Source organism: Capsicum annuum, chromosome 10 (assembly GCF_002878395.1).
Source record: "Capsicum annuum cultivar UCD-10X-F1 chromosome 10, UCD10Xv1.1, whole genome shotgun sequence".
Lineage (NCBI taxonomy): Eukaryota > Viridiplantae > Streptophyta > Magnoliopsida > Solanales > Solanaceae > Capsicum > Capsicum annuum.
This window is the reverse complement of record NC_061120.1, coordinates 144,415,556-144,559,734: the sequence shown is the minus strand read 5'-3', so window position 1 is coordinate 144,559,734 and position 144,179 is coordinate 144,415,556.

The following is a 144,179-nucleotide window of genomic DNA, read 5'->3' as shown; positions in this document are numbered from 1 at the left end:
GGCATATAAATACATAATCAATACCATGACCTACCTTTTCAGGAATTATAACTCACCCCCAACCCCTAAGGTCATGTTCATGATTACTCCTTTCCCGTTCTAGGGCTTTCTTCTGTAATTCACCTAAAACTACCACTTCCATGGTTAAATAGTGAATTAATGGAATGGAAAGACAAACTAACTATTTATAAACAAACTCATTATCTTATTAATTAATTTCCTCCCTTACGCCAAAACAACTAAATTTTATCCTAAAACTCTCTGCAAAGTCCATATATTAGAAATTCTAAGGCTTAATCATGAATCACAAGTTAACAATGATAGATTTTTTATATTTTTGAAGCGAAATAAAGAACTTCTAATGTAAATTTCTCTAAATTTCCCCACATTTACCCTAAATGAGTGTTAGAATAGTAAAATTTTTTAGGGGAAATATTTATTTATGATTTCCACCGCTATTGTGGCATTGACCAGCCTTTGACCATTGATATAGTGAGAATTTATCTGTTATAGCATTGGTTACTATAGTGGTGTGCTAGCTGTTGTAGTAGTGTAAATGGGATAAAATGTCTAACTTTGTCCCAAAATTCTTCTTCTTACAACACCTTAAACTTGGATATTCAAAATAATGTTCTTTAAGCTAAGATCAATTTTGAGAGTTGTACCCGCCAAATTAGATTCTATACATTCCTATGGTTTACTTATCGTCTTAGCTATCTAGAATTCAATTCAAATGCCAATAAATCTATCCAAATCATTCTTCTATTTCCGTAGACCATACCTCACCGTAATTTTATTCAAAACTAGCCTATCCTTAAATTTTTAACTTTAAAATCTAGAAGAATTTTAATATGGAACTTTTAATGAGAGGTTTATAAATAAGTGGAAATGGTTGTTACACATTAGTGACATGAGGAAATAATGAGGATCAGTATTATGTTCCTCGCGGTGGACTCATGGTAGGATATGGTGGTCATATTTATGGTTTCACTATCGATCTATCTTGGTAGGGTTAGACTATCATTCTGTGTTCTCCTATATTCTTGCATATTCCATATTGGATCTTCATATGATTCATGAGTTTTTTGCTACATCTATTCATGTTACTTTTTGAGAAGTTGATTCTTTAGAGAAGGATTGAGGGTGATGATCTGGTGTTGTAACTTATCTAGAGTATATCACTAGGTTAGATTTGATTTCTCTGGATTTTATGGAATTTAGATGATATGGGTATGATATTTTTTATTGTTATCTTATAGGATAGTGGTGGATCCATTATAGGTTTTGGTATATTTAGATTATAGTATGTATTATGATATTTACTTGAGAATTGTGATATCAAATGGCATTGAGGAAGTGATTTGATTATTAGGATGGTGGGTTGTGAATATAGGAAACTTACAGTTATTACACTTATGTGAAGTTATCTGAAGGCGTCATTAAAAATGTGTATGTATGGATTAATTTCCTTATAGGATTCCATTATTACACTAAATGTTTGGTTTAGTGCACTGGTGACGAGATTAGACTTATGGGATAACTAGGGTTACTAGTTGTATTTAGATGAGAAGACCTTATGATGGATTTGACTTGTGATATGACTAACTTAGAAAGATTATAATTAATAGATTCTAGTTAGATAAAAGAAGGTTTCTAGGCATTCGGGCCTTACAATTTGCTACTATCTTCATGATTAGCTTTGCCTTTGTGAAAATACTTATGATATTTTGAAACACATCTCAGTTTGACTTGTAGAAATTCAACTTATAAAGGTACTTACTTTTGATTTAAAAGGTTATGGGTTCTTCTTCAAGGATCCTAACTTGCATTCGGAGTAGCATGGTTACTTGGGTCTGGTTCAAATTTTTGTGGTACTAATTCATGTTTTGAATGGGTTGTTATTGTTCATTAAAGAAAATTATCTATATGGTTCGAGGTTAGAATTTTAGGCTTTCATAGCTAGGATACCTTTTGATAGTGGATTGTGTTATAGTATGAATTAGAAAGATAAGAAAGATTACATTTTTCCAGTGTTAGAGGATTTTGAAGAACTTGTGCATGAAAAAACACACGGGGTTATAGAATTTACCACTTTAGAAGTTAAAGGTACTAGTGAATTATTCTACTCAAGAGTTTGGATTTAGGGTATGCAGTATTATTCTATGGTTCGTATGAAAGATTATAGAATGGGAAATGAGTTACAAAAAAAAGATAAGGAACTTATACATAGGAAACTTTGAGGTATTTAGGATTATGCTATGGGTACGAATTAGAAATTTGAACTTCTGACAATATGGTTAGTTATTGACTTATGAAGAGAGTAATAATGCCTCTCCTAAGATTTGATTCTGATTTGAGTGATAATTAGTGATTTGTGGTAGTCTTGCACTTCTACACTAGGCTGAATTATTCATGATGTTGGAGGTTGCTTATGTACATGCTTTCAAAAAGAGACTTCAAAGATATAAACTATTGAGGACTTTTGATTGATTGACACTACGTGGGTGATGGGACCTAGATAATTATTATGATAGGTTGCATAAGAATTTTGCAGAGTATAAATGGTACCTATTATGGTATGGTGAGTTTTGTAGAGATTTGTGATTTTCTTCAAGGGATGAGCATGAGAATATGACTATCTAAATGGTTATTGAGGTATGATATTTAAGAATCTGTGTGAAAGTGATATCGATTTTTGAATCAGTTGTTCCAACTTGAGGAAATAGTACTACCCACTTCAACATTTATTAGATCACCCTGGGGTAAGTGTGATTTAGTTAGAATACGTGTAGGTGGGCTTAAAAATAGCAAAAATTCTTTTTTAGATAGAGGAAGATATGATTTAGTATCATGGAGAATAAAAATATGTATCCATAGATACATTGGTGTTTTGTTGGTATAGTGGAGACATTGGCTATGTGGTACAATTAATGGGTTAGGGTGTTGATGATAGATTCAATTAAACTGGGTATGTTTAAAACCTCTATCATGGTCAAGTCATTTATTAGTTATAGATATTATTACAAAAATAATGAAAATTAGATACATAGATATTTGGGTTCAGATACTAGAGTTATGGCCTTAAAGGTGAAAATGTGAAAGGATTATGGTTACTCGAGTGAACAGGCGGCACTTTAGGTTTGGATCCATTTGAGAGTGTTGGTATGAGGTCTAATGCAACATTCTTGGCTATTGTCAGTTTTAGTACCTCCTTGCCTTCACGTTTGAGGATGAACATGTATTTTAATGGTGGATGATACAAAAACCCTTTTTAGACTTATTTTGTGTTTTGAACATTTTTCCTTTCATAGTAGTTTCTTTATATCATTTATGAGTTGTGGGGATGGCTGCCATGATCCCTAATGGCAGTAGTTGGTTTGATCATTTGCCTCTTATAGAGTTTGCATATAACAATAGCTACCACTCTAGCATTGATATAGTTCCGTTTAAGGCCTTGTATAGTAGGAGATTTAGGTCTCCTATTGGGTGGCTTGAGGTTTGTGAGGCAGAGATATTTGCCTATGATTTGGTTCACCAAGCTATAGAGTAGGTGAAGGTGATTTGGGATAGGCTTAAAGCCGCCCAAATTCACCAAAAGTTCTATGTGGATGTAAGGCATAGGAAGTTAAAGTTTGAGGTTGAGGATAGGGTATTCTTAAAGGTATCTCTTATGAAGAAAGTGATGCAGTTTAGGAAGAAGGGAAAGCTTAGTCCCATGTATGCTGGTCCGTACTTAGTTTTAAGAAGGGTTGGTAGCGTTGCTTATGAATTGGAGTTTCTTTTTAGTTTGAGCTCCATTCACTTGGTGTTCCATGTGTCTATGTTGAGGAAGTGTATGGGTGATTCATCTTAAATTATGCCTATCAAGGATATTACTATTTTGGATTTTTTGTCTTATGAGAAGGTCCCATTTGAAATCTTGGATTGGCAGGTTCATCGGTTGACGTAGTTTTGGTAAAGGTTCTATGGAGGAATCGCAAGGTTGAAGAGTCTACTTGGGAAGCTGAAGAGGAAATAGAGTCCAAGTATCCATTCTTGTTTTCCGCTCTGAAAGATCGTGCTTAAGGTATGTGTTATTCTTAACATCTTTGTTTTCTAACTTAGATAAAGGTTAGGGTAGAGGCATTTGGGTTTTGATCGTGCTATTCAATTCCTTGTTCCATTATTTGGGGACAAATGATCCAAGTGAGGGAGAATTGAAACACCCTGGGTTTTTTCTCTTGGGAATTTCTTAAGCTTTGAGCTTATTGTCCTAGTGACGACACATCATACAAGTCGTATAGTGTAGGTACGAGTCAAGGAACCCTAGTCGTTAGGAGACCAATAAATAGTGGTTGGGTTTCTATTATGGTAACGACTTGATGGTACAAGTCGTTAGGTGTGGTATGTGTCAGTCTTTCATCAAATTAGAAACTCAGTGACTTAACTTGGCTTTTAGTATGAGTGTCTCAGTAAGAGCCATGAGGATAGGTTACGAGTCATTATGAGAAGTCGTATGTTGTCCAGTATCAAACCCTTTGGATTCTGTCTTGGGTACGACTAGGCCATACGAGTCATATGGTTTGGTAACAAGTGGGATTAGAGAGTTGTATGGTGGACAAGGTGTAGATGTCCAATTCAGTGTGTTGGTGACGATTCAATGGTATGAGTTGTATGTTATGATCACGAGTCACGAGATTAACTCATAACCACCTGTGGTATTTTTATAGTTTTAATTTGGGGCATTCTAGACATTTTTCCTTTTAACTACTTTTGACACCACGACATAAAACACTTTTTGGGACTTCATTAACCAATTATTCCCAATCAAACACTCTTAAAATCTCTCTTAAACTTTCTTTCAAGCAAAAGGCTAGGGTTTCATCAAGATAATCAATTAAGGCTTTCAAGGGTAGTTTCTCTCCGTCTTCCTTGGTGTCTAAGGCATGTTAAACCTCCCTTGTTGTTAGTTTACAAGAGCATGTGTTTTAATGTATAGTTTTATTATATTGTTATGGTTTTGAAACAAAGGTTGGGGTTTTGGATGTTCATGGTTGAACAATGTTTCTCATGGTTTAATTATGTTTTCTTTCATGCTTTTATTATGATTTTGACATTGTGAGATGCATGTTAATGGTAAATTGATTTCGAGGTATTATGTATTCCCCAAATTTCTTGGTTATGGTTTTGAAACTTATGTCCCCTCAACCTATTTGTTAAAATGCAAATGAGAATAATTTATTCCACATAGTTTGATTTTTCTTAGAATTTTGCATTGCATAAATGTTAAATAAAACATGAATTGGTTATGGTTTGATTTCATATGGATTTGTAAAGGCCTTTGTGGACATGTTTTGATTATAAATGGTTTTGGAAAATTGGAAATAATGGATTCTAATTTCGTTAATGGTTTATATAGCATGGTTGGAATAAATTTTCAAGCTCTAATTTTGGTATGGCGATATCAATGATTAATGCCTAATTAAAAAAACTCCTTGGTAAATGGTTGTGAATGTGTAATTGGTTTTAATATAGGCTTAAAGGAACTTGTGTAGCAAGGATGTGAAAGGTGGAGATTCTTCGGGGACCAATACTGGAAACTCATATTTGCTGAAGTGAGGTTTGATCATGGTGATCGTGTGCGTCATGTCACACTTTATATTTTATGAGATGTACTAGTCATCTCAGGTTATTCTCTAGTTCGTGTGGTTAACATGCACCGAACCTCTTAGCAGAGGGAGATGGACCCATATAGCCCATGGGTGCACATTTAGGATAGCAGAGCTACATAGTCCAAGTTAAGGTTTTAAATGCATGCTAAACTTGGTTCCCTATCTTGGCACGATATATATGGACATGTGTGATTGCATATGGCTAATTGATTTGTTTTTGAATAATGACATTATTTTATCTTTATCCTTCAGTTCATGCTAGCGTTCACTCTACTAACCGTCTTTGGGCACTGTATCCCCACGCGATGTAGAAACCATCCATACTACCAGTCCTTCTGCTTAGTGAATTGGATTTGGAGACAACTTTGAGTTAGATTGAAGTGGTGAGATTTCATACTCCGGAAGACTCTATTTCATGCTATGGACTTCTTTCATTTATTATTATTTCTTGGATTTCGGTTTTGTCTATGGTCGGGGGAATGTACTGATGATGTTTTTTGATTTTGGTTAGAGTCTTAGTCTAACTATGTGGGCATATGAGGTGTCGGTATTAGTGTTAGTCTTGGTATTGGGATTGGCAATGAGATTGGTATTGGCTGGACATTTGGTTGTGGTTGCTTGGTTATGATTATAGACTTACTTCATTACCTTTAGATTATTATTGTATTGTCTTGTTATATGTTCGGAATTCATGCAACATGGGGTTTAGGGTGGCCAATGGTGTGGTATTGGGGGTGATCTCCAGTCCTGGTTGGACTTGAGTTACCGAACATGACTAGGCCCTGGTTTCGGGTCATGTCAATTACTAACCTCATGAATATCTGTCTTGAATATCAATGTCATAACCATCAGCATCAACTCAACAATATCAATACGAATGAATATGCAATGCGATCATTAGTCATAAGTAGTTCTAGAACGATATCACAACATTCAATTTCGATATAAGTGTAATACCTTGTATTTTCCTAGCTCAGTTTAGCTCTCAGTACAAGGGTATCTCTATATAAAAATTTTAAAATAATCAGTATATTTAAGTTTAAGACTTACCAATGTGTAGGAAATTGAATTATCTTTCCAACGATATAAAATTCACCCAAATTCGATATCTGAGTAAGAAGCTATGACACTTTTTGTAAAATAGTATGCCAAATTCACAAGCACTATGTCGCGTTGACAGGCAAAATGACATTCGTCAATTTCCAATGAACCACCACGATCCTAGCGTGTCACGGTGAAGTTACAGTTCCCAATTGGCTTTTCCAGTGTGTCAGCGCGATAACAACGCGTCGTACTGTAGTGCCTTTTCCCAATTGTCACATTCCAGTGTGACTCCGCAATCCCACCGCGTAGCTCCAAAAGCCAAAATCACATTTAGTGGGGTACCGCAATTGTACCGTGGCACACCAAGGGTCCAGTTTTTAGTTGTCCATTTTCCAGTGGCCCAACGTGATTATACCGCTGTAACACCCCGATTCTGCACCTCGGATGTCACACGATGCTCATAATCCCGAAGGACCACAAGCTAACCCATGACTGGTACCTACTGTAATAACTGAATAATAATACTGTATAATGCAGAAATTAGGCAAAAAATTTCCATAAGGTTCAAAACTGAAATTAAATGCTGAATACTAAAAATTAGTACTGTAAACTGAAGATCCGTTTGAAATACTCTAGTCTGAAAAGACTCTAACTAAACTATCTAAAAATGGAGTTAATGTGACAAGCCCTGAACTAACTCCAACTACTGAGGTGCTAATAAACCAAAATAATACTCTGTCCTTGAACTATGATGACTCACCACTAAATCTGCTGTAGATGATCTGGGTTGCAAAGTACAGTCAGGAGTCCCATGCGTCTGAACCTATGATATAAGACATCATAGTGTAAAATAAAGGTATGCGTCAGTACTTTGAACATACTTGTATGCTAGGTGAGGTAAGGATGAATGCATAGGTTCATATGTATGAACAATAACTGACTGAATGATATGAACATAACTGAATGAGAGTACATGTATATCTGAAACTACTGTAAATACTAATTATGCAATGCTATGCACAAAACTATGTATACTGTAACTGATATTTCATTAACACTGGATAATGAGTTCTGAAAACTAAATGACTGATATCTGAGTTTACTGATACTATATTACTATTAACTGAGTGACTATTTCTAAAAGTCTTGACTCTGTAGAACTGAACTGAGTTCTATATTGAGCTGGGTGACTGTGTCTGACAGTCCTGATTCTAAAACTGAACTGAGGTTTTATACTGAGTCTGAAACTAAAATTGTGGGAGTGTTTATCTAACCGATATACCCCAATTATAAACCGAGTTGGGGTATAACCTGTGATCCCAATTGGAAGGGTGTTAGCACCTTGCCAAGGGATACTAACAATGGCTATGAGTTAACCCTCTCTGATAGGAATCCCTTTCAGCAACCCTCGCTGGCAGAAAAATTTGTACAAGATGTATCAATCATAAACTGGCAAGAAAACACCTCAACCTATGCTGGATATGTAGTTTTATAATGCAGGGACTGCTACTAAGGGTCAAACCCTCTACTGACAGGAATGCCCCCATCCCTGGGTTCACTCGGTGTTGATTTCTACTCCCAACTGAATAAACACTGAAATGATTTCTAGATTGTACTAGGCTTGTTTGAACTATTACTGATCATGCTGTCTATCTGAACTGGACTGAGTTCACTGAGTTCTGATAACTTACAGAATACACCCAGTTCTATTAACTGGCTGGATATATTGAGTTCTATTATCTGATTGAGTACTACTGTACGTGACATCACTGAGAGTATTCTAAAACTACTATAAATATAGATAAGCAACTGGATTGTTAGGTATTAAATACCCCTAGCACTCGATTGCATAAATTGTAAAACATAGCACAATCATGAAAGCACGATAGCTAGACACTTTGTGACAATTTATTCATTAAGGCATTTTAGCAAACATTTGCATGGAATGAACTCCTATACATGATAATATGATATGATTTCATTACTCAACTCACACGGACAATTCACCAAACACTTCCAGAGAATAATTTATACACATGACTATACTACAATATGCAAGCATTATGATCAAAATCCCAAACTCACAAATTCAAGGGCTTTTAACATGAATCCATAGAGCAACACACACATGCTATTTATTTCCCAAGAAACATGCAATTAATCATGGATTATAAACCCAACTACATCATAATCATAAATACAATCAAGTTCAACATGAAGTTCGTGAAAGAAATTAACTTGTAATTGGAAAAAGGGTTGTTAAACTCCAAGGGTGGAAGGAACCCTTGGATGAAAACCTAACATACCTTGATACTTGAATTCATAAAGATTGATGGTGAATTTCTTAAATCTTGATCTTGACTTGATGGACTAGGATTTTTTCTTGGGAGGATTTTAGTGAATAATGAGAGTATTTTGCCTATTGAGGGGTTTAATTTCGTATTTTGGGGCTGAATAGAAGTAGGTAAAATGTCCCAAATACCCGTATAGACGCTGATTTAATTAATGAAAAGTATGCCCAGTGACGCGCATAAGGATGCACTGTATCGATGGCATCAATGCAATGGCCAATGCACTGTATTGAGTTTGCATTGGTTTACTGGATTTGCACTGAAAGCTGGGGAAAAATTATCTACCGATGTGATGGGCTATGAGACGTGTGAGATCTCATTGACCTACTATTTTAATCACCTAAATATGATTCAAATGAGGTTTGTAAAATTTGAAACTCACCTGGAGTGACCTATTGACACAACTAATCATGATTCATTCTAATGATCGACGTTTTAAGGTCATAAGAGTCGTAAAAATAGGATCGCCAACTTATGAAGGCTAAAATAATTCTAAGTATAAATACTTAGCTGAAATTTCTAAGTCTGGGACCTCTTTTCAAGCTTTAATGGACTGAGTTAAGCTTAGGATTTTGTGAGGTCTTACAATATCTTCCCTTGGGAACATTCATCCTCAAATGAGGCTGATTAAGCTGAGAATACTGATACAATAAATTTATATATATTGAACATGCACAATTGAAGCATGATTACCTGACTAAAAGTACTGATACACTGAGTTATCATACTGACATGCATATCTAAAGAATGACTGAGTTTTGAAAACATGACATATGACTGAGCTATTTTATGAATGTATGCATGATATGAGAATGCTATGCAACTGAATATAGAGAATTTTAACTAGGATTTCCTCAAAAGAGAGGCTATTATGGACATCAATTCCCTCTATCGGGACTACAACTGCTGGGTCACAAATGCACTTCTTTATCAAGGAGACATGAAACACTGGGTACACTGAAGTTAAGTTAGAAGGAAACTCAAGCTCGTAAGCTACCTTTCTGAAATGGTTGAGAATTTGGTAAGGACCGACATATTGAGGACTGAGTTTCCCCTTCTTGCCAAACCTCTTTACTCTCTTTACAGGAGAAATTTCAACGTCCATAGTGCCTTATTCTCAAGTTCAATCGATAAGTGTAATGCATTTCCATACATAAGTTGATATGGGGAGGCACCTATGGGAGTCTTATAAGATATCTGATAGGGCCACAAAGCATCATCCAACTTCCTTGACCAGTCAATCCTATTGGCATTCACAGTCTTCACAAATATGGACTTGATCTCTCTATTGGAGACCTCAACTTTTGGGCTCGTCTGAGGATGATAAGGTATTGCCACTTTATGCTTTACACCATATTTATCCAACAAGGCCTTAAATATAGGGTTGCAAAAGTGATACACACCGTCACTAATAATCATATGTGGAGTGCCAAATCGAGAAAAGATATTTTTTTCAAAAATGCGATGATACTTATACCTTCATTGTTTGGAAGAACTACTACCTCCACCCATTTTAATATATAGTCAAATGCCACAAAATATACTTTATTCCATAGGAGCTCATAAATGGGCCCATGAAATCAATTCCCTATACATCAAATAGCTCTAACTCAGAAATCGATGTCATGGGGAGTTCAAGATATTGCCTTGACATTTACATTAATCACAAGTTTGTGCAAAATTATGAGCGTTCTTATATATCATAGACCAATAAAATATACATTATAGAATTTTATGGGCTATGCATTTCCACTATGATGACCCCCAACCAGTGATGAATGACAAGGTTTAAGAATGCTCATATATCCATCTCAGGGATACACTTCTGAATCATAACATCCGCACAAACCCTGAAAAGATATGATTCATTACAAAAGAAATTCCTCACCTCATGCATAAATCTCTTGAGTTGCTAAAAGGATAGGTTTTCTAGGAAAAGATCACTTGCCAAATAGTTTGCAAAATAAGCAAATCAGGGGATTAAATCTTGAGATTCTGCCAAGACCCGCTCATCTGGAAAAGTTTATCTTTGTCAAGCTCATCCTCTAATTTTAGCATTGATTCTTCCTTAAGCCAAGATAAGTGATCAGCAACTTGGTTTTCTGTGCCCTTCCGGTATTTCACCTTAAAGTCAAATTCTTTCAGCAAGAGGACCCAACATATCAACCTTGGTTTTGCACCTTTCTTTGAAATAAAGTACCTCAAAGCTGCACTATCTTTGTGGACTATGACTTTGGTCCCTATCAAATAATACTAGAACTTCTCAAAGGCAAAAACCATCACAAGTAACTCCTTCTCTGTGACTATAAAATTTTTTTGTGTGAGGTTTGATGACTTGATAGCATAATAAATAGTATAAAGGATCTTCTCTCTCCTTTGGCCTAGGATATCACCCAAGGACACTCCACTCACATTACCCATGACCTCAAATAGTGCAGACCAATTAGGGGACATAATGATTGGAGCCAAAATCAACCACTTTTTAAGGAACTTGAAGCCCTTGATACATGCATCATAAAATACAAATTTCACCTCTTTCTTTAAAAGCTTGCATAGAAGATTTGTAATTTTAGAGAAGTCCTTGATGCACCTCCTACAAAAACCTACATGGCATAAAAAGCTCTGTATACGTTTAACTAAAACTGCTGGTGGTAACTTTTTAATTACCTCAATCTTTGATTTGTCCACCTTAATACCCTATTTTGAGATACTGTGACCGAGAACAATACCTTATTTTAACATAATATGGCATTTCCCCTATTTTAGTACTAAGTTTCACTCTTCATATCTCTATATTGCGTTGGCCAAATGGTCCAAACAATCATCGAATGATTCCTTAAATACTAGTAGATAATCCACGAATACCTCAATTGTGTCCTCCACCATGTAAGATAATATAGACATTATGCATCGCTAAAAGGTGGCGGGAGTATTGCATAATACGAATGGCATTCTCTAGAAAGAAAAAGTCCCATATAGGTAAGTAAAAGTCATCTTTTCTTGGTCTTCGAGAGAAATAGTGAATTGATTATATCTCGAGTACCCATTAAGAAAATAGCACCAACCCCTGTATGCTAGTCTATCAAGCATCTGATCTATGAAAGGAATAGGTAAGTGGTCCTTCTGGGTCCAAGTATTTAGCTTCCTCTAATCCATGCAAACTTTCCAACTTGTTACTAGTCTCATGGGCACAAGTTCATTCTTTTCATTGGGAACCTTAGTGATTCCACCTTTTTTTGGCACATATTGAATTAGGATAACCCACTTGCTATACGTAATAGGGTTGACCACACCAACATCCAACCACTAAATAATTTATATCTGCACAACCTCTTGCATAGGAGGATTCAGCATCGCTGATGCTCAATGTTGGAAATACAATTTGGCTCAAGCTATATCTTATGAGTACATATACCTAGTGGAATCCCCATAATATCTACAATGGTCCACCCAATGTCTCTCTTGAACTTTTGTAACATAGATATCAATGTTTAAACTTGTGACTCCGCCAAATATGCAACAATAATAACCGATAAGATATTATTGAACCACAAAAATGTATATCGCAAGTGAGATAGAGGGCCTTCAATTTCAAAATTGGTGGCTTCTCAATGGATGGTATCACAATAGGCATGGTTCTATTGTTCAAATCAAGGTGCATCTTTTTTGGAGAATAATTGAAAGAACCCCTACCATGCAACGCATTAACTATCTCCTCATATTCTTCGATGCTATCAGTCTTGAAACTTATGATTACCACTGATAGCACCTCAACCTTAAGACTTTCTTCAATGGTCATAACCTCTTTAGAAACATCATCATCAATTGTGTCTATCACAGCAACTACCTGCATATCATCTAGTTGCTGTACTGACTGATACACATCAAAAGTCACTTGCTCATCATTCAGCATGAACTTTAGCTGTACTAACTACAAATCAATCAATGCCCTACCCATGTCTAGGAAGGTTTTACCTAATATAATAGGGGCTTGAAAGTCTACCTCATATTTAAGAATCATGAAGTTAACTGGGAACATAAAGGATGCCACCTTACTATTACATCACAAAAAACACCAACCGGTTTCTTTATAGATAAAATGGCTATCAATAACTTCATGGAAGTAGATTTGACCTTCAGCACCCCCAAAAACTTGTATACAACAAGAGACATTAAATTTATCTCGGCCCCCAAGTCATACAAAGACTGTCTAACATTAAAGGGCCCAATAGAACCCAAAATAGTGAACGCTTCAGGGTCTTTTCTTTTCTCTACCGAGGATATGGTAGTAATCATACTGCAATAGCTCACACCATCAATACTTGTCCACATCTCATACTCTGCGCAGGTGTCTCATCAATCATGATGTTATCATTCTTTGACTCCTCAATAATAGTAGGCAAATGGGGATCAACAGTAGTAGCACCACTCCTAGTGGTGATGGCTAGATAATGACTGATGATTGTAGGATTATGAACCGTGTTGCTTGGAAGGGTACGCGACTACCTTTGGTTCAAAGTGGTAGATATCTACCCAAACTGCTGGTCTAAGTATTTTATCGCAGTTGCATGCGGTTCTATTTTTTGGGCCAAACCTAAAATATCAGCCCTAATCTCCTTAATGCATGTTTCTTGACTTTTTGGCCCTTTACCATTTTAGAAAACACCACCTCCATTATTGATTTGGTATCAAGATTGTTTAGAAGAATATACCTATCTCCTTTCTCTTTGTAATCATCTTTCCATCTCTAATCACCTTTACGGTCCCTACTATAATCTTTCTATCTATCTCCATAATAGATCCAACCTTAGTTTCCTTTCCCCTTGTCTTGGAAACCCACCAATTCTTTATCAAGATACTTAGCCTCCTCCTCTATTTTAGACTTATAAGCTCTAGAGGCTGCACCGTATGACCCTACTACGTTCACCTTATTAGAATTCACTGATGCAAACTGCTTTATTAGCAACCTAATATCTATCCTAAGATGCACAATATCTTACGTCGAAGTGTCATAAGCAACTATATGGTCGTCGAAAGATCTAATGGCATCAGTTCCAGGACTTCTTTTTGCCTCTCGAGTATGCCATATTCGATTGGTGAGAGAGATCTAGTCTTATATCTACCATAAACCTGGAACTGATAGTCTGGGATCTATAAAATATCTCCAATAAGTTTGTCCCTGAAATGCGATGATTGGGTACTATGCTCAACTTCTTCTTTACCAAAAATCAAGCCTCGTATATCGACTCGGAATGTAGCTACCTAAAGTTATATAGTTTATTTTTTAGTTATAGCATCCTAATCAGAGGATAGAAATGGTCTAAGAATTTCCTGCATAACTCCTTCCAAGTGGTAATAAATCCTCTTGAAAGTTCCCCTAACAACAATGAAGCTTTTCCAGTCAATGAAAAAGGGAACAACATCAATTTGAGTGCCTCTTGATCTACCATCAAAATAGAATATGAAGTGTAGAACCCAGTAAAATTAGCAAGATACATATTTGCATTATCTGTAGCTAATCCCACAAACACACCCTTTAAGTTTAAGAGTTGGATCATGGAACTGGTAATGTCAAACTTTACATTAGGGGGCAGTGCAGGAGGAATGATAACTACTATTTCAGCCGACTTAATGTATTATATATCCTCCTCATCATTTTATAGTTGTAAGTAATGGTATGTAGGGACCACTTGAGCTTGGCCACCTCTAACTCTATTTTGATTACTGCCAAGTGTTGCTTGACGATCTGCTTCATGCCTCAACCTTACTTGCTTTGGCTCTTGATCTATATGCTGAGCATCTTTTTTCCTCCTCTGGTTAGCAGATTATGCTAACAGTTTCTCTAATCTTTGGTTAATTATATCCTGAACTCTTGTCTGAGGAGGGGGAGAAAAATTATGTTTACAATCTTAAACCCCTTAAAGAACATCATCACGAGTTTGCTCTGGCATTGTAAGAGTCGGTTGTAGAGTTCTCTCTAGATTTAGATTTAATGGGAGTAAGAGATTGCCTCTACTCCTTGTGTTAGGCATGCACCAGCGTATACCTAATTAAAAATAGTAAATAAAAACTCAAAGCTTTCATCAACTTTAATCAATAACTCAACACCAAAATTTTGATGTCGCCCATAGCTATACCTCAAATTGAGAGTAAAATGGTCAAAGCAAAATATAGTAACCCAATGAAGGTTGGGATGGAGTCCCAAGGGAATACATGGAATTGTATCTCTCATTTGCTAGAATCAGAGAGTAATGCTGAGAATAAATGGGTGATTTGTAGTAGTAATCTTGAACAAGTAATAGAACTTTAGTTTGGTTGTAATAAGTCAGAAACAAACACTAGGATTGTGTTACCTCTGGATTCTCAAATCAGTAGGCTTATCATTCTTTGTTGAACCAACCTAGCACCTTGCATATAGAATCTGTTAATTTATGTACTATCAATGTATTGTGGAAACATTCATGGATTTCATCCTTTACCTTTTGAGTCTCAGGATGTCGCATTAATAACCCTTATCCTAGATCCCAGTTAACTATTACCTTTTGAGTCTCGAGTTATTTGATGATAGATAAATGTCTTAGTAGATAATGATTATTATCCTAGATCGATGATTAATCTTCAAATTACTATTGTGATTATCTTTTCCTAATCCCTACTCCTCCTGTGAAGTAAGTAGTCAGATACTAGGTGGGACACTAACATTTTCAACCTCTAATACATTTATTAAACTAAAAAAAGCTGCAATATATACAAAAATACTAGTTTAGAACAACTTAGCACTTCCCGTACTTTGTTAATACGCTAAGATTCCTGCAACCCTAGCTAAGGGCTTAGCTTCTCATGCTCATGAAACGATAAATGAAATTCATAATTCAAAGCATTAAGCAATATCACAAAGATTAACAAGTAACACCCAAAGTTTTTAACTTAATTATCAACCAAAATCAAGAACAAAGTAATTTCAAGACCAAAATTGGATCTCAGAATCAAATATATGTTTGTAAGTATATGAAGTGCATAAACTAAATAAAAAACATTAAAAGGGTATATATAGAGTATAAGAAACCCCTAGAAAACCATTCTCGAACTAAAGAGGAAATTTGAGGTTGGTAGCCACTTACTAGACCACATACAGGCTGTAGGTGCCACCTACAGACTATAGGTGGACCCCGTAGGTGACCTCCAAAAGATCTTTAACTCTCTTCATATTGCTCCTCTACAATCTACTCTATCACCTATAAATTATAGATAGCACCTACAGGCCATAGGTGCCCTCCGTAAGTGACTCTATCTTCTATTCTAAGCTTTTGAGCCTCTGGATCTCAATTTTGACACCTACTTTGGCACCTACGGGCCGTAGGTGGCATATATGGGCCATAGGTGCCCACTTCTTGGTTAAAATTTTCAACTTTCATTCCTTTCTTCAAGAATAGTCCCAAAACTTGATTTCCTGAAAAATATACCACAAAAACTATCATATCTATCAAAAAATCGTATGTGACTCACATATTTTCTTTGTTTTAAGCGTTGAAAGTGATATGAATCCATAGAACATCAAAAACCTAGGGTTATCTGATTGGCGTGTCAAATTCAACCCCTTTGTAGCCTTCTTGATAGAGTGATGTATCTAATGAACTTTTATAGAACAATATGCTTAGACCTTAACTTCCTAGTCTTCCTGTCTTGGATAGCAATAGGCTCCACCTCATAGGATAAATCATGATTTTATGCAATCGAGTCCCACCATGCAAATTATGTAGATGATAATTCTTCAACATGAAAACATAGAATTCCAGATGAACAAAAGATAGATGTAGACGTCAAGCTAGCCTATACGCCATATCTCCAAACTTCATAAGAATCTAAAAAGGTCCAATAAATCTCAAACTAAACTTCTCTTTCTTCCCAAATCTGATCACATTCTTCATGGATGATACCTTTAACAAAACCCACTTATCAAATATGAATGTTACATTATGAACTTAGCATAACTCTTTTGCATACTCTGGCAGCCACAAGCCTTTGCTGAATTAATCTAACTCGATTCATTGATTCTCTCACAAATTAGTGCCTTAAGGCCTAACCTCGAATGAATCAAACTATCCCATGGATATCTACATCTTTTCTGATACAAAGCTTCACAAGGTTCTATTTGAATGCTTGAATGGTAGTCATTAGTGTCAGAAAACTCTACTAAGGTCAAGAACTGGTCCTAATGACCACCAAAATACTTACACTTAAAATATATCTTCTAACACCTGAATAGTCCACTCTAACTAGACATTTACCTGAGGGTGAAAGGTCATGCTCATATCAAGTTGAATCCTTTACTCACTCTATATAGAACTCCAAGAATTTGAGGTAGGGACTACCTCTATCAAATAGAGATAGGCACTCCATGTAATTGAACAATATCTCAAATATAGATCTTGTCCAACCTGTCTATATTATTGCTTACCCTCAACCTATCCATAATTAGCTAAATAGAATCAAAGTTCCCTAAAGTCGGGAGTAGACCAATAAAAATTTATATAGTGATGAGCTCCAACTTTTACTAGAGAATAGGCATTTTTTTCATAGTAACAATGGGATGTTGATGCTCATACATCACTTACTGGTAATTCTGATGCTTGACCACAAATTCAATAGTGTCTTTCTTTATAGCACACTACTAATAGTGTAGTTTCAAGTTATGGTATATTTTAGTCGCTTCTGGATAAATAGAATATTTTAAACAATGAGCCTCCTCCAAGGTAAGTCTAGCCTATCCATGAACTCTCGACACACAAACATGACCACTAATTCTCAAAACAATATTAGGATCAAGAAATGTAGTCTTCGCCTCACTACTCAACACTTTATCACAAATCACCCTTAACTTCTTATCATTAAATTATCAATCTCAAATTTTCTCCATCAATAAAGATTTAGCCTCAACAAAGGCCAAAATACATTTGAGTGTCGAAATAACAAGTCTAACTAATTGGTTATCCAAGTACTATATGTCTAAGGATAAAAGCTGATCGCCTACCAATAGATGAGCCAAACTCCCTATACTAACACCTTTTGACTCAAGGTATCTGCTACCACATTACCCTTGCTTAGATGATAAAGAATAGTGAGATCATAATCTTTAAGTAACTCTAACCGTCAATGTTGTCTTATACTCAGATCTTGCTAAGAGAAAAGGTACTGAAGCCTATGATAACAAAAGAAAATCTCACAATGAACATCATACTAGTAGTTTCTTCATAATTTCAACACAAACACAATTTTCATGAGGCTTTACCTATCGAGAATCACAAGCAATCACCTTACCCTTATTCAACAAGACACCACCAAAGCCAACTCTAGATGTATAAAAAAACACCTGCTCCCTCATAGGAACTGAATACAATAACTCCTTACGATTTTGAAAGATCACTTCACACGCATCTAACACTAAAAAATAATCTTCTTTTGAGTCAACTTGTTCAAAGAGCTACAATAAAAGAGAAACTCTACACAAAGTATTGGAAATACCTTACTAACCTAATAAAACACTAAATCTTAGTCGGAGAAATATGTCTAACCCAATCACGAACCATCACTACCTTGGTTACATTGATCATAATACCATCCTTGGTCACTATATGACCTAATAAATAAAAATAATCTAACCAAAACCTGCACATGGATAACTTGGCATACAACTTCTCATCTCTTAATCTCTAAAGTATGGTCCTTAAATGTCACATGCTAGATTACCTTATTCATAAGATCTATATATATTGTAGGCGCATTAGTGATCCCAAAACATATAATGAATAACTTATAATGGCCGTACCAAGTCTGTAAAGCCTTCTTCGAGTATCCAAAGCTTTAGATAAAGAATGATGAAAGCCAAATATCAAATCAATATTAGAAAGCACAGAAGACCCCTAAAGCTAATCAAATATGTCATTAATGCATGGAAGAGCATTACTGTTCATGATAGTCACCTTATTCAATTGTTGATAATCAATACATATGCATATGGATCCATCTTTCTTCTTTACAAATAAAACAAGAGAACCCTCAAGGAAACACTCTCATTCTAATGAAACCTTTATCCAACAAATCTTATTTTGCTTCTTTAATTCCTCTAACTTTGGGAGGTTCATCCTATATGAAAGAATAGAAATGGGCTTAGTATTTGGATTAACATCAATGGAAAACCAATATCTCAATCTGGAGGCATATCGAGTAAGCTCATAGGAAAATATCCATGAACTCCCTAACAACTGCCACACGATTCTAAGAAGGTGAAACAATACTAATATCACAAATATAGGCCAAATAGGAAGGACAACTCTTTCCTACCATTCAACAAGCACATAGAAGAATATCAAACCCTTTGCACATGAGCTCAAAACACCTTTTCATTATAACCTTACAATACCAAGAGTAACTAAAGTCCCAATATTGGAAAAATAAAGCAAAACCGCCTGATAAGGATCTAACCAATCCATAGCTAAGATAAACTCAAGATCAACCATATTAAAGATAATCAAGTCCACTCAAGTTTCACATCCTAAAAATGTAACAACACATAATCAATAAATCTTGCAACATAGAGTAACCATAAAACCTTAAAGAGCCTGAGCTGGTCCCATATCTTCTTGTTGATAAACCTTTTTATTATGCTCAATCTTAAGCTCGAGAGAGGCCGCTCTAGCTCATTCTCTAGATGGAGCCTCTCCTTGCACCTAACCTCTACCTCTTACTCATTGTGGCCCTTGCCTTACCTCATGACTGGGGCTCCAACAATGGGTGCTTGCTTACCATCTTTAATAACTTTGGATCTAGTCTTACTATCTACGAAAAAAATGGAATATTTGTTTAAAATATTGGACATGAACAATACATATGATAAAATTAGAGAAGTTTTCCTAAAAATGTCACATAGCCTCCAAAAGTTAGATGCAGACGTCAATTTATTAATCTGAAGGACTCTATTAGACATCTTTCTCTTTTACTCATGAGATCAGTGAAACTTAGTGCTCTCATATGAATTTAACAAGACCCAAAAACTGTGGTCAATATTTTACCTATCCCGAACCAACCTTTCTAATGAATTAAAATATGAAAAAGAAAAGAAATGACGCAATACAATACTTCTTGAACAATGTCAGGCCATAATAAGCATAAATCCAAAATATCTGAATAAAAATACAATCAAATTCCAAAACCTGGTATCATAAGTATAAAGTTCATATAAGATAGTACTGAAATCTAATAATAAATCATTGAATCCAAAATAAAAGTAAAGACATAAAAGATAGAGGGAGGTTAGAATAAGGCTTCAGATGGGGAGTTCATGTCATGATCTAAATGATCATGATTGGCACCTACCCTAACTTATGGCAGGTGAACATACTAATCTCAAAATCACTAACTTAAGTACTCCTTTCATATTCATATTATGTTAACCATATCACACAAGCGTAAAAAAATCTACTTGTCATCAATAATAAAAACATCAAATTGACATAAACATCAATGTCTTATAGACTACAAGAAGCTATACTTACGTACTAGAAAAACTAAGAATTTCTAAAGAGATAACTAATAGAATATCTAAATAAAGAAATAATAAAACAATGTCTTAGTCTTCAAACAAAGGACATGTGTAGAGAGTAGAAGATCCAAAGCCTGCCAAATCATGGTGCTTACCCTTAAAACTAAGTTTGGAACTGCTCTCTAAAGTCAAGGTCTTATCTTAAATTCAACACTACATTCAACAAAAATAAGAGCACAAATAGCATTAGTAGAACAACACGTACTGGTAAGTTTCATACGTTGACTCAATCTAATACCATACGAATAAGTAATCAAACAAATGCAAAGCTATCAACATAGATCTCATAATCAAAGACAAAATAGACAGTCATGTCATTTCACTTTAAGGGAAAAAATAAACTTATACCCATGTAATTTTATACTTAGTCAAATTCAGCAACAAGTTGCTATACACAATATGATTATAAGTGGTTATTCAATACACATAAATGAAAACATAAATGTAAGATCTACACATAATCTCTTTCTTTTCTCATTCTCATTATCATCAATATTATCTAATAAATATTATTATTAATACCAACCTCATGAACATTATGGCTTGCATATCAACATTATCGTCACCATTAACCTAATAATATAAATATGAGTGAGTATAAAATGCAGTCATGAATTATAAGTAGTGCTCAAAAGACATCACAATATTAAATTCACCTATAAGCACAGAGTCAATCAAGTCTATTTGCTACAATAAACTATAACATACCTTAAATCCTTGTTCAAAGTCACTTTTTAGCCATACTTTTGCCTTTTCCTTCTTCTTAAAATTGTTCCTTATCTATAACAACTAGAACACACACCTATTTTAATAAATCTTCCCCTTTTAGCTACTATGAATCAACATCCATTGATTCTAACCATAAACTTACCTTATTTTATCATCTTAGGGTTTTATATCCTTAAACCTCATGAAGCTTATTTGAATTCACATGAACAATGATGTTGGGCGTATTTATACGTCTAAGCACCATAACTTACCCATGTTTTAGCTAAGTTTTGAGAATAAAATACATAATTCTTGCACTTTTAGTCTATTTTTAGTTAAGTGAGCTAACCTATGTGATTAGCATGCTTTTCAGGTACTAATGAGGAAGATTACAACACTTTGGGGACCTGTGCACAGCAAAGGAAAAACTTCACATAAAAAGGAAAGCAGCTTTTGGACTGAATGTGATGTATGGGAACTTTTTCTTGGGCAAACCCAATATTTTTAAATAGTTAAGGATGCAGTAGCAATTTATTAGAGAAGGATGTTATTAAAAGCATTATTGCTGAATTTTTAGGGATTATTCACATTTTGTACTAATTTGAAAAACAAGAGAAAGCGGCTTAGCTTGAGGACAGAGAGAGAGAAATGCTTCTCTCTCTTATTTTCGCTATTCATCTTTATCACCAAGATCGTTCTAAGTTTTGGTATGATGAATATGTCTATTTTGATTTTCGTTTTATTCATGAGTAGCTAAGTTTATTTGTTAGGGTTATGGAAACCTTGTAGTATACTCTCTATTGCTATGGGTTTTTGAATTTATGATGTGTTAATCCACTTGTATCATTACTCTCTTCATTTTGATTGAATTCTCGTGGTTGTAAACATAGGGAATGCGCCATTATAACAATAATTTGTTCGATAAAAAAGTTATCATTTGGAAAAGAGAGTGTGACAAGAAAATAGGGTTTCCAACCTCTATTTTACACGTTAATGCCTTAGCAGGATTAACTTCTTGGAGAGTTCGTACAATTGGTTGTACACTTTGGATTCGAGAGAACTAAGGTGAATAAATCCTTGATGGTTGAAAAACACTTGGATTTATAATTAGAATATGTCTCTCTATAAGTGCATGCATGTATAAAATCCGTATTACTCATAGTTAATAGAGAAGTAGAAGCTACAAGGTGGACATAACCCTAACTTGTCATTCTCTGTGATCAAATATTATTACACATATCATCTCATCGTTACACTGATAATATTATTATGCACCTAAACTGAAACCCCCCTTACCTTGGAACCTTCGATCAACAGTCTAATAATAATCGCAATACTTAGTGATCATAGTATTCCCTGTGGGATTCGACACCCAACCCAGTTGGGTTCTACATTTGACAGCGACCGCTTGCACTTTCTAACGAGAGTTGTAATTTGGGCGTATCAAATTTTGGCGCCGTTGCCGGGGAAGATGTCTATGGAGGACATGATGGCTAAGTTGTTGAAAGGAGTAGAGGCAACCAACACGGGAGTAGCTGAGCTGAAAAATGATTTGTCCTCAATGAATCAATTGGTTGACTCACATTCCACCTTAATAAAACAGCTGGAACAACAAATGAGTCAACTATCGGCGGCATTCAATCAAAGAAAAGCTGGCACTTTACCAAGTGACACTGTGTAAAATCCAAGGAAAGATGGATCATGTTTGGCTATTACAACCAGGAGTGGTAAGGTATTGGAAAATCCATCCAAGGGCAAGCCTGTGGTTGATAGTATAGAGGGGAATGTTATCGAAGCAGATTATGATAATTCTATAGAAGTTGAAAATCAGGATAAGAACGTGCATGATACCGCACCTAGATGTCAGCAATCTGAAAAGATTGATACTGGGAAGCATAATAAAAAGGAAGTGGTAGAGAAAACTCTTCCAAATCCACCACCACCTTTTCCTCAGAGACTGAAGAAGAAGGTTGATGACACCAGGTTCAGTAAATTCATAACCATGCTGAAGTAGCTGACCATAAATCTGCCTTTGGTGGAGGCACTAGAGCAAATGCCAGGGTACGCCAAATTCATGAAGGACCTTTTGACAAAGAAAAGGCAGCGAGCTATGAACTAGAAGATAATTTTCATCATTGCAGTGTAATTGCCATGAGGTGTTTGGTATAGAAGAAGGCAGATCCGGGTGCTTTCACTATTCCTTGCACGGTTGGATCTTTAGATTTTGCTAAGGCTTTATGTGATTTAGGGGATAGCATTAATTTGATGCCACTAGCTATTTATAGACAATTGGGTTTGGGGGATCCTACACCAACCAACATGCGGCTTATAATGGTAGATAGGTCGGTAAAATGACCTGTTGGTATCTTATATGATGTATTAGTAAAGGTTTCTACCTTTATTTTTCCTGGAGACTTTGTTATTTGGATTGAGAGGTGGATTTTGAGGTGCCCATAATCTTGGGTCGACCTTTTCTCACAACAGGAAGTGTCCTTATTGATTTACGAGCAAATGAGCTTTTATTTCGAATGAATGATGAAGTGGTACGTTTTGATGTATGCAAATCAATGAATCAGCCAAGGATATGAATGTGTTCTCTATAGTTGATGTTTATTATGAGGATGAGAAGGAATTATCTTTAGAGAAGCAGCTTACTATTGAGCCATTGGCTGCTGTGCTTTTGAACTTTGATCGTGAGGATGTTAAAGAGTACGAAGAAACTATCTGTTCTTTGACAGGGATGGGGTCGTATTTTTATGCCCCCAAGAAGCTGACCTTGACCTTAAGAATCGACCTTCACCACTGGCGAAGCCATCCATTGAAGAGCCACCGGTGCTAGAATTGAAAGAGCTACCTAGTCATCTAAGGTATGTGTTCTTAGGTAGTGGAAATACACTGCCGGTTATTATTGCTACTGATTTAGGTGAACAACAGGTAGAGGCTCTCATCTCTATTCTGAAGAGGTACAAGAGAGCTATTGGTTGGACTATTGCTGATATAATTGGTATCCCTCCTGGCATATGTATGCATAAGATTCAGTTAGAGAAAGATTGCGTACCCACTATTAAGCATCAGTGTTGTCTGAATCCACTTATGCAAGAGGTGGTGAAGAAAGAAATCATAAAGTGGTTAGATGCAAGGGTGGTGTATCCAATCTCAGACAGTAAATGGATGAGTCCTGTACAATGTGTGCCCTAAAAAGGGGGCTTGACAGTAGTAGTGAACGAGAAGAATTAGCTAATTCCACTCAGGCCTGTCACAGGGTGGAGGGTGTGTATGGATTACCGGAAGCTAAACTCGTGGACATTAAAGGACCACTTCCCAGTGCCATTCATGGATCAAATGCTTGATCAATTGGCAAGAAAGGGATGGTTCTGTTTCTTGGATGGTTATTTCGGATAAAATCAGATTTGCATTGTTCCTGAAGATCAGGAGAAGACCACTTTTACATGCCCATATGGTACTTTTGCATTCAAACGAATGCCATTTGGACTATGTAATGCACCTGCCACTTTTCAGCAGTGTATGATGTCCATTTTCTCTAATATGGTTGAAGACACCTTGGAGGTGTTTATGGATGACTTTTGGTTGTAGGTGAGTCATTTGAGTCATGCTTGGCAAATCTGAGTATGGCTTTACAACGATGTGTGGAATTCAATCTGGTGCTAAATTGGGAGAAGTGCCATTTTATGGTTAAGGAAGGCATTGTTCTCGGGTATAAAATCTCTGAAAAGGGAATTGAAGTTGATCAATCCAAGATTGAAGTTATCGAGAGACTACCACCTCCAATTTCTGTGAAGGGGGTTCGTAGTTTTCTCGATCATACTAGTTTTTATTGGAGGTTTATTAAAGACTTCGCCAAGATTGCAAACCCATTATGCAAACTTTTTGAGAAGGAGGCAAAGTTTTACTTTGGTGAAGATTGCTTGAAGGCATTTGAATGCCTCAAAGGAAAGCTAGTTGAAGCCCCTATTATTGTAGCACCCGATTGGTCTCTACCTTTTGAAATTTTGTGTGATGCAAGTGGTGTAGCCTTGGGTGCTGTACTTGGTCAGAAAAGAGAAAAGTTATTTCATCCAATCTACTACGCGAGCAAGGCCTTGAATAGAGCACAAAAGAACTATACCGTCACTGAACAAGAGCTTCTTGTGGTTGTTTATGCTTTCAAAAAGTTTCTTGCTTACTTTTTGAGAACCAAGGTAGTGATTCATACAGATCATGCGGCTCTAAGATATCTAATGACAAATAAGGATGCCAAGCCAAGGCTAATTAGGTGGGTTCTACTGCTTCAAGAATTCAATTTCAAGGTAAAGGATAGAAAAGGTTGTGAAAACCAAGTAGCTAATCATCTATCTAGACTTGAGAGTGAGCACACAGTGTAGACCAACCTTGATATTGATGATGCATTCCCCGATGAAGAGATTCGAGCAACTATGGTGGAAAACTTACCGTGGTATGCAGATTTTGCTAACTACGTGGTAAGCGAAGTGATTCCTGAGAATATCTCCTTTCATCAAAAGAAAAAGTTCATGCATGATGTGAAACATTACTTCTGGGATGAGTCTTATCTTTTTTGATGATGTGCTGATGGCATTATTAGGTGGGGCATCCCAGATATAGAGGTGCCTAGCATACTGGAAGCAAGCCATGCTTCCCAAGTTGGAGGTCACCATGCAGGTGAATGGACGGCCAAGAAAGTACTGCAATATGGCTACTATTGGCCTTTATTATTCAAGGATGCCTACAATTTTGTAAGAAGATGTGATCAGTGTCAGCGGCAAGGTTCTATCTCAAAGCACCATGAGATGCCCATGTCCAAAATGCTTGAAGTAGAGTTATTTGATGTCTGGGGTATTGAATTCATGGGCCCATTCGTGAGCTCATTTGGGATGAAATATATCTTAGTTGCTATGGATTACATATCCAAATGGGTCAAAGCAGTCGCTCTAGCTGATAATGAAGGTAAGAGTGTTGTGGCATTCTTAAAGAGAAATATCTTCTCTCGTTTTGGGGTACCCCGTACCATCATAAGCGATGGAGGATCCTATTTTTGCAACAAGATATTCAGAGACGTATTAGCAAAGTATAGGGTTAAGAAACATAAGGTAGCTACACCGTACCACCCACAAACTAGTGGGCAGGTAGAGGTTTCAAACCGAGAAATCAAGCTGATCCTTGCTAAGACTGTGAATGCCAGCAGGAAAGATTGGTCCAGGAAGCTGGATGATGCCTTATGGGTATATAGGACCGTGTTTAAGACACCAATTGGCATGTCACCATACCAACTAGTTTATGGAAAGGCTTGTCACTTGCCAATTGAGCTAGAACATAAAGCAATGTGGGCACTGAAGCAGCTTAATCTGAACTGGGATGATGCTATAAATATGAGATTGGGGCAGCTGAACGAGATGGATGAATTTCGTCTAAATGCATATGAAAGAACAGATCTTTATAAGGAAAGGATGAAAAAGTACCATGATCGGAGGATTATCCAATGAAACTTTCAGAAAGGCGATTTGGTACTCCTTTTCAACTCCAGACTGAAGCTGTTTCCAGGTAAGTTAAAGTCTAAATGGTCTGGTCCATTCAGAATTAGCCAAGTTTACTCATCTAGGGTAGTGGAGTTAGAAAACGATGATGGCAGTGTCTTTAAGGTGAATGGCCAAAGAGTGAAGCTATATATCGGTCCAACCGACTCGATAAAATGTATAGCCACCATATATCTTGATGAAGTCTGAGTAATCGAGATAACTATGTCGTGTCGCGATAATAAATCAAGTGCTACATGGGAGGAAACCCATCATTTTACTAGGATTTTATTTTTGGTAAATAAAAATTCAAAAAGAAGAGTCGAGCCACGACCAAAACTAAGGCGCCTGGTGGGAAGCAACCCATCCTTCTAATCATTTTTGTTGTTTTTGATTAAGTGTAGGTGCATAAAGTACAAAGGAGGAGATTAGTCCTAATTTTGATTTGGAAGTGAGTCATGTCAATGGTGGTAAGTCTAGGAATGATGGAACAATACAGGTAAGTGGGAGTGGTCAAATGTGTAAGGCTCAAGTATGATTTGCATTAGAGTCGCGCCTCGAATTATGTAGATTTGACCCAAAAAGTTTCGTGGTGCAACTTTATTTTGTGACTTTCAATGAGGTCTATGGTGGTAGCATAGGCATCGGGCCAATAGGCCCTATCCCGAAGCCCACCACTAACCTCAATGGGGGTGTAGGGGTGAAGCCCCCACGGTATGGACCTTTTCGACCAAGAGTGTGCCGCTTTTCCAATTGCCTATGCTCACTGCCTCACATAGGTGATAGGTTGGGCGCCGCCTATACCAACATAGGCGATAGGTTAGGCACCGCCTATGCCATCGCCTATGCTCACTGTCTCACATAGGTGATAGGTTAGGTGCCGCCTACGCCAACATAGGCGATAGGTTAGGCGCCGCCTATGACATCGCCTATGCTCACTGCCTCACATAGGCGATAGGTTAGGTGCCGCCTATGCCAACATGAGTGATAGGTTAGGCACCGCCTATGCCATCACCTATGCTCACTGTCTCACATAGGCGATAGGTTAGGCGCTGCCTATACCAACATAGGCGATAGGTTAGGCGCCGCCTACTTATGCTTAGGCGATTCTATAGGCACCGCCTATCAACGTTAATTTTGCCTAATAACCTGTTTGTGAATGGACCAACCCGACCCATGTCTCATCTTTTAAATATATCCTCTACCCTTAAACCCCACTAAATTTTTCTTAAACCTAAGCGCCGCCCAACATCCTTGCCCTCTCCAAGACCTTCTCTTTTCTCATCTAATCCTGCAGGCTTACCTTCCCGATTCATCACAAATTTTTCACCAAGTAAGTTGTTCTTTCATGTTCTGTAGTTGTTTCAGTGCTACGCTTATAATGGTTAACTAGATTTTGTAGTAGTGCTTGGTGATAAGAGTATGGTTAGCTTGTTATGATTTTTGAAAAATACATCTCATTGAGTGAAAGGATTCTCGTAGGTAATCTTGATTTTACTCCGGCATGTATTGATTGGTATTCACTGTCATAATTTTTTATTATTATAGAGTTAAGATTTTGAAGTTTAATGCATAATTTTAGGAGTTGTAAGCTTGACTATGTGAGTGACTCGTTCATCGATGTAATGATCATGGTTAACCAAAAGCATAAGATTGTGTAATTGTTTCTATGCTATAGCATGATAAGATTTCTATGTGGTAGTCTTGTTCGAAGATTGCATTGCTCCAATGAAATAAAGTTGGAAATGATAGTGAAGATTATAGGACCATTATGTGCTGCTTCTCTATATCAATCTGAGAAATTGTTATGTAAAGTGAAGGGTTGAAAGTGTGACTGCACTAATAATGTTGTTGGCACATACCATCTAAATGTAAGTCGATGAAGTCTGAGTAATCGACATCACTTACTCAATTAGTTTGTGCAAACAAATTAAGTGTGGGGTGGTGCCATCACTATTTTCTTTTTCGATTATAGTGAATTTTACGAAATGAGACTAACATGACCCTATTATGATCTCAGGTACCATGGCTTCGAAAGGACGACAGGGAAAGGAAAAAGCATCCAGCTCACAAAAAGGTCAAAAAAAGACCAGGCTGATTCCTTCTCTCTTCAAGTGCCTCGACGCACTTTTAGGATCAAATGGGTTTTGGAGGAGGAAGGGAAGGAATGGTATAGAAACAATAAAGTGAAGAAATATGTACATGTGGAGTCGATGCAGAAGAAAAGTTTAGCAAAGAACTGCCCTCGTATTTTGGCAAAGATTATGGCACTAAATCTTGACTTTATCTTCCGAGACATGGACGAATGTAATCTTGATTTGACTCGAGAGTTTTATGCTAACTGGTCCCCAAGGACTACGGGAAATGAAGTAAAGATTCGGGGGAAAGTCTTGCTATTGAACGTTGATTTCTTCAACTCCTTCCTGGGTACTGCAAGTATGGATCAATCACCACTCAAGGAGCTCTACAACAGACCTCCCTACAGAGCCATCAGACATACGTTGTGTGGATCAAGGTCCATGACCCAGTGGACTCGTCATAAAGATAATGGTCATCACAATACTTACCCATATGGTTGTTTGAACAGAGAAGCTCGAATATGGTTAAGAATAATCAATTCCTACTTGATTCCTAGGACACAATACACTAAGGTCACGCATGATCGAGTCTGCTTAGTATATGCTCTAATGACGAATGTTCCCATCAACATTGGTGCAGTTATACGAACGTCGATGCGAAAAGCAAGGGTGCACAAAAGGTCCTATTTCAGTTTTGGCAACTTGTTGACTGCAATTTTAAGGAAAGAGCACATTGAGGAGGATCCAGCAGACCATAAGTTACCACAAAACCCGAAGAAGGTAGATCTCACGAAAATCAAATATCTAAAAACTAGTCAAGGAATCAACCTTACCACTGCTGAGAGACATGCTCGAGATGAGAGTTTTTTTTGCCATCTGTATGGCATGACTAGGTTTACTATAATGAATGAGGGTCGTGTGCCGACTGATGTAGAGGTTCGGCAGTTGAACTATGACTGCCCGCTTAATGAGCATGCTCGGGCCATGTGTGGAGTGGGGGTAAATTTTTAAGAACCTCTAGATGATGATGTGCCGACAGAGGCTGATCACCGACAACTAGACTCTGATGTAGAGGACAACTCTGATGATGAAGACTCTGATGATGATTCTGACGCAGGGGGTATGACCCCGGATATAGAGGAGGAGTCTGACTAACTAGGTTTAAGCTTATTTATTTACACTAAGGGCAGTGTGTTCCTTCTTAGTGTGGGGTGCGGGTATAAGTACGTGTACGCCTGGATTGCCTTGTCCGCTGTATTGCGTACTGCTTGCCCGCATTTATTCTATAGTCGTTTTGATTTAGTCGTAGTTAGTTAGTTGTAATTAGTCAGATTTTTGCAGGAAATTGTTCTTATAGACGGCATGACATTATAACAGGAGTTTGTGCTGAATCACTACTATTGAAACATTTAGGCTCTAAGTTGTGACTCATTCTGTGATAATTGTTTGTGGTTTAATTCATTTATCTGTTGGGTCAAGAATCTATAATGCTCCCAATTAAGTTGACCATGTGCCATGTGTGTGTAAGGTTATTGTATATTCTTTGTTGCGGCTGATGCTAGAACTTGCCTAGTGTGTGTGTGAAGCGAAATAAAGATTGTGAGTTTAGGAAATGATTTAGGCATTTCTTTGGCAACCCTGATTTTTTATCTTCTTTTTACCTACCTTTGTACATTATCCTAGTGAACACCCATTGAGCCTTTAGCTATTTTATTTGGCAACCCCATATGTAGCCTAATCTATTTTTTTTGAAAAGACCATAATTTGATCCAAAAGCTCCTAAGCGCTTTAAATTGTAGAATCAAGTTGAGTAAAGAGTGTGGCAAAATAAGAGGAAAATGGTGAAAGTGATGCGCCAAAGTTTAGTTATTGGTACATGAAAATATTGTGATCGAGGGTGGCTATCATAGGGATGCTTAAAAAAATAATTAAAAAAAAGAGTTGTATATTCCCATCATAGTGTTTTTGATTGAGTAACAAAATGGGTGAAGGGGGGTTGGTAGATGAAAGGAAGGTAGAGTGGTTGTTAAAAGTTAGTGTAAATGGCATAAGGTAGTGTATTAAAGCGCTTAGGGAACATAGTCACCATTTCTGGACAAAATAGTCCTACCCGTCCCTTTAGCCTACTTTACAACCCGTAAAGACCTATTTGATCCTAACCTTAGCATTCTGATATTAGTGGAGCATTACACTAAGGGCAAGCATAAGGTCATCAGTTGTAATCTAAGAATTCTTTGTGAGAGTGAGAGCAAGCAAGTTCTTATACCCATATTTCTGAAAAATGCAAAACTATAAGTGATTATGGGTAACATTTTGTGTGAGCGCACATGGTTGATGATTGTTGGGTTGTTTTATATGATTTTTTTGTCTTAACTTGTCTATACAAATTTACCAACTTAATGAGTCTATGTTGGAGGGTGAGTTGTTTCTAGTAATGATCAAGAAATCTACTCTTTGTTAATAATTGTCGTGTATGTCTTGTTGGAAATTTTGTGTTGCTCTTGTGAAGTTTAGTTAGGTATTCACATGGATGTACTATTTTGTTCAAGGACAAACAAAGCTTTAAGTGTGGGGTGGTGATGTTGGGCGTATTTATATGTCTAAGCACCATAAGTTACCCATGTTTTAGCTAAGTTTTGAGAATAAAATACATAATTCTTGCACTTTTAGTGTATTTTTAGTTAAGTGAGCTGGCCTATGTGATTAGCATGCTTTTCAGGTACTAATGAGGAAGATTACAACAATTTGGGGACCTGTGGACAGCAAAGGAAAAACTTCACATAAAAAGGAAAGCAGCTTTTGGACTGAATGTGATATATGGGAACTTTTTCCCGGGAAAACTCAACATTTTTAAATGGTTAAGGATGTAGTAGCAATTTATTAGAGAAGGATGTTATTAAAAGCATTATTGCTGAATTTTTAGGGATTATTCACATTCTGTATTAATTTGAAAAACAAGAGAAAGAGACTTAGCTTGAGGACGGAGAGAGAGAAACGCTTCTCTCTCTTATTTTCGCTATTCATCTTTATCACCAAGATCGTTCTAAGTTTTGGTATGATGAATATGTCTATTCTGATTTCTGTTTTATTCATGAGTATCTAAGTTTATTCGTTAGGGTTATGGAAACCTTGTAGTATACTCTCTATTGCTATGGGTTTTTGAATTTATGATGTGTTAATCCACTTGTATCATTACTCTCTTCATTTTGATTAAATTCTCGTGGTTGCAAACACAGGGAATGCGCCATTATAGCAATAATTTGTTCGATAGAAAAGTTATTGTTTGGAAAAGAGAGTGTGACAATAAAATAGGGTTTCCAACCTCTATTTTACACGTTAATGCCTTAGCAGGATTAACTTCTTGGAGAGTTCGTACAATTGGTTGTACACTTTGGATTCGAGAGAACTAAGGTGAATAAATCCTTGATGGTTGAAAAACACTTGGATTTAGAATTAGAATATGTCTCTCTATAAGTGCATGCATTTATAAAATCCGTATTACTCATAGTTAATAGAGAAGTAGAAGCTACAAGGTGGACATAACCCTAACTTGTCATTCTCTGTGATCAAATATTATTACACATATCATCTCATCGTTACACTGATAATATTATTGTGCACCTAAACTGAAACCCCCTTACCTTGGAACCTTCGATCAACAGTCTAATAATAATCGCAATACTTAGTAATCATAGTATTCCCTGTGGGATTCGACACCCAACCCAGTTGGGTTCTATATTTGACAGCGACCGCTTGCACTTTCTAACGAGATTTGTAATTTGGGCATATCAAACAGCCATAATTCTACACCCATTAGTATTTTCTAACACCTTAGAGTCATTATCTTTATTCTTATTCCCACCATTTTACCTCAAATTCACAAACTATGGCTAAACCTAAATTTCCCCTATAAATTTTCAATGCTTTCCCAAGACTATGCGAACTAATTCAAGTTTAGAATATAACAACTTACCTTTGAAGATGAAAACTCCAAAATCTCTTAGAAAACTGCCTTCCTTGGAGCTCCTTAGTATTTTTAAAAAAGTGGAAAATGCAAAATATCTTTTGAGTTCCAAAATTATCAAACATCGTGTGTTACTGCAACAATTAAATAATTGTAGTTGTTCAGAGCATAAAATTATGGTCTGCTGTGGTGGTACATATTTTTGCTGCCACAGTATTGTTATAATGTTTAATCTTTCTACTATATTTGTCTGAGGTAAAGAATCGAGACACTTCATGAATTATGATATTGAGAATCAACCCTCGATCATAAACTCTATAAAGGGAGTTCTATGATTTTGTGTCAGGTGATAGGAGTTGAAATAACTCTCTAAACTTGATATCTATCTAATTTTCACCTCAACTATCTCTACCAACGATCAAATTATTACTTGATTTTGTTAAACTAACACACCCTCTAAAATAGTCCAATGCAAGACTAGCCTTGAATTTCTCAAAAATAGTTAAGAATGGACTAGGTATTAGTTGTGCCCCTTAATTTAGTGTAATAATATTTTGGGTCATTACATTAGATATATTTACTACACATTCATCTATGAATGTTAGATGACCCCAAAATACATATCTAAGCAAGAAAAGTACCTGAATTGATAAAGTGTGAGTATTACATATCCATGTCTACTTTTATCTCCCATGTAGCCTCTTTAATAGTACAGTTTCTCTATTAGACCTTCACACAAAGAGTATCATGGGTCCTCAACTTTGTCACATCCGTATCTAATATAGCAATTGATTCCTCTTTGTAGAGTAACTCATTATCAAAGGATTCAGGATCCCCGAATGATGTAATCACTGTCCCTATTATACTTCTTTAGAATAGAAACATAGAAAATTGGGTGAACAAAATAATAGGTAAGGCCAATTAGTATGCTATCGAACCTATACCCTCTAAAACCTCAAAGAGTCCAATGTACCTTGGACTCAACTTAGCCTTTTCCAAAGCGCATCACACCCTTCATGGGTGACACCTTCAAAAGTATCTTCTTCCCTTTCTCAAACTTGAATCTCACAATTAACATTAAGTTATTGAGGATGTCAGTTCCCTAAGGCCTTACCTTAACTACATCAAACCACCTATTGGAGACCTACACCTTTTACCTTATAAGGCCTCATAAGGGGCCATGTCAATACTACAGTGGTAGCTATTATTATAGGCAAATTTTCATAGCAGTAAGTATTAGTCCCACTAAACTCTAAAGTCCATAACACAATCTTGAAGAATTTACTCAAGTACTTGTATAGTTTTATTCAATTCACCATCGATCTATAGGTGAAAAACTATTCTCAAGTTCAATTTAGAATTTAATTTTGACTAGAACCTCTTCTAAAATTTTGTGGTGAACTGAGTAACCCTATCTGAAACAATCAACATAAGTACTCCATATTATAATCTACTTTTACTGAAATAAAGTGAGACAACTTGGTCAACTATTCTACAATAATAGGTATAGAGTCACACTTCCTCAATGTTTTTGGAAGACCCACTACAAAGTTCATCATTACTGTTCCCACGTCCATTATAATATCGACATTCTCTGAAATGTACCACGAGATCTTTAGTGTTCATATTTTACCTGTTGGTAGTTTTGACACTTGGTTACAAAATCCATAATGTCCCATTTCCTTCTTCTCCACCAATAATGTTGCCTCAATCCCTATTTATCTTTTTGGAACCCGAATGTATAAAGTACTTAGAATTATGTGCCTCTTCTAGAATAGTTGGAATAAAATGCCCTACTCATGGTAAATACAACCACCCTCGAATTCTCAATAATCCCTTATCATCAAGAATGACCTCCCATTCCTCCTCTTGTAAAATATTTTCTTTTATCTTTCTTAATTTTTTATCCTCAAATCAATTGCTTTTGATATGGTCATAAAATATGGACCTGACCTCCACATGTGCTAATACCCCTCCTTTACTTATTTCCAGTAATCTTAGAAATCATTAACTAAAGACTATACTTCTCTTGCCAATAGGCACCTTCACACCTCAAACCATGCTAAACTTTCTATGCTTATTGGTTTCTATCTTAGTGAGTCTGCTAAAACATTATCTTTACCTTGGTGATATAGGATTAAGATGTCTTAGTCTTGAAACAACTCCATTCATATCCTCTATATTAGATTCAGATTACCCTAGGTGAATATATGCTGAAGGCGGCGATGATCTATGAATACATCACACTATACTTCGTAGCGATAGTGCCTCTAAATTTTCCAAGTGAACACCATAGATCCCAATTATAAATCATGCATGGGATAGTTTTTCTCATAGGGCTTTAGTTGTCTCAAAGCATAGACAATTGCATTTTGAACCTACATAAAAAAAATACCTAAACCCAACTGTGAGATATCAAAATATATAATGAAATCCTTACCCTTAATATGCAGGGTTAGTATTGTGGCCAAATTCAATAAGGTTTTTGTTTTTGGAAGCTCTTCTAACAATTGTCATCCCACATAAATGGAAATTCCTTTCAAGTAAGGAGAGTCATATATGAAGTAATGGCCCCTTAACAAATCAATGATAATAATTGGCCAAACCAACAAAACTATAAATTTCTATCACATTCATTGGTCCAGCCCAATTCTTATCATCTTTAATCTTTTTAGAGTCCAATATAACTTCTTTATTAGAAAATATGTGCTCCAAGAAGGACACTAAAGAAAGACAGAACTCATACTTAGAATAATTAACATATAGTTTCTTTTCCTTAAGCAACCCTAACTTCATACACAAGTGAGATTTATGCTATTATTCACTTTTGAGTAAAATAATATGTTGAATGGCATATACAAAAATATATGGGTCAAAGGTTTTACTTTCAAGATGGCCTTTCTGATATGGATAATATGGAAAGGAAAGATTGCAGTGGAGGAAAACACAAGAAGATGGGTTATAGAGGGCCCTACAAGTTATTGGTGTTGCACTATACAAGATCAAGAAACATTTTCACATGTGTTTCTAAGATCTATTATTGCTAACAGGAGTTGGTACTATTTTTCTTCCTTTCCAGGTATTACTTAGAATGGATAAAGTCTGAGGAATTTAATACTAACATGGAGGAGTATAATTGATCATGGAAGAGCTAAAGAATACTATCAAGCCATTCCTAGCATGATACTTTGGGAGTTATGGAAAAGAAGGAACAACTCAAAACATGAAGGGAATTGGATTATTAGTTACAGTGATGAACCCTAAATAAGTATTCCCTTCTAAGTGGCCAAACATCCAGAGAGAATTGGAAATAAGGAGAATGCTGATTAAGTACACAAAGGTGGAGTGGAAATTCTCAGACAAAGGACGGATAAAGTATCACACAGATAGAGCATCTGGGGAAAATCCAGGGATTAGCTCATGGGCATATTGTCTAAGGAATGAAAAAGGTGATCTAATACAAGAAGAAGGAGCAAAGATGGACGATACAACTAACAGTGAAGCTGAGACATAAGCTATTCTTAAGGCAATAATTCATTGTAGTCAAACAAATCTTTACAAAATCATTATTTAGACTGATTCGATAGTTATGCTAAAAGTATTGACTAATGAGTGGCAGTGCCCATGGAATTTTCTAGACATTAAAGAGTAGATCATCACATTATTTCAAAAAAAGGAGGTAAAATTCATGCATATAATAAGGGAATGGAATCAGCTAGTAGACTACTGTTTAAATCTAGCAACAGATGGAGAAAATTTCAAATGTTCTTTATTTCAACAGCTAGACAAAGCAAGGAGAATCTTAAATAGTGTTAAGTTACAATGTCTTTATATCCAAATTACACCAAGGAAAAAAATTTAGGGGAGAATGGGGATGAAGATGATACCATCAATAAGCAAGTATCAAAACCAATATTTACATTCCATAGAGGAATAAAAAATAAAAATATTGCCAAATCTATACAACTTTAGCCAAACAAATGGACTCTTAGCAATGGGGAAGGGTCAGTGGATATCTATGTTACAAGTACACCTGGGTGACAACTTTAGGTACAAGTGTTTTTGGGTTCGAGCATCCCTTTATCTCTCTTTCTTTTACAACTACAAGGAATGTACATGGTCAACATAGAAGAAGAAAGATGAGAAGAGCAAGCACAAAAATACATTACTCACTTGGATAGAAAAGATGGACCAGGGGTGAAGACCAATCAAATTAGCACCAAAAAGCAGCATAAATTGCATTAACCAAAGAACTCAACTAATGTCTCACCAAAGTTACTCAAATCAATAAAGTAACAATGAAAAAGAGTTGAAGAGTGAATATCCAAAATAGCTGAAATAGAGTTACTTACTTTTGAGAGTTGTAAAGCAAGATAGAGCATCTTCTAAAGGGAAAGCAATTGATAGCCCAATGTAGAAGCCTCGAAATTAATGATTCATAAGTAGCGCAATCATCAAATTCCACCTGTAGATGGGAGCAAATCGCAAAAATAGAAAGAACCAACTTTAGGCAACCCTATTTTTTGCATTTATATGTCTAAAGGGTCGGGTATGGTCCAGTTCAATGGATCCGATACAAGCCTAATTTTTTTATTCATTATTTTGGTTTGTGTTAGCACAATAATGTAAATGTAAACTTATTTAAGGTTTGGTGTTGATAAATAAAAAACCTATTAATTAAAAAAAAGTAAAATAATATGTTATTAATGAACATAATAATGAACAAATCCATGAACGACTTAAAAACTCTATTCAATTGACTCATGAAAGTAGCTGGGGCATTGGTCACGGTAAAAGACATAATTAAAAACTTATAGTGCCCCTAACAAGTTCAAAAAGTAGCATTTGGGATGTCCTATGCCCTAATCTTGAGATAATGATAACCTAATCTCAAGTAAACCTCAGAGAATACTACAACTCCTTATAACTGATCAATCACATCATCTATCCTATGCAAGGGATATTTATTAGGAATGGTGAACTTATTGAACTAGTGGTGGTCTGTGCACATTCTTATGTTACCATTCTTTTGTTTACAATTAACACCAGCTCACCCTGTGGAGAAACACTTGGGTGAATAAAACCCTTTTGTAGAAACTTTTATATCAAAGACTTCAACTCCCTCAACTTTACTAGTCCCATACAATAAGAAGGGATAGAAAGGGATCGAGTCCCTAGTTTAAAATCTATAAAAAAAAACAACTTCTCAGTCTAGAGGCATATTGATAAATCACTATAACCACTTCTATAATTCTCATAGCACTGAAATTGATACTATAAGAGGAACTATAGATTTATCTTCCCAAATATGGCCCAAAAATTTCCTATACTCCTTTATCACCAATATTTGGGCATGGATTGATGACATAACTATTATAGGACTAGTCCTAAAACTACCTTCCCACTATAATTTATCCATCTCGAGCATCGCTATAGTAATGGTGTTTGCATAACATTCAAGAATAGCACAAAAGGAGACAACTAACTCATTCTCAATATAATTCAAACTCATTTATATCTAAAATAACTAGGTCTAATAGGGTTATACACTTCATAAACATCATAGGACATGTATGTTACTCCTGAGTAATCCATACAGGCACCCCAAATGGCATGGTCACATATATAGAAACATTAAGATATTCATAGTCTAAGTCCCAACCCGTTGCAAATTTTATAAACACATAAGAGAAAGGGGACCAAGATCAAATAATATATAAGACATGATCACAAACAATAATAGTACCTATGATCACAACATCTAAAGATTCAGCTTTAGGATGAGCCATAACATTACAAAGATAGGCCTTATCACCACCTTGACCACCACCTCTACCAACCTAAGCACTACTTTTACTAACTTGTCCTCCACCTTAATTGGCTTGGTTTCCCCCTTAGCTTGGCCACCATGCCCCCTATGAGTGACCTCTACCATTTTACCACCATAACTTGCCAAAACTAAACCAATGGAAATCAGTTGTTAAGTCAATTAATCTATATACAAGAAGTTAGGACAATACATTTTGAGATGGAAAAAACCCCACACTCATGGAAATTTATTCCTAAAGTAGGCCTCTAAATTGTAGAGGATAAAGGTGTATAGTTATGGGTTTAAAACGACTGATACCTGACCTCAGATAGGCTCTCAACAAATAATATCATGGGTGAATAGTAAGGCCAAGATAAACCACAAACCTTTGGGATAATTCCACTAAAATAACCTAAGGTTTGATCCTTCTTATTTTTTCTATTTACCTTTCCCTACTTCTTAATTGCCTCAGCCTTCATAGAAAATTTAACTACCTACTAAAAAGACTTACCTGCTACAACCACTGATAAGGTAGCCAACTAAATTTAAAGTTCAGACCCTTCACAAAGTACCTAATCCACTCTTCCTTTAAGGTAATCAATTAAAGTACATAGCTGGACAAGGCATGAAATGTGGCCTCATAGGCTACCACAAATATGTTACCCTGCTCAAACCTTATAAACTTATCCTTTATTGGATTAAGATAAGTGTACAAAACATATTTCTCAAGGAATACATTCTAAAATTAAACCCAAGTAAGTGGAGGTAAGGTATCCTATTAATATGCCATCATTTCATGAAACTTTTGATGCTTAAAGAAATAATATTATGCAAGTACTAAGGTTATTTTTTGTAATATGTGATGGATTTTGGTTTTGGTTTTGTAGGAAAATGTAACACCCCACACTTTTCCTAACTTAAAATCATCTCTAGAATGTTAAAGATTTAATTCAAAGATCAATACATTTTATTTCATATGGTATTTTAAAGATTTGGACTTTTTATTGTGTGGAAAATTGAATGATCTTTCCATCGATACCTAATTCACCCAAATCTGATACTCAGTTAAGGAGTTAGAGCATTTTTAATTTGATAGTGTCCTACTTGAGCAACCACTGCATCGCGGTGAAGGACAATTTCATAATTGTCAATTCAAGTGGTCCTCCGTGATATTGGCACATCGCGGCAAGGTACAAATTCCCAATTGTAAAAATTTACTAGCCCTACGTGATACTAGCGCGTCGCACCGGTGGCCAAAATAGTAGTCCAAAGGGGCACTGCAATGACTCCACATCACGAAGTCCGCCCAGTTCCCACTCGTCCACTTTCTAGTAAGCCACCACAATAGTGGCGCGTCGCGGTGGCCACCCAATTTGGAAAAATATTACATTTTTGAGTACTATTTAGAAGTTTAAAGAGGGTATTTTGGTCAATTGCCAAGCCCCCAATCCGTCCAAACATAAGATTTAACCCTATTCTAAGCACTTTATGCCCAATTTTATCCATTCTCTCAAAGAAAAATCCTAAACCTCCAAATTTTCTTCCCCAAGAAATAAAATATTCTCCATAAATTCTCCAAGAAAGTTCCAAAGTGAGGATTCCCAAGGCAAGATAATCAAGAAGTCAAATAGGAATCAATAATTCAAGTTTCTTCATCTAATCATCAATCAAGGTATGTTGGGTTTTCAACAAGGATAATCCTTTCATCCTTGTGCCCAAAAACTTAGTTTAATTAAAAATTTGTTGAATATCATATGATTTCCCATGAAATTCAAGTTAGGATTTATACCCATTATTGTTATTTACAAGCTTATGAGATTTCCAGTGATTTAGAAGTTAAATTACATGATTATGTTCATATTTCCATTAATATTGTAGAAATTTCCAGATTTTAAGTTGATTTATAAATGTTTACATTACCAAGCATGAACATTATAATTTTTTAAAATGAGTTTGATGCATGGGTCATCAAGCCCTAATTACAGATTGCTATTTGAAAGATTTTGTTGTGCTATAAGCACCCTATGACTAGATTCCTTTCAGATTATTGATAAAGATTTAATCTTGTTGTCTCAAAATTGATATAAAATCCACTTTACATATTCAGATTATAGATTTAGCTTTATAGATATACAATTAGTTTTCTTTATAAATTATTATACTTTTTTAAAAGTGGATTTCCATCAGAATGAGTATAGAAATTTAATGGGAGTATTATTTAGCACTGAGATGGGTACATTACTATGGTTTCATACCCCAGAATTATGAGCCAACATAGGATTTAGATTGTTTTCACTTCTACGTAGATGATAGATATGTGATCACTTAGATAGTTTATACTCCCAGGCAAGAGTAAGACCTCTCTCCCAATCATGAGGATTCTCCTTAGGGGGACAATAATGTTGGATTCCATGAATGCTCACATGGTTTGTGTCGGTTAGAAGAATCTCCCATGTAGAATAATTTTTCAAATTTCTAAACCCTTAGATAAAGTGTTTTAGAAAACAAGTGTAAAGGCTCACAAAGTTTACTTAGATTATACTTTATAGAAATATATTAGCTACAGATTTCATCTTTCAGATTTTAAAATTTAGAGTGAGTCCTTTCTACACTTAGACAATATGATTTAAAGAGAAAATACAAGATCAACTTTCAGAACTAAATGTTATGACTCCCTAGATTTATAAAGCGTGATTTTCTTCTTATTATTTTAGTATTTTAGATACTCCAACTTATATGAGTCATTTACATTTAGCATGCATTGTTTTATAAATTACGATAATGAGATCATCTTTTACTTAGGCATTTCACCCCCATATACTCATTACATCCTCAAAGTACTGATCCATATATGTATCTATGTGCTATATTATCTCATAATGTAGGTATCAGTTCAGTTGTAGCACACATACCATATTCAGACAGTTTACAGCTTCTAGTCAGCAGGTGATGAGTCCTCTTGATTCAAGGGCTAGTGTCATATAGTTTGAGCAGTATTTTATTTTTATTTATTCAGTCATCTTGATTTGGGATAGCTGGTGGTCATGTCCGGATTACCTATAGTCAATACAAGGTGAGGCTTCATAGACAGTCAATAGAGTTAATGTATTTGATTCTAATTTTCTTTTGTAAAAGTAGAGTTGTAAATATTTTAATTTATTTAGGTATTCATCAGATTCAAACAAAGAGTTATCTTTTTCTTATTTCAATCAGATTTATGTATTTTATGCAGTTGCTTATGAGTTATTCCAGTAGAAGGGTTAGCTTTGGATCACTTGTGGTCCTAAGCACTGTGTGACGTCTCAGGACCCATTTTTAGGGTGTTACAAACTTGGTATCAAAGAACAAAGTTCAAGTGTCCTCGGGTGTCTGTGAAGCCATGTCTAGTAGAGTCTTGCAGAATAGTATACAGACGTCTGTACTTTTCTTTGAGATGCTACAAGGAATTTAAGAAAAGTTTCCCTCCTTTCATACTTTAGATCATGCTGTAAAGTTTTTCCTTAAGAAACTCCTATCTACTCGTGTGTTACCCCAAAATTCCTCATCTATGACTTATTCTTGAGATAATATGATTAGCTAGTTCCAATTTCCTCCTCAGATAATGCTCTCAGATTCACCATCTATAATCTCAGAAGTCATACCAAAAGCTTAAGAGGAGCTCTCTAGTATGTCACAAGTCCCTTAAGTTAAAATTTATGTCCCCATCCTTATGAGTTATTCAGTTAAGACAGAACTAGATATGTATTCAGATTTCCCATTGGCCTTTTTCAATATAGATAGTGCTTATAAGAGAAGATAGTGTGAACCTAGATTGTTAAATATAGAGTGCATTTGAGGGATATTACGAACTTCAGTGTTGCAATTATAGAATAGTAGAACCCTATTATAGTAGGAAATATAGGTATAGAAGAGTAGTGGCAAGAAAGTGGGAATAACGATTGATAGAAAGTATAAAGATAAACTTAGGCATATTTTCTAGTTGTGTTAAGGTGATATGTTTTTGTGTACTAGTTTAGTGAAAGGTAGAGAAAGAGTTACTAGTTAAGGAGAATTGTTGTTTCCTTAAAGTACGGAAGGAGTTTTTGATGGTATTTATTATGATTGAAAAGTATAGGATATTAATAAAGTATTTGGTGATTGAGTACTGTTAATTTAGGTGTATGGAAGGGTAAATAGTAGTGATGTGTAGAAGTAGTATGTGATAATGGATTATAATGAGATAGGCCATATGATTTTGACCGATTACTATTATTATGAAGATCTAGTGGACTAGTGTTTCTTGATGTTTAATTTTATAGATTCCAAGTGAAAATTGTATGTAAGGTGGGTTGTTAAATCATGTTTATCACTAGACACTAAGTTTGAACAGTTTATGGTCATCAAGGTGGATGTAATGATTTCTTGGTTAGTGTGGCTAGTTGTATGAAAGCAGTCTAGTAGGCCTGAACAGTGCACACAAGAGTTTAAGTTTAGTTATTCGTTATTGTGTATGTTGTTGTATGTATGATGAAAAAGTATGCCTAAGGTGACATAGGGTTTCATTATCTTCTAAGGTTATTATGTGTTGTGTGTGGTTAGTTGAGTTGCTAAGATAAAGGAGACTAGTTATATATTATATAATGTTCTTAATGGCTAAGTTAAGGAGTTGAATCATGGATAGATGATGTTGAGCCTTTTTGGTATGATCTTAATTCTCATGGTTTAGAAATATAAGTTTAGAGATGCGATATTAGTAGGCTATGATAGAAGTAGTATGGTTTACTAAAGGTTGAAGATATTCATGTTAAGTGTTAGAATCTAAGTTTGAATCCTTGAAGAATAAGCGAATAGAAATGAGAGTTGAAGCTCTAGATGGTAAGAATTCAGAATGTGGTGAGACTCATGAAGATTCTAAGTTAGTAAGTGTTCAAGATATTATATGATGACTAGTGAGGGCTATAGAAAGATAGAGTTGTACCTTTGAAAGAAGTATTAGAAGTGGGTTTCACACTTTCAGGCATAGTCTTTTAGAGTAAGTTTATTACTTGTGTGTATTATTGTATTCTAGACTCTAAAGTGTAGTGAGTGTAGTCCAGTTTAGAGTTTAGTAAAGGGTTCCTCAGACTTAGAATGATGGCTTAAAGCTAAGGGGAAGATGATACAACGAGTGACCAAGTCAAGCTCTCAAATTCTAGTAGTGATGCCAGTATGTTATAGAACATCAAAGAGTGGGGCTGAGGCTCAAGCCATTCTTATTTCAGTATTAGTATTCAGTTATTCCAATATTTACAAATGCTTTAATTGTTAATTCCATGATCATAGTTCATGTTCATGTACGTAATTGAGGATCATGTACTCTCTCAGTTCTTAGTACAAGGAGTTCCATTTCATTTAGAAGTTGGAACTTATGCTTTATAGTATGTTCAGTTCTAGTACTTAGGCAACACTCTTAGTGATCTGCAAAATTTAAATCTATATCATGTATGTCCTCATATTAGATCTCTTTAATAAATCCATGTCGTGAACTCTCTATTCCCCAGGCCTCGATAAAGCATCAAGTTATGCTTGGTATCCTTTCATGTTTTAGGCCCTGGTATTCCAACCTTTTAGTGACCTTCCCTTAGGTCAAGATAGTGATGATGAAAAATTACGTAGATGGGAGAGAGTAAATGTGTTATGTTAGGAAAGATGGTTGTATGCTAGTTTTATGTAACTCTATAAGCTTGAAAGAATTTTTGAGTTAAAGTTTATTTTCTTGTGTATGACTTGGTTAGTTGAGAATATTTTATGCATGCATTCTCAAGAATAGTTCATAGAAAATGTTATTAATAGAGGTGTTAGAGAATACAAGAAAGATGCTCTTATGGGTATTTATTTAGAAGTGCATATGTGGTTATAAAGATATGCGTGAACGTTATGTTGGTGTATAAGGGGATAGGTGTGTGGTGTATTAAAGATTTCCTAGTAAGAGGTTGAATTTTGTTATAGAAGTGATAGGAAGAATTATCTTAGAGAGGAGTAGTTTGACAATGCTTAGGGTATTGAATCCATGGTTTAGACTAATATCATGGTGTTAGGTGCAGTACCTTGTGATTCCGAGTTAGGCTTGACCACGATGAGAAAATATGGTTCAGTTAGAATTTAGTAGACAGATTTATCAATGCCATGTGGGAATTATAAGTTAAATCAAGTGAGTATGGTATTTGAGGGGAATAATATAGTTGAGAGAGTGTTTGAGAAGAGTTGCTATGCTTGAAAGTAAGAAGTTGCATTCCTTACGGCTATAAATTCTATCCTGACTTGAGATTTATAGGTCTAAGTTCCATGCTATAGAGCCGTAGCAATGTTGTAGTTTCTTATTCAGATATTTTGTTCAGATCATGCCCAAAGTTCCTTGCTCCCTAATATTATTAGAATTTCTTAGAAGAGTCTTAGATATATAATCCATTTGGGTATGAGTATTCAGTATGATTTAGTCTGTATAGCCAGCAATCCAGTTTAACAATCGGACAGACAAATTTCTATAGCTTTCTATCGTTCGATTTAGTCTAGTCTTACTACCTGAAATTTCATGAGTATGGCCATTTCAAGAGGTAGTTTATTTGTATCCAGGTAGATTGCAAAATTCAGCTTAGTATATGCATCATGCATCAGTTTTAGATTCAGATATTAAGTCACGATTCAGTCTGTAAGTATCCTGTGTATTATCCCAGTCTTTTCGTAGTATTTCAACCAAATCAGTATCATTTAGGGACGAACGATCCCAAGGGAGAGATGTTGTAATACCTCGAGTTTTCATGTCATAAACCTCTCATCTTTTTCTCACAAGATCAGATCCAGCCAAAAGTAATGATTACTCAAAAGTTGACGCTCTAGTTTCTATCTCAGCCATATAGCTATTTTCATGAGAATTCATGCACTCACAGATCAGTTCAGTAGCTCACTATGTTGAGAATTTTTCATACATTTTATTTTAGTTGTTTATTATAGCCTAAAGCATCAGATTCCTCAGTATTTTTAGCTTAATTAGCCATATTCGATGACGAATATTCCCAAGGAGGAGATATTATAACACCCGATACTTTTCCTAGCTTAAAACCATCCCTAAAATGTCAAAGATTTTCTTTAAAGATGAATACCTTTTATTTCTTGCAATATTTTCCAGATTTAGACTTTCTATTGTGTGGGAAATTGAATGTTCTTTGCATCAATATCCAATTCACCCAAATCCAATACTCGGTTGAGGAGTTAGAGTATTTTTAAGTTGACAGTGTCCCATTTGAGAAAACCTCCGTGATATTGGCACGTCGTAGAGAGGTCAAAATTTCCAATTGTCAAAATCTAGTAGCCCAACGCGATACTGGCACATTACGCCGGTGGCCAAAATGGTAGTCCAAAGGGGCGCCGCAATGGCTTCGTATCATGGAGTCCGCCCAGTTCCCACTCGTCCACTTTCCAGTAAGCCACCACAATAGTGGTGCGTCTGGTGGCCACCCAGTTCGAAAAAACATTATGTTTTCCAGTTCCTTTAGAAGTTTAATAAGGGTATTTTGGTCAACTCCCAAGCCCCCAATCCGTCCAAACATAAGATTTAAGCCTATTCTAAGCAATTTATGCCCAATTTCATCCGTTCTCGCTCAAAGAAAAATGCTAAAGCTCCAAAGCTTCTACTCCAAAAAATCAAAAATCCTCCACAGATTCTCAAACAAAGTTCTAAAGTGAGGATTCCCAAGGCAAGATAATCAAGAATCCATCTCCAAGAACTCAAATAGGAATCAATAATTCAAGTTTCTTCATCTAATCATCAATCAAGGTATGTGGGTTTTCAACAAGGATAATCCTTTTACCCTTTACCCAAAAAACTTATTTTAATTAAAAATTTATCAAATATTATATGATTTCCCATGAAATTCAAGTTAGGGTTTATACCCATTATTGTTTTTTACAAGCTTATGATATTTCTAATGATTTAAAAGTTGAATTACATGATTATGTTCATATCCATGCACATTGCAGAATTTTCCAGGTTTTAAGTTGATTTATAAATGTTTACATAACAAAGCATAAACATTATGATGTTTTAACATGAGTTTGATGCATGGGTCATTAATCCCCAATTAAAGATTGCTATTTCAAAGATTTTGTTTTGCTATAAGCACCCTATGACTAGGTTCCTTTTATATTATTGATAAAGATTTGACCTTGTGGTCTTAGATAGATATGAAATACACTTTACAGATTTAGATTATAGATTTAGCTTTACTGATATATAGTTGGTTTTCTTTATAAACCCTTATACTATTTTAAAAGTGGATTTCCATTAGAATGAGCATACAAATTTAATGGAAGTAGTATTTAGCACCGAGATAGGTACGTTACTACAGTTTTATACCCCAGAACTACAAGCCAACGTAGGATTTAGATTGTTTCCACTTCTACGTGGATGATAGATATGTGATCACTTAGATAGGTTATACTCTCTGGAAAGAGTATGACTCCTCCCCCTAACATGAGGATTCCTTATTAGGGGGACGAGAACGTTGGACTCCATAACTTATCACATGGTTTATGTTGGTTAGAAGAATCTCCTATGCAGAATAAGTTTTTAGATTTCTAAATTCTTAGATAAAGTGTTTTCCTTACAGCTTAATGGTAATAATTTTTAGAATAGTTTCTCAGAAAAGAATAACAACAAAGATTTTAGAAAGCTAAGTGTATAGGCTCACAAAGTTTATTCGAATTATGCTTTACAGTAATATATTAGCTACAGTTTAGATTTTAGATTTCAGAATTTAGAGTTAGTCCTTTCTACACTTAGATGGTATAATTTAAAGAGAGAATACATGATCAACTTTCAGAACTAAATGTTATGACTCACTAGATTTATAAAGTATGCTTTGCTTCTTATTATTTCAGTATTTCAGATGCTCCAGCCTATGTGAGTCATTTATATTTAGTATGCATTATTTTATAAATTATGCTGATGAGATGATGGTTTACTTATGCATTTCACCCCTATATACTCAGTACATCCTCAAAGTACTGATTCACATATGCGTCTATGTGTTACATTGTCTCATAATGTAGGTATCAGTTCAGTTGTAACACGCATACCATATTCAGAAAGTTTACAGCTTCCAGTCAGCAGGCGATAAGTCCTCTTGATTTAAAGGCTCGAGTCAATCATATAGTTTGAGCAGAATTTTATTTTTATTTATTCAGTCGTATTAATTTGGGATAGCTAGGGTGATGTTTTAGTTACCTATAGTCAATACTAGGAGAGGCTTCATAGAAAGTCAGTAGAGTTAATGTATTTGATTCCAGTATTATTTTGTAAAAATAGAGTTATAAACAATTTAATTTAGTTTGGTATTGATCAGATTTAGAAAAGAGTTATCTTTAGCTTATTTCGATCAGATTTATGTATTTTATTCAGTTGATTTTGAGTTATGCTAGTAGAAGGGTTAGATTGGGATCACTTGTGGTCCTAAGAACCGTGTGACGTCTCGAGACCCATTTTTAGGGTGTTACAAAAAATAGAGTTTAGAGTACAGGAGGATAAAAAAAGGATGAATAAAGTAAGTAGGCTACCTATGAGCCCTACCAATGGGCCATAGGTAGTACTTAAGGGCCCATAAGTTGGCTCCCTAGGTTGAAGTCCACAGATTCTGAAAGTTGTTGTATATTCTAATTCCTACAAGGAGTACCTACAAAGAGTATATAGTACCTACAGCCCCATAGGTACCCCTTGTAGGTCGGGTTCTAAAGACCTAAAGACTCATATGAATCCTACGAACCTACTTATGCCCCATAGGTACTACCTATGGCCCATATAATGGTGCCGATTCTAATTTCCCACTTGATTTAGGATAAGCTTTCTAGGTTTTATGATGTATCAATAAATACCCATTGTATGTTTCATTATTATGTGACGCACTTAATGTGCTTTACATACTTATTAGATTATATTGAGTTTGGAGATACACTTTTAATCTTTGAATTCTTATTCTTCGTTTTTCAGGTTTGATATAAAGTTGAAACTTCAATGTTCATTTTTATTATTCATAAGATCATTTTTGTGTTTTCAATTATGAATTCTATGAGTGTTCTTACAAACATTAACAGCTAAACCCCAGAACTATGATTGTGGGAACCTTGATGGACTAACAAAATATAGAAAATACAAAGATATTGTAAATTGGTGTTCATGCATATATTGTGGTTTCTTTATTTTAATTGCTTTCTTAATAGTTTCAAATGTTAGAAACTTGCCTATATTTGAGACTAACTCAAGAGAGATATAGAGATCAGAAAAAGGATATCATAATAGTAATGTGAAGCTACCAACCTTCATCTAATTAACTTGAGACCGAGATAAAATAGTTAATTTGGGATTTAGAATAGGTATTAGTAATATGACACTCTGAGACTGAGAGAAGATGAGTAAAATTCACCCAAACTAAGGTTGAGAGACGGTTAGGTAATACATAACTTGTTAGATTCTGCATACAAAACATTGAGATTGTTTGACGAGATGATAAATCTGTATAGTTAAAAAGTTTGGGGGAACACAATCCTAGTGATTGTCTCATATTGGTTACAATCCTACTTACCAACAATCGTTACTATAACTATTTTCCTTTCAAAACCCCCTATTTACTTTCAGCTCTTTCCAACTACATCAGTAAGCTTGTGATAGATTTTTGTCCTATTTCTTGTGGGATTGACCCCAACCTTATTGGGTTCTATATTTTACAAACACCGTGTTATACTTTTTAGGAGGTGTAATTTTGGAGACATTAAATTATGTCGCTATTGCTGGGGAATACAATTATGACTTGAATGAGTGAGTTTGTTGAGGTTGTTGGCTTTTGGTTTTCTATTGTTTCTAGGTTATATGTTAGTGTATGACCACTACTTAAAGTCAAGACAATCCCTGATTCCATTGGATCTTGATCTTAAATGGAACTTATGATAGAATTATAAGATGGAAGATTATAAGAATAGAGATCGATATGATGGGATTCAGGATGACTCAAATGCCTTGAATTTGACATCTCTGCAAAGTGTCAAGAAATAGACATACAAACCAATACTTGGTTAATAGATGAATAGAGTATGATATTTGTAGTTACCCATCATACTACTCTTGAAGAGGAAAGATTTAGACAAGATAAAGAGCATCGAGCAACACTCAATAGAGATAGAGCTAGAAGGGATAGATTTCAACCACCCACTTATCAGTACTTGCTAGTGTATGATGATCTGGAGAAAGATTAAGGTATGTTAAACCAATTGATACATGAGCTATCATTCCTCCTAAGTTTCCCTAAGGAACAATGTTTAATATTACGAGTTTAATAATTCAGTTGCTTAATATGAAGGGTGTATTTATTGGTTTGCTGACTGATCATGCAAGCATTTACATTATGAATTTTGTGGGGATTTAAATGTTGTATAATCTATTGGGGTGATTAAAAAATCTTTACGACTTAGGTTATTCTCATTCTCTCTTACAGATGAAGAAAAATTATGGTTAGGAGAATTTTCTTATGGCTCCATCACCATTTGGAATGAGCTGAGGACATAATTTCTGGACTGATTTTTCCTGCCTTCTAAATGCTATAGATAAAGGATGTTATTTATTAATTTAAACAATGACATTTAGATTACTTGTATAAGATATGGTTGATATTTAAAAATAAGTTGATGAATTTTCCTAATCACAGCAACCCTACCTATACAAAGGACATCAAAGCCCCTTGACTAGGTTAGAGATATAACGCTTTCCTTATTTATTATTATTAAAAAAGGAAAGGCACTTTTTAGTTTGTGTGCAGGAGCACACTTCCATTTTCCTTTACTAGTAGGGGGTCTTGTGGTTTCTGTGCTGTCGTGTTTCCCGTTTATTTTATTTTAGGTCTTCAACCCAAAATGATAGCTTCAAGCTAGTTTAGTGGAAAAGATGGTTGCACTCCAGCTCACTCCAGAATGGGACAATAGTTGTCTATCAGCAAGATCATTCTGATCTTGAGCACAATAAATTAGAATCCTAAAGCATCACTATGAACACTACCACGCATCTGCCTGCAGTGCAATAAGGCACTGCCCTATTATTCCAATAACTAACTCTAGTGTGTCAGCTTAGTTATCATCATCAAACCACTTACTTGATGTCTAGCTTCTCAACTGGTAGACAATTTTTTCCCCCAAATTAATGAAAAAGAGAGACATAAGTTGATTCTTCTGGAGAATCTAAAGCAAAGCACTATGCCAAGGCAGGGGAGGGAGAAAGAAATAGCTCCATTGGAAAAAATTAGGGTTCCTAATGCTTCCCCACACTCAACGAGATGAGCCAACCTCGGGATTCTTTACTCTTAACCCTATAAAGTTTTGAGATGGAGCTTTACCTGAGTCTCAATTAACAATGACGATGATATTATTTCTGAAGATGCACATTTCCATGGATAGTTTTATTTAAGATAGTGATAGAGGACATAGTTTATGATTATCGTCTTTGATCATGCCACTAGGCATTTGATTAAGACATTGCATAGTAGTCCAAACACTTTGTCGCATCTTTTCGATATGAATATAGTAATGATAATAGAAATATCCTTTGGTACCTACTGCTATGTCAGGATCTAATAGGTTATGAACATTGTATGGTCCTTCTTTTGGCAAATCCCAACATACCAGAAGTTTCCTAATCACAGAGTTTCAAGGAGTAACCTACTGAAGATATGCACTTGGTCATAAATTTACCTAATCACACAGTTTTAGAAATGAATCTATTAGAGATATTCAATAAAGCTTTGAATGAAAATACCAAGGTGGTGGCTAATACTATTATTAGTGGGCTATCATGAGTTTTTGTTAAGAGATAGTTGCAAAAATCTTAGATCGAGTGCGTAAAACTAGTGGAAGCATATTCAAGAGGTGGACAAATCAGTTGGTACTTATGCTATTAGGGCTTTTAGTAAGTAGAGACCCCTAGATGAGATAATGGATAAAGAGGAAAAATAACTGAGGATCAAGATTGTGTTACTTACTAAGCAATTTGTAGCTATTGGAGCAGAAAAGGTGAATTATATGGGTGCATAAGGTAAATTTTCTTGACATTATAAATATAATATGAAAGAGGAAGTAAATCACCTTGGGTTCCTGGCCCTTGGAAAATTTCTTAGATTTCTAGTCTTTGGACAGGATACGACCAAGGGAAATGACTTGTACACTAGGATAAGAGTGGTATGGGTTAGTCGTATGCTGAATAATATTGGTTGGTTGGATTTAGTTTTTGGTATGTATACAACTTGGGTGGTATAAGTCATAGTAGTGGATATGGGTTGTTAGGTTACTTTATTTAGACTTAGGCTTGGTAACTTAAGTTGGATCTAAGTACGCATGGCTTATTATAAACCGTAGGCCAGGGTATAATTCATACCATGGACTCGTATAGTGGTCAGTGTTCAATTCTCTTGGGATTCTATTTTTCCAGGGGTAAGGATCATGGGTACTAGTTGTATATTTGGATACGACATAGTTTGGGGTGATTCATAGCCTGGACAGTGTTGGGTCGAAGGATATGGCCTTGGGTATGAGTGGTTGGTACCACTCGTATTGAAGGATATAACTGGTATGGATAGTCGTACCCACTTGATGGGATTTCTAGTAGTTTAAGTAAGGGCAATCTGGATATTTTTCCACTTAACCTAATAAGGCCCCGCGACTTTTATTCCAATTAGGAGGCTATATTCTCTATTATTCTATTCATTAACACTTAGAAACTTCTCTTAAACACTCTACAATTCTCTCTAAAGCTTTTTGGTAAAGGAAGGCTAGGGTTTCATCTTAAGGATTAATTTGGTTCTTGTGTTGGTGATTTCTCTCCATCATCTTCTAGGTTTAAGGCATGTTCTCTTCCCTCATTATTAGTTCCAACTAAAGGAATGGTTTTATACAATATTTTCATAGTTTGATTATTATATAGTTTTGGATATGCAAATATAATTTGGTGGTTTTGGTTATAAATTCTTGGTTATGGTTTTACCATGTTTTAATCATACTTTTATATGCTTTAATGGTTGTTTTGGATAATTGGATGCATAGGAATGGTTATTTGGTAATTCTCTTTGGTTTAGGAAATATTATGTCCTCAATGTGTTTGATAAAATGCCTATGGGAATGTTTTCACTACTTTGTTGGATTTTAATGGAACTTATGGAAGATTTAAACTTGGTAATAAACCCTAAATGGTTAAATTGTTCGGAATGGTTTGGTGGTCGTAGTTATGGTTAATTTTACTCTTTGTGGGGTACAATAGAATGTCCCAAGTAAATATGTTAATGTACAACTTATGGGGTACATAGGACTCCCCGAAACAACTTAACAGTGGAACACTTATGGTGTACATGGGACTCCCTCAGGTTAACTGGTAAATGGCTACACAAGAATCCCTTTACCTTAAAAGGTTTTGCTAAGGATAATAGTTTCAAGTTATAGACGGTATGACAATACTACTACTCATAGACTTGGTAAGTAAGATATGGAATAGTGAATTGGTTTACTAGAAGTGGCTTTAATTAGGCAATAATGGCGGAGTGTGATAGCTAATCGTAAAATTGGGGGTTCCATGAATGAACACTGGAACTCATATTTGCCGATATAAGGGGTAGGGCATGGCAACCTTTTTATGATACTATGAGGTATGAGAGAGTCCTCTAAGTACATTTTATATATGTATTATGGAGGGTGAGGTTATTTAGGAATCCTTTACTCTTATTGTATCTTTGGTTCATACTGCTACACGCACTGAGGCTCGTTCAGGGGGTTACACTAGACCCATATAGACCTTGGGTAGTTAAGGATGGTTAAGCATCACATACCTAGGTTAATGGTTTTAAATATATGCTAAACCCCATTTCCTTTCTCGACATGGTTATATATATGTATGGTTTATATATATATGTTTGGTTTACTTGATTTTACTGGTTGACATTATGTTATCCTTATCTTGAGTTCATGTTATCGTTCACCCGCTAACTCATATTCGAGGGGCTGTATCCCCAGCTATGCAGGAACTGACCATTCTATTCCTCCTACTTAGCTATCGGATATTCAGGATAAGCTACTGGATTTAAGTGGTGAGTTTCCATCTTTCTGGAAGGATTCATTTCGTAAATGTTATTTTATACTTTTGTTTATTTAAGGATATTGGTTTTGGCTATGGTTGGGGGCATGTCCCAACTAAATTTTAGTATTCTTTTGGTTAGAGGATTTTATGGAACTAATATGGGTTAGTATGGGTAGAATTGATATTGGTTTTAGCCTTAGTATTAGTATTGGTATTGGGGGATGATACTGTAGGACTAAATTTTTCACTGTTCAATCCTTTTTTATTTTGGGATTATATATTATAGTTATGGAGCTCATATGATTATGGTTTGGTTGGTTTGGCTATTGGTTGGGTTTGGATGGTTGGAATTGGATGGGTCAGTCTTGGTAATAGACCTATCCCAAAGTTTGTAAATTGGATAATTAGGCTATCTTATTATATGCTCGAAATTTAGCCAACTCAGGGCAGGTGGCAGGAGGTTGGGTTGGGTAACGGTGGTGGTCTTCGATCCCGGTCAAACTTGGGATGCCCATTATGATAATGCCTTGGGTTAAATTGTGTTAAGTTAGTATCAGAGATTTAGGTTCATGGTCAATTAGGAGTTCACAAAGCCGTGTCTAGTTGAGTCTCTTTTAGGGTTTTGTATCACTCCACACTCATAAGAGAGAGGCTACAAGACATTTAGGAAGTTTCACTTTCTTGGTATTCTATTTTCAAGCTTGGAGTCTAAGTCCAGGAATTTCCTCTAATCCTTGTTTGTTCACTTTTTAGATCATTCCTCATTGATCTGGAACATTAGAAAATCCTTCTGTCCCTATGGACGATGATATTAATGGAGTACACCCTATATGTGGATTTCAAACTTGATCTCAGTGTCCTATCCCTGATTGTTCTGGAGTTTGTCCGATTGCTTCTATCCCTCCTCAAGGTGAGCTGACTAATATAAAATTTTGTTAGTTGATTCACACTATTGCTCATTTGGTTGCTGCTTAGGCTAAGTGGGATATATTTGGTGTTCTATCTATTAAGGCCATAAGGGTTGGCTAGTTTATAAAAATGAATCCTCTTAATTAACTGGTGCGAAGGTGGAGTAGGATCCTTAGGGTTTCTTGGACAAAATGGAGAAGATATTTAGAGCGATACAGGCCACTAATATGGACGGGGTAATTTTTTTGCTTATCAGCTCAGAGATGTTATGTACCAATAGTACAAGAAGTGGGATAGAGATAGAGGTGATGTGGATGAGCTATCTTTGTGGGAGGGCTTTTCTAATGCCTTGTTGGATCGGTTCTTTCCTCAGGATCTAAGGGAACCAAAGATGGAGGATTTTTTGAATCTTAAGTAAGGAAAAATGTTTATCAAGGCATATGTGTTGAAATTTAATCATCTATCAAGGTATGCTTTGGATTTAGTGGCTTATATGGGGGAGAGAATAAGAAAGTTCACTTCTGGGTAATATCAGGATTTCATCATTGAAAGAAAGACAGCTATGCTAATTAAGGATATGGTTATTTTGAGGTTGGTTTTTCACATGCAGTAGGTAGAGGATTAAAAAAGAAAATAGATAGAGTTCATGGAAAGGCAAGGTAAGAAGAGCAGGTTCTCTGAGCAGGGTATTCTCAGGATCAGGGTTGTCAGGTGAAACACCTTGGTTTATAGACATTAGAAAACTTCCAAGAATTTTAGTCTCCAGACCCAATTTGACTCATGGGTACGAGCCGTATGTTGGGGTACGAATGGTATAGTCTAGTCATATGCTGACTAGTGTTGGTTTGAGGGATGGATTTTTGTTACTAGAATGGATACAAATTAGGGGAATGAGTCATTTTGGTGGTTACAGATCATTTGGTTCCTTAACTTAATCTTATACTTGGTTACTTAGGTTGGATCTAAGTAGAGTGGCTCACTATGAGACGTAAACTAGGGTACAAGTCGTACCCAGGAATCATATGATAGACAGTTTCTAAATCTTCCTTGGGTTTAAATCTTCCAGGGGTATGAATATAGGGTACGGTTCATATAATTTGGATATGACTTGGTTGGATGAGTCATATGTTGGACAATGTTTGATCTAAAGATTGAGGCTAGGATATCAGTGAAGGGTACCATTCGTAATGGAAGGGTACGACTCATGAGGGTCAGTCATACCCCTGTGATGGGATTTTGGTGCAACTTAAGTTGGGGTATTCTGGACATTTCCCCACTTATCCTAATAAGATCCAACAACTTTTAACCTACTTGGAAGGTTATTTCCCTATTATTCCATTAGTTAACCCTTAGAAACTCTTCTAAACACTATAATTTTCTCAAAAGCTTTGGGCAAGGGATGCAAGGGTTTCAACTAGAAGATTGACTTGGGGCTTATATTTATGATTTATTTCCATCATCATATTGGTTTAAGACATGTTCTCTTCCCTCATTGTTAATTCTATCTAAAAGCATGGTTTAATGAATGTTTTCATTACTTTGTTGATTGTATGATTTTTATTTTCAAATATAAATTGGGGGTTTTGATATCAAATAGTTGGTTATGGTTTTCAATGAGTTTAATTATGCTTTTATATGTGTTAATTGTGAATTTAGATAATTGGATTGCATGGGAATGGTTTAATGGTAATTAGAATTGGTTTTGGTCATATTATCCCTCCAATGTGTTTGACAAAATGCTTATAAGGATTTATTCATTGCATTACTACTTTTAATGGAACTCTTGCTTGTTTTGCTTGTTTCAAGACAGTAAAGAAATTATGCATAGTTTAAATAACTTGGAAAGGTAAATGGATAAATGGTTATACTTAGGGGGTACATAGAATCCCTCAAGAGGTTTAATATGGTAAATTGAAGTGTAAATGAAAGTCCCCTTAAACCTATATATGGTTGGCTATGGATAATACTGTCTTGTAAGGATTGGTATGATGATACCAATATTAATTTCCTTTGTCAATAAATGGATAAGAATTTGGTTATTTTTAAAATGATTTTAATTGTGCAATAATGGCGGGATATGTAGAAAAGCCATGAAAGGTAGAGGTCCCGAGGTGTCAAACCTGGAAACTCATATTTGCAGATGTGAGGTTGGTCTTGGTGATCCTGCGTATGATGTTATACTATATTTTAAGTGATGTACTAGTCGTCCTAGGTTTTCTTCCTTGGTCGTGTAGTAAATGCTCTGGGGCCCTTTCAGCAAGGAAAGCTGAACCCATATAGCCCATGGGTGGTTTAGGACAACAAAGCTACATAGCCCAAGTAAAGATTATAAAGGCATGCTAAACCCGATCTGCTTTTCCTGAGATGGTTATAGATATATGTATAGGTGTGTGCATATGGATAGTGTTACTTGGTTTTACAAATGGAATTACTTTACCCTTATCCTCAGATCATCTATCATTCACCCGCTAACACATTTACTGGCAATTGTATACCCAATCTATATAGGAACTGACTTTTCTACTCCTCCTACATAGTGATTGACTCGAGGACATTATTTTGGCTGAAGTGGTGAGCTTCCATCCTTTTGAAAGGCTCAATTTATGTTATGGAAACTTTTAGACATTTTGATTTTATTTTGGATATTGGTTTCAGCAATGGTTGGGGGCATGTCCCAATCAAATTTTATTACTCTTTTTATTAGAGGCTTTATGGTGCTTCTATGGGTTGGAATGGGTGGAATCGATATTGGTGACTGCCTTGGCATTGGAATAGCTAGTAGGCTGACATCATCAAACATAATTTCTCACTATTCCATTATATTTCATTTTAGGATTAATTATCTTATGTTTTGGAATATCATTGGTTATGACCTGGCTTATAGCCTTTGTTTTGGTATCAGTTTGGTATAGTTCTATTATTGGTATGGGATGGTTGGACTCGGTTGGGGCGATCATGGTTGTGACCTTATCCCAGAGTCTTCATCTGAGTTGTCATACTAGCTTGTTACATGCTTAAAATTTATCAAACTCAGGGCATGCGGCTGGAGGTTAGGATGGGTAATGGGGGTGGTCTCAGGTCCCGGTTGGATTTCATACGCCCATTACGACAAGGCCCTCGGTCAGGTTGCATCAAGTTGGTATCAGAACCAAGGTTCATGGTCAATAAGGAGTCAATAAAGCCATGTCGAGTAGAGTCTCTTTTAGGGGTGTGTAGCGTGCCACACTCTTAAGGGACAAACTTCAATGAATTTAGGAATGTTTTACTTTTCTAGTATTATATTTTTAATATTTGAGTCTCAGTCTTGGAATGTTCTCTGATCCTTGTTTTTTTGTCTTTCAGATCATGCCTCGTAGATCTAAAACATAAGAAAATTCTTCTATCCCATCTGAAGGTAATACAGAAGGGGTGCATCCCACTTCTGGGTTTTATCTTCGATCTTACGGTCCTATCTGAAGGTAATACAAAAGGGGTGCATCCTATTGCTTATATGGTCACTGCTCAGGCTGAGAGGGGTGTGAATGCTGTTGTGTCTGCTGAGGTCACAAAGGTTAGCCAATTTATAAAGATGGGTCCTTCTAATTTTTTTGGAGTGAAGGTGAAGAATGATCTACCGGGCTTCTTGGATAAATGGAAAAGATGTTTTGGGTGATTCAAGCTTCCAATATGGAAGGGGTAAACTTTGCAGCTTATCAGCTTAAAAATATTGCATATCAGTGGTATAAAGAGTGAGAGGGATAGGGGTGATGTAGAAGAATCAATCTTGTGGGATACTTTTTCTAAGGCCTTCTTAGATTTTTTATTTCCCCAAGAGTTGAGGGAAGCAAAGATGGTGGAGTTTATGAATATTAAGAAGGGAAGGATGTCTTTCAAAGAATATGCCTTGAAGTATAACCAATTGTTAAGGTATGCTCATGATTTATTGGCTAACATGCGGGTAAAAATATGGAAGTTCACTTCTGGGTTGAATCGGGATCTAATTTTGGAGAGCAAGACTACTTTGTTGATTAAATTATGGATATCTCTAGGTTGGCTGTTCATATACAGCAAGCGGAGGATGAAAAGAGGAAGCAGGCGGAGTTTGGGGATATACAGTGTAAGAGAAACAGGTTTTTTGACTAGGGTAGTGCTCAGTATCAGGGTAGTTGAGATAGTGGTAAATGGCAGAAAAAGTAGTAGGGGAGTTATGGTTCCTACTCTTCTATTAGTGCTTCTTATGAGTCGAGCGACAAGCATCATCTTGGGGGTGATAATTTTCGAGCACTAGGTGACTAATCTTATATAAGTAGAGGTCAGTCTATTTCTTCATACCCTCCTTGTGGATTCTGTGGTCCTCCTTATCAAGGTTATTGCGATGAAGAAAGTGATAAATGTTTCAAGTGTGGCCAGGCTGGCCATCGACTCAGGGATTGTCTGGTTAATAAGGTTGATACGGGTCGAATAATATTCTTGCGGCTTCATATTTTGCTCCTATACCTTATGGTGTTGCATCTACTTATGCTATTGCTCCTGGTCCTAGTGTTGGTCAGAGTACGTTGTATGCTTTGGCATCCTGACAATATTTGAGGCATCATCTAATGTTGTTACTTGTACGGTATAGCTTTTCTCTAATGATGTATATTTTTTGCTTGATTTGGGGTCCACTCTCTCTTATGTGAATCCTTATGTAGCTATATATTTTGATTTTGATCCAGAAGTTATTTTGAATCCTTTTTCTATACCTACCCTAGTAGGTGACTTGATTATTGCTAAAAGAGTCTATAGGGTATATGTGGTATTTGTTGGTGGAAAGCAGACCCTGATGGATTTGTTTAAGCTGGATATGTTGGATTTTGATGTTATTTTAGGGATGGATTGGCTATATTCTTGTTACTCATCCTTGGATTATCGGATCCATAGGGTTATCTGTAGGTTTCCTGGTAATCCGGTTATAGAATGGGAGGGTGGTTCTTTAGTTCCTAAGGGAGATTTATTTCTTATCTAAGAGCTCAAAGGTTAATCTCTAAAAGTTGTCTTTATCACTTGGTCTGGGTTAAAATTCTAATTTGGAAGGTCCTTCTTTCTAGTCAGTCCCAGTGGTTAAGGAGTTTCCAGAGTTTTTTCCAAATAATCTTCATGTTGTTCCTCTGGATAGAGAAATAGAGTTTGGTATTGACTTGGTTTCGTACACCGTCTAATTTCTATTCCTCCATATAGAATAGCACCGGCTGAGTTAAGGGAACTTAAGGAGCAACTTAAGGATCTTTTAGATAAGGGGTTTATTGTTCCTAGTATATCTCCATGGGGTGCACCGGTGTTGTTTGTGCGCTAGAGAGATGGTTCCCTTTCGATATACAATGACTATAGGTAGTTGAACAAGGTGATGGTGAAGAATAAGTATTGTCTTCAAAGGATAGATTATCTGTTCCACTAATTGCAAGGTGCCAAGTTCTTTTCTAAGATTGATCTTCAGTCTGGATACCATCACCTAAAGATAAGGAGATGAATATCCTTAAGATGGCTTTTCATACTCGGTATGGGCATTTCAAATTTTTGGTGATGTCATTTGGGTTGACTTATGCTCTGGTGGTATTTATAGATCTGATGAACATGGTTTTTCATCTATATTTGGATCTTTTCATTATTTTGTTCATTGATGACATTTTGATTTATTTAAAGAGTGAGGTGGATGATGCTAATCACCTCCGTGTGTCATGGAAGACCTTAAAGAAACAATAATTGAATGCCAAGTTCTCCAAGTGTGACTTTTGGTTGATTACTATAACTTACTTAGTTCATATTATTTCTAGTGAAGGGATCATGGTGGATCTGCAAAAGGTTTTTATGGTAAAGAGGTGGCTTAGACCCATGAATCCATCTGACATTCGGAGCTTCTTGGGTTTAACTAGGTATTATAGGTGGTTTGTGGAAAATTTTTTGTCGATAGCTGCTTCTTTGACTAAGTTAATTCATAAGAAGGTAAAGTTTTCTTGTTCAGATGTCTGTGAAGGGAGTTTCAAGAATTTGAAGGATAAGTTGACTTTGGGTCCAATTGTGAAGCTGCATGGGGTGCCTATTTTGATTATTTCTAATCATGAAACAAAATTTATGTCTCACTTCTTTTGACCTTTTCAAAAATGGTTGGTGACTAAGTTTTTTTTTAGTACAGCTTTCCACCCACAAACGGATGGGCTCGCGAAGAGAACTATTCAGACATTAGAGGATATGCTTCGATCTTGTGTGATTAATTATAGTGGCAATTAGATTGAGCATCTAACATTGGTGGAGTTTACTTACAATAATAGTTATCATTCTAATATTGGTATGGTCCCTTTTGAGGAATTGTATGGTAGGAGGTGTAGGTCTCATATTTGTTGGTTTGAGCTTAGTGAGGCAGACATGTTTGGTCTTGACTTGGTTTACCAGGATATAGAGAAGGTGAAGGTGATTCAGGAGTGGCTTAAGGTTGACCAAAGTCGCCAAAAGTCCTATACGAATGTTAGGCATAGAGACTTGGAGTTTAAGGGTAGGGATAAGGTTTTCCTCAAGGTATCTCCCATAAAGGGGGTAGTATGGTTTGGTATGAAGTGAAAGCTCAGTCCCCGATATGTTGGTCCTTAAGAGATTTTGTGGAGAGTTGGTAATATTGCTTATAAGCTGGAGTCTTTCATATTTCCATGTGGAGAAAATTCATTAGTTATCCCTTTTCAATTTTTCCTTTAGAAGGATTGGGTATCTTGGAATATCTATCTTATGAAGAAGTCCCAGTTGAGATCTTAGATAGGAAGGTTCATCGATTGCGTACCAAGTATATGGCTTCAGTTAAGGTTCTATGGCAGAACTATAAGGTGGAATAAGCTACATAGGAAGTGGAGGAGGACATAAAGTCCAAATATCTCTATTTATTTTCTGATCCTGATATTTGTGCAGAAGGTATGTGTCTTTAACACATCTTTATTTTTGTATTTTGTTAATGGAAAGATTAATATCTATCATTTTTGTTTTCAAACTTTGTTAGAGATTAGAAATATATTTGATAATGTAAATAACTCATATGTGTGGTTACCCCTACCTAGTCCGACATTCGGGGATGAATGTTCTTAGTGGGGGCGACTAAAACACCTTGGTTTTTGGATATTAGAAATTTTCCTATAATTATGGTCTCTGGATCCAATACGACTCATGGGTATAAGCCGTATATTAGGGTACAAATGGTATTGTCCAGTCGTATGCTGCCCAGTGTTGGTTGGTGAGATGGATTTCAGTTACTGGAATGGATACAACTTAGGGGTATGAGCCATATTGGTGGTTACAGATTGTTTGGTTCCTTAACTTAATCTTAGTCTTGGTTACTTAGGTTGTATCTAAGTACGACTCATACCCAGGACTCATATGGTGAATAGTGTCTAAATCTTTCTTGGGTTTAAATCTGCCAGGGGTACAGATGAAAGGTACAGATCGTATGCTTTGGATTCAACTTGGTTGGATCAGTCATATGCTAGAAATTATTTGATCCAATTATTGAGGCTAGGATACGAGTAGAAGGTACCACTTGTATTGGAAGTGTGAGACTCGTGAGGGTCAGTTGTACCTCTATGACGAAATTTTGTTGCAACATAAGTGGGGTTATTCTGGACATTTCTCCACTTATCCTAATAAGGTCCCACAACTTCTAACCTACTTTAAAGGTTATTTACCCTATTATTCCATTCATTAACCCTTAGAAACTCTTCTAAAAACTCTATAATTATCTCAAAAGATTTTGGGCATGGGAAGATAGGGTTTCAACTAGAGGATTGACTTGGGGCTTATCTTGGTGATTTATTTCCATCATCATCTTGGTTTAAGGAATATTCTCTTCCCTCATTGTTAATTTTATCTAAAAGCATAGTTTTATGAATGATTTCATGGTTTCATCGACTGTATGATTTTGGTTACCAAATATGAATTGGGGTTTTTGTTATAAAATGGTTGGTTATGGTTTTCCATGATTTTAATTATGCTTTTATATGCATTAATGATGGTTTTGGATGATTTGATTGTATGGGAATGGTTTAATAGAAATTGGAATTGGTTTCGGTCATATTATGCCCCCAATGTGTTTGACAAAATGCTTATATGGATATGTTCATTGCATTACTGCTTTTAATGGAACTCTTGCTCATTTTAAAACTTGGTAAAATAATTATGCATGGTTTAAATGGATTGGAAAGGTAAATGTCTAAATAGTTATGCTTTGGGGGTACATGGAATCCCTCAAGAGGTTTAATATCATAAATAGAAGGGCATTTTAAAGTCCCCTTAAACCTATATATGGTTTGCTATGGATAATACTGGCATGTAAGGATTTGTATGATAATACCAATACTAATGGACTTAGTTAATAAATTGATAATGGTTTGGCTATTTGGAAATTGGTTTTAATTGGGAAATAATTGCAGAATCTGTATCAAAGCTGTGGAAGGTGGAGGTCCTAGGGGCCAAGACTGGAAACTCATATTTGTCAATGTGAAGTTGGTCTTGGTGACCATGTGCATAATGTTACACTATATTTTGAGGGATGCACTAGTCATCCTAGGTTTTCTTCCCTAGACGTGTGGCTTCATGCACTGAGGCCCTTTCAGCCGGGAGAGCTAAACCCATATAGCCTATGGGGCTTTAGGACGGCAAAGCTACACAACCCAAGTAAAGGTTATAAAGGCATTCTAAACCTGGTCCCCTTTTCCCGACATAGTTATATATATATAGGTGTGTGCTTATGGATGGTTTTACTTGTTTTTATAAATAGCATTACTTTATCCTTTTCTTGAGATCATGCTAGCGTTCATCCTTAACACTTCTACTGGCAGCTGTATACCCATGCTATGTAGGAACCATCCTTTCTACTTCTGCTACATAATGATTGACTCATGATAATATTTGTACTAAAATTGTGAGCTTCTTTTATTTTGAAAGGCTCTATTTTATGTTATGGACACTTTTAGACATTTTAATTTTATTTTTTATATTGGTTTTCTTTATGGTTGGGGTCATGTCCCAATCGAATTTTATTACTCTTTTCATTAGAGTCTTTGTGGTACTTCTATGGGTTAAAATAGGTAGGATCAGTATTTGTATCGACCTTGGCATTGGAATAAGTCGGTGGGTTAACATCATTGGATATAATTTCTCATGGTTCTATCATATTTCATTTTTGGGATTAATTATATTATCTTTTGTTATTGTCTGGTTTATAACCCTTGTTTTGGTATCAGTTTGGTATGGTTAGATTGTAGGTAAGGAATTATTGGACTTATTTGGGCTGGTCACAGTTGTGACCTTATCCTAGAGTTTTCATGTGAGTTATTGCACTATCTTGCTACATGCTCAAAATTTAGACAACTCAGGGTAAGTGGCTGGAGGTTGGGTTGGGTAATGGAGGTAGTCTCCGATCTTGGTTGGACTTGGGACACCCATTACAACAAGTCCCCTGGTCGGGTTGTGTCATCTAGATGGCAAAAAATGGCTAAAGAAGAAGTAGGGGAGTTCTAGTTCCTTCTTTATTTCTAGCACTCCTTACTTGAAGTAGTTAGGTGATAGGCGTCAGTAAGGTGGTGATAATTTTTGAGCATAGGGTACCTAATTTTAGGAGAGTGGGCCACAATCGGCTTCTTCATGTCCTTCATGCTAATTTTAGGGTCGTGTTAATTGGGGCTTCTGTGATAAAGGGAGGGATATATATTTTAAATATAGCCAGCCAGGTCATATGGTTAGATACTGTTAGATTAGTGAGGGTGCTTTGGGAGCGTTCAAAGCTTTGGTTTCTTTATCTTCTACTCCTGCACCTTGTGGTGCTGCTTCTGCATCTGCTCCTGCTTCTGGTACCGACACTGGCCGAAATAGGTTGTATGCTCTTGCATCTCAATAGGAATTAAGGTATCACCTGATTGTGTCACTGGTACGTTATAATTTTTTTCTCGTGACATGTTTTTTCTGCTTGATTTGGGGTCCACTCTTTCCTATGTGATCCCATATGTGACTGTGTGTTTTGGTTTTGATACTAAGGTTGTTTCAGATCCTTTTTCTGTTTCTATCATAGTAGGTGACTTAGTTATTGCTAAAAGAGTCTACAGGTGTTATGTGGTATCTATTTGTAGCAAGTAGAGCTTGGTAAATCTATTTGCATTGGATATGGTGGATTTTGATATTATTAAAGGGATGGATTGGTTACACTCTTTTTATACATCCTTAGATTATCGGACCCATAAGGTTGTCTTTAGGTTCTCTGGTGAATTGGTTATAGAGTGGGAGGGTGGTTCCCTAGCTCCTACGGGGAGATTTATTTCTTATTTTAGAGCTTGAAGATTAATCTCTAAAGGATGTCTTTATCACTTGCTCTGGGTTAAATATTCTAACTCTTAAGATCCTTTTTTTTACTCAATTTCAGAGGTAAATATGTTTCCTGAGGCATTTACGGATGATCTACCTGGTGTTTCTCTGAATTGGGAAATCAAGGTAGGTATTGATTTAGTTGAGAACACTCATCAACTATCAATTTCTCCTTATAGAATAGCTCCATCTAAGTTGTGAGAACTAAAGGAGCAACTTAAGGATCATCTAGATAAGGGGTTTATTCATCCAAGTGTATCCTCGTGGGATGCACTGGTGTTGTTCGTCTGTAAAAAGGATGGTTCCCTTTGGATGTCCATCGACTATCGGTAGTTGAATGATGTAATGGTCAAGAACAAGTATCCTCTTCGAATGATAGATGACTTGTTTTATCAGTTGCAAGATGCCACATTTTTTTCAAAGATAGACCTTTGGTTTGGGTATCATCAGCTTAAGATTAGGGAGAAGGATATTACTAAGACAGCTTTTTGTGCTCGATATGGGCACTTTGAATTCTTGGTTATGTCATTTGGTTTGACTAATGCTCCACTTACATTTATGGATTTGATAAACAGGGTTTCAGGCAGTTCTTGGATCTTTTTGTCATTGTGTTTATTGATGACATCTTGGCATATTCTACAAGTGAGGTGGATCATGCCAATCACCTCGGTGTGGTGTTGCAGACCTTTAAGAAACAATAGTTGTATGCCAAGTTCTCCAAGTATGAGTTTTGGTTGAACGGTGTGACTTTCTTAGGTTATATATTTCTAGTGAGGGGATCATGGTGGATCCTAAAACGGTTACGGTGGTGAAAATGTGGCCTAGACCCATGAATCTAATCAACTTTTGTAGCTTCTTGGGTTTAGCTGGGTATTATAGGCGATTTGTGGAAATCTTTTCTTTGATAGTTGCTCTTTTGACTAAGTTAACTCTGAAGAAAGTAAAATTTTCTTGGTTGGAAGCATGTGAAATGAGTTTTGACAAGCTTATGGATATAGTAACTTTGGCTCTGGTTTTGACATTGCCTAAAGGTAATGAGGGGTTTATGGTTTATTGTGATACATCTCGGGTGGGACTTGGCTGTGTTTTGATGCAAAATGGGAAGGTGATTGCCTATACTTCCAGGCAATTAAAGGTGCATAAGAGGAATTATCCTACTCTTGATTTGGAGTTTTTGGCAGTGGTTTTTTCTTTAAAAATCTGGCAGCATTATTTGTATGGAGTGCACGTAGATATTTTCTCTAATCATAAGAGTCTGCAGTATGTGTTCACCTAGAAGGAGCTAAATCTAAGGTAGAAGAGATGGTTGGAGCTTCTCAAGGACTATGGTATGAGTTTTCATTATCATCTGGTAAGTCTAATGTTTTTGCTAATGCTCTTAGTAGGTTATCCATGGGGATTTTAGCTCATATGGATATGGAGAAGTGGGAATTTATGAAGGATATTTATCGCTTGGCTAATCTTGGAGTTTGTCTCTTGGACCTCGAGGATGGTAATGTGTTTGTACAGAAAATGGTTAGATCATCTCTTATTGCAAATATTAAGGAGAAGCAAGTTCCAGATCCTATATTGATGAAAATCAAGAGTAATATAGGTAGGAAAAACGTAATGGTATTCAAAATTAGTGGTGGTGGTACTTTATGGTACCAAGGGAGGTTATGTGTTCCCGACATCGATAGATTGTGACATAGGATCTTGGATGTGGCACATGAATCATGCTATGTTGTTCATCTCGGTTCCACAAAGATGTATCATGATCTCAAAGAGATATATTAGTGGATGGTATTAAAAGGGACGCAACTGATTTTGTATACAAGTGCATGGTGTATCAGCAAGTTAAAGTTAAGCACATGAGTCCTGGGGGGTTGTATCAAGAAATTGATTTGCCTGAGTGGAAATAGGAGGTGATCAATATGTATTTCTTCACCGGTATCGCAAAACTAATTCGATTCAATTTGGGTCATTGGGGATAGGATGACAAAGTCTGCTTACTTCTTTCCACTGAGGACTACTTTTTTGATAGAGGATTATACAAAGGTGTATTTTTAGGAGTTTGTAAAGCTGGATGGTGTACCTGTTTTGATTGTTTCTAATCCTAGGACGCTATTTTCATCTCATTTTTGGAAGGTTTTTCAAAAGGGATTGGGTATTAAAGTGAGTCTGAGTAGTTATTTTAATCCTCCGGTGGATGGGGAAGCAAAGAGGACTAATTGAACATTGAAGGATATGCTTCGGGCATGTTTTATTGATTATGGTGAAAATTGGGTTGAGCATCTACCTTTGGTAGAGTTTGCTTACAACAATAGCTATCATTCTTATATTGGTATGGCCCCTTTTAAGGCACTGTATGATAGGAGGTGTAGATATTTTATTAGATGGTTTGAGCATTTGAGGCAGACATGTTTGGTCCAGATTTGGTTTATCGGGCTATGGAAAAGGTGAATGTGATTTGGGATAGGCCTAAGGCTGCCCAAAGTCGCCAAAAGTCCTATATAGATGTGAGACATAGAAATTTGGAGTTTGAGGTTGGGGACAAGCTGTTCCTAGAGGTATCTGGAAGCACAATCTCCAGTTTGTTGGTCCTTATGCCATTTTGCGGAGGGTTGGTAATGTTTCTTATCAATTAGAGTTTCCTTCTAGTTTGAGCTCCATTCATCCTGTATCTTATGTCTCCATGTTGAGTAATTTCTTAGTGATCCTTTATCGGTGGTTCCCTTAGAGGGCTTTGGTATCTTAAATTCTGTCTTATAAAAAGGTTTCGGTTGAGCTCCTGGATTGGCAGATTTGTCAATTGCGGACCAAAGATGTAGCCTCGGTTATGGTTCTATGGAGGAACCACAAGGTGGAAGACCCTATATAGTTAGTGGAGTAGGATATAAAGTCCGAGTATCTACATTTGTTTTCTGCTCCTGGGATTCTTGTGAAAGGTATATTTTCTAGAACATATATTTATTTTTTAAGTTTGTTAAAGGAAAGATTAATATCTTTGCATTTGTGTTTCCTAACTTGGTTAAAGGTTGGATTGACATTTCATAATGTAAATGAATCTTACTTTTGGTTAACCTACCTTATTCATTATTCAGGAAGAATGATCCTAATAGGGGAGACTAAAACACCTTGGGTTCCTGGGCTTCTTGGATTTCTGGTCTCTAGACAAGATACGACTATGGGAAATGCCTCGAACACTTAAATGCGAGTGGTATGGGTTGGTCATATACTGACCGGTGTTGGTTGGTGAGTAGGATTTGGTTTATGGAATAGATATAGCTTGGGTAGTACGAGTTATATCGGTGGATATGGGTTTTTTGGTTACTTTACTTTGTCTTAGGTTTGGCAACAAGTTGGATCTGAGTACGAGTGGCTCACTATAAGCCGTAAGCCAGGGTAGGAGTCATACCATGGACTCGTATGATGGTTAGTGTTCAATCCTCTTGGGATTCTATTCTTCTAGGGGTACGGATCATGAGTACTAGTCGTATATTTAGATAAAACATGGTTTAGGGTGATTCGTACCTTGGACAGTGTTAGGTCCAAAGGAGATGGCCTTGGGTACGAGTGGCGAGTACCACTCATATTAGAGGGTACGAGTGGTATGGATAGTCATACCCAGTTGATGGGATTTCTGGGAGCTTAAGTAAGGGCAAGCTGGACATTTCTCCACTTAACCTAATAAGTCCCCATGACTTATATTCCTATTGGGATGTTATTTTCCTTATTGTTCTATTCATTAACAGTTAGAAACTTCTCTTAAACACTGTATAATTCTCTCTAAAGCTTTTGGGTAAAGGAAGGTTAGGATTTTATCTTAAGGATTAATTTTGGGCTGGTGTTTGTGATTTTTGTCCACCATCTTCTTGATTTAAGGCATGGTCTCTTCCCTCATTGTTAGTTCCAACTGAAGGCATAGTTTTATACAATGTTTTCATGGTTTGATTATTGTATGGTTTTGGATCTTCAAATATAATTTGTGGTTTTCCCATGTTTCAATTATTCTTTTATATGATTTAATAGTGGTTTTGGATAATTGGTTGAATGGGAATGGTTATTTGGTAACTGGCTTTGGTTTTGTAAATAATCTGCCCCTAATGTGTTTGATAAAATGCCTATGGGGATGTTTTCACTACATTGTTGGATTTTAATGGAACTTATGCATGGTTTAAACTTGGTAATGGAACCCTAAATAGCTAAAAGGTTTGGAATGGTTTGATGGTCACAGGTATGGTTAATTGTACTCCTTATGGGGTACAATGGAATCCTCTATGTAAATATGTTAATGAACAACTTGTGGGGTAGATGGGACTCCCCTAAGAAACTTAATAATTGAACTCTTGTGGGGTATATGGGACTTCTCCAAGTTAACTAGTAAATGGGTACACGGGAATCCCTTTACCTTAAAAGGTTTAGCTAAGGACAATACTTGCAAGTTATTATCGACATTACAATGCCACTACTCATAGCTTAGGTAAATAATAAATGGAATAATGGATTGGTTGGTTGGAAATGGTTTTAATTGCGGAATAATGGCAGATATGATAGCTAACCGTTAAAGTAGGAGTTCAATGAACGAACACTAGAAACTCATGTTTGCCAACATGAGGGGCAGGGTGTGGCGACCCTTTTATAATACTATGTGGTACGCAGGAATCCTCTAAGTACATTGTACATATGTATCATGGAGGTTGAGGGTACTTGGGATTCCCTTACTTTTATGGCATCCCTGGTTCATGCGGTTACATGCATTGGGGCCCGTTCAAGGGGTTACACTGGACCCATATAGCCTATGGGTGGTTAAAGATGGTTAAGCTTCACATACCCAGGTTAATGGTTTTAAATGCATGTTAAACCTGGTTCCCTTTCTCGGTATGGTTATATATATATATGGTTTGTATGCATATGGTTGGTTTACTTTTTTTTACTTGTTGGCATTATTTTATCGTTATCCCGAGTTCATGCTGTCATTCACTCACTAACCCATCTTTGAGCGGCTGTATCCCTATGTGATATAGGAATCGTCCGTTCTACTCCTTCTTCTTAGCTATTGAACATTTGGGATTAGGTACTGGATTGAGGTGGTGAGCTTCTATCTCTTTGGAAGGCTCAATTTCATGATGTTATTTTACACTTTGGTCTATTTATGGATATTGGTTTCGGTGATGGTTGGGTCCATGTCCCAACCGAAGTCTGGTATCCTTTTGGTTAGAGGTTCTTGTGGAACTACTATAGGTTTGTATAGGCGGGATCGCTATTTGTGTCAGCCTTAGCATTGGTATTAGTATTAGGGCTAATACCGCAGGACTAAATTTCTCACTATTCCATCCTATTTTTTGGGACTATATATAATCGTTATGGAACTCATATGGTTATGGTTTAGTTGGTTTGGCTATTAGTTGGGTTTTGATGGTTGGACTCGGTAGGGTCAATCTCGTTATTAGACCTTTCCCATTTGCAAATTGGATAGTTATGCTATCTTGTTATTTGCCCAAAATTCAGCCAACTTAGGGTAGGCGGCTGGAGGTTGGGTTGGGTAATGGGGGTGGTCTCCAATCCAAGTCGGACTTGGGACACCCATTATGACAAGGCCTCAGGTAGGGTCATGTCAGGAATTGAAGTATTTGGATAGATAAATGGTGAGTTTCCAAGCCAAGAGCCAAGGGTTTGCTCAAGACACTTCAAATTTAAGGCAAGGAAATCAAGGTTAGGACTACTATAGAGACAGGTATAGGGATAGGAGTAGAGAGTGGGATGGTGACTGGAGTAGAAAGGATGATTAGAAGGAAAAGAAGGGTGTGTATGTTACATCAAAGAACTATGATGCTGACTCTAGAATATAGGCACTGTTGGCTAAGCTTGCGTAACGGTTTAGAGAACTAAAAGAGTTACCTAAGGAAATTAAGGCAGACATATCAAGTTGAGCCAGAAAGTAGAATTTCATGATACCGTGATTAAGCAGCTTGAGAAGCAGTTTGGGTAGATGTTGACTACATGGAATTAGCCTTAACTGGGCACTCTTTTGAGCAATAATGTTCAGAATCCAAAAATTAATAGTCGTTGCCTAGCCATTACCACTTCGAATAGTAAGGCTACTATTGATCTACCTATGCTTGCGGTTGATAAGTTAAGGAATAATGTTGTGGATGTTGATAATGCACCCAAAACAAAAAACTAAAGTTGATGAGTAAGAGTGGGACATCATAAAATTTGAGGGTGTAGAAGAAGAAGCTGAGAAGTATAAAGGAAAGGGTAAGGAGGTCAAGCCAGTATTTAAGCCTATTTATCAACCTCCTCCATAATTTCCCTAAGGATTAAAGAAGAAATCCAAAGAAGAGAAGTATAAGAAGTTTTTTTCTATGCTGAAGGAGTTGACTATAAATATCCCTCTTCTTGAAGCTCTAGAGCAGATGCCTATCTACATGAATTGATGAACGATTTGGTGACAAAGAGGGAACTATCAGTTATGAGTATGTTGGTGGTTTGCGGCATTGTAGTGTGATTATATCTAGATCTCTTATTCAAAAAAAGGTGACCTCAGTTCCTTCATAATGTCTTGTACAATTAAGTCATTTAGATTTTCCTGGGCTTTGTGTGACTTAGGTGCAAACATTAACTTGATGTCGCTAGCAATGTACAAAAATTAGCTTGAGACCTTCCAAACCAATGATGATGCAGTTACTGATGGCGGATTATACAGTTATGAAGCCTGTGGGCATATTATTTGATGTTTTGTCAAGGTGGATAACTTTATCTTCTTGGATGACTTTGTTATCTTGGATTGTGAGGTTGATTTTGAGATTCCCATAATTTTAGGAAGACCTTTTTTTAGCCACGGGTAGAGCCTTAGTGGATATAAAAAGCGGTGATCTTATATTCATGCTGAATAATAAGGAAGTCATGTTCAATGTTTGCAGAACTATGAAACAACATTAGATATGAGGGTGGTTTTGGTAATAAATATTATTTTGGTAATAAAGAATCTTGATGATCGTGGATACCAACCCTATGTCTTTCTTGATAAAGTTTGAGTAATCAAGGTCCCCATGTCGTGCTATGACGTTAAACCAAGTGCTGCTTGGGAGGTAAGCCAACATATTTCATTACTTTTGTATTTGTTATAATTTGTGTTATTGTGATTGACGTTAGAGTTTTGCCCCTAAGGTTCCATTAGTATGCCCCTAACTCTCTTGCTTTATGTTGGCCTAATGTATTAGGGTTAATGTATGCTTATTTGATGTGGGGTAGGGTTACTTGTGGGTCTAGATATCCTCTTGGGGATTTTGTTATTGAGTCTCTTTTCCCTAGAGTATGTCTTCTTAGTAGAGCTAACATGTTTAGGTATTGTATTGTGTCATGATAGGTGTTGTGTGTTGTTTTTGTTTAATTAGAAGAAAAATAAGTAACCTAAGTGTAGTCGACAGATTTTGTTTTGTGTTAGTAAGTGTTCGAAAAAAATTATACCCCTCCTAATTATTTTGTGAACTGTGTGTTGTGAATATATGTGTGACAATTTTTTGAATCTTGTTATGGCATTAGTATTAGGGAACAAATAATCAAAGCTTAGCATTGCATAAATCTGATAGGTAGTAGTTGATAATATAACCCTGTACTATGTGTGTGAGGTATCGACCTAGTTCACTTTGTACATTTAATCAAGAACTTGCCTAGTTAGTCTTGCCTAGGTCGCACGATTATTGGTTGGGACATGATTATAGGTCGTTTATGAATAAGTCCACTCTTATCCTTAAAGATTGTCCAAATAAGAACAAGTATCCTTTATCCCTATTTTGAGCCTAAGTTGACCAATTTTTTTGTTTTAACTCTTTAACCTTCCCATTTAATTTCAATGAACCAATTTTGGCCCTTGTCCCTCATTTGACATTGTGCACCTCAACTTAGGCAAATTGCCTAAGTTGAGTTTGACTATTATAGAGGTGCATAGTTAAAATTGGGTATGAAAAAAGGTGTTGAATAAAAGCAAAGAAAAGTGGAGTTGGGTGTGGTAGAAATCTATAAAAAGATTAAAAAAGAGAAGAATAATAAAAAAATGAAAAAGAGAAGTGAATAAATGAAGAGAATGAAGAAACAACGCCCAACCTGAAAAAGCAATAAAGGAGAAAAGAGGGAGAAATAAAAGAAGTGTGGTTAAGTAGTGGAGCTAAAAATGTAAGTATAATATCAAGGAGGGTGAGTCACTATATCCTATATGTACCATACCTACCCCAAGCCTACATTACAAACCTATAAAAGTCCTATATGATCCTAGTCCAACCGTCTAAAAAACTATGATATAGAAAATAAAGGAAAGCCTATGGTATTTTATGCACATTGTTGGAACTTCTTTTGAGAGCATAAGTGTCTCGATATAGTCCCTTGCAATGATATGAATGATGATACTATGCGAGTTAGGACTTTCTTACTATAAGGGTACATGGGTTATGTTGTTAACTGGTTATCATTTTAGGGAGTGTCAATTGAATGTATGCTTGGTTGTTTGTTGCTAATATAGTTCCATCACTTGATTCCTTTGTGTCATACTTTCGTGCTACATAGATCCACAAAATGGTTTTGAAAGATATGAATAGGAGGGGTAAGAATTTATACCTAATTTAGTTGACTGTCATAGGTGCCTTAGATTTCTCTTAGTTAAGCATAATGTTTTCTATTATGTGTTAGTTGCCCGAGGATGTGCAAACATTCTAAGTTTGGGGTGTTGATGTTCCATAGTTTCATGAAACTTTCGATTCTTAAAACAAGGAAATTACACAAGTACTTACATCTTTTTTCTATATATGATGTGTCCTTGTATTGGTTTCACAAGAAAAAAGAGTTTAGAGCAGGGAAAGTGCAAAAAGAGATGAAAGGAAACAAGAAGGCTACCTACGAGCCCTACCTACGAGTCGTAGGTAGTACCTATGGACCTATAGGTTAGATCTGTAGGTTGAAGTACAGAGATTCTGAAAGTTGCATATTTCATCTGATTCCTATGAATACTACCTATGAGGCATAGGTAGTACCTATGGCCGCGTAGGTACCCCTCATAGGTAGGGTTCTGAATACTGAAAACTTGTTTGCTTCCTACGAACCTACTTATGCTCCGTAGGTACTACCTGCGGCCCGTAAGTGGTGTCATAGGTTGGTGCCGACTTTGATTTCCTACTCTGTTTAGGATAGGTTCTTTAGTTTTTCTGATGTATCTATAAATACCCATTGGATGTTTCATTATTATGTTACACACTTTGTGAACTTTGCATATTATATTGTTTTGAGTCCCGAGATAAACTTTTGATATTGGAATCATTATTGTTCGTATTTTGGGTTTGATATAAAGATGAGATCTCAGTTTTTATTCTTATTATTTGTTATATCATTTGTATGATTTCAATTATGGATTCTATGTGTTTTCTATCACTCATGAGCAGCTAAACCCCTTAACTAGGCTTATGGGAATGCTGATGGATTAACAAAATAGAGGAAGTCCAAAGTCATTCTAAATTGGTATTCATACAAGTATTATGGTTTTCTTTATTTTGACTGCTTTCTTAATGATTACAACATTAGGAACTCACCTATATTCAATACTAACTTAAGAGAGAGGTAGATATTTGGAAAATGAGATCACAACAATAATTTGAAGCTACCAACCTTGATCTATTAAACTTGGGTTCTAAGAAGACAATCAATTTGGGATCCAAAACAAGGTTTAGTAATGCAACACTCTAAGATCAAGAAGAGATAAGTGAAATTCATTAAAACCAAGTTCGAGAAACTATTAGGTGATACATAACTTGTAATGTTCTTCATTTAAGATACCGAGATAGTTTGACAAGTATGATAAGTCTGTAGAGTTAAGAAGTCAGGGGGTAGACAATCCTAGTAATTGTCTTATACTAACTACAATCCTGCTTGACAAGCATTGTTACAGTTACTATTGTTCTTACAAAACCTCCCATTTACTTTTTGTACTTTGCTGCTACATCAACAATCTCATAACAATTTTTCATCCTATGCTCTATTCGGCCCAACATTGTTGGGTTTTATATTCGACAAGTGACCATTTTATTCTTTTTATGAGGTGTAATTTAGGGGACATCACCTGCACTCTACAAATGACCTCTACCACTTCTTGTCATTTCTTGCAGATGAAAAGAAACAAACTCCACACTATTTCTTTCAACTATACCCATCTTGTGTAGGTGTTCATGACAATATATCAGGAGCTCAAATGCACCCTCGAACTATTTACCTGGGAATATCATAAGCTTCTTCTTTATGAACTTGTAGAATAGTCCATGTTCATTATTAAGAATCACTGGTCCAAGTACCTGTTGGGATATACCCTTATTTCAGACATTTATCCATCCTTCGGGATATAACAACTACATATGGGAAGGTTGGGGACAAGAAGGCCAGAACAACTAGAGTTTCTCCAGTTCCATCCAAGATAATAAAGAACACTAAGACTTGTTGAATTACTTCTATAGATAAGGCAGTGGAGCTGCACTATCCTGTGCGGGGATTATATTATATGGGGCTATCATCTCCTCCATGTCAACTGCCATTTCTTTATTTTGAGTAAGGTCTAGAGCATGTTGTTGTGTGGGAGGGGATAGTGATCTTTGTTTTTTTGTCTCTTTAGCTATCTAGGTTCTACCCCTAATAGGTGATACCATCCGTCCTTATCTTCTAGATTTGCCCCTAACCCGAGGTCTGCCCAAAATAGTAGCCCCCATAACTAGTGTGGGGGCTGTTGTTGGTGCTTTTGCGGGTATGAATACTGAGACTCTAGTGGAATGAGTATTCACCATCTTGTAATAAGAATGAACGAGTTATGTACCAATTTTGATCACTAGATACCAATTAGTACCAAGTAATAGTGCGAATGGAAGAAAGAAAGGGATTCTTTTCCTAAAGCCTTATAGCCTCCTAAAAAATAAAACAGATGTCTGTATACAATTTTGCAAGACTCTACTTGACTTGTTCTTGTTTGATGAGATCTACAAACCCAGTGCTCTAATACCATATCTATCATAATCCAAACATTCATGATTGACACCTATACTAACCTATAGTGGGAGAACCATACTAATATTAAAATCACTAACTCAAGTACTACTTTCATATTAATATTTTGTTAAACTTATCAAACAAGCTGAAAAAAGTCTACATGCCATTAATAAATAAGACCTCAAATCAATATAGATATCGTTATCCAATACTGTGAGAAAGCCTTTCCTTCTTATATCCCCAGGACCTAAAGTCACTATATAAGATCATTTAAGAATATCTAAATAGATAGCTAATAGAATATCCAAATAGTGAAATAACAAAAGAATATCTTAGTCTCAAATAAGGGACATGAACAGAGCTAAAAAGAAACAAAAATTGCCTGATCATGGTGCTAACCCTTGAAACTAATTCTGGAACTACTAGTTAAAGTTGAGGTCTTGAATAAAATACCAAAACATGCTCTTAACTTAATAAGAAAATACCACTAATAGCATCGGTACAACAACGCTTACTAGTAGGCATCATAGGTCTACTTGGCCTGACACCACAAATAAGTAAATCAAACAAATGTCATCACAATAATCATAACCAAACACAAATATTGGAAATCATAGAATTTAACACTAAGGCTAAATATAAACTCTTACACATGTAACTTTACACTTAGTCAAATTTAGCAATAAGTTGAAAATACACAATACAATTATAGGTGGTCATTCAAAGCATATAAATGAATACATAAATGCAAGATATGCACATCATCTCTTTTTTTCTCATTCTTATTATCATTAAGATCATCTAATCAACATCATCATTATTACTGAAACACCCTAGGTTTTTCTCCTTGGAAATTTATTGAGCTTTAAGCTCACTTCCTAGTGATGACTCACCATACGAGTCGTATGGTATAGGTACAAGTCAGGGGACCCTAGTCATTAGGATACCAGTGAATGGTTGTTGGGTTTATAATATGGTAACGACTTGATAGTATGCGCCGTTAAGTGCAGTTATGGGTCATGACTTGAGTTGGATCTGAGTACGAGTGTATCACTAAGAGCCATGAGGATAGGTTATGAGTCATTGTGAGAAGTCATATATTGTTAAATGTCAATCCTTTTAGATTCTATCTTGGGTACGACTAGGCCATAAGAGTCGTATGGTTTGGTAACAAGTGGGATTAGGGTGTCGTATGGTGAACAATATATGGGTGTCCAACTCATTATATTGGTGATGACTCAATGGTATGATTCATATGTTGTGGTCACGAGTCACAGGATCGACTTGTAACCACCTATTCTATTTGTACAATTTTATGTTGGGGGCATTCTAGATATTTTCCCTTTTAACCTTCTTTGACAACACAACCTAAAACAACTTTTGGGACTACATTAACCTATTATTCCCAATCAAACACTCTTAAAATATCTCTCAAACTTTATTTCAAGAAAAAGTCTAGGGTTTTCTTAATATAATCAATTAAGGCTTTAAAAGGTGGTTTCTCTCCATATTTCTTGGTGTCTAAGGCATGTTACTCCTCCCTCATTGTTATTTTACAAGGGCATATGTTTTAATGTATAGTTTTATTATATTGTTATGGTTTTAAAATATAAGTTGGGGGTTTTGGATGTTCATGGTTGAATAATGTTTCTCATGGTTTAATTATGTTTTCTTTAATTCTTTTAGTGTGATCTTCACATTGTGGGATGCATATTAATGGTAAATGGATTTCAGGGTATTATGGATCCCCTAAATTTCTTAGTTATGGTTTTGAAACTTATGTTCTCTCAACCTATTTGTTAAAATGCAAATGAGAATGATATTTTGCCACAGTTTGATTTTCCTTGGAAACTTGTGTTTCATAAATGTTAAATGAAACATGAATCGGTTATGGTTTGATTTCATATAGATTTAGAAAGGCCTTGGCATCCATGGATTGATTGTAAATGGTTTTGGTAAATTGGAAATAATGGATTCTAATTTAGTTTAAAGGTTTATATGGAATGGTTAAAATTGACTTGCAAGCTCTAATATTGGTATGGTGGTACCAATGGTTAATTCTTAATTAAGAAGACTTATCAGTAAATGGTTGTGAATATGTAATTGGTGTTATTTTGGTCTTAAAGAAAGTTGTGCAGCAAAGCCATAGAAGGTGAAGGTTTAAGGGGGTCTAATACTAGAAACTCATGTTTGTCGATGTGAGGTTTATTCATGGTGACCATGTCCATGATGTCACACTTTATAATTATGGAGATGTACTAGTCATCTCAGGTTATTCTCCTATTCATACAGCTAACACGCACCGGGACCCTTTCAGCAGGGGGTGCTGAACCCATAAAGTACATGGGTGGACATTTAGGATGACAGAGCTACACAATCTAGGTTAAGATTTTGAATGCATGCTAAACCCAGTTCCCTATCCCGACACGGTATATATGTATATGTTTGATTACATATGGCTATTTAATTTGGTTTTGAATAATGACATTATTATATCTTTATGCCTGAGTACATTCTAGAGTTTACTCAGCTAATTGTCTTCGTGTGCAGTATCCCTATGCGATGCAAAAACCAACCATACTACCATTCCTCCTACTCAGTGGCTTGGATTTGGGGACAACTTTGAGTCAAATTAAAGTGGTGAGCTTCTCTAATTCAGAAGACTCTATTTCATGCTATAGACTTCTTTCATTTATTATTATTTCTTGGATTTCAATTTTGACTATAGTGGGGGGAGTATCCTAACCATAAGTTCATTGATTCTTGTTAGAGGCTTTGTTGGACTACTATGGACATGGGCAGTGTCGGTATTAGTGTTATCCTTGGTATTGGTATTGGTATTGGTTGGATATTTGGTTGTTGTTTTTTGGTTATGATTATTGACTTACTTCATTGCCCTTAGATTATTAATATTATTATTTTATCTCATTATATGTTCAGAATTTATCCAACATGGGGTGTAAGGTGGTCACGATGGGGTATTGGGGGTGGTCTTTGATTTTGGTCAGCCTCGAGATACCTAACATAACTAGGCCCTAGTTTAGGTCGTGTCAGATTAGTATTAGAGCTCTAGGTTCATGGTTTATGAGGAGTGCACAAAGCTGTGTCAAGTAGAATCTCTTTGAAGGATATCTAGTGCGGCCCACTCATAAGTGAGAGGCTATAAGTCATTTAGGTATGTTTTTCTTTCTTGTGTTATGTTTTTGGGTTGTAGAGTCTAAGGTCCTAAAATCTTCTCTAATACTGATTTGTTTGCTTTTTAGATTATGCCTCCCAGATGTTCTGAAGTTAACAAAAACTCCTCTTCCCAACCCGACAACAATGTTGATGGGACCAGTCCTACTTATACGGTCCAGACTCCGTCTAAAGGTCTAGTTCCTAATTACCCTTCTAGAGTCCCACAATTTCCCTCCAGTCCTTCTTGAGCTCCTAAGAATGATGTGATGAAGGTTGAGTTTCTTCAGTCTATTCATATGTTGGCACATTTGGTAGCTTCTCAGGCTGAGCATGGTTCTCCTATTACTCTATCTTCTGAGGCCAGAAGGGTTAACCAGTTTATGATGTTGAACCCTTGAGTATTTACTGGTGTTAAGGTTAAGGAGTATCGTCAAGGTTTTTTTAATGATATTAACAAGATCTTCCGCATCATACATGCTATAAATATAGAAGGTGTGGAATTCACATCCTACCAACTGAAAGATATAGCATACCAATGGTATGAGGAAAGGGAACAGTCTAGGGGTGACGATGCCATGTGGGATGATTCCTCTACTGCTTTTCTGGACTGCTTCATTCCTCAGGAGTTGATGGAGGCAAAGACGGAATAGTTTGTTAACATGAAGTAAGGCGAGATATTAGTTAAGGAGTATTCTTGAAGTTTCACTAGTTTCTTGATATGCTCTGGAGTTTGTTTCTAGAATGAGGGCTAGAATAAGGAAGTTCCCTTTTGGGCTATCCCGAAACTTAATTCTAGAGAGTAAGGTTGCCATATTGAATAGGGTCATAGACATCTCTAGGTTGGCTGTGTACTTGCAGCAGGTTGAGGAAGAGAAGAAGAAGCAGGCTAAAATTAGAGAAAGGAAAAATAAGAATTTTTAATTTCTTAACCAAGGAGGTGGCCAACAGTAGAGTAACAGGGATGGTGGAAAGTGGTCCAAAAAGAAGTGGGGTAATTTTGGGTCTTATTCAATAGACAGTGCTCCCTACCCAAAGTAGTCTGGTGATAAGCATTTTTATGGTGGAGATAATTATACAGCACAGTGTACCTAACTCAGGCTTGTGGAGCCTAGTCAGCTCCATCCTATCCTCTTTACAAATTTTGTGGTCGATTGAATCAGGGTTATTTTGAGAACAAAGGGACAATTTCTTCAACTATGGTTATCCAGGGCATATTATTAAATGTTTTCTTATTAGTAAGGTTGCCTTTAGGGCAAACAAGGTTCTTGTTGCCTTTTCTTCAGCTTTGGCACCAAAGGGTGCACTATTTAACTTTGGCACTGGTCAAAACCGACTCTATGCTCTCACTACCCAATAGGAGTCTGAGGCATCGCCTAATATCATGACTGGTATGTTGATATTCTTTTCTCGTGATGTGTACTAGTTAATTCATCTGGGGTGCACTCTTTTTTATATGACCCCATTTATGGTTGTGCCTTTTGGTTTCGATCCTGAGTATGTTTCAAACTTTTTTATAATTTTTACCCTGGTGGGTGACTCTGTGAAGGCTAGAAGAATATATAGGGGTTGTGTGGTATTTGATTGTGGTCGGGAGACTTTGTTGGACCTATTTGAGTTAGACATGGTTGATTTTGATTTTATATTAGGGATGGATATGTTGCACTCGTGCTACACATCTTTAGACTGTCAGAATCATAATATTGTCTTTAAATTCCCTAGTGAGTGGGTTATTGAATTGTAAGGTAGTTCCCTAGCTTTTAAGGAAAGGTTCATATCATACCTTAGAGCCTAGAGATTAATTTCCAATAGGTCTCTCTATCATCTGATCTATGTTAACGATTCTAACTCAGAGGATCCTTCATTACATTCCATCCCGATGGTGAATGAATTTCCTAGGGTCTTCCTTGATGATCTTCCTAGTGTTTCTTCTGATAGGGAGATTGATTTTGGGATAGATCTTATTTCGAACACTCATCTTATTTCTATTCCTCTTATTTAATAGTTCTAGTTGAGTAAAAAGAGCACCTAAAGGATCTTTTCGACATGGGTTTTATTTTTCCTAGTATGTTTCCGTGGGGTGAACCTATGTTGTTTCTGCATAAGAAGAAGGGTTCCCTTCGTATATGTATTAATTACCGATAATTAAATTAGGTAATGGTAAGGAATAAGTACCTTCTTCCAAGGATAGATGATTTATTTGTTCAGCTTCTGGGTGCTAAGTTTGTCTCTAAGATTAATCTTTGATTCAAGTATCATTAACTAATAATTAGAGATGTGGATATTCTTAAGACTGCCTTCCATACTCGGTATGGGAATTTCGAGTTTTTGGTTATGTCTTTTAGGTTGACAAATGCCTCGGTGGCATTCATGGACTTGATGAATAGAGTCTCCCATTTGTTTTTAGATCTATTTGCAATTATGTTCAAAGATGATATTCTGATGAACTCTAAGGGCAAGGTGGATCATACCAATCACCTCTGCATTGTATTGCTAACCCTATAAGATCAACAGTTGTATGCCAAATTCACAAAATATAAATTCTGGTTGAACGCTATCACTTTTTTGGGTCAAGTCATTTCTACTAAAGGGACCATGGCGAATCTGCAAAAAGTTTCAGTAGTTAAGTAGTGGCCTAGATCTACGAATCCAACTAATATTCGGACCTTTCAGGGTTTAGATGGTTATTGCAAGAGGTTTGTGGAGAGTTTTTCCACTATAGCTGGACCATTGACTAAGTTAACTTAGAAGAAGGTGAAGTTCTTGTGGTTAGATGCTTGTGAGGGTAATTTTGAAAAGCTGAAGAATAAGCTCACTTTGGCTCCAGTTTTAACTTTGCCTGAAGGCACTGATGGATTCGTGGTCTATTTTGATGCATCTCATGTGGGGCTTGGTTGCGTCTTGATACAACATGGCAAGGTGATAGCTTATGCCTCTAGATAGTTGAAGGTCCATGAGAAGAATTTTCTGACTCATGACTTGGATTTGTTGGCTATGGTATTTGTGTTGAAAATTTGGTATCACTATTTGTATGGAGTGCATATGGTTATCTTTTTTGACCATAATAGTGTGCAAATATGTCTTTACTCAGAATAAGCTGAACCTCAGGCAAAGAAGATGGCTTAGGTTGTTCAAGGATTATGAGATGAGTATTTACTTCCATCCAGGTAAATCAAACATGATTGTTGATGCTCTTAGAAGTTTATACATGAGGAGTCTAGCTCATATGGATAAGGGAAAGCGAGAATTGGTGGAAGATGTTCACCATTTATCTAACCTTGGAGTTTACCTCTTAGACTCTGAGGATGGTAGTATGTTTATATAAAAGGTGGCATAGCCGTCCCTAGGTGCCGAGGTGAAGGAGAATCAAGTGTTAGATCCTATCTTGATGAGGATCAAGGGTGATGTAGGTGGGAAAAATGTGATGACCTTTGAGATTAGCGGTGATGGTACCTTGTGATACTAAGGGATGTTATGTATTCCTGATATAGATAGTTTGTGAGAGAGGATCTTACCCAAGGTGCATGAGTTGATTTACACTATTTATCCTTGCTTGACTAAGAAGTATCATGACCTTAAGGAGATGTATTGGTGGAATAATATGAAGCAAGATGTGGCTAATTTTGTGGCTAAGTGCTTGGTGTGCCAGCAAGTAAAAGTTGAGCAATTGATGCCTGGAGGAATGTATCAAGAAATTGAGATCCATGTGTAGAAGTGAGAAGTGATCAACATGGATTTCATTACTGGTCTTCCTTAGTCTCAAAATCAATTTGATTCGATTTAGGTCATTGTGCATAGGATGACAATGTCTGCTTATTTCTTTCCAGCGAGGAGTAATTTCTTGATTGGGGATTATGCAAAGTTGTATCTCCAAGAGATTTTGAAGTTACTTGGGGTACCTATTTTGATCATCTCGGATCTAGGTATGTAGTTTTCATCTCACTTTTGGCGGTCATTTCAAAAAGGCTTGCGGACCAAGGTAAGTCTTAGTACTTCTTTTCACTTGCAGTCGGATGGGCAAGCAGAAGAGTCTATTTTGACATTGGAAGATATGCGTAGAGCTTGCACGATTGACAAAGTATTTGGTAAAGTTTTATGTCTATTTTTTGTTTTTAGAAGCTTCTAAGTAATTATAATTAGCTTTGGTCAATATTCAGTGATCCGTGTGTCAGATGGGAATTTCATTAATTTTATTATCTCAGAAATATCGATTTTGGATTAGAAGAATGGCTAGTTTGGGTTTCAAGGCTTGCGAGTTGATTATAAATCTTTAGAAGAGAAGTGGTCTTTAGTTGCCTAGAGTTATTTTTGGGAGTAAACTAAAGATAATGACCTGTATTGAAAAATTCGATGATTTAATTAGGTCCAACATATATTTATGATTGATTTCCACTATTCGTCCATATTTATAGGATTTCACATGAGTTGTGGGGGTTAAAATAAGTTTTGAAAAATATTGTTAGCTTGTGTTTTCTCGACACATGGGGAGCACTACCATGTGTGCATGGTTGAATATGCAACCTATAGGGTGCATGTGTATAGAAGGAATCAACCCATTGTGTGCATGTGTATAAGCCCCATTTTGATTCAAAACCTTATGTTCACCTTTTTAAGAGCTAGGAAGCTCCGATTGAGGTGTTTTTCAATGTATTTTTTTTCATATAATTATTGCTATGCGATTCGACATTTATTTCATTTATTTTCCCGAGATTATCTATCTGTTTTTTGTATCTTTGATTCATAATATGGATATTTGAGGCTGAAGTTATAAAAATAAATGTTGTTGATTTGAAGGTAAATTAATGAGCTTTCATTGATTTTTGGGCTTAAAGTCCTTGTATCATGGGTAAACTAATTTTGATAAAAAAAGTTATTGAAATTTTTTATTTTAAAGTTTGCCTGATAATGAAATTTAGGGATTCATCCAATAAGGTGAAAATTAAGTATTTTGATGTTCAGGCACAATGTTTTACTCAATTATCGATGAGATTTTAGATTTAGAATCCTTAAACTCTAGGTAAAGTGATTCTTTATTAAAACACCAATTTTAACTATTTATTTTTGGGGTTGATTTTTGAGATAATTTTAGACCTAGAACCAAAGTATATCAATATGAATATTGTTGGCCTTGTATTTGTGTAAATCTCATATTTGACTAGAATGGGCGTGTTTGGTGATAATTTTAAGGAGTAGAGATTCCATGTGATTCGACTTTGCGGGTCTTCTTTAAGGCACGTTTAGATCAACCTTTACTCTTTTTTGAGGTGTTTATACTTATGTATTTATTGCTTGTGTTTTATAAATCACTGAGGATTTGGGGATCTCACTTAGTTGATATGGCGAGAATCTCCGCGGTTACCAGAGTCTATTGATGGGTTAAAGTGATCAAAACAAACCTATTGACTTTTCTATGTACTTGTTGTTATGTTTATGATAAATTATGAATAAATGACTTATTAATTGTGAATGATTGATGTTGAGTATCTATTGAAGAGTTTGAATCATGTTTATTAGATTTTAATGAAATGATTAGAGTTTAGTAATCACTTAGAGTATAAACATATATGTAGTTATTTGATGGAATGATTAAGGTTTAGTAATGACTTAGTTTAAATATATTTTAGTTTTTTTGATGAAAATATTGGGGTTTAGTAATCATTAGGGTATAAATAGATTGTAGCTATAAATAAGGATTAAGAAAAGGAACCTTGGACTAATTTCTATGTAATGTGAATAAAAGTGGACCTTGGAACATGTTTGTTGGTGAATACTTTTCCTTGTGTTAGTATTTGGGTCTAATTGTAGCAAAATTGATGGAGGTATAAAACTTATCATGTTATGTTGTGATGGATTAGGTGAATTATCCATGTTTACACTATTTGGATCAATTGTCATTATTGTGATGTCTGTGTGTAACACCCCGAAATTGGATCCCGAGACGTCATACGGTGCTTAGGGGTAAAAGTGACCCCAAGCTAACCCTCCTACTGGCATAACTCATAAACAACTAGATAAAGTGCTTAAATCTATATAAAATCAGCGAAAACATAGAACTTCTCTGAACTTAATCAATATAAACTTAAAATTTACAAGATTACAACTCTACTTTTACCAAACGAAACTGAAACTGAATACATCAACTTCTACTGACTATCTATGAAGCCTCTAATGGTATTGAATTTAGATAGACGGGTCATGACTCCCAACTATCTAAGCTCAATACGAATAAAATAAGAAAATACAATACTTCTCGAACTATATAACCAACTCAAGCCCTCGAATCAAAAGGACTCATCACGTGCTGACTGAGAGCGGCGGACTGACTGAATGCGGTATCTGCGCTACAATTTGTACCTACATTATAAGACACTGTAGCACATAGAAATATATGAGGGTCAGTACTTTAAGAAATGTACTGAGTATGTGGGGGTGCAATGCAACATTATAAATAATATCATAATTGATTATGAAAATCATGCATGCTGATGATAATGACTTTCTTTACTTGAATTAACTGAAATATATTCCTTGTAAATCATTAATAGTAATGCAAGCATTATATATCTCACAAATCATTATACTCAACTCAAACTCTTTAACTCATGACTTAGAGTGACTCGGTAACTCATGAAACTTGAACTCTTATGGAATTGGGAGGTTCTTATAACTGACATAAACCATGTGAGCTACATGGAGTCCAATGTTTTTACCTGCTAAGGAGAGAACCCCACATTGGCGGGAGTTTCGTACTCTTGCCAGGGAGTACAACCTAAATTTATTGATCACAATCTCATACTCGACCTCTGGCCCACAATTATCAATATCAATCCTATGGTGGCACGTAGTTTCAGGGGAAATACCACATTTCCCGCTTGGTGCTAAATACTACTCCCAGACACAAGCTCAGAACGCGTTAGAAAATCCACCGCAAACATCACAAGGGTCTATCATGAAGACTAAATCAAATCTCTTTCTCATTTATCAAATCATAATCAATTTGTGGATTCCTAACTCGACTCAAATCAAATCAATATTTCTCAATATCAAAATGTATCAATTCATTAAGTCATGGTAACATCAATAACTGTGAGGAAATATCAAGACTCATTGTAACAACTCAATCTTATGAATCAGTATACTCAATAATCCAATTTTTCATAAGGAAGCTTAAAGCTTGACACATGTATTGAAAGCACTTGAAATACCAACTCATGGTAGAAACATGAAATTCACAATATTAAATATCAAGTCATAATTTGGAAATTGTAAAATAATCACGTATCAAAAATTTCAAGAAAACATCATAGAACTCATTCTTGACTCTCAAGCTCAAATATCAATATGTATATATATTCAATAATCAAACTTCTCATAGAAAATCTTAAATCATGACTCTTATCTCAAATCATTCGGAAATCATCAATTCATAATAAAAATATTCAACTCATGGCATAAGTTCTCAATTTAAGAAATAAAATGATGAAATAGTCATGTGTATCAATCTTGAATAACTCAAATATCATAAATCACTAATAAAGTAATTTGGGTGTAAACCCACTTTGCAAAATCATGAATTTCAATAGTAGAAATTAAATCTTTGGGCACAAGAATGAAAGAAGTGTTCTTCTTCAAACCCCACATACCTTGGATTATGATTTTAAGATGAGCAAGCTTGATGGGAAACTCTTCTTCACACTTTTGAGCTAAGTTCTTGATGAATTTGACTTGGAGAAATTGATTCTCGAACAACTTGGTGAAATCTTTGGAAGATTCTTGAATTTTCTTGTAGAAGATTTGATTTAGGATTTTGGAAGAAACCCTAGTTGTAGATCTTTCTTGGAAAAGAAATGAGAGAAAATGAACTTCTCTTATCTACTTGGATATATATATATAGGACAAAAGTGGGTGGAAATGACCAAAATTCCCTTGTAAAAACATCCCTTAATTGCTGGAAAAAATAGCTAATGATATTCGTGACAAGCTGTCAGGCCCGTGATAGGCCGTCACAAATTATCATCACAAAAAGGGTGGATTTTAGGATTTTCGGCTTAAGGTTGATAATATTTTGTGAAAAGCCATCACAAAAGGTTGGATTTTCTGACTTTCTACCTTAAGGTAACAACATTTTGTGACAAGCCGTCAGGCTTGTGACAAGTCGTCACAAAAGGTTGTCAAAGAGTTTCCAGGCTGACACGTTGGAGTAAAATAAGCATAACTCTTTGCTCTGATATTTGATTATGACATAATTGATATTTTTGGAAATATAATTCAATTATATATGTTTTGGTAAGTCATAGACTCAATGATTCTTAGTATAATGAGGTATATGATCATTTGAAGTTGGATATGGAAAAATCCTTCCCAAGAATTCAATTAGTAAGGAATGTTTTGATTCACCAAATCGCTAGGACATCTTTGAGGCCTTAATACAAATCACCCTTTATTAGAAAACAACTAAAGAACTATAATTTATTTCTCATGAGCTTGATTCATGGTTGCAGTATTGTTTAGAGTCTCGGGGGATTATAAAATGACTCTAAATCAATCACTGGGTGTTCGATTCAGGTGAATCTTATGTCGATGAAAATCTTATCCAATTCTCCACATGATAGAAATTTGAATTTAGGAAATTTGAATTTAGGGAAATACAACACAATATAAATAACAATCACTTTTAAAGTCATCCATATTCACTCAAAAGACGGATTTAGGCTTAAGAAATGATCGGGGCATTACACTGTGTTGGACTTGTGTAAATCTTACTATTGATTTGATTAATTATTATTCTTGTGATGCTCGATCAGGAGCCAATGTTGACTTTATTATTTCTTGGAAAGCTTATTATCATTGTGATTCTCAGTGGGGATTGGTATTGATCTTATTTGAATATTGATAGAAACTTATTATTGTGATACCCGTGTGGGGGCTGGTGTTGATCTGGTTTGAATATTAATAGTTCTTTATTATTTTTGGTGACACTCGTGCAGTGACTTGTATCATGATTTAATGAGAATTGGGTGACATGATTTCATTATACCATTGTTGAGATGATTAATTTTCATAATTGACTTTTCCATGATCATGTATACCCATTCTTCACTCATATTCATGGAACTGGTACTACTATGAATCTTGAATTTCTTTGCAAAATAAAAAGAGATATTTTATAAAAAAACCTTAGTTGAGGAATGTTCCAACAAGGTTGAGTGGTGAGATTGTGATTAGCATATAGATTGTGAAACACCCGTGGATCCACTCAGGGAGCTTAGTCTCGAATGTTGCATATAGGTTATACTTTGACCATTACATTAAATGTCATATCACTATATATTATTGCATTGCCCTTTCTCTTGGATGATATTGTGTTTGAGATATTATTATATGTTGTGTATTTATTACGACTTCATCTATTGAGACTATGGTGCCACACCAATTGATTACATGATATTTAATTTCTCTTATCTAATATTAGATTTTTGATTGGCATGGTGATTGGACATAATATACATTTTTGGTAAGATTGTCTTCTAATGTGATTTATCACTATTACTGTTGATCTTAGACTTGTACGTGTCTACCTTAATTGAACTGATAAGGCTATCATATGATTTATCCTATATACTAGAATAGGCTAAGACATTTGAATGTTAGTTTACTTGGGGGTATTCTTGGATGGATGGTGTGGTGGTTCTTACCAACACTTTGTATTAGGATCGATTGTAAATAATGTTTGCTAATTGCACGTGTTCCGTACTCACCCCTTGTTTTTATTTTTGCACTAAGTGCAGGTATTAAGTTAGTGGTTGAATGTTGATTGTGACTCCCAATGTCATATTTTCCATAGATTGAGGTGGCCACTGATGGATCTCAAAGCTTACTTAGATATTTTCTTACTTTATATTTTAGATACTCTAGTTTATGTCATTTTATTTGGTATTTAGAGCCTTTGACTAGTGATAACTAGACTTGCGATGTTGTGATGATGTTATATTTCTTTTATATAAATTGGGGGTTATTTCCATATACTCCCACCATTTTAAAATGACCTACTTTCCTTTTTATTCCATAAAAAAGAATGATCCTTTTCTTTTTGACAATTCTTTAACTCCAAATTTCAAAAAGTCAAGCTTAATATCACAAAATTAAAGGGCATTTTGTTATGTTTGACATAATTTTAATTTAATACGATATGATTCAAAAGTCTTCTTTATTTTCTTGAACTCCCTGCTAAGTCAAAATCAGTCATTCTTTTTTAAACGGAGGGAGTATTACTTTTTCAGCTTAAGTTTTTGCTTAGAGTATTGAATTTGGGTTGGGATATGCATACCTATATCGGAGGGTGTGTAAGGTGTCATCACGATCCCTATTTTAGATTTTGACACATCATGATACAGTTTTAGCTTCACTTTCATAGAGGTCGAGTTGGGTACAACATCATGTTCATGATGATGCCGACGTAATTGTTATGAGAAACCCACTTGGAGAAATTTTAATTTTAATTTTTGAACAAAGCTTTCATAATTCTATTTTGGGAGCTTGGGATCTAAGCTTGGGGAAAAAAAGAGGAGTTTTAACATTTATTCTTAAGTTATAATCCTAACCCAAAAATTACATATTCCCTGTTTATCTATCATTTAATCCATGTTTTGAATTGTGGAAATTGATCATTTTTACTCCAAAGTGAAAGTTTATATTTCATTAATTTAGGGTTAGATTAATGATCTGTAATAGCTGATTTTGACTTATGAGTTTTCAATTTATAGTTGAACCAATTTTTGACATATTTTTAGATTCTACACCGGGGTTTGGGTTTAACATTTTTACTCAAATTTTGAAGTATTTTTTGTGGCAATATAGGTGTTTATAGACTAATTTACTTACCTAGGCTACATATTTGACTAGATAAGAATCATTTGGATGCTGTAAAATAACAACAACATACCCAGTGAAATCCCATAAATGAGGTCTAGAGAGGTTAGAGTGCACTTAAACCTTACTACCGGTGAAATCCCATAAGTTAGGTCTGGAGAGGGTAGAGTGTACTTAAACCTTACTACTACCTCATAGAGGTTGGTTTGTTTCAAAAGGCCTTTAGTTCAAGTGCACTAAATCAAAGTACAATAAATAATAAAAGAATGAAGAAGACATAACAACTAATAAATGAGGCAATGCAAACCTAGAAAAAGGAGAAAACAAAAAGAAAAAAAAGGGTGATAATCAAACACAATAAACAATAGATCATAATAGATAGTAAATGCAAAAATAATGATAATACATATAGAATAGGAAAAATATCAACAAGCCTAAACCATAAAAAACATGACAACCTCCTACTACCTACCAACCCTTTACCCTAATATGCATCCTCTACACCCTCCTATATAAGGTCATGTACTTGATAACCTAAAATTGTAACATGTCTTGTCTAATTACCTTTCACTAATACTTTTTTGGCCTAACTCTAACTATCATTGTACATACCACATCCAACCTTTCACATCTCCATTCAGGTGTCTATGTATCTCCTCTTCACATGTCAAATCATTTAGAGGCTCTAATAAAGGAAAAACATATTTTGACCCTCTATACTTTACTTAAAGCAAGTTGAGCTCTCTACCCCCCCTAGATAGTAGTAAGGTCTATGTACACTTTATTCTTCCTAGATCTCACTTGTGGGATTTTACTGGGTATTATATTATTAATGTTGATTAAAGTAAGGTGAGATTTTCTTTGAGTCTTTATGAAGGTCTAGTCTGTCACTTGATCCAATAAGGTGGTAACTGATAGTGGGGGTCTCATATAAATGATATAAAAAATATACATACATATATATATATAAATATATATATATATATATATATATATATATATATATATATGTGGGTTCTGATGCCATGTCATGATTTACTTGAATAATTTGCTTGTTTGGAATGATTTAATGGCATGTAAGCATGATTTATGGAATATGTGACTTCTTTTGACTCTATATGTAAGTGATGGTTTTACTCTTCTTTGTAGATTTAGAGTCGTATTACGATAATATAACAACAATACGCCTAATGTAAACCCACATAGTGGGATAACAATTTGTGATAATATTGTGCTAGTTATATATCAAACTAATTTGAAGTGTTGGTATGAATCAAAAAATTGAAAAGTGAGAATCTAGTGATAAATAAATTAATTGTCTTCTATGAGTTGTATGTGACTTAAAATTTGTATTTTTTATTCTGGGGTTGATATTGTACACTTGCGTTGCTTTAGATTAAGGTACATGGGTGTGTCCACACTAGCCATATTATTGAGATTAGAGATATATACTATATTATTAGGATTAGAGTGCATTCTTGCACAATATATGTATGGATCGGAGTGCATGCCTTCCCAATAGATAGACCTCATGTACTCCTCAAAGGTCATGATTGCCCAACATGGTAGGGGTGTATATACAATATATTCATTTAACTCATTACCATCTTATTTCTTTTTGGTTGAGATTACATAAAGTATGTTCTTAAGTGTTGAGATCTTGAGTTAGTTCTTATATAATGTTGATTGAGAGTCAAATATTATATTGACTGAACTGTTGTTTCGTTTAGCTGCTAGTTGGGGTCTTTTATAGTCTTTCCTTTTTTATGTTAACTATATTTTTTTACTTGTTAAACCTGTTGTTCCTATCTTTAGATGCTAGTCCAAGTCTTTTATGAAGGCGATTTGTTATTTGTGAGTATGTACTGAATAGGACAATATATGATCGAACATCATCATCACTTTATTTACGTATCAGTTAACAATATTGTGTCATGAACCAAATATGGGTCATGATGACACTTATCACAAGTGACCCTTAATAAGTAAGCTAGTCACCTAACTAGGTACAAAGAAAACAACATTGATAATAACATGAACCTAAGTGAGACTTCAAGACTTCTCTCTCTCTCTCTCTCTATATATATATATATGTATGTATATATGTATGCATACCAAAAAAATGAATGTATGAAGAAATATATAAACTGCCCAAAACCTTGTATCATAATATACGATCAATCTAAGTACAAAGCCAAAACTGAAAGTACAAAATCTATATCAGACCCAAATAACGATACAAGTAAGATAAGTGAGATTCAAAAAAAATCTGCCCTGAATAGTAGAATGGTCCAGTACTTCAAATATCACCAATCAAAAACATGATCTCAACCTTCACGTATTATAATAGTGTTAGGATCTGCACTGAAAGGGCATAGTAAGAGTGAGAACGGTCTACTTGTACTTAGTAAGTATCATATACACTTACACATCACCTACAAATAAAAAAGTTCCAAACGGTAGATCACCATCTTCACTAATAGTTCTAACGTATATAAGAATCACAAAAGAGGTAACAACATAAATATAAAAGAGAAAAATAAATGGAAGCCACACACAAGTCAAGGAAACTAAAAAAAGAAAGAAAGATATGTATGCAATACAATGCTATATGGATGGAATGAATCGAGAAATCCATTGCATGACTTTTCATAAACACCCACCGAGTTTGCAGCTACTAGGTAGGACCCATGGGGGTTTGCATCCCATCTATTGTTCTTATATCTCAATATAAATGTCAATCATAACTCTCCTCTCTGATTGTGTTTATAGAGAGAGTTTTAATCTAAGTGTCTTATTTTACATCAAAAATAGTGTTTTCCAGTGGTACCAATATCTCATGAATATATATGTTTAGAATGACAATGTAATGCTCGCAATCAACTCAAATTATAATATCCAATCCATCAAACATGGAATATATAAAAGTGAGTCTAGAAATCAACTCAGTATGTCCATAATTCATATTTAGCAACTCTAATTAGGTACCATTCGAATAAATATGCATACACATATCATTAATAGCATATCAAACCCTGAATCATGTATTTTATCATGATAAAAGAAACCAATTCTTAAATAAGGCCTAAATAGCAAAATAAGCCTCCGCACGAGCATGATATCTAGAATTAAAGGCATTTAGATGCACAAATAAGCGATTTAAGCAACACTCAATGCCAGATATTGCGAGTCAACAACAATAACATATAATCCCCTACATGGGAACAAAATATTATAAATAGTTTTAAAATGTAAATCCCATAGTTATTTTCCCCAATCCGTAGCATACTTTACCTATTCATTAACCACCCAGCTCAATCTGAAAGAAGTTAAGCCATAACCTACCTCAAAACGATGAAATTCTACTCTAAAGTGATTTAACACGAAGCCTTACCCTTATAAATACCCTCATAATAAACTTCAATACTCAAATATAACATCTACACATTACAATAAATCTAACGATACCTATTTCGCCTATATTCAGGGCCAAAATGGGTATGAAAAATGAGTTAAAAAATGTAACATATAAATTTGAATTTTATTTAAAAAATATATTCCCCAAGGTTATAGGATTCTATGAGATAAAAACCATACAAAACAGATTATAATTGAGGTCCAAAGCGAAGAAAAATCCTTTTGAAACTTTTCTAATAAAACCCCTATTCTTCCACTTTAAAATCATGATTTAAAGGTGTTTTTGAAGATAAATCCATGGAAAATAGTGAAATTGTGATTTTAGAAGTTACCCACATAAAAATCAATGTCGAAACCCTTAAAAATTGCCTTTCTCAAAGCTTGGAGGTCCAAGATTGGAGAAACTGCAAAAAAAAGGATTTTATACTATTAAGTGAACAGTGACTCAATATTCTGGGCCCCTCCTCACAATTAGGAGGATCAATGTTGATCGACAATGAGTCTGGTTGTTAAGATTCAAATGAACATGAGTGGCACTATAAGACCCTATAAAATTTTGATCATTTTAGTTTGGATCCTCCTGTTTTTATCCTATTAACTTCTTACTTGAATTATGATGAGGGATGTTAAAGAGGTGTTTTGGAAAAATTTTAGAATTTCTGGGTAGGGTTCGGGGTTATTTTGGAACCCCCAAGGTAGTGAGGTTCCATGAGAGTGGAGTGCCATACCATTTGTGCTCTGCGATAGAAGCGTGGCACGCTGGCTGCGGTCTGTGATAGTGGCATGCTATGACGTTATGCAATTTTCATCCATTTTTGTTTTTTTCCTCTTTGGGAAAGATATTTTTTTCCCTTTGCCACTTAAATGACTTTAAAATACCTAAATGGCCCCATTTCTTTTAGTTATGAAGATCAAACATTATTCTTCTCCTCCTTAACTCCCACGTCAAGAAAATTCAAGGGTTTTATAAGGATTTCATCATTTGGGTCCTAAACTACAATTCCTCTTTGACTTCTTCTGTATTTCAAGCATGTTACTCATTCTGTAACTTGTATTTTACATTGTGGCATCAAATTAATCAATATTTATGTGTTTTTAATGATGGTTTTAAAATTGGATTGAGGGTTTTTTTTGTTAATACTTGATTACTTTTTCTTGTTTTTAATGTATTGTTCATGCTTTAATTAATGAATTTTAGAAATGAATTAGTGCATTGTTCTAATGGTTGAAAAAGGTGACATGGGTTTTACTAAATTAATGAAATTTTGGCATGGTATTGACATTAACTTCAAACCATATTTTAATCTTGGGTTTGAATTGTAACGCCCCAGAAAATAGGTCCCGGATCATCACATGGTGCTTGAGGCTATGAGTAGCCTCAAGCTAACCCTTTGAGCTATTTCATTCAGTTCAACACGAATCAACGGAGTTTCCATAAATAACCCTAAAATATCAACAGAGTAATCATCATCCAAGAATAAAAGAATTTCAGAAAGATAAAAAAATACGACTTATTAGTCAACTCCCAACATCTATACTAGTTTGACAAGCCTTTAAGAAAATCAATAAAACCAGCGAGCCATTGTGACATGCACCAACTGAATCATACTCAGTTATCAAATATAAATAATTCCATGAAACCAACATCAGACATCAAGTCCTCAGAACATGAGGACTCGCCACGACAGAGGATGTAGAACAATGTGCCCAAAGAATCTCTGTCGAACCAGGAACTGAGTACCTGAACCTACATTCTGAGAAAATGCAGCCAACATCTGAAGATGTAGGTCAGTACCATGGAAAGGAACCGAGTATATGGGGGTGTATGCAGTTGTATAAACATCATCATCATAAATATTTATAAGAAATATACAGGATGTATGAAAGACTCACACAGCCCGAAGAAAATCACCATAATCATGAGAGGATGAAATAAGTACAATAACACATGTAAGTCGTCATATAATTTGTCAATCACTTTCAGTTCATCAAGAATATCAATTCTCATAATGTAAATATCATTTAAATCTTTCGAAAGAATAACTTTCTCAATTCCACTTTCAAATCACTTCACCATTCACCATAAACACAAGGAAACACATTGGGAGATCTTATAACCAACATAAACATGTGAGCTACATGGAGTCCAACGTACAACCCACGTTGGGGAGAGCTGTCCTATCCTTGCCATCACAGTAGGACTATCGGTATAAAATCTACACAAACTAGTGATCACTATATAAATCAGCCTCAGGCTCACTCCTACGGTGGAACATAGTTCTATGGAAGTAAGGTCGCTTTATACCTCCCTCTCGGTGCTAAAGATTTCTCCCAAACTTAGCTCAGATCATTTCAAAGACAATTTATAACAAAATAATTTCAGTAATATACAAATTACGATGGGAGCCATCATGCTTCCCATCTATCAAAATCAACCACGTTGTGGATTTCTTTCACACTCGAGTTCAAAACAACTCCATTAAGACCAAAAGGTCAGATCATTCAAAATATCTCAAATATTCAACATCAACGTGCTTATAACACACACTTTCTAAAAAACACAATTTCCAATGGGGATTCACGACCCAAATATCAAAATTATGATAAATATCATTCAAGATTCATTCTTTATATCCCCACACATGTAAATTCATCTTTCAAAATCATAAATATCAAGATTTCATAATAATAATCATAAGATATGGGGTCATGCTTTAAATTCGTAAAAATCAAATAAAAATCATACCTTTGTAAAGAAAATTACTTTTGGGCACAAGAACGAAAGAGAGTTCTTGTTGAAAAACCCCACATACCTTAAATGATGAAATTTAGATCGATACTCGTTTTTGAGATGTTAATCATGCCTTTGAATGATGGTTCTTGGAGTTCTTGAACTAGGAACTTGGAATCTTAAATAAATGTGCAGAATTAATGGTGAACTTTGGAGGTTCTTGAAGTTGGATGTAGGAGCTTAGGGTTTTCTGTTTGAAGGAATTTGATGAAATATAACATATAATGCTTCTAATAGGCTTTAATATAGGGTTTGGAAGGATTTTGGGTGAGAGAGAATTACCAAAATGCCCCTACAAATAAAATAATTCTTGAATCTGTCCTTTGGTGGACTGTTTTGTCTGAAGTTGATCAACCATAACGTTTTACTCTGATATCCAAATTGGATAAAACCAATTTCATTAGAAAGAGGGATATCATATCTTTCCGTTGATATATAGTATCTCACCCAGATCATTGTTTACAAGGAGTTATGATCATTTGAAGTTGACCCAAAAATTTGCTTTTGATAGGCTGAAGTAGATCGACCATAACTTTTTTCTCCGATATACAAATTGGATGAAACCAATTTCATTGGAAAGAGGACTCATAGAGATTTCCGTTGATATTAAGTAGATCACCTAGATCATTATGTACAAGGAGTTATAATCATTTAAATTTGGAGAAAAAATACGCTAGGCCTCAGTACTTTTTCCTGCACGTTTTACTGTTCAGCTTCTCAAGTTGCACTCTCACCAGATTGGTTTTGCCACAACACCTTGACCAAGGGAACTTCATTGTTCCTTAGTCTTCGGACATTGAAATCATGAATCTTAACAGGAATCTCATCAAAAGAAAGATTTTCTTGAATGTCAGCACTCACAGAGGAATCCATTACCACAACATCGCTAATATGCTTTCTAAGCATGGAGACATGGCATATTGGATGAATAGAGGACAACTCGAAAGGTAACTCGACCTCATAAGCTACCTTACCAACACGACTAATAATTTTGTAAGGACCAAAATAACGGGGACTAAGCTTCCCCTTCTTTCCGAATCTCTTCACCCCCCTCATGGGTGAAATTTTAAGATACACTAGGTCACCTACTTCAAACTCAAGGTCTGTCCTTATAACATCCGCATATGACTTCTGATGACTTTGTGCAGTTTTCAACCTTTCCCTAATCAACTTAACTTTTTCCATAGCCTCAAATACCAAATCAGGACCACTAATAGCCGCTTCACCCACCTCGAACCAACCTATGGATGATCTATACTTTCTCTCATATAAGGCTTCAAACGGAGCCATGCCAATACTAGAGTGGAAACTATTATTGTAAGCAAATTCTATCAACGGTAAGTGATCATCCCAACTTTCCTTAAAGTCCAGTGCACAAGCTCTTAACATATCATCTAAGGTCTAGATGGTCCGCTCAGCTTGACCATTGATCTGAGGATGAAAAGCAGAACTCAAAAGCACTTAGGTACCAAGACCCTTCAGAAAATCTTTCCAAAATTGCGAAGTGAACTGAGTACCCCTATCCGAAATGATAGACAAGGGAACTCCATGCAGTCTGAATAGCTCTCGAATATACAATCTAGCGTAATCCTCAGCAGTATATAAAGTATGAACAGGCAAGAAATGAGCAGACTTAGTCACGAAGTCTATATTTATCTCTTTCTGCTTCCAGGTAGGAATACTAAACTCTTCCATCATACCACTAGGTCTTTGGTGCTCAACCTTAACCTGTTGGCATATTGCACACTTAGCTACAAACGTTGTTATATCTTTCTTCATGCCACTCCACCAATAGGTCTTTGGTGCTCAACCTTAACCTGTTGGCATGAATAGAATATCGCACCCCGTACGCTTCAGCCATAATCTTCTGTCTCAGATCATTAATATTTGGGACACACAATCTACCCTATAATCTCAACACACCATCTCTCCCTTGGGAGAAAACTTCTACTTTTTGGCCGTTGACTATCTCCTTCAGTTTGACCAAACTAGCATCTAAGTATTGCTTTTCCTTCACTTCTGAAACCAAGGAGGATTCGAAACTACTCTGAATCCCTATACTACCTTCAGTAGAGTCAAAAAAACCTAACCCCTAATCTAGACAAACGATGTACATCATGAGCCAACTCTTTCTTACCTTCTACCACATGCGAAACACTACCCATGGACACTCTACTTAGGGCATCCGCCATAACATTGGCCTTTCTCGGATGGTACAACACACTCATATCATAGTCCTTTAACAATTCTAACCATCGTCTCTACCTAAGATTTAATTTTCTCAGGGTAAACACATAATGCAGACTCTTATGATCAGTGAAAATATCAACATGGATACAAATAGTGTCTCCAGATTTTCAAAGCAAACACAACAGCAGCCAACTCAAGGTCATAGATGGGGTAATTTTTCTCATGGGGTTTCAACTGTCTAGAAGTATAAGGTATCACCTTACCCTTCTGCATTAATACGTAACCTAACCCAACTCTCAAAGCATCACAGTACACCACAAATCCATCAAGACCATCAGACAAAGTCAAAATAAGGGCTGAAGTGAGTCGACTCTTCAACTCCTGAAAACTCTTCTCACAAGATTCGGACCACAAGAAATTTATTTTCTTTTGTGTCAACTGATTCATAGGAGACACTATAGAGGAGAAACCCTCAAAAAAATGGCGGTAATAGCCAGCTAAACCCAAGAAACTTTGGATATTAGTCAGAGAAATAGGTCTAGGCCAATTTCTAACAGCTTCAGTCTTTTGGGGATCAAATCTAATACCCTTGGAGGAAATGATATGACCCAGAAAAGCAACTGACCTTAGCCAAAACTCACACTTATTGAACTTAGCAAACAACTTGTGATCTCTAAGGGTTTGCAAGACAGTTCAGAGATGATCAGAATGTTCATCCTCACTACGGGAGTACACCAGTATATCATTGATGAACACTATGACAAACATATCTAGATATAGTCTGAACACTAGATTCATGAGGTCCATGAAAGCTGCTGGGGCATTAGTTAACCCAAAAGACATAACAAGAAACTCAAAATGGCCATAAAGAGTTTGGAAAGTGGTTTTCGGGATGTCACACTCCTAAACTTTGAGTTGATGATAGCCAAAATGAAGGTCTATCTTTGAGAAATAACTTGCTACTTGCAATTAGTCAAACAAATCATCTATTCTCAGAAGGGCGTACTTATTTTTTATGGTGACTTTATTCATTTGGCGGTAATCAATGCACATACGCAAGATCACCCCAAGGAGAAACACTGGTCCTTATGAAACCCTTATTTAGTAGATCTTTGAGTTGCTCTTTTAACTCCTTAAGTTTTGCAGGGCCATACAATAAGGAGGAATAGAAATAGGCTGAGTATCGGAAAGAAGATCAATCTCGAACTCTATCTCTCTATCAGGAGGTATCCCTGGGAGATCATCAAAAAGACATTAGAAAACTCATTGACGACGTTAACAGACTGGAGAGTTAGAGTCTCAGACTTAGTGTCTTTGACTCTAACAAAATAGTAAATACACTTCTTGGAAATAAGCTTTCTAGCTTTAAGGTAAGAGATAAAATGACTCTTGGGTGACACAGAATTCCCAGACCACTCAAACACGGATGCACCCAAAAAATGAAACTTGACCACTCGGGTCCGACAATCAATAGAGGCATAAGAAGAATACAACCAGTCCGTACCCAGAATCACATCAAAATCTACCATGTCTAACTCAATCAGATCAGCCAACAAGACTCTATAAAGAACGGTAACAGGATACTTTTTATACACTTTTCTGGGAAACAATCGAATCACCCACTGGGGTAAAAACTAGGATAGGCTCAGGAATAATCTCAGGACTCATTTTGAAATTCATAGCAATCAAAGGTGTAACATATGAAAAACTGGATCCAGGATCCAACAAAGCATACACATCAAACTAGAATATATGAAGCATACCAGTAATAACATCGGGAGAGTCCTCCTATTCCTAGTGGGATGGTAAAGCATAAAATCTATTCTGGTGCTACCCACAAACATTGCTAGAAGAGGCGCCCTGAGTTGGGGTAGGCGAGTCGCTAGAACTGGAGCATTAACGGTCTGAGTCTGGGTCTGAAGGCGATAGTCACGACGCCCTTATCCATCCTATGGACAATCTCTAGCTCTATGACCCATGTCACCACATCAGAACCAACCCCTCTTCTTACCCCAACACTCAACTGAATGAGCCCTACCACACTTAGGACACAGGGGACGATTTACCTTACTATCAGCACTATACTAGAACCTAGATGCATATGACCTGCTACCTTGCTCTTGTCTATCTCTAGGCATGGGAGCACTAGCAGATGACGGTGCTGGCATAGAAAAACGATCCTGATACTGAGGGCGACTCCCTCCGTACGATCTAGTCTGACCTTGTCCGTGTTGCTTGGACCTAGCTCTCTTATTCCCTCTGATTCTACCTCTCTCCTTAATCTTGTCTGCCTCAATCTATTGGACATGAGTCATTAGTCTAGAAAGATTCATCTCACTATTCAGCATAGCAAACCTACACTCCTTCACCACATAACTAGACACTCTAGTCACAAACTTACTCATACTAGCCCAATTATTAGCTACTAAGTCAGGAGCATACTTGGCCAACTGATTGAACTTTAGACAGTACTCCCTAACAGTCATAGAGCCCTGTCACAGGTTCATAAACTCTTCCACCTTTGCCTCCTTTATCTCCAAAGGGAAAAACTTCTCTAGGAATGCATCTTGGAACTCTTGCCAAGTCATAGGGACAGCTTCCTCACCTCTACCTTTCATCCAAGCAACAACCCAGTCATAAGCAAGGTCTTTCAACCTATACACAGCCAACTCCACACTATGTTCCTCAGATACATGCATCACCTGACTAATCTTCCGTACCTCCTCTAAAAACAATCGTGGATCCTCATCATACTTGGAACCATAGAATTCTGGTGAATTCATCTACATGAAGTCACGGATCCTGGCAGCAGATGAATCACCTCCCTGCTGCTGTGGAGCCGATGTCGGGTTGTCCTCAACATTTGTAGTAACAGCTTGGGCCAGCGCTTGAAAGGCTACCTGAAATTCAGCATAAGACACGTTTTCATTCAATGGGTCAGCGGGTTGAGGTTGCTAACCATCATTATTTCTTCTCGCTCAACGTGGAGGCATATTTCTAAAAGAGAAGAGCACGAATCAATAGCAGATAGAGACACTTTGAGCACGATAGAATTCTAAAAGAATGAATCACATTTTTTTCTAAAATGTCTTGTTGCCTCTTGCTCATAGATGTGGCGCGCTACACACCGATGATCAAGACTCTACATAATGCGGCTTGTCAGACTCCTTAGATACCTTAAAACCTTAGGCTTTGTCTTGTAGCCTCTTTCTTATAGATGTGGAGATCAATGACACCTTAAAACCTTAGGCTTTTATACCAAGTTTGTAACTCCCCAAAAAATGGGTCCCGGAGTATCACATGGTACTTGAGGGTATGAGTAGCCCCAAGCTAACCCTTTGAGCCATTTTCATTCATTTCAACATGAATCAATGGTGTTTCCATAAATAACCCTCAAATATCAACAGAGTAATTATCATCCAAGAATAAAAGAATTTCAGAAAGATAGCAAAATATGACTTATTAGTCAACTCCCAACATCTATTCTAGTCTGACAAGCCTCTAAGAAAATCAATAAAACTAGCGAGCCATTGAGACATGCCCCAACTGACTCATACTAAGTTATTAAATATAAACAATTCCATGAAACCAACATCGGACATCACATCCTCGAAACATAAGGACTTACCACGATAGAGGATATAGAACAGCGAGCCTGAAGAATCACTGTCGAACCTAGAATTAAGCACCTGAACCTACATTTTGAGAAAATGCAGCCCATATCCTAAGATGTGGGTCAGTACTATAGAAATAAACCAAGCATATGAGGGTGTATTCAGTTGTATAAACATCATCATCATAATATTTATAAGAAATGTGCAAGATGTATGAAAGAGTCACACAGCTTGAAAAAAATCATCATAATCATGAGAGGATGAAATAAGTACAATAACACATATGAGTCATCATATAATTTGTCAATCACTTTCAATTCATCAAGAATATCAAATCTCATAACGTAAATATCATTTAAATAATTTGAAAGAATAACTTTCATAATTTCACTTTCAAATCACTTCACCATTCACCATAGACACAATAGAACACACACACACTGGGGGATCCTATAACCGACATAAAATATGTGAGCTACATGGAGTCCAACGTACAACCCATATTGGGGAGATCCATCCTATCCTTTCCATCGGAGTAGGACTATCGATATTAAATCCACACAAACTAGTGATCACTATATAAATCAGCCTCAGGCTCACTCCTACGGAGGCTCGTAGTTCTAGGGAAGAGAGGTTGCTTTATACCTCTCACTCAGTGCTAAAGATTTCTCCCAAACTTAGCTCAGATCATTTCACAGACAATCCACAACAAAACAATTTCAGTAATATATAAATATACATCGGGAGCTATCATGCTTCCCATCTATCAAAATCAACCACGTTATGGATTTCTTTCACACTCGATTTCAAAATAACTCCATTAAGACCAAAAGGTCAAATCATTCAAAATATCTCAAATATTAAACATCAACGTGCGTGTAATATACACTTTCTAAAAAAACACAATTTTCAATAGGGATTCACGATCGAAATATCAAAATCATGATAAATATCATTCAAGATTCATGCTTTATATCTCCACACATGTAAATTCATCTTTCAAAATCATAAACATAAGGATTTCATAATAATCATCATAAGATATAATTTCATGCTTCAAATTCTTTAAAATCAAATAAAAATCATGTCTTTGTAAAGAAAATTACTTTTGGTCACAAGAACAAAAGAGAGTTCTTGTTGAAAAATCCCACCTACCTTGAATGATGAACTTTAGATCGATACTCATTTTTGAGATGTTAATCATGCCTTTGAATGATGGTTCTTGGAGTTCTTGAACTAGGAACTTGAAATCTTGAATAAATTTGCAAAATTAATGGTGAACTTTAGAGATTCTTGAAGTTGGATGTAGGAGCTTAGGGTTTTCTTTTTGAGGGAATTTGATGAAATATAACATATAATACTTCTAATAGGCTTTAATATATGGTTTGGACGGATTTTGGGTGATGGGTAATGACCAAAATGCTCCTAAAAATCAAATAATTTTTGAATCTGTCCATTGGTTGACTGTTTTGATAGTCTAAAGTAGATCAACCATAACGTTTTACTCCGATATCCAAATTGGATGAAACCAATTTCATTAGAAAGAGGACTCACATATATTTCCGTTGATATATAGTATCTCACCCAGACCATTGTGTACAAGGAGTTATGATAATTTTAAGTTGATCCAAAAATTCGATTTTGATAGGCTGAAGTATTTCGACCATAACTTTTTTCTCCGATAGACAAATTGGATGAAACGAATTTCATTGGAAAGAGGACTCATAGAGCTTTATGTTTATAAATAGTAGATCACCTAGATCATTATGTATAAGTAGTTATGATCAGTTAAAGTTGGAGAAAAAATACGCCAGGGCTCAGTACTTTTTCCTGCACATTTTGCTGTTTACTACTATTCATGGTTCGATCGTAATGTTCATAAATCGTTGCTCGGGTGTCCATTTTGGATGATACTCATATTTTTGGGAAGATTATTCGATATTATACGTAATGGTATCATAATCTAAGACATTCCGCATGAAAAATTTATAATTCATTCTAGAAGATAGAACCCAACATATTTACGCACAAAATTTTAATGAAAAATTTCCTGGGGTATTACATGAATATGGAATTTTTTACATAATTTAACTTATCTTTTGATATCAATACATTGCATTAAAGGATAAATGGAAAGGGGACAAAAAAGGATTTTAAATGCCCTTGGTGGGTATAATTTTGGAGTGTTGATGTGGTATAGAAATATAACACTTTCGATCCTTAAAACAAGGAAAATATGCAAGTTTCTAATGATATTTTGTTAGATATGATTTTTTTGGGTGTGTTTTGTAGGAAATATTGTTTTGGATGTTAAATTCATGAAAAAAGATGAAAAAGGGTGTTTTTAGCTACTTATGGGATTAATTATGGATGTTGGGGAATTTTTGGAATTGATTGTGATCAAAGCATGTGCGGGAATTCAAGAAGAGCTAAAAAATAACTTTCAACACATGCTAAGTCAACATGCGCTCTACATATACCAATGTGGACTGCAAGTAGGAAAAGCATGTGTCATAAGTCCAAAATATTGAGAGCTAACCTGCAAGAAATTTTCGTCTGGACACATGCGATCACTACATGCGCTCAAGGACAACCCACATAAAGAGACCACATGTATCCACCTACACATTTTTCTCCTATTTTGTTTGAACATTCGTTTTAGGGTTTCCTCATGTACTATAAATTCCCCTTATGTATTTTTTAGTAGAAGTTATGCACTCTTGATTCTTAAAAACATATTTTTATTTTGAGATTTGATTTTAGTCATAGAATTCTCTTATATTGATTTTAGTTGATTTATTCAGCTTTGATTTTAGGTTTTTACTTTTGATTATTATGATTTCATCTTATAATTTCAATCATGAATATTGTCGATTGCTTCGCAAGAATGACCAACTAAAAACTCTTAGCTAGGGTTGTGGGAACCCTGATGGATTAATAAAGTAGGGGAAGTGCTATTATTATTCTAAACCGATACCCATGCATGCATTGTATTATCTTTACTTTAATAGTTATCTTCAAGTTTTAAAATATTAAGATCCCACCTAGATTATTGCTACTTACTCCAAAAGAGGAGTGGTGACTAGGAAAAAATAATGGCAATAGTAATTTGGAGTTTAACTATCGATCCACGCTGCTAGGTTTTATCCTAGTAAGATGGTTAGATTTTACCTAATAAATAGAGACTAAAAAGGTACCATTTTACTGGGATCAAGATAAGGTTAGTAAGGCTCCATCCTAAGACCCAAAAGGTAAAGGGTTAAATCCTTCTACTTGTCCAAAAGACTGTAGAAGGTACATAACTTAACGATTCTGCATGCAAGGCATCGGGTTAGTTCAATAAAACATGATAAGCCTATAGAGTTAAGAAGATAGGGAGAAAACGATCCTAGTATTCACCTATACTTATTTACAATCGAAGTTGATATTCGTTACTTGTTTGATATTTCTATTCAAAACTCCCCATTTACTTTTCTAGTTTTGCTCGTCGATTTCAACAATTGAGATCCATGATTCCATGAATTCCCTTGGGATTGGGTTACTATATTTGGTAGCGATCATATCATTTTCTAAGAGGAGGTGTAGTTTTGTCGTCATCAAATTTTGGTGATGTTGTCAGAGAATACAGTATTGATTTGTGAATTGAGTTTATTGCAGTTCTCGGGTGTTTCATTTTGTTTTTGTTCTTAGTAGTGTATATGCTGGTGTATAACTAACACATGAAGTGGAGGCAATCCTTTACTCTGAGTGAATCTAAATCCAGGGAAGATCCTACAAACACCTAGTAGGATGATGGAATAGAAAAGAGATAATAATGGGTCTGTGATAATGTGCCTCCCTCTCCTCAAAGAAGTTTAGGACATAGTTGGCCAAAAGAATGAGGTGTTATTAGCATAAGTTTATAATCGGGGGAGGGAATAATATTGTCAACACTTAGTAAGAGATACAGACCACCGAGCAGCAAACGGTAACCAGAATAGAGTTTAAAGTGGCTATGCTTAAGAGTTCCCAATGTACCATTATTTGTTACCATATGTGGATGATGATGAGGATTTTGGGTACATTGAGCCAACAAAGACAAGAGCTATCATTCCTCCTATTTTACCCCTTTGAGTTAAGTTCAACTTAACCAGTGTTGTGATCCAGCTCTTATATTTAAAGAGTGAATTTCAAGGGTTTCCTATAGACTATGCAAACATGCATCTATCCATCTTTACTGGTATTTGTCCTTCTTATACAAATCTAAGGGTGAATCAAGAGGCATTCAGGATAAGGTTGTTCCCTTTATCGCTTATTGGAGAAAATCTTTATGGTTAGGGGAACTTCCAAGAAGATCTATCATTATGTGGAATAAGTTATACAAAAAATTATTAAACATGTTATTTCCTTTATTCAGGATGTTGCACCTTAAGGATGAGATTTATAATTCCAGGCAACTACAGTCAGAGTACATTTATGAGACTTGGTTTAGGTTCAAGAAGAAGTTAAGTATGGTGCTGAACCATCAAATTTTAGCGGCAAACTTATTGGATTTATTGTATAGAGCCCTGACCATCAGTTCCAGAGCCATGGTAGACACTATCTCTAAAGGAGCTCTTATGAGATTACGTTGGAAGGTATCTTCTAAACTTTTAGGCCAGATCTCTTTCACTAACTAAGGGTGGCAAACTCGGGAGGCTGAAAGGTTGGTGCCTACAGTGAATAGAGAGTAGCTGATGATTCTATAGTATAAGAGATTTTGCTACTATGGACTGATCTTGGGTTGCTGGCTAAGCAGTTTATGACTGCAGATACTGAGAAAGTGAATGCAGTAGGAGCACAGGGTGCAACTTCCAGAGCTTATGAATCTTAATTAGAAGAGGAGGCTAGGTATCCAAATCGTCAGTTGGTGGGTTTCCAAACCCATGGACAAGGAAACCAGGGTCGTAGTAATGATAAATATAGAGACCATAGTAGGGACAAAGATGGTGAATGGAGATGGAGAGATAATTGCAAAGAAATGAGAGATAGGTATATTCTGCCTAGCAGACGAGATACAAAATCAATAATGGAAGAAATATTGACAAAACTAGTGAAGGAGAAATAATGTTAGGAGGCTATCCTTAAGGGGATCAAGGCTGATATTTTAGGTTTGACCCAGAGGGTTGAGTATCAGCAACAGATACCAAATGGTTAGGCATCATATTGGATAGATGTCTGCCACTTTGTATCAAAGGCAGATTGGGTACCCTCCTGAGTAAAATGGTGCATAATCCTCCAAACATCAATCATTGTCTAGTTATCACCACTTAATATGGTACCACTAATAATGATCCTCTCTACATATTATTGAGGAGTTAAGGATTGATAACACTAAGACCGATGAGACACCTGAGGTAGAGTCTGATAAGTCGATATGGGGTTTTGATAATTTTAAGTATGATAGTGGTGAGAATTGGGTTGTCAAGACTAATAATCATGAGCATCCTTATATTGCAACCCCTTCCTTACCATTAGTTATAAAGAAGGAGGATCCTGGAATAGTTACCATTTCTTGTTCTATTAGGCCTTTTAATTTCAAGCAGGCCTTATCTGACTTAGGATCATGAGTAAATGTGATTCCACTGGTTTTATACAAGCTATTGAGAATGGGGGAACTCAATCCTACATGAATAAAGTTGTTGATGTCTAACTTATCTATGAAAAAACTGATGGGTATTGTATGTGTCATAGAAGTAAGGGTGGTATCTTTTATGTTCCTTTCTATTTCATGGTTATTGATTGTGAGGTAAATTCTTAAGCCTCTATTATAGTAGATAGACCTTTCTATCCACTGGAAGGGTGTTGATTGATATGAACTTAGGGGAGAGAACCTTCAAACTAAATGATGAGCAAGTAGTTTTTGATGTGGGTTAATAGTGTAACAGCTAGATGATATACGAGTTGTGTTTGTGTTGGACACTATAGAGGAAGATGTTGTTATAGAGGCTAGTGTGCCAGATATACTATGTGTTGAGAAGAAAATAGAGGTGACAGGTGCTTGGCTACAAATTGTTGAGACAGAGGTGGTGACATTATATTAATAGATCCTTCTATAGGTTCGAACTACATTTGAGACGGTTGAGGCTAGATTACAGTCTGCACACTAAAATTTGATGTTAGAGCTACGAGCTAAGTTTCACATGCACATATATGCTTTTTAGGGTCGAGTATCGACCTAGTTTATAAGGATTAAGATACCAGATCTAGGAAATATTTAAGAGGAGATAAACCTATATAGAGCAGAGTTATAATCTCTCATAGAGAGTTATATATTAGTTATCCCTCCAGTTATATCCCCAACTATTTAGACATCACCGCCACATGGTCCCAGATACTTTGATTTATTCCTATAGAATGATATGGCGGTTGTCATAGTTGGGACAAAGAGATATTGAGAAGAGGAACTGCAAAATCCAGATTGACCATATGAGTAAGTCCTAAAAAAATCTACCTATAATTTGATGGAGACTATGTTTGTAGATAAGCAGAGGCCAGACAAGCTAGCTGCGTGTGCATCTTCTCATAGTGCACCACCGCCACCCTAGCATCTGCCAGTGGATATACCCCCATTTGGGGAAGATTATGACACGGACATTTAGTGCATCCTAGGTAAGTCCTCATTTCCTTTTATTTATATTATTTTATTGTATTAAATACAGTGGGTAACTTTTAGTTGAGGGTGGGGTATACCATAGCCACTGTAGGTTTTTGTTATCGTGCTTCTTTTCCTGTCAGCTGTCGTATGATTGTAGACTTATCATGTCAAGGTTAATTTGTGTTGTATTATGTTTTGTTTTATTTTTTGTTGTATTTTGTGTAATTAGGAGATTTTTAAGTATTTAGGGCAGTAGTGATGTTTTGATTGAATTTTTATACCCCTCCAAAAAAGTGTTTAGAACTGTATAAATATATATAAATGTGAACATTATGGATGTTGTTATGGCATTCGAATTAGTGACATGATAATCACTTGCTAACAATTACATGAACCCGATATGTAGTAGTTTGTAATATTGATTCTGTGCCATGTGTGTGTGAGATGCTACTTAGTTCCCATTATGTGTTGAATTCAAAACTTGCCTGATTAGTTTTTCCTAGGCTAAAGGATGCTCGGTTAGGAAAGGATCATAGACCATTTTTATTGTATTTCACTTTTAGCCTAAATTACCTTCCTTGTGTAAATTATATACCTTGATCCCTAAGTTTGAACCTTATAGCTTATTTCTTTGTTTTCATCTTTCACCTTCCCATTTTGTGTTACAATGAACTATTTTGGCACTGGTCCTTCTTGGACATTATGCACCTCAACTCAGGCAAAAATCCTAAGTTGAGGGTTAGTATCATAGGGGTGTATAGTGTAAAGTGGGTATGAAGAAGGGTAAAGTAAGAGAAAAAAGTTAGTAGAGCTGGATGTGGTAGCAAAAGAAAAGAAAAAGAACAATAAAATAAAAAAATTTAAAACAAAGTGTAAAATAAATAAAAGAACACACCCAACCTAAATATGCAATAGAGAATAAAAATATAGAAATAAGGGTGGAATAAAAAGAAAATTGGATAATAAGTGAGACTCCATGGTTAGTGTAGTGCCAAGGAGGCTTAGTCACTTGATATGTCCATATGTGCCATACTAGCCCACTAAGCCTACATTACAAGCTGAGAAAACTGCTATAGTGATCCTAACCTGACTGACTAAATGCTAAGGTAAATAAAATAAGGGCAAGCCAATAATATATGATGCACATAGATTGGAACTTCTCTTCTGAGTGTGAGTATCTCTTGACTGTCCTTGTATTGATATGCATTATTTCATATGAGTGAGTGGAACTTCTTTGTTCTAAGGGCACTTGAGTCATATTGATAGTTGCTTGCATGTTATGTGTAGTGTAACTCGTATATATACATGATTTTCTATTGCTAATGTAATCCCATACTTGACCCCATTGTGTCATATTATTTTGTTTCATGTTTTTATGCAGTTGGTTTTGAAAAGTAAGATAGGAGGAGGTATTTTATTTTGAGATTAAAAGTGTTGACTGACTGCCTTAAATAGCTTAGATTCTCCAAGTTAAGTGTCGTGTTTAGTTTTGTTTTGTTTCCTGAGGACATGCAAATGTTCTAAGTTGAGGGTGTTGATGTGCTATAGAAATAAATCATTTTTACGCTTAAAACTAGGAAAATATGCAAGTTTTTGAGGTTGTTTTATTAGATATGATGCACTTTGGGTATGTTTTGCAGGAAATCATGTGTTAAGTTTGTAAAAAAGATGAAAAAGGTGTTTTTGGCTACTTGTGGGAGAAATTATGGATGTTCGAGAAACTTTTTGTATTGATCGTGATCAAAGAATGTGCGAAAATTCAAGAAGAGCTAAAAAATAACTTCCAGCACATGCTAAGTCAGCATGTGGACTGTATGTATCATATGTGGACCGCATGTAGGCAAATCATATGTCAAAAGTCCAAAATAGTGATAGCTAACCTATATGAAAATTTGATCCGGGAACATGCGATCTCTACATGCACTCTGACTACAGGACGCATATACTATATGTGCCCAAAGACAAGGCCCATGTAGAGACCATATGTAGCCATTGACCTTTTTTTCTGCTATTTCATTTGGGCTTTGGTTTTAGGGTTTTATCATGTACTATAGATACCCATGTATACATTGTATTATATGCACTTTAATCATTATCTTAATAGTTTCAAACGTTAGGATCCTACCTAGATTATTGCTACTTACTCTAAATGAGAAGTAGTAACTATGAAAAGATAATGACAACAACAATTTGGAGTTTAACTGTCGATCCACACTACTAGGATTTTTCTAAGTAAGATGGTTAGCTTTCATCTAATAACTAGAGACTCAAAAGATAATAGTTAACTAGGATTAAGATATGGGTTAGTAAGGCGACATCCTGAGACCTAAAAGGTAAAGGGTGAAATCCTTCTGCTTGTCCAAAAGACTGTAGAAGGTACATAACTTATCGATTCTCCATGAAAGTTATTGGGTTGGTTAAAAAAATCACGATAAGCCTATGGAGTTGAAAATCAATGGGGAACACAATCCTTGTTTTCATCTACGACTATTTACAACCAAAGTTAATATTCACCACTTGTTTGATATTGCTATTCAAAACCCCCATTTATTTTTCCAGTTTTGCTCATTGATAACAACAAATGAAAGCCACGATTCCACATATTCCCTTGAGATTTTACCCCAACATTTATTGGTTACTATATTTGGTATCGACTATATCATCTTTTGAGAGGAGGTATAGCTTGGATATCATCAAGAGCCCTTGCTGGCCATGGTTCTTGAATATGGAATTTGGGAGTCTAATGGTTAAGTGGTTTTGGTTTTTCATAAATGAAATATCTTGCAAGTATATTGGTATGATGATACCAAGTTGGAAAATGCCTTAATGAAAGACTTATTGGTTAATGGTTGGTTTATGTGCATATTATTTTAATTTTGGCTTAAAGATATTGTGTAGTTCTGGGGGGAGCAACATTGAATGCCATGTTTGCCGACATTAGAGGTATATATGAACTTATGTCTGATGCACACATTATGTTTAGATGGCTATTGCCTTGATGTCTTTACCCTTTCCTTGGTACATGGAACTAACATCGACTAGGGCTCTTTTTGTAGGGGGAGCCGAACCCATTTAACATGTGGGTGCCGAGAATTTTGGTACGAGCTACATAGTTCAGGCTAATGTTTTAATCTATAATTTATCATTTCCCTTGTCCCTATCCTAGAATCCTATATATATATACATACGTACATACATATATATACATACATACATATATATGCATACATATATGTATGTATATATATATATATAGAGAGAGAGGTGTGCATGTGTTTTATGACTTAATTTTAGTAAATGGATTATTTTACCCTTTTTCCTTGGGTTACATGCTAGTGCTCTCCCCTCTGACCATCTGATGTTGGGTGTATTTATGTATTTTAGCATTTTTATTCTAGCCTTGTTAGCCTTATTTTGAGGTTAAATCATCTACCTCATGTGTTTATAATGGTATAAATGTTCATTAAAGTGTCCATGTATGTGTTTACAATGTTTAATGGTGTTTTCACATGAGTTTTGATTCAAATGATCATTGGGAATTCAATCGACAAAACTAGTGTGACTAGCTTGAGCTAGGTGTTTGTCTAGTCTATCATATTGGGTTCTAATGTGGTTAATGAGTTCCTAAGGTTGTAATTGTGTATTTATATTCGAAACAACTTGTTTCTAATATTCAAGGGTCAATAGGATTAAGACAAGACTCAAAACAATAAACTCAAGATCAAAGTGAATGAAGCCTATGATTAGCTCGTGTTTCTAGTCCACCATTTTGGAGGTTGTGTTGTGTTGAGCTCTAAATTGTTGTGTTTGATGCCATAGGATGCTTGGTGAATAGACTATGGTGATATCTGAAGGATGTAAAAGCTTCATATCAAGTGGAAACAACTCAAAAAGTCTTGGAATCGATCAATAGAAGCACAATACACAACTTGTACTCAATTTGGAACCTGGAATGTCCAGGGAGAGTGATGGAGCGTGGAAAGTCCTCTTGGAACATGAGGAACACTAAACGGTTCAGAAGACTCCCAAAATAGTGACCCACCACATCGGGGTGCTAAAAGCGATGAAAGAGGCGCTGCATCACGGTGAAAAGTAAATCTACAATTGTCAATTTCCAGAATCTCAGTGCGATTACAATGCTTCACGTGTTAATAAAAATCATCCCACAACCACGACACGATGAACATCAAAAGTGATATTTTTGTGCCCAGCTAAAAGTAGCGTGGAAACCTAATCCAAGAGGGTTTTTGACTTATCTATTATAAATAAAACATCTTATAACAGATTTTTGACATCTTGGAACCCCTAGATCGATTGGAACAATATTGGATGCTACTACAACTTTGTTTTAGGTTTTATATTCTTTCTTTGTAGTTTATTTATCGTTTTAATCATTCATACAATTATTTGGATGTTGATTATGGCTATGAGTGGCTAACAACTCCCTTTCCAAGGTTAAAGCCAAGAATATGAGTACTATTATTTTGAATTAAGTTCATTTAATTTTTCTTATCATTATTGGTTGTTTGTTTATTCTTGATTTAATTATTTGATGGATTGATCACCTGAAAAATATATCTATTGTCACCCTTGTGATCTCGGGAAAGGGAATAGGGCGATAGAACATGGGAATAAACAAAGTATGGTTTGTATTCTTTTATAAAATAAGGAATTAAAATTAGAAGCTAGGACAGGAATGTACTTAGAAGCCTTACTTGATTCACATGTAAGATGATAGCTTAAATAACTTAATTGGATTATTACATCACTGCTTAACTATGTAGTTGTAATGTCTAAATTAAGTAAATGGTTAGAGGCCGGGAGACCATGATCATTTAATCAAGCCTTCCTTGATTCACATTTAATGAAGTTTAATAACATAGTATTATTATTCGAAGTGCTTTAACCTAGGGCTTTGCTCCATTGATTGTCTCAAATACTTTTAATTTACGCATAGTTTACATTTCTATAGTTTACGAATTGCAAACTCTTTTTTAGTTGCTTTTGCACCAATTGAACCTTAAAGGTTAAACTAGAATTGAATCATTGTTAGATCAAGTCTTTGTGGGATTGATACTTTACTTTCTTTAAGGCCACTTTACAACTTGGTAGACCACGTACACTTGTGTGTGTGCTTGGGCGCTGTCATGTTCTTGATACCGCTGCTGGGGACTTGTAATTTGGATACTGTTTTATTCTTAGTTTTACTTTTATATTTGTTTGGTGTTTTTTTTTACGCTTGGTATTGGTTTTGTATTTGTAAGAAATAGGTTTATAAAGTAGTAAGTTGGAAAGGGACCGGGACTTCATTGAACTAACCTCCAAACCTAAGCAATTTTTCCATCAATGTAGGAGAGAAACAAACCTTCTCCCCAAAATTCCGCAAATCCAAGAAGACCAAGAGAATCCTGCCATCATGGTTGATGAACAAGTAGCCTGCAGGATAGTTAGAGAAGTGGCAATCCCACTTCCAACCAATTTGACCTCCCTATTTTAGAAGCCGGAAGCTGGAGGCAATTTTGAGATCAAACAAAATATGGTACAATTTATGATTTGAAGTGGATAGTTCACAGGGCTTTCACACAAAGATCCATAGGTCCACTTGCAAAATTTTCTGGAAATTAGTGACACATTCATTCTTAGGGTGAGAATACAGACGATGCGAGGCTGATGTTATTTCCCTTTTCACTGATTAGGGAAGGAAAAAAGTGGTTGAATGTGGAACCAGCAAATTCAATCACATCATCGGATGACATGGCCAGAAAATTTCTTATTCATTTCTTCCCATTTGGTAAGACTGTGAGAATTCATAGTGAGATAGTGTGCTTCAAACAGAAGCCAAAGGGAATCTTTATCATTCTTGGGAGAAGTTCATGGATCTTCTTAGGCACTGTCCACACCATCAACAGTCCAATGAGGTACTAGCTCATACTTTTGTAGAGGATCTTGATCACAATACAACAATTTTGTTAGGTTCGGTTGTAGGTAGTGAAGATCTTGAGATGACATATGAGGAGCTGTACACTTTACTGAACCACCTAGCTCAAGGAAATGCAGAATGGGATGGAGATTATATGTAATACCCCGCATCTTTCCTAGCTTAATTTTATCCCTAGAATGCCAAATATTATCTTCAATAATGAGTACCAGTTATTTCATATGGAGATTTTCAGATTTAGACCTCTCATTGTGTGGGAAATTGAATAAACTTTCCATCGATATCAAATTTGCCCAAATCCGACACTCGGTGAAGAAGTTAGAGCATTTTTAGTTATGCAGTATCCCACCTGGGGACTCACCGCATTGCGGTGGATTCCAAAATGGAAATGGTCACATTCCAGTGGACCTCCACGATATTGGCGCGTCGAGGAGTGGTCCAAATTCCAAATTGTCAATTTTCAGTGGCTTAACGCAATTTAACCATGTCTTGGTGAAGGTGTAATTGTCATACTCTTGATCCATAAATTGAAATGCATGTTCCATGATCTTATCCTAGTGTATGAAATTCTTATTAGGTGAAAAATGTTCCTAAAAGTCACTTAGAGCCAAGTCGAGTTAAGATCCTTTAATTCGTCCAATGGTTGGTGTTTGATTCTACAAGGGTCAAATTTGAAAGTGAATAACTCTTGATGTATATAGAATTTTTCATTTTAAGACCCACCAAATTGTAGATAATTTAGTTAGCCTTCCAATGATACCAATTTCATCAAAATTCGTTACCCGAATCAAAAGTTATGACATTTTTAGTTTGAGGCAGTGAGCTGCCGCGATGGTAGCGCATAGCGCTAAAGGGCAAATTCGGGATGCAGGTTACGAATTTCTGCTTTAAATTATGGAAGGACAATGGGGTCTTTTTCCACCTCAACCCAGGTCGTAAAAACAGAGGATATAGGGTGATATTGAGCAAATTACACCCCTTTTTCATCAAATTCTCTCAACTAGAAACCCCAAGTTTCATCATCCAATTTCAAGAATCTCCTAAAGTTTGTCATTAATTCTCAAAATTGATTCAAGATTCCAAGTTCATAGTTCAAAAACTCCAAGAACCCTAATTCAAAAGTACAAATATCATCTCATAAGCAAGTTGTTAGTCCAAGTTTATCATCCAAGGTATGTGAAGTTTCAACAAGGACTATCCTTTCGTCCTTGTGCCCAAAACTTAATTTAAATTTATCCAATTTATATTGTTTGGAGATTATGAGTTTACAGGAGATTGAATATTGAATTGCATGTGTAACCCCCCGAAAAATGGGTCCTAGAGCGTCACACGGTGCTTGTGGCTACGAGTAGCCCCAAGCTAACCCTTTTAGTCATTTTCATCCAGTTCAACACAAATCAATGGGGTTTCCATATATAACCCTCAAATATCAACAAAGTAATCATTGTCCAAGAATAAAAGAATTTGAGAAAGATAACAAAATACGACTTATTAGTCAACTCCCAACATCTATACTAGTCTGACAAGCCTCTAAGAAAATCAATAAAATCAGCGAGCCATTGAAGCATGCCCCAACTGACTCATACTCAGTTATCAAATGTAAACGATTCCGTGTAACCAACATCATAAATCACGTCCTCGGAACATGAGGACTCGCCATAACAGAGGATGTGGAACAGCGTGCCCAAAGAATCACTGTCAAACCTAAAATTGAGCACCTGAACCTATATTCTGAGAAAATGCAGCCACATCCGAAGATGTGGGTCAGTACCATGGAAAGAAATCTAGTATATGGGGGTGTATACAGTTGTATAAACATCATCATCATAAATATTTATAAGAAATATACAGGATGTATGAAAGACTCACATAGCCCGAAGAAAATCGTCATAATCATGAGAGGATGAAATAAGTACAATAACACATGTGAGTCATCATATAATTTGTCAATCACTTTCAGTTCATCAAGAATATCAATTCTCATATTGTAAAGATCATTTAAATCTTTCGAAAGAATAACTTTCTCAATTCCACTTTAAATCACTTCACCATTCACCATAGCCACAAGAAAACACACACACTGGGAGATCCTATAACCGACATAAACCATGTGAGTTACATGGAGTCAAATGTACAACCCAAGTTGGGGAGAGCCGTCCTATCCTTTCCATCGAAGTAGGACTATCGATATCAAATCCACACAAACTAGTGATCACTATATAAATTAGCCTCAGGCTCACTCCTATGGGGGTACGTAGTTCTAGGGAAGTAAGTTCGCTTTATACCTCCCACTCAATGCTAAAGATTTCTCCTGGACTTAGCTCAGATCATTTCAAAGACAATCCACAGCAAAACAATTTCAGTAATATATAAATATACATTGGGAGCCATCATGCTTCCCATCTGTCAAAATCAACCACGTTGTGGATTTCTTTCACACTCGAGTTCAAAACAACTCCATTAAGACCAAACGGTCAAATCATTCAAAATATCTCAAATATTCAACATCAACATGCTTATAATACACACTTTCTTAAGAAACACAATTTCCAATGGGGATTCATGACCCAAATATCAAAATTATGATAAATATCATTCTAGATTCATGCTTTATATTTCCACACATGTAAATTCATCTTTCAAAATCATAAACATCAAGATTTCATAATAATCATCATAAGATATGGGTTCATGCTTCAAATTCGTAAAAATAAAATAAAAATCATGCCTTTGTAAAGAAAATTACTTTTGGGCACAAGAACGAAAGAGAGTTCTTGTTGAAAAATACCACATACCTTGAATGATGAACTTTAGATCGATACTCGTTGTTGAGATATTAATCATGCCTTTGAATGATGGTTCTTAGAGTTCCTAAACTAGGAACTTGAAATCTTGAATAAATTTGCAAAATTAATGGTTAACTTTGGAGGTTCTTGAAGTTGGATGTAGGAGCTTAGGATTTTATTTTTGAGGGAATTTAATGAAATATAACATATAATGCTTCTAATAGGCTGTAATATAGGTTTGGACGGATTTTGGGTGAGGGGAAATGACCAAAACGCCCCTAAAAATCAAATAATTCTCGAATCTATCCTTTGGTGGACTATTTTTATAGTCTAAAGTAGATCAACCATAACGTTTTACTCCAATATCTAAATTGGATAAAACCAATTTCATTGGAAAGAGGACTCGCAGAGATTTCCGTTGATATATAGTACATCACCCAGATCATTATGTACAAGGAGTTATGATTGTTTGAATTTGATTCAAATATTCGCTTTTGATAGGTTGGAGTAGATCACCCTTAACTTTTTTCTCCAATAGACAAATTAGATTAAACCAATTTCATTGGAAAGAGGACTCGCAGAGCTTTCCATTGTTATATAGTAGATCACCCATATCATTATAGACAAGGAGTTATGTTAATTTAAAGTTAGAGCAAAATTATACCAGGCCTCAGTACTTTTTTCTGCACGTTTTACTGTTCATTATTATTCACGATTCGATCAGAATGTTCAGAACTCATCGCTCGAGTGTCATAATCTATGAAATGGTGGGTCAGAATCTAAGACATATAGTTGAAAATATTATTTGATACTCTATGTAATGGTGCGTCATAATCTAAGACATTTTGCGCGGAAAATTTATAATTCATTCTAGAAGATAGAACCCAACATGTTTATGCTCAAAATTTCAACAAAACATTTCCCAGGGTATTACATCATCTCCCCGTTGGAAAAATTAATCCTCAAATGACGCTAGACATGCCAAGATTAGATAGGAAATAGAGCATATAGCTGAAACCATTCGTTATACACATCACCACATCGTTTCTCACTCCGAATGCAACATAGAATGCATAAATTCAAGAAACTACATCTGAACACATAATAGATGAAACTGAACTCCTGCAACTTTTATCAAAAGTGCATGATTTAGGAAAGAACAGTACCTTTGGCTTGATCGGACTTCGCGGAAAATAGGTGCGGGTACTTGGATAGCATATCTGCCTCAACTTCCAAGTTGCACCCTCAACATATTTGTTTCACCACAACACTTTGACCAAGGGAACTTATTTGTTCCTTAGTCTTCGGACACTGAAATCAAGAATCTCATCGAAAGAAAGATTTTCTTGAATGTCAGCACTCACAGAGGAACCCACTACCACAGCATCACTAATATGCTTTCTAAGCATGGAGACATGGAATATTGGATAAACAGAGGACAACTCGGAAGGCAACCCAACCTAATAAGCTACCTTACCAACACGGCTAAGAATTTTGTAAGGACCATCATAACGGGGACTAAGCTTTCCCTTCTTTCTGAATCTCTTCACCCCCTTCATGGGTGAAATTTTTAGATACACTAGGTCACCAACTTCAAACTCAAGGTCTCTCTTTCTAACATCCGCATATGACTTCTGACCACTCTGCACAGTTTTTAACGTTTCTCTAATCAACTTAACTTTTTCCATAGCCTCAAATACCGAATCAGGACCACTCACAGCCGCTTCACCTACCTCGAACCAATCTATGAGTGATCTACACTTCCTCCCATATAAGGCTTCAAACGGAGCCATGCCAATACTATAGTGGAAACTGTTATTGTAAGCAAACTCTATCAACGATAAGTGATCATCCCAACTTCCCTTAAAGTCAAGTGCACAAGCTCTCAACATATCCTCTCAGGTCTGAATGGTCCACTCAGCCTAACCATCGGTCTGTGGATGAAAAGCAGAACTCAAAAGCACTTGGGTACCAGGACCTTTATGAAAAACTTTCAAAAATTACGAGGTGAACTGAGTACCCCTATCCAAAATGATAGACAAGGGAACTCCATGCAGTCTGACTAACTCTCGAATATACAATTTAGCGTAATCCTCAGCAGTATATGAAGTATGAATAGGCAAAAAATGAGCAGACTTAGTCAACCTATCAACCACAACCCAAATGGAATCATGATGGCGTCAGGAAGGAGGTAAATCAATCACGAAGTCCATATTTATCTCTTCCCACTTCCAGGTGGGAATACTAAACTCTTGCATCATACCACCAGGTCATTGGTGTTCAACCTTAACCTGTTGCCATGTTGCAAACTTAGCTACAAATGCTGCTATATCTTTCTTTATACCACTCCACCAATAAATTTCTCGCAAGTCTAGGTAGATCTTGGAGGCACCAGGATGAATAGAATAGCACACCCCGTACATTTCAGCCATAATCCTCTATCTCAGATCATCATCATTTGGGACACACAATCTACCCTACAATCTCAACACACCATCTCCCCCTTGGGAGAAACCCTCTACTTTTTGGTCCTCAACTGACTCTTTCAGTCTAACCAAACTAGCATCTAAGTATTGCTTTTCCTTCACTTCTGAAACCAAGGAGGATTCGGAACTACTCTGAACCCCTATACTACCTTCAGTAGAGTCAAACAACTTAACTCCTAATCTAGCAAAATGATGTACATCACAAGCCAACTCTTTCTTACCTTCTACCATATGCGAAACACTACCCATGGACACTCTACTTAGGGCATCCGCCACAATATTGGCCTTGCCTGGATAGTATAACACACTCATATCATAGTCCTTTAACAATTCTAACCACCGTCTCTGCCTAATATTCAATTCTCTCTGGGTAAAAACATACTGTAGACTCTTATGATCAGTGAAAACATCAATATGGACACCATACAAATAGTGTCTCTAGATTTTCAAAGCAAACACAATAGCAGCCAACTCAAGGTCATGGGTAGGGTAATTTTTCTCATGGGGTTTCAACTGTCTAAAAGCATAAGCTATCACCTTACCCTTCTGTATCAATACGCAACCCAACCCAACTCTCTAAGCATCAAAGTACACCACAAAACTATCAACACCATCAGGCAAAGTCAAAATAGAGGCTGAAGTGAGTCGAGTCTTCAACTCCTGAAAACTCTTCTCACATGATTTGAACCATAAGAAATTCACTTTCTTTTGGGTCAACTGAGTCACAGGAGACACTGTAGAGGAGAAAACTTCAACAAAACGGTGGTAATAGCCAGCTAAACCCAAGAAACTTCGGATATCAGTCAGAGAAATAGGTATAGGCCAATTTCTAATTGCTTCGGTCTTTTGGAGATCAACTCTAATACCCTCAAATGAAATGATATGACACAGAAAAGCAACTGACCTTAGCCAAAACTCACACTTATTAAACTTGGCAAACAACTTGTGATCTCTAAGGGTTTGCACGACAGTTCGGAGATGATCAGAATGTTAATCCTCACTACGGGTGTACACCAGTATATCATCGATGAACACTATGTCAAACATATCTAGATATGGTCTGAACACTCAATTCATGAGGTCCATAAAAGCTGCTGGGGTATTAGTTAACCCAAAAGACATAACAAGAAACTCAAAATGGTCATAACGAGTTTGGAAAGTATTTTTCAGGATGTCACACTCCCTAATTTTGAGTTGATGATAGCCAGAACAAAGGTCTATCTTTGAGAAATAACTTGCACCTTGCAATAATGTCAAACAAATCATCTATTCTCGAAGGGGGTACTTATTTTTTATGGTGACTTTATTCAGTTGGCGGTAATCAACGAACATACGTAAAGAGCCATCTTTATTTCTCACAAATAACACAGGAGCACCCCAAGGAGAAACACTAGGCCTTATGAAACCCTTTTCTAGTAGATCTTTGAGTTACTCTTTCAACTCCTTAAGTTTTGCAAGGGCCATATGGTAAGGAAAAATAGAAATAGGCTGAGTATCGGGAAAAAGATAAATCCCAAACTCTGTCTCTCTATTAGGAGGTATCCCTGGGAGATCATTCGGAAAGACATCAGAAAACTCATTGATAACGTTAACAGTCTGGAGAGTTGGAGTCTCAGACTTAGTGTCTTTGACTCTAACCAAATGGTAAATACACCCCTTGGAAATAAGCTTTCTAGCTTTGAGGTAAGAGATAAATAACTCTTGGGTGACACAGAAATCCCAGACTACTCAAATACAGATGCACTCAGAAACTAAAACTTGACCACTCGGGTCTGATAATCAATAGAGGCATAAGAAGAATACAACCAATCCATACCTAGAATCACATCAAAATCTACCATGTCTAACTCAATCAGATCAGCCAAGAAGACTCTATGAAGAACGGTAACAAGACACTTTTTATACACTTTCTGGGCAACAATTGAATCACCCACTAGGGTAGAAACTAGAATAGGCTCAGGAATAATCTCAGGACTTATTTCAAAATTTACAGCAATCAAAGGTGTAACATATGAGAAACTGGATCCAGGATCCAACAAAGCATACACATCAAACTAAAATATACGAAGCATACTAGTAACAACATCGGGAGAGTCCTCCTATTCCTGGTGGGATGGTAAAGCATAGAATCTACTCTGGTGCTACCCACCAGCAATGCCAGAAGAGACACCCTTAGCTGGGGCTGAGCAAGTCACTTGAACTGGAGTACTAACAGTCTGAGTCTAGGTCTGAGGGCGATAGTCACGATGCCCTTGTCCATCTTGTGGAGAATCTCTAACTCTGTGACCTATGTCACCACACCAGAAACAACCCCTCTTCTCACCCCAACACTGACCCAATGAGCCCTACTACACTTAGGACACAGAGGATAATTTGGCTTACTGCCAGGACTGTACTGGGACCTGGATGCATATGACCTGCTACCTTGCTCCTGCCTACCTCTAGGCATGGGAGCACTAGTAGATGGGTGCTGGCATAGACAAATGGTCCTGATTCTGAGGACGACTCCCTCCCTGTGATTTATTCTGACCCTATCTGTGCTGCTCGAACCTAGTTCTCTTATTTTATCTCATTCTATCTCTCTCCTTAATCTTGTCTTCCTCAATCTGTTGGGCTTGAGTTATTAGCCTAGAAAGATTCATCTTACTATTCAGCATAGCAGACCTACACTCCTTAACCACATAACTAGAAACTCCAGTCACAAACTTACTCATACTAGCCCGATTATCAGCTACTATGTCAGGAGCATACTTGGCCAGCTGATTAAACTTTAGACAGTTCACCCTACCAGTCTAGAGCCCTATCGTAGGTTCATAAACTCTTCCACCTTTCCCTCTCTTATCTCTAAAGGGAAAAACTTATCCAGGAATGTATCCTAGAACTCTTACCAAGTTATAGGGATAGCTTTCTCACCTCTACCTTTCCTCCAAGTAACAACCCAATCATAAGCAAGGTATTTTAACCTATACGCAGCCAACTCCACACTATGTTCCTCAGATACATGCATCACCTGAGTAATTTTTTGTACTTCCTCTAAAAATAACCGTGGATCCTCATCAGACTTGGACCCATAGAATTTCGATGGATTCATTCACATGAGGTCACGGATCCTGGCGGCAACTGAATCACCTCCCTACTGCTGTGGAGCCGAGGCCGGGTTGGCTTGAATATTTATAGTAACATCTTGGGCTAGTGCCTGAAAAGCTGCCTAAAATTTAGCATGAGACACATTTTCATTCAATGGGTCAGCGGGTTGAAGTTGCTGACCATCATTATTTCTTCTCGCTCAACGTGGAGGCATATTTCTGAAAGAGAAGAGCACGAATCAATAGCAGAGAGAGACACTTTAAGCATGATAGACTGCTAAAAGAAAACTCACACATTTTCCTAAAATGTCTTGTAGCCACTTGGTCATAGATGTGGCACGCTACACACGATGATCTAGACTCTACTTAATGCGGTTTGTCGTACTCCCTAGGATACTTTAAAACCTTAGGCTCTGATACCAAGTTTGTAACGCCCCGAAAAATGGGTCTCAGAGTGTCACATGGTGGTTGAGGCTACGAGTAGCCCCAAGCTAACCCTTTGAGCCATTTTCATTTAGTTTAACACAAATCAACAGGGTTTCCATAAATAACCCTCAAATATCAATAGAGTAATCATCGTCCAAGAATAAAAGAATTTCAGAAAGATAATAAAATACGACTTATTAGTAAACACCCAATATCTATACCAGTCTGACAAGCCTCTAAGAAAATCAATAAAACCAGCGAACCATTGAGACATGCCCCAACTGACTCATATTCAGTTATCAAATAAAATGATTCCATGAAACCAACATCAGACCTCACGTCCTCAGAACATGAGGACTCACCACAATAGAGAATCTAGAACAGCGTGCCCGAAGAATCACTGTCAAACCTAGAACTAAGCACCTGAACCTACATTCCGAGAAAATGCAGCACACATCCGAAGATGTGGGTTAGTACCATGGAAAGGAACCAAGTATATGGGGGTGTATGCAATTTTATAAACATCATCATCATAAATATTTATAAGAAATGTCCAAGATGTATGAAGGAGTCACATAGCTTGAAAAAAATCATCATAATCATGAGAGGATGAAATAAGTACAATAACACATATGAGTCATCATATAATTTGTCAATCACTTTCAATTCATCAAGAATATCAAATCTCATAACATAAATATCATTTAAATAATTTGAAAGAATAACTTTCATAATTTCACTTTCAAATCACTTCACCATTCACCATAGACACAAGGGAAAACACACACACTGGGGGATCCTATAACCGACATAAACTATGTGAGCTACATGTAGTCCAACGTACAACCCACATTGGGGAGATCCGTCCTATCCTTTCCATCGGAGTAGGACTATCGATATTAAATCCACACAAACTAGTGATCACTATATAAATCAGCCTCAGGCTCACTCCTACGGGGGCATGTAGTTCTAGGGAAGTAAGGTCACTTTATACCTCCCACTAGGTGCTAAAGATTTTTCCTGGACTTAGCTCAGATCATTTCAAAGACAATCCATAGCAAAATAAATGTAGTAATATATAAATATACATCGGGAGCCATCATGCTTCCCATCTATCAAAATCAACCACGTTGTGGATTTCTTTCATACTCGAATTCAAAATAACTCCATTAATACCAAAAGGTCAAATCATTCAAAATATCTCAAATATTCCACATCAACGTGCTTATAACACATACTTTCTAAAAAACACAATTTCCAACGGGGATTCACGACTTAAATATCAAAATCATGATAAATATCGTTCAAGATTCATGCTTTATATCTCCACACATGTAAATTTATCTTTCAAAATCATAAACATCAAGATTCATAATAATCATCATAAGATAAGGGTTCATGCTTCAAATTCATAAAAATCAAATAAAAATCATGCCTTTGTAAAGAAAATTACTTTTGGGCACAAGAACGAAAGAGAGTTCTTGTTGAAAAACTCCACATACCTTGAATAATAGACTTTAGATCGATAGTCATTTTGAGATGTTAATCGTGCCTTTGAATGATGGTTCTTGGAGTTCTTGAACTAGGAACTTGGAATCTTGAGTAAATTTGCAGAATTAATGGTAAATTTTGGAGGTTCTTGAAGTTGGATGTAGGAGCTTAGGATTTTCTTTTTGATGGAATTTGATGAAAGATAACATATAATGTTTCTAATCGGCTTTAATATAGGGTTTGGATGGATTTTGGGTGAGGGGTAGTGACAAAAATGACCCAAAAACTCAAATAATTCTCGAATCTATCCTTTGATGGACTTTTTTGATAGTATGAAGTAGATCAACTATAACATTTTACTTTGATATCCAAATTGGATGAAACCAATTTCATTAGAAAAAGGACTCACATAGCTTTCTGTTGACATATAGTAGATCATCTAGATCATTATGTACAAGGAGTTATGATCATTTGAAGTTGTCCCAAAAATTTACTTTTGATAGGCTCAAGTAGATCGGCCATAACTTTTTGCCCCAATAGACAAATTGGATGAAATCAATTTCATTGGAAAGAGGACCCGCAGAGCTTTCTGCTGATATATAGTTGATCACCCAGATCATTATTTACAAGGAGTTATGATCGTTTAAGTTGGAGGAAAAATATGTCAGGCCTCAGTACTTTTTCCTGCATGTTTCACTGTTCACTACTATTTACGGTTCAATCGGAATGTTCATAACTCATCGCTCAGGTGTCAATTTTGGATGATCCACATATTATTGGAAAGCTTGTTCGATACTCTACACAATGGTGGGTCATAATCTAAGACATTCTGCACTGAAAATTTATAACTTATTCTATAAGATAGAACCCAACACGTTTACACACAAAATTTCAACAAAAAATTTCTTGAGGTATTACAGCATGACTATTTTCATGTATTGGAGTGCGTAATGAAATTCTCCAGATTTTCCAACTTGAGTTTAAGAATGATATTGAGATTCTTGATCTTATTATTTTGATATTGTCGAAGTATGTTCAAGAAGCATATTGAGCCTTATGTTTTCTATGATTTTTAATGTTTATACATCAGTTCTAAATTGGAATTTCATACCCATTATCACTATTTTCAAGATTATAAGTTTTAAAGATAAGTTTCATGTCTATTCTCATATTTTCTTGCCTATGGCAGAAGTTTTTAGGTTATGAGTTAAATTATTATTGAGTTCATTAACAAGCATGATTACTATGAATTTACATGAGTTGAAGAATGGGTTATTAGACCCTAATTTGAGAATTTATATTTCAAGAACTTTTTCTTTGAACATCCTGAGATTAGTATATTTTGAGTTGAATAAAAGTATTTGATCTTTGGATCCCAGTTGAGTTTTGGACCCACTTTTTAGAGTTTATTTTTGATTACAGACATATATGAGTTTAGTTTCATTATAAACCACGATATTTTATTTGTAAAAGTGGATTTCCAATAAGAGGTGCTAGAAATTAATAAGAGAGTAGTATTTAGCATCGAGTTGGTATGATTTCGATGTTTCATACCCCAGAACTACGTGCCAGCGTAGGCTTTAGATTAATGGGCTTGAGGCTGAGATTGTGATAACTGAGTTGAGGTTGTACTCCCTCGCAAGAGTATGATGCCTCTCCCCAATGTGAGGTTTCTTCCTTAGAAGGACAGGACGTTGGACTCCATATAGCTCACATGGTTTATGTCGGTTAAGAGAACCTCCCTTGAGATAAGATATTTTTCTTAAAAGAAGTTATTTTCCCTAATAGTAAGATTTTCAAAGTATTTTTTTAAAGCATTTTCCCTTATAGATAAGTTATTTCTTTTCTACTGGTAAAGAAGAGTTTTAAAAGCGATTTTTCTAAAGATTTTAGATACTAAGTGTAAAGGCTCAAAATCTTATTCAAATGTTGTTTTCCTTGAGATTTTAGTTTCAAAGTTACAGTTTTAGCTTTCAGATTAAGAGGTGAGCTCTTTATGACTTAGTCTAAATGATTTGAGAAGGGAATAGAACTACAAATTTCAGAACTAAGCGTGATGACTCATGAGTTTTCTATTATATTCTTTAGTCTTCATGACTTATGATGTTCATATTTTATATTTCTCAAGGTAGGTGAGTTATTTACATTTAGCATACATTGTTTATAAATGATGATCATGAGATATGTTTTACTTATGCACTGCACCCCTATATACTCAGTACATCCTCAATGTACTGATCCACATATATGTCTATGTGATACATTGTCTTATAATATAGGTACAAGACTTAGTATGCACATTTAGATCCAGGCAATTCCAGATTTCAGCCAGCAAGATGATGAGTCCTCTTACTTTGGGGACTCCAGTTAGAGTCATTTATGTTGTTCATTTTCTTATTCATATATATTTATTTGCTATAAAGTAGCTTCACAACTATTTGTATTAGTAGAGGCTTTATAGACAATCAATAAAGTTAATGTATTCAATTTCAGTTTCTTTGTAAAATCTGAATTGTAATAGTCTGAATTTAGTTTTGTATTGATCAGATTCAGGAAAGAGTTATCTTCCACTTATTTTATTTAGATTTATGTATCTTATTTAGTTGCTCATGAGTTATGCCATTATAGGGGTTACCTTGGGATCACTTGTGGTCCTAAGCACCGTGTAACATCTCGGGACCTATTTTTACGGCATTACAAACTTTGTATTTGAGCTTAAGGTTCAAGTATCCTAGGGTGTCTATGAAGCCTTGTCTAGTAGAGTCTTGCAGAATGGTATAGAGGCCTCTGTACTTTTCTTCGATAGGATACAAGGCATTTAGGAAATATTTCCATTCTTTTAAGTATCAGATTGTGCTATAGAAAAGGGGTTTCTATGAAACTTATACAAATTATCATCTTACTCCATTCGGTTCATCTCTGCCTTATTTTTAAGGTATCAGAAATAGTCAAGCTTAAACCTTCTAGGGCTTTCTCAAATAGTCTCCTTAGATAGTTATGGGATTATGAGGAGGCTAGAAAGTATCCCATCAGTGCTTTTAAGTTCCAAAGTTTTATGGGATTTATTCATGTTCATGGAAAGTTGTGCACTAAGACCTAGTCAGGTGTGCTTTTAGATTCTTCCTCAGCATCTATAATGATAATCTATAATTCTCTGTCTATGCACTATTCTTGAGGTAACATGGTCGGTAAGTTCTAATTCCCTCCTTTGTTAATGCTCTCATACTTGCTACCAAGAAGTTTCAAAAGTCTCATAAAGTGGCCTTAGATGAGCCTCCTAGTGTGTTATAGGCCCCCAAGTTTAAAGTTATTTCCTCATTCTTATAAGCAGTTCAGTTAAGACAAAGTAAAATATGTATTCCTAGCTCATTGAATATTGTGTGTCAATTTTCTCTCTCCTGTAATAGTAATTTTGTTATCATTGTGTTTTTGAAAAAAATCAAAGTCTAGTGAAGCTGTGTGGGGTTCTTTCAATTCAGTAGCATAGTTTCCTTGTTATTCATCTCGATTTCTTGTTCAAAACACAAAATCAAAGTCTAGTGAAGCCGTGTAAGGCCTATTTTGTTTCACTAGCAACTTGTTATTTATCTTGTCATTCTTGTGATAGTTGGAAGTATGGGTTTAGAGGTGTAGTGACAAGAAAAATGGTAAAGGCAATTTATTAAATGTATGTATATTTGAATCTTTTTGCCTAAGATTGAGTTAGTAATGAAGTGATATGTCCTTGTGTGTTAATTTAGTAGAAGGTAGAGAAGAAGTTATTAGTTTAGGTGAATTATTATTTGCTTGAAGTATAAAAAGAGTTGTTGATGGTGTTAATTGTGCAAGAAAAGTATAAGTTATTGATGAAGGTACTTGGTGGTTGAGTGTTGTTTCCTTGAGGTTACAGAAAAGAGTTTAGCTGATGTTTATAGAGCTATGAAAGTAAGTTAGGTATGAAGATGGGTAAATAGTAATGATGTGAAGACGGAGGATGTGTTAACGGATGGTGAATAAGATAGGCCATACGATGATGATTGATTATTATTTCTATAAAGTTCTAGTAGGCTAGTATTTCTTGATATTTTGTTTTATAGTTTTCAAGTGAGAATTATGTGTGAGATTGGGTTGTAAATCATGTTGAGTGCTAAACATTAAGTTTGAGCGGTTAGTGGTGGATGTGATGATTTCTTGGTTAATGATGCTAGTTACATGGGAGTGATCTAATAGACTTGAATAGTGTATGCAAGATCTTAAAGTTTACTTGATTTGTAATTAAGTATGATGTTGTATGTATGATGTAGAAGTATGCCTAAGGTAATATGGGGCTGCATTATTTTTGAGGATTATTAAGTGTTGTGTGGTTAGTAGTACCCTTGAATTGATAAGTATAAATGAGGCTATGTGGTATATGATCTTCTTGTCAGTTACCTTATGAGTTATAGGGTGATGATATTGGGTGTGCTAGGGTAAGATTAGAGATGTGATATTAGTAAACTACCAAGGAAGTTAGTATGGTTTTACAAGATTTAGAGATATGTATGTTAAGTGTTAGAATCTAAGTTGTTGAGTGTTTAAGTTGTTATATGATGACCTATGGAGCTATAGAAATCTAAGAGTCGAATCCTAGAAGGAAGTATTAGCATTTGGTGTTATACCTAAAGATATAGTCCTTCAGGGTAAGTTTAGTTTTATGTGTATTGATTATATCCCAGATTCTAGAGTAAAGTTATTGCAGTTTAGATTAGAGTTTATATAGTAGTTCACTAACTTAGAGTGATGGCTTAAGTCTAAGGGGGAGATTATAGAATAAGTAACCAAGGTCAGACATCCAAATTCTAGTGGTGATGATGAATACTCGTGTAGATAGGGAAGGTAAATGTGTTATGTTTAGGAAAATTGTTGTATGCTTGTTTTATGTAGATCTATAAATGAAGGAATATTGAGGTGAAGTTTTTTTGTATGATTTGGTTAGTTGGGAATATTTTATGTGTGTCTTCCTAAGAGTTAAATAGTGCATAAAAGTTGTTATTGATAGAGGTATTACAGAATATAAGAAGGATGCTCTAATGAGTGTTTGTTTAGAAGTGCATATGTGGTTATGAAGATAGGCTTGAATGTCATGTTTGTATACATGCGGATGAATGAATTGCGTATTAGTGAATGTCTAGTACTAGGTGGATTGTAGTTGTTAAAGTGGTAATGAGAATTATTCTTGAGATGAGAAGTTGTGACGATGTAGATGTGTGTTGAATTTATGATTCAGACTAGTATTATCGTGTTATGTGGTGTACCTTATGATTTCTAGTTAGAACTAACTGTGATGTGAGGATTAGTTTAGTTATACTTTAGTAAATAGATTTATCAGTGCCATGTGAGAATTATAAGTTGAATCGAGCGAGTATAGTTTTGAGGGGAATAGTATAGTTGAAAGAGTGTTTGAAAAGTGTTTCTAAGCTTGAAATTAAGAAATTCCAGTGCTCGAGGCCAAGTTTTTCAATCTTGACTTATGATTTATAAGTCTATGTTCCATGATATATATTTGGGGCAATGTTGTAATTCCTTATTCAGAAGTCTTGTTCGGATTATGTCTTGAGTCCCTTACTCCCTAATGGAATTAGAAATTTCTTAGAAAAGTGTTGAAGAAATACCCTATTTTGTTGAGAGTATTTAGTATGATTCAGTTCGTGCAGCTAGAAATCCATTTTAACAGTCAGACAACCAAATCTCTATAGTTTTTCCTTCTTTCGATTTAATCTAGTCTCACTACCTAAAATCTCGTGAGTATGGCTATTTCAAGAGATAGTTTGTTTGCATCCAAGTAAATTGCAAAATTTAGCTTAGTACATGCATCATGCATCAGTTTCATATTCAGATATCAAGTCATGGTTCAGTCATTAAGTATCATGTATACCATCTTAGTCTTTTCTTAGTATTTCAACCAAATCAGTGACATTAGGGGATGAACGATCCCAAGGAGGTGGTGTTGTAATACCCCGAGTTTTCATGTCATAAACCTCTTATCTGTTCTCCGCGAACTGAGATTCAGCCACATAGCTATTTTTATGTAAGTTCATTCACTCAATGATCAGTTCAATAGCTTACTATGTTTAGATTCAGTCATACAGTTTATTTCAGTTGTGCATGATATCTTATAGCCTCAGATTCTTTAGTATTTTCAGCCTAACCATCCACATTCGATGATGAATGTTCCCAAGGGGGAGATAATGTAATACCCCACATCTTTCCAATCTTAATTTTGTCCCTAGAATGCTAAAGATTAGCTTCAATAATGAGTACCAGTTATTTCATATGGAGTTTTTCAGATTTAGACCTCCCATTGTGTGGGAAATTAAATAAGGTTTCCATCGATATCAAATTCGGCCAAATCCGACACTTGGTAAAGAAGTTAGAGCATTTTTAGTGATGCAGTATCCCACCTGGGGACTCACCGCATCATGGTGGATGCCAAAATGGTGATGGTCACATTCTAGTGGACCTCCGCAATATTGACACATCGTGGAGAGGTCCAAATACCCAATTGTCAATTTTCAGTGGCTTAAAGCGATTTAACCGCATCGCAGTGAAGGTGTAATTGTCGTACTCTTGATCTATAAATTTAAATGCATGTTCCATGACCATATCCTAGTGTATGAAATGCTTATTAGGTGGAAAATGTTCCTAGAAGTCACTTAGAGCCAAGTTGAGTTAAGATCCTTTAATTTGTTCAATGGTTGATGTTCGATTCTACAAGGGTAAACTTTAAAAGTGAATAACTCTTGATATATGTAGAATTTTTCAGCTTCAGAACCACCAAATCGTAGATAATTTAGTTAGCTTTCCAATGATACTGGTTTTGTCAAATTTTGTTACCCGAGTCAAAAGTTGTGACATTTTTAGTTTGAGGCAGTGAGTTGCCGCGATGGTAGTGCGTCGCGCTAAAGGGAAAAATTGGGATGCAGGTTATGAATTTCTTCTTTAAATTGTGGAAGGACAATGGGGTCTTTTCCCACATCAACTCAGGTCGTAAAATCAGAGGATTTAGGGTGATATTGAGCAAATTACACCCCCATTTCATCAAATTCTCTCAACTAGAAACCCTAAGTTTCATCACCCAAATTCAAGAATCTCCTAAAGTTCACCATTAATTCTCCAAATTGAGTCAAGATTCCAAGTTCATAGTTCAAGAACTCCAAGAACCTTCATTCATGAATACAAATATCATCTCATAAGCAAGTTGTTCGTCTAAGTTTATCATCCAAGGTATGTGGGGTTTCATCAAGGACAATCCTTTCGTCCTTGTGCCCAAAACTTAATTTAAATATATAAATTACTAAATTTTATGTAATTTTCCATGATATTGAAGTTAGGGTTTACACCCAATTTATATTGTATTGAGATTATTAGTTTACAGGTAATTGAATATTGAATTGCATGACTATTTTCATGTATTGGTGCGCGTAATGAAATTCTCCAGATTTTCAAACTTGAGTTTAAGCATGATATTAAGATTCTTGATCTTATTATTTTGATATTGTTGAAGTACGTTCAAGAAGCATATTGAGCCTTATGTTTTGCTATGATTTTGAATGTTTATACATGAGTTCTAAATTGGGATTTCATAGCCATTATCACTATTTACAAGATTATGAGTTTGAGAGATTTTGAAGATAAGTTTCATGTCTGTTCTCATATTATCATGCCTATGACAGAAATTTTCTGATTTTGAGTTAAATTGTTATTGAGTTCATTAACAAGCATGGTTATTATGAATTTACATGAATTGAAGAATGGGTTATTAGACCCTAATTTGAGTAGTTATATTTCAAGAACTTGTGCTTTGAACACCCTGAGATTAGTATATTTTGAGTTGAATAAAATATTTGATCTTCAGATCCCAGTTGAGTTTTGGAATTCACTTTTCGAAGTTTATTTTAAATTACAGACATATATGAGTTTGGTTTCGTTATAAACCATGAGATTTTATTTTTAAAAGTGGATTCCCAATAAGTGGAGCTAGTAAATAATAAGAGAGTAGTATTTAGCACCGAGTTGGGTATGATTCTGAGGTCTCTTACCCCATAACTACATGCCACCACAGGATTGGGATTAATGGGCCTGAGGCCATGATTGTGATCACTGAGTTGAGGTTATACTCCTTGGCAAGAGTATGACGCCTCTCCCCAATGTGAGGTTTCTTCCTTAGGAGGACAAGACGTTGAACTCCATGTAGCTCGCATGGTTTATGTCGGTTAAGAGAACCTCCCTTGAGATAATATATTTTCATTAAGAGAAGTTATTTTCTCTAATAGTATGATTTTAGAGTAGTTATTTTTTAAAGCATTTTCCCTTACAAATAAGTTATTTCTTTTCTACTAGTAAATTAGAGTTTTAAAATTGATTTCCCTAAAGATTTTAGATACTAAGTGTAAAGGCTCACACTCTTATTCAGATGTTGTTTTCCTTAAGATTTCAGTTTCAAAGTTACAGTATTAGCTTTTAGATTCATAGGTGAGCTCTTTAGCACCTAGTCTATATGATTTGACAAGGGAATAGAACTACAGATTTCAGAACTAATCATGATGACTCACGAGTTTTCTATTATATGCTTTATTTTTCATGACTTATGATGTTCAGATTTCATATTTCTCAAGCTAGGTAAGTCATTTACATTTAGCATGCATTGTTTATAAATGATGACCATGAGATATGTTTTACTTATGAACTTCATCCCCATATACTTAGTACATCCTCAAAGTATTGACCCACATATATGTCTATGTGCTAAATTGTCTCATAGTATAGGTACAAGACTTAGTATGCATATTTAGATCCAGGAAGTTGCAGATTTCAGCCAGAAAGATGATGAGTCCTCCTACTTTGGGGACTCCAGTTAGATTCATTTATGTTGTTCATTTTCTTATTCATATATATTGTTTTGCGATAGTTGGAGTAGCTTCCCAACTATTTATAGTCAGTGTTAGTAAAGGCTTCATAGACAGTCAGTAAAGTTAATGTATTCTGTTTTAGTTTCTTTGTAAAAGCAGTGTTGTAATAGTCTCAATTTTGTATTGATCGAATTCAATTAAGAGTTATCTTTCACTTATTTTGTTTAGATTTATGTATTCTATTTAGTTACTCATGAGTTATGCTAGTATAAGAGTTAGCTTTGGATCACTTATGGTCCTAAGCACCGTGTGATGTCTTGGAACCCATTTTTGGGGTGTTACATTCTAGGAGTTCCATGAAGAAAATTGTAGGCGTATTGGAGGTGGACCAATTTACCACTTTATCAGCTCAGGTTGTGGCATTGCAAAGTATGATAAACACTCAGTTCAGCAGCCTGAAATTTGGAGCTACAAGCCTACCACAACAATCAGTGAAGTTCAGCAAACTAGTTGTTGGTGTATGGTTTGTGGAAACAGTGGTCATTCAACGGCTATGTGTGCTTCCAATCCGAAGTTTGTGATGTATATAGGAAATGCTCAAGGCAAAATTATGGTAACGCCTACAATATGAAGTGGTAGACTCAGCAACTAAATCAGCCTTAGAACTCCCAACAATAAAAATTGCAGTAACCGCAGGCTCAAGGAAATTAGTCAACTAGCAACATGGAAGAGATGAGGAAGCAAATTCTAGCTAATCAGACACAGTTGGTTATGGATGAAAAAAATTAGCAAGCTACCACAAGAAGTTTAGAGTTGTAGTTGGGGAAGTTATCACAGACATTAAATACCAGGCCTCATGGTGGGTTGCTCAGAGATAAAGAAAATCCAAACCATGTTATAGCAATCACTTTGAGGAGTGCTAAAGAGCTTCATGGATAACCTCCAAAGGTAACTAAGTAGGTAAATGCTGATGTGGTGAGCGAACAGGTAAATGAAAAAAGTGATAAAAATTCAAGAAAGTTTGAGTACTTGTAAACAAAAGTTGTTGATCCAGAGAAGAAGCAGATATCATCATTTTTTTCCCTCAGAGGCAAATATAAGCAAAGGAGAATGCTTGTTTAAAGAAGTTCTTTGACATGTTCAGAGAGTTGCTCATTAATTTACCATTGTTAGATATTTTGCTGGGTATGTCGAAGTATGCTAAGTACCTGAGGGATGTGGTTGCTAATAAGGTAAAATTGCAGGATGTGGAGGAAATAAAACTCATTGAAGAGTGTAGTTTTGTGGTTACCCAAAAGATGTTGAATGAGCTTAACGATCCTGGGAAGTTCATCTCCTCATTCAGATTGGCAACTACGAGGTGGTGCAGGAACTTAGTGATTTTGGGGAGAGTATCAGCTTGATGCCCCTATCTCTATTTAGTACATTGGGCTTAGAGAAAACTAGACCGAGCTCTGTACTATTGCAGTTGGAGAATGGGACCATAGCTCACCTGGAAGGAATTATTAAGGATGTCATCATAAAGGTTGGTAAATTTGTTATTCCTACTGACTTTATTTTAGAGTTTCAGGTAGACTAATAGGTACCAATCATCTTGAGGCATCCATTCTTAGAAATGGGAGAAGAGTTGATTGATCTGATAGAGGGTACGCTCAAAATGAGGTTGGAGAATGAAGTGGCTATTTTTAAAGTTTATAAGTCGATTAACACACTGTCCTACTATAAGGACTTGTGTATGATTTCTATAATCAAAGGAGATAAGTATGAGGTGGTTAATCCATAAAAGTCCTCTTCGAACACCCTCATTGAGCAACCCAAGACTTTAATACTGCAACCTGACATAATACAAATTGATGAGCCTAAAAAGGCTAAAGTTGAAAAATCTGCTGCACTTGAGAGTTCACACCCAAGAGGGGTGAAAAGAGTAAGAAGGTGGAGATAAAGTGCGAGAACGAGAAGGAAAGAGAATGACTAAGTCATAGTCGGGTCGTGCTGCAACACTAAATCAGGCGCTCCTTGGGAGGCAACTTAAGTTAAGTAGGTATGATTTTTTTTAGTTTTTACTTCACATAGTTTTTTGTTCTTAATTGAGTCACAGGTCGATGGGAAGTCTGAGTACTGGAAACCTGAGGAGCAAGGCAAAAACTAAGTGTGGGCTTCTTTGGATCCTTTTGATGCAAAAAGATACTACTAGCTAGGCCTAGAGGCCTCAGGGAGAATTTCTATCTCTTACTTTTAAGTTCACTTTGGTGACAAAGTATATTTTTAAGTGTGGGGTAGGGAAATTACCAATTTTAAGCTCAATTTTTAAATTTTTTTGTGTAAGATATTCTTGTTGGTGCTATTTTTGATCGCATGTTGCAGGTGTTTTATTTGGTAAAAGCATGTTGATTGAGTGAATTGCAACTTTTAAGACTTAGGCTCATTTTTGTGATTGTTATACTCTTTGGGTTAAAATTGAATTCATGTTGTTGTTGGTTGAGAGTCGATGTTGATTCTATATAAGTCAAGCATGTGCCATATGTGTGTGAGCTTTTTGTGTATTCCTTGTTGCATGTGATGTCTAGAACTTACTCGATATGTGTGAAAAGTGAAATAAAGAGTGTGCATTTTGGAGATGATATAGACATTTCTTTGATAGCCTTGTTTTTACCTTTTATTTGACCTACCCTTTGTGCTTAATCCTAGTAAGTCCTGTTGAGCTTTTAGATTTTTCCTTGGCAGCCTCATAAGTAGCCTAATCCCTTCTTTGATTGACCTTTAATATTATCCAAAGCTCCTAGCTACTTTTATGAAAAATTAATTGAGTAAGGAGTGTGAGAAATAAGAGGAGAAAAGGTGAAATTAAAGCCCCTAAGTGTTAGTTATCACTATTCAAAGGAATTGTTATGTGTTGTGGTGAGGATTTGAGTAATTAAAAGAATAAAAATTTATTCAAATTGAATGAGTTGTGCATAAAATCCTCTCACCATAGTGTGTGTAAATGAGCTTAATAAGATAGGGTGAAAATAAAAAAAATGGGGTAGACAAAAGTTGTGTAATATGGTTGTTGGAGATTTGTTTCAAATATATAAAGTGATGTATTAAAGCACTTAGGGAAGACAGTCACATTATAGCTAAAATAGTTCCTAACCGTCCTTAACCTACATTAAAACCTGAAAAGACCTAATTGATCCTAAGTTCATCATTATAATATTAGTGGAGTACAACACTAAGTGCAATCCTATGGTTTATTATATGTAATGTGTGAATTCCTTGTGAGACTGAGCGTAAATTGATTCTTTTACCCATTGTGTTATAATTTGTATTTCTATGAGTCATTATGGGTAACTCTCTTGTTGTGAGGGTACTTGTTTGATGAATATGGGTGATTCTTGTGATGTCTTTGATTGAGAAATTAGCATGAATTTGCCAATTTGGTGAGTCAAGTCTTGAGGCTAGGATATTTTGAAGTACGATTCTTGAGCGTTCATTTGTGTATGTAACTTGCTAAGTGAAGAAACTTGTATTCCTTGTATTCATTGTTGTAGTAAATTGAGTGTATTAATTTTAGTAATAGTGTGGAGTCTATTCAGTTCATGGTTTAATAGCTAAGAGTTGTTTGAGGACGAACAAGGCTTTAAGTGTGTGGTGGTGATATTGGATGTATTAATGCATTCTAGCATTACTATCAAGCCTTTTGGCCTTGTTTTGAGGATAATTCATGTGCCTAATGTGTTTATAATGATATAAATTTTCATCGAAGTGTCCATGTATATTTTTACAATGTTTAATGGTGTTTTCAAATGAGTTTTGATTCAAATTGATCATTGGGTATTCAACCGAGATGAGCTAGGTGTTTATCTAGTCTATCGTGTTGGGTTCTAACGTGTTTAATGAGTTCCTAAGGTTTTTATTGTGTATATATATATGAAACAAATCATTTATAATTTTCAAGGGTCAATTTGATCAAGACAAGAGTAAAAACAATAAGCTCAAGATCAAAGTGAATGAAGCCTATGCTTAGCTCATCTTTCTAGTCCACCATCTTGGATGTTGTGTTGATTTGAGCTCTAAATTATTGTTTTTAATGCTATAGAATGCTTCGTGAATAGACTATGATGATATATGAAGGATGTAAAAGCTTCAAATCAAGTAGAAACAACTTAAAAAGTCTTGGAATGGATCAATAGAAGAACAATACACAACCTGGACTCAATTTGGACACCTAGAATGGCCAGGGAGAGTGAGGGAGAGTGGAATGGCCTCTTGGAATGTGCGGAACACTAAATAATTCAAAAGAGACCCAAAATGGTGACCCATCGCATCGCGGTCCTAATAGCAGTGAATAACGCACCACGTCCCAGTGGAAAGTAAATCTGCAATTGTCAATTTCAAGAATCTCAATACTATTACACCTCTTCATGGGATACTAGCGATAATCCCTCCACCGTGATGTGATAAGCATAAAAAGCGAGATTTTTTAGCCAAAATAATAAAAAATAGTGTGGTTACCTAATCCAAGTTGGTTTATGACTTGTCTATTATAAATATGATGTCATAAAACCTGTTTTAGAGATCTTGGAACCACTAGATCGATTGGAACAAAATTGGAGGATACCACAATTTCTTTTTAGGTTTTATATTCTTTATTTTTATTTTATTTATGGTTCTAATCATTCATATAATTATTTAGATGTTGATTATGGCTTGAGTGGCTAAAAACTCCCTTTCCAGGGTTAAAGTCAAGAACATGAGTACTATTACTTTTAATTAAGTTTGTTTAATTTTGCTTATCATTATTGATTATTTAGTTTATTCTTGATTTAATTATTTGATGGATTTATCACCCAAAAAATATATCTAATTTTACCCTTGTGATCTTGGGAGTGGGAATAGCGTGATAAAACATGGAAATAAACAAAGTATGGTTTGTTTTCTTTTATAAAATAAAAAATTCAAATTAGCATCTAGGATAGGGAAGTACTTAGAAGCCATACTTGATTCACATGTAGGATGATAGCTTAAATAACTTAATTGGATTATTACATCCCTGCTCAATGATGTAGTTGTAATGTCTAAATTTGTTAAATAGATTGAGGTTGGGAGACCATGATCATCCAATTAACCCTACAAATAAACAACCAAGATGAACAAGTTAACGAATGAAGTTCACTAACACAGTATGATTGTTCAAAGTGCTTTAACCCTGGGCTTTACTCTATTGATTGTCTCAAGTAATTTTAATTTGGGCATTGTTTACCTTTCTATAGTTTACGAATTCCAAACTTTTTTTTTTGGTTACTTTCGCACCAATTGAAACTTACAAATTAAACTAGAATTAAATTATTGTTAGATCAAGTCCCTATGGGATCAATACTTAGCTTTCTTGAAGGCCATTTTATTATTTGGTACACCACATACACTTGTGTGTGCACTTGGACACTATCACCATCCCCGAATTCTATATTTTTTCATGATGGAGGTTACGATGACTTTTCTATTGCTCTTGTGCCACGTTAATCTGTTTGGTACTTCTATTGATCAGCTATGAAGTGGTGAGCCTCCAACCTTCTGAAGGCCCAATTATTTTATTAGGTTCCTTATATTTATAGTACTTTTGGATTCTTTTTGTCATAGTCTGGGGCATGTCCCAACTTAGTTGGTATTCTTGGTTTATAGGCTTTTTTGGATAGGATTATGATGTCATTTATATCTTACTTTGACTCTTTAGACTTTTTTGGTTTTATATATCAATTATTGATTTGGCTGGCTTCCATTGTTTACTTTTTTTTTTTTTTTTGAGGTAAGGCTAAGAGGGTTGTCTGTGGCTCATGGTGGACTTGAGATGCCCATCACGACCATTCTTGGGTTTGGATATTGACAAGCTTGATATTAGATCTAGGTTAAGGGTCACTGGGTGTCCACAAAGTAATGTCCAGTAGAGTCCTTTTATAGGTGTGCAGGATGCCAAACTTATAAGGAAGAGTCTACAAGGAATTTGTGAATTTTTTCCCTTTTTGTCTTCTGTTTTGGGCTAAGAGTGTCTAGTTATCATGAAACATCAATAACTCCTGGCTTACTCTCATTTTATATTAAGCCTTTTTGATGATCTGACAGTCGTAGGAACTAAACTAAAACCTTTGTTCCACTTGAGGCAAATGCGGAGGAAATTCGTTCTACCCATTGAGTGCAGACTCAATCTAGGGCCCCTTCTCCTAATAGTGCTGCACTACTTGGGTTCCCCCAATCCCTACTATTCCTCATCAGGCTATTTGGGCTAGTGATACTTATGCTATATTACCTCAGGGAGATATTTCAAATACAGAGTTTCATTAGTCAATCCATATTATTTTGCAAATTATGGCATCATAATCTTGCCGGTCTGATCATGTTGGTTCTATTTCTATTTTATCTGAGGTCATCTAGACTTTCTAATTTATGAGGTTGAATCCTCCAACCTTTACAATATCTAAGGTGTAGAAGGATCGTTAAGGGTTCAATGATGAGATAAAGAAGATTTTTAGGGCGATGCATGCTAGCGATTCAAAAGGTGTAGAATTTGTTGATTATCTATTAATGGATGTGACTTACTAGTTATAAGGATCGGGAAGAGAAAACGAATGATGATTTTGAGCTGGTGGAGTGGGATCAGTTTTTAGGTGATTTTCTTAATCACTTCATTCCTCAAGAGTTGATGAAGGCTCAGGCTAAAGAGTTTGTAAACTTGAAGTATGGTAAGATAAGTGTTAAGGAGTATGCACTAAGTTCCAATAAATTTCCTGTTATGCTTTTCAGTTAGTGTCTAATATGAGGTTTTGAATGAGGAAGTTTGCTTCTATGTTGTCTCATGACTTAGTATTAGAATGTAAGAGTACTAATCTGAATAATAATATAGACATATCCAGGGAAACAATGTACATGTGGAAGGAAGAGGATAAAAAGAAAGCATGTAAAGATAGGAGAAAGGTAGAGCAACAAATTTAGGTATGTGGACAACTTTATTAGGGTATTGTAAAGAGGAGAGGAATTTTTATTTTAATTGTGGTCAGCCTAGTAATCTACAGTGAAATTATCCTATAACTAAAGTTTCCATCGGAGCTAACAAGGTCTCAATTGCCACTTCTTCATCTTTGATACCTAAATGCGCCACTTCAAGTACGAACAATGGCTGGAATCGCCTCGATGCAGTTGGTACTCATTAGGGAATTAGAGGCATCCTCAGATGTTGTCACTGGTATGTTACAACTTATCTTTCATGATGTTTATTGTTTGCTTGATCTAGGTTTTTCCATATGTTATGCAATCCTGTTTATGGATGTACGCTTTGGTTTTGGTCCTAAAAATATTTTTGATCCCTTTTTTGTGTCTACTCCGGTGTGTAAGTTTTTTGTTTCTAGAAAAATCTATAAGGTTTATGTGGTGTCAATTCTTTATAGTGAGACATTGGTGAATTTTATAGAACTTGACATGGTGTATTTTGATATGATCTTGGGGATGGATTGACTTCATTTGTGAAATGCTTCTTTGGATTATAGGACCTAAAAGCTCAGTTTTTATTTCCCTAGAAAACTAGTGATTGAATGGGTGAGGAGTGACTTAGTATCCAAAAGGAAGTTTATATCCTACCTTAGAGCTCGGAAATAGATTTCCAAAGGGTACATGTACCATCTATTTCGGATTAAGAATTCTAACTATGAGAGTCTCTCCTTGAAATCTGTCCCTATGGTTAACGAATTTCCTGAAGTTTATCCTAATGATATTCCTGGAATTACTTTCGGTAGGGAAATATATTTTGGGATTGATCTTCTACCGAATACCTACCCCATTTTCACTCTTCCTTATAAGATGGCTCTAGTTGAACTAGAGGATTCAAGGAGCAGTTAATGGACCTTTTTGATAAGGGTTTCATTGATCCTAGTATTTTTTCCATAGGGGTGCTTCTGTGTTTTTTGTGGGAAAAAAAGATGGGTCTATTCGGATGTGTATAGATTACTGTCTGTTGAATAAGGTTACAGTGAGAAATAAGTGTAAGACCCCTAAAAACGTCAATGATTATATTTTTGACCATCCCGCATACTTGTAGTAAATTTTTTACTTGAAAGATGATTAGGGATGTTAAAAGGGTTTGTCAGAAAAGTTTCAGAACTTTTGGAGGGGGCTTGAGGATCTTTTGGAACCCTAAGGTAGTAAGCCTCTGTGATTGTGGCATGCCATGTCACTTAGCCTCTACAATGTGGGAGTGGCATGGATTCTAAGCTTCATAATAGTGGTGTGGCACGCATCTATGTATGTTTTGCCTATTTTTGTTTTTTTTTTTCACTTAGGGTGAAGGGCTATTAGTCCTTTCACCCTTTCCATGACTTATAAACATAAAAGTAACCCTTTCCCTTTTAGTTTTAAAGATCAAACCCTCTTATTCTCTTCTCTAACATCAAAACCATAAAAGCTGAAGGGTTTTTCAAGAAATCATTACTCTGAACTTTAAATTTCAAATTCTCTCAAATTTCTTATATATTTCAGGCATATATCTTATTTTCTAACTTGAATTTTACATTATGGTATTAATTAATCGTTATCTATGTGTTTTGAATGATGGGTTTAACATTGGGTTAAGGGATTTTGATTATTATTGCTTGAATTACTTTTCAAATGTTTTAAATTGTTGATTCATGCTTTTATTTATGGCTTTTAATACAAAATGGGTGCTTTGTTATGGGAATTGGAATAGGGAACAGGGGTTTCCCCAAATTGATGGAAAGTGTCTTCATAATGGCATTAACCAAAATCCACTTTGTAAATTTAGTTTCAAGCATGGATATTTTGCATAATTCAACTTACATATGTTCCTATTGCATTACATTAATGGATAAATGGGTAAACGGATTTGAAAGGCCCTTGGTGGCTAGGGTTTTAGATTTTAAATAAAACTTGGGAGTTTAATGGTTACATAGATTGATTTGGCATAATTATATAAGCTTGCAAACCTAACTGGTATGACGATACCAAGTGTTAAATGCCTTAATATAAGACTCCTGGGTTAATGGTTTGATTATGTACACATTGTTTTAGTTTGGGCTTAAAGTAAATTGTATAGCTCTCCGTGAAGGTGGACGTCTTAGAGGTCCAACACTGGATACCATATTTGCTGACGTGGGGGTCTACATGACCTTGTGCTTGGTACACACATTATATTTTAGGATGGCTAGAGCCTTGGTTTCTTTAGCCTTTTCTTTGATTTCCTCAGTTTGTGCGGCTGACATACACTAGGGCACTTTTAGTAGGTGAGGTGAACCCATATAGCTCGTGGGTGCCTTTGGGATAGAGCGAGCTACGCATTTCATGTTAATGGTTTAAAATCTTAAGTGTATAGACCTTGTCCCTATCTCGGCATCCTATATATATATAAATGTTGTGCATGTGGTTTTGGACTAGTTTTGACATTGGCATTATTTTATCCCCTATCTCTAAGTTACACGTAAGTGCTTGCCCCACTCACCATTCCTAGACGCTGCATCATTTCATGATGTAGGGTCAAAGGGATTTACTGTTGCTCTTGTGCAACATTAAGTGATTCAGCATTTCTGTGGATCTTCTGTGAAGTGGTAAGCCTCTATCTTCTAGAGGACCGGTCATTTTCTTGTTTCAATTACCGTCTTCTTACTTTTTGATTCCTTTTGTCATAGTCGGGGGCCTATCCCAACTTGGTTGGAATTTCTAGTTTTAGAGGCTTTTATGGACAAATATAGAGATTGTTGGTCGTTTATGCCCATAATGTTAGGATAAGAGGGTGGTCTTCAACCCACGACAAACTTGAGATATGCATTATGACTAGGCCTAGTTTGGGTTATGACAAGCTTGGTATTTGAGCTAGGTTTAGTATCGCTAGGTGTCCATAAAGCTGTGATGAGTAGAGTCCTATTATGGATGTATAGCTCTCCATACTTATAGGGAGAGGCTATAAGGAATTAGGAAAGTTTCCCTCTCTTGTATTCTATTTTGGGCAATAGAGTCTAGTAATCTGAAACTTCTCTAACTCCTAGCTTACTTACATTTTTCATCATGCCTCGCGAAGATCTGACGGTCATAGAAACTTTGCTAGAACCTCTATCCCACCTAAGGAAAATGTGAAGGGGACTCGCCTTATTTATGGACTATAGACATGGTCTAGGGTCCTTGCTCCTGACTGTACCATTCTTTGTGGGGCTGGTCTCTACTAGTCCTCCACAAACTTCCCAAGATAGTGATACTTATGCTTAGTTTCCTCAGGGGGGTATCTCTAATATAGAGTTCCGTCAATCTATTCATATGCTTACTCAGTTGGTGGTATCAAAGTCTCATCAGTCTGATC